The sequence below is a fragment of the Neoarius graeffei genome, chromosome 7 (assembly GCF_027579695.1).
Source record: "Neoarius graeffei isolate fNeoGra1 chromosome 7, fNeoGra1.pri, whole genome shotgun sequence".
Classification (NCBI taxonomy): domain Eukaryota; kingdom Metazoa; phylum Chordata; class Actinopteri; order Siluriformes; family Ariidae; genus Neoarius; species Neoarius graeffei.
In genome coordinates this window covers 4,786,501-4,930,679 of record NC_083575.1, presented here as the reverse complement: position 1 = coordinate 4,930,679, position 144,179 = coordinate 4,786,501, and the positions used below count along the sequence as shown (strand labels likewise).

The 144,179-nt window shown below is 41.9% G+C and overlaps 3 protein-coding genes across 6 annotated transcripts in view; 2 read left to right on the top strand and 1 right to left on the bottom strand.

The window, feature by feature from the left end:
• Positions 1-20,575: 20,575 nt before the first annotated feature.
• Positions 20,576-32,541, top strand: c7h2orf50 (chromosome 7 C2orf50 homolog). The gene is made up of 3 exons (XM_060924570.1): positions 20,576-20,914; positions 31,265-31,304; positions 32,205-32,541. Exons 1-3 carry the CDS (start codon positions 20,700-20,702, stop codon positions 32,400-32,402), a joined length of 453 nt encoding a protein of 150 aa, XP_060780553.1. The 5' UTR covers positions 20,576-20,699; the 3' UTR covers positions 32,403-32,541.
• A 12,477-nt stretch (positions 32,542-45,018) lies between these two features.
• rock2a (rho-associated, coiled-coil containing protein kinase 2a) lies at positions 45,019-127,978 on the top strand. Of its 4 annotated transcripts, none has more exons than XM_060925184.1 (32): positions 45,019-45,756; positions 92,373-92,454; positions 94,525-94,625; positions 95,690-95,827; positions 95,955-96,215; positions 98,749-98,893; positions 99,029-99,167; positions 100,362-100,453; positions 100,569-100,728; positions 100,889-100,943; positions 101,692-101,703; positions 101,793-101,921; positions 102,031-102,166; positions 102,248-102,339; positions 102,859-103,105; positions 104,799-104,905; positions 105,022-105,181; positions 105,398-105,558; positions 106,927-107,111; positions 107,241-107,310; positions 109,616-109,719; positions 109,827-110,013; positions 110,273-110,366; positions 110,466-110,560; positions 112,274-112,462; positions 112,932-113,100; positions 115,716-115,786; positions 115,883-115,971; positions 119,072-119,150; positions 119,311-119,572; positions 121,793-122,006; positions 126,246-127,978. In XM_060925184.1, exons 1-32 carry the CDS (start codon positions 45,637-45,639, stop codon positions 126,286-126,288), a joined length of 4,188 nt encoding a protein of 1,395 aa, XP_060781167.1. In that variant the 5' UTR covers positions 45,019-45,636; the 3' UTR covers positions 126,289-127,978. The 4 variants fall into 4 exon arrangements, with proteins under 4 accessions (XP_060781167.1, XP_060781168.1, XP_060781166.1 ...); XM_060925185.1 differs by having other exon boundaries at positions 124,822-127,978; XM_060925183.1 differs by lacking the exon at positions 126,246-127,978 and adding an exon at positions 123,977-124,239.
• A 9,931-nt stretch (positions 127,979-137,909) lies between these two features.
• Positions 137,910-144,179, bottom strand: part of slc66a3 (solute carrier family 66 member 3) — a 13,625-nt gene continuing 7,355 nt past the window's right edge. The window contains exons 4-7 of the mRNA XM_060925181.1: positions 142,369-142,426; positions 141,631-141,751; positions 141,434-141,475; positions 137,910-140,119 (exon numbers count right to left, since the gene is read on the bottom strand). Coding sequence (XP_060781164.1) covers positions 140,028-140,119; positions 141,434-141,475; positions 141,631-141,751; positions 142,369-142,426 — 313 coding nt within the window. The 3' untranslated portion in view covers positions 137,910-140,027. The remainder of the gene's footprint in view (positions 140,120-141,433; positions 141,476-141,630; positions 141,752-142,368; positions 142,427-144,179) is intronic.

The window sequence follows — 144,179 nt, the reverse complement described above, 5'->3', positions numbered from 1 at the left end:
GGGGCGGGACAGACAGACAGTCATCATGAGTGAAAAAAAAAGCTGTTTATGCTGCTATGGGCCACCTATGCAATCTGTGCAGTCTCCACGTAGACATTTGACATCTAAATGGGTGTGATGAGCGCATTTGTGGGGGGTTTTTTTTCCCCTCGCATTTTTTTCGTGTCAAGGCCTGGTTTGGAATGTCTCACGGACCGGTGTTTGGGGACTGCCGTGTTACGGGACATGCTAGGCAGATACGCCATCGCCTACAAAGATGATATCCTGATTTACTCCCCTGACGAGAAAAGTCACCAGGAGCATGTCAGAACGGTTCTCAAATGCCTGCTGGAGAATCACCTCTATGTAAAAGCAGAAAAGTGAGAGTTCCATCAGGATCGAATCTCATTCCTGTGATACATCATCAGTGCAGAAGGAGTCAGCATGGACTCAGCCAAGGTTTCTGCTGTCACATCCTGGCCAACGCCCACGTCCATAAGGGACCTTCAGCGTTTCTTAGGCTTTACTAACTTTTATCACCATTTTATTAGGGGGTTTAGCACAATTGCTGTTCCCCTAACAGATCTGCTACAGAAGGGACCAAAGCGCCTCCAGTGGAATCCTTTGGCAGAAGAAGCATTTAACCGACTCAAGCACGCCTTTACCTCTGCCCCTATTTTACAGCATCCTGACCTGACCAAACCGTTCACCTTGGAGGTAGATGCATCCGATACAGGGGTAGGAGCAATTTTATCTCAGCGTTTTGGTGAGAAACACAAGCTTTATCCTGTAGCCTTCTTTTCAAAGAAACTCACCTCTGTGGAGAGAAACTATGATGTTAGAAACCGAGAGCTGCTCACCATCAAACTAGCCCTCGAGGAGTGGCGACACTGGACGGAAGGAGCTACGCACCCCTTCATAATTCTTACCGATGACAAGAACCTTGAATATCTCAAGAAAGCCAAGAGGTTAAACCCATGTCAAATCAGATGGGCACTTTTCTTCACGCACTTCAATTTCACGATTTCATTTTGCCCTGGCTCTAAGAACACTCAGGCAGATGCCCTATCTCGAACCTTCAACCCATCATGTCAAGATTCTGTCACCCACCCCATTCTCCCATGCCAATGTTTCTTACAGTCTATTACCTGGTACTTGGACAAAGAGATAAGAAACTCCCAACCACAGACAAGCCCCATTAACGTCCCACCAGGCCTTGTTTACGTGCCTAAGCATCTTCGAGGCCGTCTCATCACTTGGGCCCACACAACTCCCACCATGGGACATCCTGGCAGTCAACGAACACTGAGAAACTGAGAAATAAGTACTGGTGGGAGAACATGCTCAGAGATTAACCAGTTCATTGACTCCTGCTCTGAATGTGCCCAAGCAAAGGTTCCTAGAACCCCTCCTGCCAGCAAACTGTGCCCCCTCCTGATTCCTCAAAGACCATGGTCCCACATAGCCATTGACTTCATCATGGACCAAGGCAACACCACCATAATGGTAACCATTGACCGGTTCTCTAAAGCCTTAAAACTCATTCCATTACCTGTCATTCCCATGGCTTCCCAGACAGCCGAGCTACTCTTCCAGCAGATATTCAGGTACTATACTATCCTGAAGACATAGTCAGTGACTGGTGTCCCCAGTTCATTTCATGTTTCTGGACTTGCTTCATGGAAAGATTATCTCCCACATTCCATGTCTCCAACCTGAAACCTGCCATCCCAGGCCCTCTCATCGAGAACACGCCAGTCCAAGAGCACCCAGCACTTAACCTAGAAGGTGAACCCATCTACCAGGTAAATAGAATCCTCGATTGCAGATGTAGAAAAGGTTAAATTGAATACCTGGTAGATTTGGGAAGGTTGTGGAGCTGAAGAACAAAGCTGGGTAGCTGCTAAAGACATTCTAGGCCCTCTGCTCAACATCCTGACAAACCAGCACCGAGAGGAAGAGCTCACCCAAGAAAGAATGTAGCTTCCAGAGGGAGATCCTCGGGGGGTTCTGTCAGTAAACCTGCTGAGAACAACCAAACTACAAACATGGACTCTTTGAACCACAGCGCCCCCTGTCACCAGCCTATTGATTACAGCTGCCCCTCATTCCACTAATTACCTGTCACACTATTTAAGCTCCTCACTCACTCTACTCCAATGTGAAGTATCATTCTGTGTTTCTCCAGTTCATACCAAGCCTTTCATTCTCTGTCTGCCTCTCGTTATTCTGACCTCTGCTTACTCTCTCCGTTTTACGTTATCTGTCTTGCCTCTACTACTCTGTTTGCTGATTGATCGACCCTCGCTTGTTTCCTGACCATGCTTCCTGCCTTACAATTTGGCTTTGCCTACAGTTTGCATCCTGCTCTCCTCTGCACATACCGTACAGCCATAAGTGCCTGCACTCTGACACTAAAGCTCTGAAAACTCACTTCAAAGTCTCCCGTGAATCAGAACATCAAAAATAGCAGACGGAAAATTTTGCTGAATCCTTCATCAGAAACGGTGAGGGCAAGAGAACATCCCTATAAAAGTGATCTGATTGATATTCATGAGTAATCCAGTGGGAAACCGAGCGAGAGAGAGAACCTGACCACTTTCCTGTGACTCAAAAAGAAAAGCACCGTCAGTTTCCTGACGTCCCGCAAGCTTTTACGCTGTTGTACTGAATTCAACCTGCCATTTCTCCCAAAGTACTGAACAGATCTTAAGCAGATACATTTCTTTGGAAAGCAGAGATTGCAAGCTTTTTAATGAGAGTATTCACAATAGAAAATATAGCCTCGGTCACAACCGGCCGTACGTGCTCCTACGGCCGGTCTACGTGCAAAAAACACAAGAAACGCATGGAGGGCGCACGTGAAATGCACGGAGGGCACGCGTGTGACGTGCTGATTTTCGAGCTGTAGACTGGCCGCAGACCAGCTGCAGAGGTTCTTTGTCATGTCAAACAAACTCTACAGGCGCTTACATTTTTTTTCAGGTTGCAAGACAAACTTACAGCTAACGTGCGTCTTTCTCCATGAACAAAAAAATGCAGCGATTTGGGAAACGCCAAAAATCGCACGGCCAAAAAAATAGTACGTCCGGTTGTGACCTAGGCTTATGCAAGAGTTAAGCAATGACAGATTTGGAAACTTAGATGAGCATCTGCATGGACAATTTTCACAGCACGGCCAGCGAGCGTCTGATATGCTGACTTTATATCTGATTTTCAGAGTGCTCTGACACTGGAGACTCCTTCCATAAGTGCTAAATAAATCTCCTTACAGAAAACTGTGTGTATATAATTTTTTTTTTTTTTTAATAATAACACGGAGAGTAACATGAGCCCAGACTCAAACCGGGACCCTGAAGCTGCCACTGTCAGTAATTCTGAACCCGACTGTATGACTTTATTTATTTATATTTAGATACATATATGAATCATTCACTCCAAGAGAGATGTGTTTGTTCCTGATCAAGTTAATTGTCTGAACTGAGCTCTTTTACACTATCAGAATGAAGCATTTGACACTTTATACATAAAGCCAGTGTCATCTCTGGTAGCTTCGCTCATTGTTGCCATGGCATCAGTGAAGTAGAAAGAAGGGAAAACAACCCTCATCTGCTCTGTTGGAACATTCAGAGCCCTACGGAGCAAAAGTTCTGCTTTAAACATGTATTCGTTTTGAAGATCAGTGAGTTTCACTTCATGTAGCTTCCTGAAGACTTTGTCCTGTTTCTCTGGAACATTTCATTTGAACAACTGAGAAGAGTCAACATTCTAAGCCTGGTATATGTGTGTGGGAGGGTGTTAGATTTGTGTGTGTGTGTGTGTGTGTGTGTGTGTGTGTGCGTGCGCGCGCTGAATCGGAAGTCTATCCTTCAGAAAAATTGTCTAATAGTTTTATGAAAAGATTTCTCTGTGAAAAGAGATGTAATGATGTCTGTGTGAATAAAACGCCTGGATTTGGAGAGCTCTGGAGAGGTGTTTGAATCGATACTCCAGACTGAAGGAGGTTTCAGAGTGTTTATGCTTCTGTTTACACTTTAAGGTGAGGAGAGAGACTGAGATGCTGAGAGTGGCGGAAGTAGACCTCTTGACTGCTGGTGTTTAAAATAACTTCCCTTCAAGATGATCCAGAGATTGCAGCAGTTCATATGGCAAAAGCATGAAAGCTGAAATTATGCATCTGAGACTTTTATATCTTTATAAATTGAACAGATTTTTGTAGGCGAACATGATGATGCTTCATTCAGCTTCTGTTTGCATTGGTGTTTATGCTCACATTAATGTGCAGCAAAAAAATAATCTGGTTTGGAGTAAAAACACAAGAGACAAATGGGCAATCTGACTAAAATCCGAGCAATCTGGGAAGGTTGTGTTGTGTTAGGAATAAAATGACTGCATTGTGCTGTAAGAGGAAAGTAATCAACAACAGGATGCTGTGATGAAGCACAGTTATGGAGTGGATTGTTTTCCAATAACGGCATGTCCTGAAGTGATTTATTCCTTTTATACCACAGCAACTTCCTGATTTACAGTTTGTTGTATTTATTAAGAACTTATGTTTAAAAAAAAATACATTTGGGCATATTACACGCTTGCTGGCCGTGCTATGAAAATTGTCCATTCAGACGCTCGTCTAAGTTTCCAAATCTGTCATTGCTTAACTTTTGAATATTTTTTATTGTGAATACTCTCATTAAAAAGCTTATCTCTGTTTTCCAAAGAAATGTATCTGGTTAAGATCTGTTCAGTACTTTAGGAGTAACGGCAGGTTGAAATCGGTACAACAGAGTAAAAACTCTGCTCGCGGGACGTCAGGAAACTAAAAGCGCTCAGGCTCTCTCTCTTGCTCTCTTCTGATCAGTTTCCCACTGGATTACTCATGAATATCAATCAGATCACTTTTATAGGGATGTTCTCTCGCTCTCACTGTTTGATGAAGGATTCAGCAAAATTTTCCGTCTGCTAGTTTTGATGTTCTGATTCATGGGAGACTTTGAAGTGAGTTTTCAGAGCTTTACCTACTTATTTTTTCTAATCAAACTGATTCATGTGAATAAATAACTATTTTAGAATATAACTGGAGTTGTTTTGATGAAAAATATTGAAATCTTAGTAGTTGGGATGAGATTTTTAAAAACCAGAAGTCAGAAACGTGAGTGTCAATTTCAGTTCAGTTAATGTGAATGGTTTATTGGATGTGGATCAGACAGTTTTCTAAAAATAAAGCTGTTTTTTCAATCTTTGATTTGTAATATCTCAAGAACGGATAAACATATTTTCCATCGATCCATTATCTGTAGCTGCTTATCCTGTCCTACAGGGTCACGGGCAAGCTGGAGCCTATCCCAGCTGACTATGGGCGAGAGGTGGGGTACACCCTGGACAAGTCGCCAGGTCATCACAGGGCTGACACATAGACACAGACAACCATTCACACTCACATTCATACCTACGGTCAATTTAGAGTCACCAGTTAACCTAACCTGCATGTCTTTGGACTGTGGGGGAAACCGGAGCACCCGGAGGAAACCCATGCAGACACTGGGAGAACATGCAAACTCCACGCAGAAAGGCCCTTGTCGGCTGCTGGGCTCAAACCCAGGACCTTCTTGCTGTGAGGCAACAGTGCTAACCACTACACCGCCATGCCGTCCCATAAACCTATTTTAATTGTGTAAAAGTATGTTTAGCATTCAATTCTGAATTCAACAAGAGCAGTTTCAAGCAATTTGGATTGAATTTGAATTTTCACCTGATATGCCTGGTTTATAGTTGGATTTAATATTGTGGAACATCTACAAAACAAGTTAGTTCCTGTTCTCACTTACGTTATAGCAGCTACAAATAGTCGTTCCCTCACCAGCCATGCTGTTTTCTCTTTCTCAAAGTTAATAAATCAAACAAAACAAAAAAATCCTTCAGGAGCTTGTCATGTTAGCGAGTGTGAGAAAGTTATAGCTTTACCTCTGACTGTTAAATTTCACCATGTCCATGACTCCTGTGCATGAGCTGTTACTATAGAAACGGTAACGTACAGTATCAGAACGAGCTCGTTTATATAAACCTGGGATTTGTGATTGCACTACTGTCAGAGCTGCGGTTATAGAAAATTAATCAACACCATCAGCGGATGATAAAATAAAATAAGGTGACAGAATGAATGTTTTTGAGTCATTTTCGAGTTGATTCATCTCATCTCATTATCTCTAGCCGCTTTATCCTTCTACAGGGTCGCAGGCAAGCTGGAGCCTATCCCAGCTGACTACGGGCAAAAGGCGGGGTACACCCTGGACAAGTCGCCAGGTCATCACAGGGCTGACACATAGACACAGACAACCATTCACACTCACATTCACACCTACGCTCAATTTAGAGTCACCAGTTAACCTAACCTGCATGTCTTTGGACTGTGGGGGAAACCGGAGTACCCGGAGGAAACCCACGCGGAGAACATGCAAACTCCACACAGAAAGGCCCTCGCCGGCCCCGGGGCTCGAACCCAGGACCTTCTTGCTGTGAGGCGCCAGCGCTAACCACTACACCACCGTGCCACCCCGAGTTGATTCAAATTAAGCCAAAACCAAACACATGCCATACACACTTTATTCCTCATGATACTGCATTTGGGCATGTTTTAATCACAGGTGTGTGCTTATACAAGAGAGCCATGTGTGTGTTTTATCTGCTCTTCAGGTTGGGTGACACATTCTGATGTATGCCTGAGCCTCAAGTGAGTCAATCGCACTCCGTGTGCTGCACATCATATCTGTACACTTTGTGGCAGACAAATAACAGCTCACCAGTTACAAAACCAAGAGTGTGTGTCAGTACTGTTTTTCATACCCCCTCGTCAACCTCTTCCGATGTGTGTATCACCTCCATCACACCAGTTGACACTATAGGATAGCTTGAGGAGTGTGTCGCAGGAACGATGTTTCTTTTCAGCACACAATCCCGCGACAGTAATGGAGTTGAAAGCATTTTTTTCTGAAATTTGACCGTTTATTTCTTCAATCCAGTTTCAGACTTTAAATGAGTTTTAAAGATGCACTGCTTCTTCCATTTCCTCTCATTAAAGCTCTAAAAGCTGTCAGAGTTTGTACCCTGAAATGAAATTTTAATACGTGTTAATCTGTGGATGTAGTTCAGAAAAATATATCACCTGGATATAAATGACAAAAGAGAGAGTACACAGATGAACATCACACACACTCAACTCACTGAACAAAAAAAGTTGTAGGGGAGAGCGGGGTAAGATGAGCCAGGGGGTAAGATGAGCCACCCCCTGTTTCTAAGAAACAGTAAACAAATGTGACCATGTGACCACATTCAAAGGGGGGCGGGACCATTTACTTACACTTGTGGAGAGGAGCACCACATGTCAAACTAGGTGAGGGAGATATTTATAAAAATGTGTTTTTGTGCTTTCTAAGTCAATTCCATGTTTGTCCACAGTGAAGATGATTTAGAGAAGACAAAAGTAGAATAATATTTAGACACATTAGGGTTAAGTTAGTGGCTTTCTAAGCTATGATATGAATGCTAATAAAAATAATTTTGATTAGCCTAATCCCCTTTATTAGCATTTTTCTACAAAATGGTGGCCACGGGGTAAGACGAGCCATTAGATGTGGGGCAAGTTGAGCCACTGGCTCAACTTACCCCATTGGTGGCTGAGCTTACCCAATATGGATGACACTTAAGTTTTCACATTTACTGGTCATATATGACAACAACAACAACAAAAAATAAACAAACAAATAAATAACATGTTAATATAAATAATATGTTTAAAAGGTTTTTAATAAATAAAATAATGCCCTCTGTTATTACAGGTGTGCATGATGCGCATGATGTGCATGATCTACGCATATCTCTCTCTATCCATCTATCTATCCCTCCCTATCCCATCTCATTCTATCACCTCTCTCTTCATCTCCCCTTCTCTATGCAACGGCCCTATCCCCCACTTGATTGACTTGACTTGATTCATTGATTGCATTTCTAATAATAAAAGTTGTTTACTTTGTTAACCTAACATGTTTTGTGTTGGCTCAATTTACCCCACACAGTGGCTCATCTTACCCCATGCATGGGGTAAGTTGAGCCACTTGACATTTTTTTTTCAAGAGGTAATATCACTCTAACCATAAGAGCTTATCAATTATTTTTTGCTCAGATAGTAACAGTACACTTTGAAATTTGGTATGGTGTGTAGACTGGAAGCAAAAATGGCTTTAACATGTAGTTATGATGAAAAATGTAAAAAGTGGCTCATCTTACCCCGCTCTCCCCTACTCTAATATTTCATTGGACCGCTTTTAGCTTTGATTACAGCATGCATTGTTACAGCCATGGCATTGTTTCGACAACCTTCTGTAACGTCGCAATGTGTTAATTTTCCCCTGAGTTCTCGTCTTGACCACAGGAGAGTCGAACCACTCTGTAAAGTGTCTCCAGCATCTCTCAGACTTTCAGTGGGGTTAAGTTTGGGGCTCTGTGGGGGTTAGTTCATGTGTGAAATGATTCCTCATGCTTCCTGAACCTGGTCATTCAGTACATTCAGGTCATCAGCTGACTTCAGTTTATTACCCCATAACGTTGCTGAGCCTTGACCTGACCAACTGAAGCAACCCCAGATCATCACACTGCCTCCAGAGGTTTGTACAGTGGGCACTATGCATGATGGATGGATGCATTGCTTCCATATGCATGAGCTTCTCTTCTTCCCCTGCCACGCCCATCATTCAGGAATAGGGTCAGTCTGGACTCATCAGACTACATGACCTTTTTCCATCGCTCCAGAGTCCAATCTTTATGCTCCTGAGCAAACTGAAGCCTTTTCTTTTGTGAAGTTGACGGTTCATCACAATCCTTCCAGGTGTTAATCATGTGTTGGACAGTTCTGAACCCAATTCCAGTCATTTCAGCTCAAATCTCCTTAAATGTTTTTCTTTGCTTGATTCAGGACAATAAGTTGGCCTTCTGAAACACAGGAACTTCTTTTCCATGACCACGGGATACGTCTTCGACACGGTTGTGTAAGAATTGAGAAGCTACTCACTGCATCAGTTAATTAAAAGAATGAAACAACCACTGCAGTAGTTATCCAATCAAAGGCTCTTAATTATTTACTTATTGTCTGTATGGGTTTCCTCCAGGTGCTCCGGTTTCCCCCACAGTCCATCAGGCTAATTGGTGGCTCTAAATTGGCCATAGGTGTGAATGTGAGTGTAAACGGTTATCTGTGTTAGCCCTGCGATGACCTGGTGACTTGTCCAGGGTGTACCCTGCCTCTCACCCATAGTCAGCTGGGATAGGCTCCAGCTTGCCTGCGACCCTGGAGGACAGGATAAACGGCTACAGATAATGGATGGGTGGATGGATGGACTTTCACAACACTATGCACTCTTTACTACACTATGCTATTTATTATAAGTATACTGTAGAGTATGTAGTAAATATACTGCATTATTCAGGGTTCGAAAATTGCTCCATTTGAGATATCTGTAACCCAGTGAGTTCCGTGTGACATCACTTTCAGTGTGCGTCTCTACAGGGAGGGTTTCAGGCACCGTTTCATTTGACTCTTGTACGTTTGTAAAAAAAAAATTTGCATCAGTAAGCTGAAGTTACTGGGCTACTGGAACAGCATCGTTAATATCTCACCTGGCAAAGTTGACCCACATTGTTCTCCTTGTGTATCCAAACTCGCTCAGGTTTGCACTGCTCCTAATCTAATCTGGCTTTCTTGGCAAATCTTTCATTTCTCCTGTTGCTTCTTGATACTACGAGATGAGTTTTCTTTCGTCTTTATTTTATCGCGTCCTAATGTGAGTGTTGGTGCCCAATCTGGATTTGTTTTATCGCGTACTGTAGGTTTGCCGCTGCTCCTGTGAGGTGAGAAGCAGAGTGTTCACACTAAAGCTCATAAATTCAATTTAATCCGCAGAGCTTTAATTAGCAATGAACTCTTACCAGATATAAAGTCGTCACCACACACACTTGTAATTAGCTTTTTCCTCAGTTACAGTGGTGCTTGAAAGTTTGTGAACCCTTTAGGATTTTCTATATTTCTGCATAAATATGACCTAAAACATCAGATTTTCACACAAGTCCTAAAAGTAGATAAAGAGAACCCCGTTAAACAAATGAGAGAAAAAATATTATACTTGGTCATTTATTTATTGAGGAAAATGATCCAATATTACACATCTGTGAGTGGCAAAAGTATGTGAACCTTTGCTTTCAGTATCTGGTGTGACCCCCTTGTGCAGCAATAACTGCAACTAAACGTTTTCGGTAACTGTTGATCAGTCCTGCACACCAGCTTGGAGGAATTTTAGCCCATTCCTCCGTACAGAACAGCTTCAACTCTGGGATGTTGGTGGGTTTCCTCACATGAACTACTCGCTTCAGGTCCTTCCACAGCATTTCGATTGGATTAAGGTCAGGACTTTGACTTGGCCATTCCAAAACATTCACTTTATTCTTCAGGTCCAAACCATGATACTGCCACCACCATGTTTCACAGATGGGATAAGGTTCTTATGCTGGAATGCAGTGTTTTCCTTTCTCCAAACATAATGCTTCTCGTTTAAACCAAAAAGTTCTATTTTGGTCTCGTCCGTCCACAAAACATTTTTCCAATAGCCTTCTGGCTTGTCCATATGATCTTTAGCAAACTGCAGATGAGCAGCAGTGTTCTTTTTGGAGAGCAGTGGCTTTCTCCTTGCAACCCTACCATGCACACCATTGTTGTTCAGTGTTCTCCTGGGCCCTGTACTACGAACGGAGGTTAACCTACCCAGAAGTAACCCAGGGTTCCCCCGCTAAACCGGGGTTGACAAAACCTGGTTATCTTGTTTGGGGTTAAACGGTACTACGACGCCAGTTATGAAGTTGATTTGTTGAACCTGGTTTAACCTAATCAGGGTTAATGCGCGTTCATGTTAAAGGGGAGGTTATCAGCGCAAATCACCACTGTTCACAATGGCACGGTCGCCGTACTTCACGGAGGAAGAATGCGCTGTCATAATGCAAAGCTACGAGGAGTTCAAAACAACATTAAGAGCAAAATCTAACACAGCGGCTGCCAATAAGGAGCGGCAAGCATGTTGGCAACGAATTGCCGATCGGGTAAATGCGCAAGTACATTCTCCCTTCTACATGTTCCAGAACAGAAGTATAGGATGAGAGAAAGCTTCATGATCAATCACAAGTCACAGAAAATGGTCCTTCGACGTGGCCCCAGTCATATATAGCTTGTTTAATGTCCGAAAAACCCTGAATAAAATTTGGTATGGTAAATTCATGGAGTAGCCTACTTAAGCTGATCTGTGCACAGAGTCACATGAATTAGGATGACTGACTGTTCAGTCCCTTTGACTAAGTTGGTGTATGTCCTGTGAACATTTCAGAGGCAACAGCAGTGCCAAACGCACCTGGCAACAGGTGAAAATGAAATATAAAAACATCATTCATAATGGTGTGTGTGTGTGTGTCGTTCTTTTTCTGTACTGTGTTTCAGATGAAAAAGCTTTTGCCCAAGGACAAGAAGTAGGCTAAACAGCATTTGCCTTTTATTTATTCAAGTTTTATCTGTTTGCCTAATAGTTCAAATTGTTTTGTATATAGTTTATAATGTAGTTGTGTGATATTAATGATAATATTGTGGGAAAACTACTTTGCACGGACGTTCATTTAATTTATTCTATCGTCATTTTGTTTGTTCTATTTTTGTGTATTTTATTTATTTATCTGTTTGTCTAGTTGTATCTATTTTTCTAATATATTTTTTGCATTAATTGTTTTTTCCTATTAAAATAATTTTGTGTTCTTGTTATAACTTTATCTATTTATCTGACTGTTTAGTTGTATCTATTTTTGTTACAATTTCAATATTTTTAATATAAGTTTTTTTCTATTAAAATGTTCTTGTTATATTTATTGTAGTTGTATCTATTTTATATCTCAGACTTAAATATTTTTGTAAAACAAGTGTTTTTCTATAAAATATTCTTGCGTTCTTGATAACTATGTTCTTGAGTGTGTTCTTTTTTTTTTTTTTACAGAAAAGCCGTTCTGCATGGACATTCATTGAAGCCCTCATTGTTTTTTAATGGTTATTTATGAGCGTTTAGGGGTTACAATAATGTAAGTCTAGGTTGCTTTATATAAAAGGTATGTCCAGAAATATTGATGTCACTGTCTAAGCAGAGGGATCTGGCTTCTTTAGACACTGTCTTCTTAAAACTGAATAAATATTTAAAAAGAGCCAAATGAGCCAGTCTTTTGAACGGCTCTTTTCAAAGAACGGATCACAAAGATGCGGATCCCGTCAAAGAGCCATAAATCCCATCTCTAATCTGCGCTCCGATATCGCACGGGTCATCCAGGTACGCTGGCATTGTCTCTAGAGGAAATGTCGGTGGAGAGGTGGTGTTTAAAAAGGGTGTGGTTAATCGGAAACCTCGGGTTAACCAAGAACATAACCTGAGACGAGCAGGTTTGAGATGTAGCGTAAGTTGCCATGGCAGCATACCTCGGTTTGAACATAGCCAACTTTCGTAGTATGGGTTAATCGGGAAGTTACGCTGCACGTGATCAAGTTACTCTCGAAGTTACCCTGGTAAGCCAGAAAACCCGCTTCGTAGTACAGGGCCCTGATGGTGGACTCATAAACATTAACATTAGCCAATGTGAGAGAGGCCGTCAGTTGCTTAGAAGTTACCCTGGGGTCCTTTGTGACCTCGCCGACTATTACACGCCTTGCTCTTGGAGTGATCTTTGTTGGTCGACCACTCCTGGGGAGGGTAACAATGGTCTTGAATTTCCTCCATTTGCACACAATCTGTCTGACTGTGGATTGTTGGAGTCCAAACTCTTTAGAGATGGTTTTGTAACCTTTTCCAGCCTGATGAGTATCAATAACGCTTTTTCTGAGGTCCTCAGAAATCTCCTTTGTTCGTGCCATGATACACTTCCACAAACATGTGTTGTGAAGATCAGACTTTGATAGATCCCTGTTCTTTAAATAAAACAGGGTGCCCACTCACACCTGATTGTCATCCCATTGATTGAAGACACCTGACTCTAATTTCACCTTCAAATTAACTGCTAATCCTCGAAGTTCACATACTTTTGCCACTCACAGATATGTAATATTGGATCATTTTCCTCAATAAATAAATGACCAAGTATAATATTTTTGTCTCATTTGTTTAACGGGGTTCTCTTTATCTACTTTTAGGACTTGTGTGAAAATCTGATGATGTTTTAGGTCATATTTATGCAGAAATATAGAAAATTCTAAAGGGTTCACAAACTTTCAAGCACCACTGTAAGTCCTTATGATGTATGTTTTTGAACTGCAGTGTACGCACGGCTTTCTCTGGACAGCTCTTCATCTTTTGTCATTGTTTTTAATTACTTTGGGAATTCTGAACTGTTTCTCTTTTGTTACAAGTCACATTATTATTGCAATTATTCCCCGCACACAAAGTAGGCATTGTCTTTCTTCAAAGGCTAAGAAATCAAAAGAAAATCACGAAGTGTTGCAGAAGCTCGCACGTGAAGTGCCATTATATTGGTTATTGTTTATCATCCAACATGGCAGACTTGGGACGTTAAGTGTGACGTCACTTTCACACGAAGAATTAGTGTAGCGGCAACTTTTACAGGCGTGCCGACAATATTGTGGGCGTAGCAGTAAGGAAACATTGCGTATTGGCCTGATATGCTGAAAAGGCCACGTTAGAACATTATACACACTATTTGTCTTGGTAATATCCATCCATCCATCCATCCATTATCTGTAGCTGCTTATCCTGTTCTTCAGGGTCACAGGCAAGCTGGAGCCTATCCCAGCTGACTACGGGCGAGAGGCGGGGTACACCCTGGACAAGTTGCCAGATCATCACAGAGCTGACACATAGAGATAAACAACCATTCACACTCACATTCACACCTACGGTCAATTTAGAGTCACCAGTTAACCTAACCTGCACGGTGTCTTTGGACTGTGGGGGAAACCAGAGGAAACCCACGCAGACACTGGGAGAACATGCAAACGCCACACAGAAAGGCCCCGTCAGCCATTGGGCTCAAACCCAGAACCTTCTTGCTGTGAGGTGACAGTGCTAACCACTACATCACCATGCCACCCTCTGAAAAGCTAGTCTCATCTCATCTCATTATCTGTAGCCGCTTTATCCTGTTCTACAGGGTCACAGGCAAGCTGGAGCCTATCCCAGCTGACTACAGGCGAAAGGCGGGGTACACCCTGGACAAGTTACACTGTAAAAAATGTCTGTAGAATTAACAGTGAATTTATGTAAAATCATGACAAACTGTAAATACAAAAACAATGAAGCAGTATGTAATTTACATCAATATACTGTAAAACTCCTAACCAAATACCACTGTTAATTTAACAGTAAGAATATGTTGAATTGATCATATTTTTTTGTAGAATTTACAAATTGTTGTAGTTTAAACACAGACAAACTGTAATACTAAAACAGAATGTGATAGTTAAAATTACATCATTGCCCTGTTAAAAAAATTAAAAAATGGCCACCATCATGGCTCAGTTGACTAAGGCGCCATACCATGAATCCGGGGACCCGGGTTCGATTCCGACCCAAGGTCATTTCCTGATCTCTCTCCAGCTCATTTCCTGTCTCTACACTGTCCTATCCCATAAAGGTGAAAAAAGCCCCCCAAAAAATATGTCTCGTAGATCATTGCTTGTAACCATTTTGAATCATTGTTTATTGTACAATGAATATCCGTAAAATTAACAGTTATGTATTGATTATTGTACATTGAATACCTGTAAAATTTACATTTAGTTATCATGAATTGTACATGGAATCCCAGTGAAATGTACAAGTTATTCTGTAATGTTGTTTACATTTCACTGTATTTTTAACAGGATTATTCTGGCAACCACAGCTGCCAGTGTTTTTCCGTAAAAACAACGGATTTTTTTTTACAGTGTACCAGGTGGGATCATTTATTATTTTGATAAATGATCTCTTACAAAGGGTGGCACGGTGGTGTAGTGGTTAGCGCTGTCGCCTCACAGCAAGAAGGTCCAGGTTCGAGCCCCGTGGCCGGTGAGGGCCTTTCTGTGTGGAGTTTGCATGTTCTCCCCGTGTCCGCGTGGGTTTCCTCCGGGTGCTCCGGTTTCCCCCACAGTCCAAAGACATGCAGGTTAGGTTAACTGGTGACTCTAAATTGAGCGTAGGTGTGAATGTGAGTGTGAATGGTTGTCTGTGTCTATGTGTCAGCCCTGTGATGACCTGGCGACTTGTCCAGGGTGAACCCTGCCTTTCGCCCGTAGTCAGCTGGGATAGGATCCAGCTTGCCTGCGACCCTGTAGGACAGGATAAAGCGGCTAGAGATAATGAGATGAAATCTCTTACAAAGACGCACTTTACCCTCATGTGATGATTCCATCCAGCTGAATGGTTTGAAACACGGACTATAGCGCCACCTGGTGGACAGAACAACTCGGCACACAAAGTCAATGTCCTGAGTTGAGCGCTCTATCCATCTGTGCCCTGTGGTTTCCCTCTGTTTTGTTATTTACAGGATGGAAGGATGATATATTTTACTGAACTACACTCACAAATATTAAGCTTTACATCTCAGGGGACAAACTCTGATGGCTTTTGGAGATTTAGTTAAAGGAAATTGAGGACGGCACCTTTAAAACTCATTTAAGGTCTAGAAAATTTACGACAAATAGAAACTTCATTATGAAAGAGAAAATGTTTGTTGGTATTATTAGTGATAGAAAACCAAAAACTTCCTGAAACTGCAGGAATCTTCTTGAACATCTTTCAAACGATTCCTCTCGACCCCCAAAGCCCTTCATTTATCAAAAGCCCCATTGTTCTCTTTCCGGACCGGATGTTTCACTTTCTGGTGAATGAACAAAGCTTTTGAGCGCGAGAATCCCTGCACCGGCCCGCTGTCTCCCGGGGCAACGGGGAAATCAAAGAGTCGACTCCGATTCTAATTCCAAATTTCAGGAGCTGAAAGAATCGATTCTGAGAGTCGAATCCACACAGGAGGTTTTTCAAGGTGTTTGTGGATAAATCTGATGAATTTTAAGTTTGATTTAAATTCAGTTCATTTCCAAAGTCTGTGGCATTTTTCTTTTCTTTTTAAAATTAGAAGTCAAATGTAATCCATGTGCATGTTCTCCCCATGTCCGCGTGGGTTTCCTCCGGGTGCTCCGGTTTCCCCCACAGTCCAAAGACATGCAGGTTAGGTTAACTGGTGACTCTAAATTGACCGTAGGTGTGAATGTGAGTGTGAATGGTTGTCTGTGTCTATGTATCAGCCCTGTGATGACCTGGCGACTTGTCCAGGGTGTACCCCGCCTTTCGCCCGTAGTCAGCTGGGATAGGCTCCAGCTCGCCTGCGACCCTGTAGAACAGGATAAAGCGGCTAGAGATAATGAGATGAGATGAGGTGTAATCCATGTGCAATGGATGGAATAAAACTGTCTGTAACTCAGGATTCACACTAAATAAATGGAAACAGGGATCTGGGTGGTGAATATGTTGGTTTTATTGAACAAGTAACAATATCAATGGTGGGCAATTACACTAGGTTAGAAGAGACAAACTAATAAATATAAAATATAAATCTTTGCAAGTATTAGTCAAATATATCGATAAAACAACAGTGAATTCAACTGATGCTTTATTTTGGGTTTTTTTCGTGGTCTGGCTTCCATCAAATCCTGCGCTCTGATTGGCTGGCGAGCGGTCCGGAATCCTACGATATGGACCCCGGTTACGGACCTGTGGTGACTCGCTCATTCACAACAACAACAAACGTAGTAGCAATTTTTTGTCAACATTTATTTTCGTATTTCTCAGTATAATAGCATTAATTTTACAGCATGGATAGCGATAACGACAGTGTTCACAGCGAAAGTGAGTTTTACTACCCTGATGAAGACGAAATAAAAAAAAACATATTTCAGGAGAAACCTGAAAATGATCTTGTAGCAGGTTTGTTCTAAATATGGTTTCCCTTTCGGGCGCTCTTATTTTCTGTTAGAATTTGGTAAAGAAAAAAATAAATATATTATTTACCAGCTTAAGGTCGGTCCATATCCTGAACTACTGTGACCTCGGCTTTGAAAATACTGACCTCAGTCACGGTAATTCACGATACGGACCGACCTTAAGCTGGTAAATAATATATATGTATGAATTGACAGATCACCACTTCCTGTTTTTTGTTTTATTCTCAGGGCTGAACATCATCTGTGTAAGAGGCTGAGAGGGGTGAAGCAGATCAACCAAATGGACTACATTTGTCCTTTTTCATGCTCATTCAAGAAAAGGAGCTAAGTTCATCAAGTTTCAGATTTATTTTTAGAACAATTTTCCTTTCAGTCAAAATTTTAAAATTGGTCATTTTGACTGAAACAGAACACAGGATTTTCTATAATAATAATAATAATAATCATCCATGCATGCATCCATCTATACCACTTATCCATCAGGGTTGAGATCCAATCCCAGCTGACTTCAGGTGAGAGGCAGGGTTCACCCTGGGCACATCGCCAATCTATCTCAGGGCAACACAGGGACGAACAACTATCACACTCACATTCACACCAACAGGTAAATCAAGCTCATCTACATGAGGAGGGCAGCCTGAAGGTTAGAGAAGCAGCCTTGGGCCCAAAGGGTTGCTGGTTCGATCAGCAGGAAAAATGTGAGGGAAGTTGAGTGAATGAACAGCACTTTCTCCTTCCTCTGTATCATGGCTGAAGTGTCCTTGAGCATGGCACCTAATCCCCAATTGGTCCCCGGGTGCTGTCGCATCGCTGTCCACTGCTCTGGGTATGTTTCTGTGCTCATTGCTCACTTGTGTGTGTTCACTGTTTCAGATGGGTTAAATGCAGAGGCGGAATTTCACTGTGCTTGAGTGTACATGTGATAAGGAAGGAAACCAGAGCACCCAGAGGAAACCCATCCAGGCACAAGGAGAACAATGCAAACTCCACACAGAAAGACAGAACCTTCTTGCTGTGAGGTGACAGTGATAAAACCACTGCACTGCTGTTTTGTTAATAGTAATACTAATAATAAAATATGAAGCAAAATCTCATCTCATCTCATTATCTCTAGCCACTTTATCCTTCTACAGGGTCGCAGGCAAGCTGGAGCCTATCCCAGCTGACTATGGGCAAAAGGCGGGGTTCACCCTGGACAAGTCGTCAGGTCATCACAGGGCTGACACATAGACACAGACAACCATTCACACCTATGGTCAATTTAGAGTCACCAGTTAACCTAACCTGCATGTCTTTTAGGGTGTGGCTGATCCCCCAACTTTCTCTGATAAAGCCTGACTTTTTTTTCTGTGTGAGGTTTGGTATCAATATTAAAAGTACAAAATTTCATGTAATTTCATGAAGGTCTCGGGGTGGCTGATTGTATGTCAATATTTGAGCTAAATTTTCATTAAATCCGTATGTCGCCTAATTATAAATGCAAATACATATTGCAAAGAAGGTTTGTAAATTGTTCCTTTGGTAAAAGTAATGAGATTTAACCTGTCTTGACAGTTTCTTTCTCATGTTTAGTTCAGTAAGCCAACTGGTGGCTCACTGTAATGGTCAAAACTTTCTTGTATTAAATGTAATGAAGAGAGATCCTTGGGTGACTGCAGTACGAGCTGGAACTGACTCATGGCAATTCTTCACTCTGCTTCATATTGATAGCTCCTTTTTGGACAGGCCTGTTGAAGAGTGGGCTGAAAATGATAGCTATGTGAAAGTTAAAGAGATAGTAGATGCATTAAGAGTGTCAAATGACAGTGCTGAGAGAGGAGTCAAGCTTGCAACAGACTTTCTGCAGTCTTCAAAGAATGAGGACAAATACCAACAGATTTTGCAAGTGGTTGAAAATGACAGGAAGAATGTTCCAGACCAGTGTAAACGACAAAAGTGCCTAGATCCGGAAACTTGGAGCTTAATACTAGATTAAATGACTAAATTATTATCTGTCATTTTTGATATTAAGTCATCATTCTCATTATCTCTAGCCGCTTTATCCTGTCCTACAGGGTTGCAGGCAAGCTGGAGCCTATCCCAGCTGACTACGGGCGAAAGGCGGGGTACACCCTGGACAAGTCGCCAGGTCATCACAGGGCTGACACATAGACACAGACAACCATTCACACTCACATTCACACCTACGGTCAATTTAGAGTCACCAGTTAACCTAACCTGCATGTCTTTGGACTGTGGGGGAAACCGGAGCACCCGGAGGAAACCCACGCGGACACGGGGAGAACATGCAAACTCCACACAGAAAGGCCCTCGCCGGCCCCGGGGCTCGAACCCGGACCTTCTTGCTGTGAGGCGACAGCGCTAACCACTACACCACCGTGCCGCCCTGATATTAAGTCTTTTGTGTTTAATAATTAATAATCTAAGTGAGTTACTGAATGGGGGCGGCACGGTGGTGTAGTGGTTAGCGCTGTCGCCTCACAGCAAGAAGGTCCTGGGTTCGAGCCCCGTGGCCGGCGAGGGCCTTTCTGTGCGGAGTTTGCATGTTCTCCCTGTGTCCGCGTGGGTTTCCTCCGGGTGCTCCGGTTTCCCCCACAGTCCAAAGACATGCAGGTTAGGTTAACTGGTGACTCTCAATTGACCGTAGGTGTGAATGTGAGTGTGAATGGTTGTCTGTGTCTATGTGTCAGCCCTGTGATGACCTGGCGACTTGTCCAGGGTGTACCCCGCCTTTCACCCGTAGTCAGCTGGGATAGGCTCCAGCTTGCCTGCGACCCTGTAGAAGGATAAAGCGGCTAGAGATAATGAGATGAGATGAGATGAGTTACTGAATGTGTTTTATATATAGCAGTACAATCTGAGTACAAAATAAATGTATTTTCCTTCACTGATATTTTTCGTCTTTGGACTGTGGGGGAAACCGGAGCACCCGGAGGAAACCCACGCGGACACGGGGAGAACATGCAAACTCCACACAGAAAGGCCCTCGCCGGCCTCGGGGCTCGAACCCGGACCTTCTTGCTGTGAGGCGACAGCGCTAACCACTACACCACCAGCAAAATATAAAAGTCAAAATTAGTCGATACTCAAAACCAAAACTCTACCAATACAGTATTGATTTGCATGAAAAAAGACAGCAATGCAAATTATTGCAATAAAATATAATTAAGATTGAATTAAAACAGGCTGTGTACTGATAGCAAAACCACAAAGGTGAGTGCCAGTCACTAAATATATATATATATATATATATATATATATATATATATATATATATATATAATTTTTTCAAATGTCTCTGAAAGCTATGCGGGGTGTGTGATGTCCTCATGTGACTCGCTCCTCATGGTGCAGAACCAGCCCCACTGGGGTCCTTGGGGGACAAAGGAAGCTGTGTCAGAGATTTTTGCGAATCGAATCGACAAGCTGTGTTCGACTCTTGAAGAATCGACTCTCCGTGTTTCAGTGAGTCGACTCCTCGCGCTCGAGGCGTGAGTAAACACGGGGCAGCGCGTGAGCGGATGTGCGGGGACGCGCCTCGTGATTTCCGCGCCGCTGGCATGACGACGGTGTTGCTGGGAGCGCGCGCGGGACGGGATGCGAGCAGAATGAAAGTCAGCGGGGTGCGCGTGCAGACGGTTATCCTGGCGTAGTTCGAGCATTTCGAAAGATGGAGCGCAGAGTCAGCATCAGGCGCGTCACGTCGGCCGGTTACCGCTTACCGGAGCGCCCCAGCGTGGCCCCGGCCTCTCAGCCCTCAGTGTCCGTGAAGAGCGAGCCGCTGCCGCCGCCGCCCGAGCGGGACCCCGACACCTGGGACCCGGTGAAGCGGGAGCGGGTTTGGAGAGAGCTGGTGCGCGCGGAGAGACACGCGGTGAAAGAATGGTAACGTCGCGCTGCTTCATGAGACTTTCGCCTCGGTCTTTCACTTCTCTCTTTAAACTGACCTTCTTGTGTGTCAGCACACCAAGTGACACACCGTTTCTCTGTCATCCGATACGGAAAGGTTCACGGTTGAGCGCGTGCCCTGTGTACGGTGTGCGTTACACGGTTGCTTGGTCCCGCGCGCGATCATAAAGCCGTGGAGACCGTACACACACAAACACCGGGGACCTGCTGGATCTGACTTCAACTCCACACTCCACAGTCTCACAGCTGGAAACCAGAAAAGGATTAGATTAGATTAGATTAGATTAGATTAGATTAGATTAGATTAGATTAGATTAGATTAGATTAGATTAGATTAGATTAGATTAGATTAGATTAGATTAGATTAGATTAGAGCAGGGGTGTCTAAACTTTTTCCTTTTTTTTAATAAATTAAATGATGAATATGAGCTCAGGGCAGGCTTTCATCTTTCATCCGAGGACATCCACATCAGGTGAAAGGTGAAGGAATTACAGCACTTAATAAATCAGTCCCCCCAGGATTCCGCGGGCCGTTTTTGTGATTGTTGCGGGCTAAAATGTCTGATGTTGCGGGGGGTTTTCCAAAAAAATTGCGATGAAAGTTGCGGTGTTTTTTAGGTTTTTGTTGCGATTACATTGTGGGAGGAAGTGAAAGTTGCGAGAAATTGTTGCGATTTTCTCTTTTTGTGATTTAGGGCCCGTTTACACGAGGACGCTGTCGGGTAAAAACGACTAAATATTTTATCGGAAGTGCCTTTCGTCTACACGGGGACGGCGTTTCCGAGGCTGAAAAACGGAAAAAATTGAAAACGCTTTCCAGAGTGGATAAGTTAAAAACGGCCCCCATTGCATATCCGTCTAAACTACCCAATACGCGAAACTCTGCTCGGATCTGCTCACGTCGGGTACGCGTTTACGTCATGCATATGTCATATACTGTACATGCCAGCCCGGGAAGTAAGAAAGTAAGTAAAAAAGTAAGAGCATGTCTGATTACATCGATCCAACGGACCTTCAAGCTGCTCTGGCAGCTTTAATAAACGTCCAGGAGTCCTTCGAACATCTATACCGAATCTGCACATATACCGTTAATGAACAGAGGTGGGTATAGTATGCTCTTATTTTTTTACTTACTTTCTTACTTACCATAGCCAGAGTAGTCAAAGTTTTCGCGGCGCAGATGTGCAGATCAGACAAGACGGAAGACGTTGCGCATGCGTGCAGACATAGCGGAGGTCTTTCACAGCACCACCTAGCCGCCTGGCATGCACATCCAATTGAATTCCACACATTTATGCGTCACCGTATAGACGCAGATTTCCTCCTTGAAAACGATCGTGTAGACGCGGAAAAAAGTGAGAATGAAAACGGACTTTTGCGTTTTTGTTTCAGACCGTCCCCGTGTAAAGTGGGCCTAAAATTGAGCAAGGACGCATTATCCTAATGGGCTTCATGGGCAGCTGCCCAGGGCCTCGGCCACTAGGGGGCCTTGGAGGTAGCGAGATCGGAAAATATGAAATGATATTTTCAGAAGTTTTGATCATATTGATAACATTTTTGATGCATTTCGCCACCCGTAAGGAAGCCCACCTTGTCCCGTCGCATAAATCACCCGTCATTGTCAATATGATCACTGTCCACCATGTCTTCACACGCTACGCCAGCTTGAGTTCAATGATTTAATTAATGACTTCGCTTTCCCAGCCCTGTGATGACCTGGCGACTTGTCCAGGGTGTACCCCGCCTTTCACCCGTAGTCAGCTGGGATAGGCTCCAGCTTGCCTGCGACCCTGTAGAAGGATAAAGCGGCTAGAGATGATGAGATGAGATGAGATGAGATGAGACTTCGCTTTCCAGAAAAGTAGGAAAGTGCCCTTGTAAGTTGACCCATGGCTGTCAAACTGAATGCGCAAAGCTGTGTGCTACTGCTGTTTGGGACATTACGTGTGTGAAAGGATGAAATGTTTCACATAGCCTAACATTTTGAGATTTATTTCTGAGAAGCAAGATATTTTTCTTTCTTTGTTATCGCTCTTTGTTTTCACAAGTTAAAAGTCGCCTAGATTCCAAAATGAAAACAAACGGTTATATACCAAATGAATGTTCTTGTTCTGAATACTAAAGAAACTGTTGTAGGCCTCGGTTATGTTCTTGACATGTTCATTGACTCACTCATTCAAAGGCTTCTTGAGGCTAAACTTTAGTTAACCAGACTTGTTAACCGTGATGTCTGATGGATTTTTTTTCACCATGCAATTGCCTGTTTCACCATTGCTTTTTCTCGATTAAATGGGTATTAATGGATATAAAGTTGTATCATTCAATAGTGTTTCTAATTGTGCCACTGTCATTATTTAAGCAGGGGTGATAGCGTTCCGGCGCCGCGCCGGATTTCCGGCGCGCCGTGGCTGGGGAAAAAAAAAAAATCTAGTTCGCCCATTGTCCTGTGTCATTCTGAGATGCGCAGATAGACAGTAAAGGGAATTCGGAATTCCCTTTACTGTCTATCTGCGCATCTCAGAATGACACAGGACAATGGGCGAACTAGATTTTTTTTTTTTTTCCCCAGCCACGGCGCGCCGGAACGCTATCACCCCTGTTTAAGTTTCTGTGTTTAGTTAGACAGGCACGTCTGAGGGGGTGAATTTGCTGAGCGCAGTTGACAACAGGCGGGGGTGGGGCCTCGGGGGGGTGTCTGCCCAGGGCCTCGGCAAGGGTTAACACGGCCCTGAAATTGAGTGATATGTTAAATATTAAGTTTTTATTGATTAAAACAAAGACACTGAGAAATGGTCCTATAAACAACTTTACCAATATAAAAGATTACCAGGACTACAAAAATGCAGAAAAATAGGCTTTACTTATCCAAATGCACCTGTTGGTTCAAAAGTTAAAGTGCAGAGAACCTCACAGCACAACATGAAGTTACCTTAAAACATAATATAAATGCCTCAGCTTTCATGTAAGAAAAAACCTATTAATACTAGTACTGTGTGCAGGCAGTCTCTCCTGAAGACTAAATTAAACAATAAGTATAAACTAATAAAATAAATGGCTCAGGCTTCATAGAAGAAAAAAAACAATTTGAACAGAATCTCACAGTATGATGCTGAAGCTGCCAAAACAATGGAAAATAAAATACCATTTTGGCAAAAATGTTGGCATCCATTAATTTCTTGTATTAAGTAAAAAAAAAATAATGTAAAATGCACACAGTCCTTCACTGTAAACATAACACACTTTCAGTAACAGAATTTAAGCCTACAGAAACACTGACTCGCACATGCAGTGTTGCCAGATACTGCTGACATTTTCCAGCCCAAAATATGTTCAAAACCCATAGACATATAAACAAAGACGCCGCATTCTGCGTAGAATCATACGCCATCCTCGCCGCCATATTGGATGTGGCAAAGTGGAGATTCTTCAGCCGTCTCTGGTATAGCGTCTAGACAGTAGCCGAGAATAAAGATGCCTCATTCATGTGCTGCGTTTAACTGTACCAACAGGTTTACCGTCCAAACGAGATCACATGGGATTACCTTTCACAGGTGAGACTGGAAAAATACTTTGCATTGTATTTGGTCATTATAACGTAATTTTACGAACAGATTTTTCTGACTTTGTGGCTAATATGAAGGATTTTGACAGAACAGGTCAGACAGTCAGGATCAGAGAGGGAGCTGTTCCTTCAGTCTTCAGTTTCCCAGCTCATCTCCACTGGGGAGGTGTAGAGTTATAAGCAGTGAGAATTAGAGAATACAGTGCCACACTATGATGAACGTTTTTGAACGTATGATGAATGTTTTTAGCCTTTCTGAATGTGAAGGAATCAGTGATGTATTTTGTTTTGGTATGGCGTTAGAACCTGGCCGAACTCAGTTTGGCACTCATTCAGCTCACTTTATTCAACTAGAGTAGGTCTGTGTGGGGACTCAATAAATAAAACAGTAAATTTTTATTTTCATTCACTATTTCCAGTTTCTCCACTATTTCCATCATTTATCATATTCAGTCTTGTAGGTTGGTTATTGTTGCCTCAGGTTTTGGTAGCTTGCTACGGTATGCTGACTGATTAGCTTACCTGAGCTATCTATCGCGTATCTGTCGCTAGTTTGCAGTGTACAGGGTATTTCACACACTATTTATAACCATCACATTAAAAGTTATATGTGTTGTTTTGATGCCTGTTTGTTTCCCAAATATATACGTGTGTGTCTTAATGGGTGAATAAAAGGCATGGAGTTAAATATTATTGTAGAAAGGGGCTTTATGAAGTTCAGTCCATTTACTTGCATTGGTTTACGGGGAAGATTTGCCACATCCAGTATGCCGGACACTCTGACGTATCCCAGCAACGGGCCACCAGCTCAATGCGGCGTCTATGTTTATATGTCTATGTTCAAAACCTGCCAAAATGCACTTAAAACCGCCCAATCTGGCAACACGGCGCACATGCTGCTTCTCTTGAACGTATAGAGGATGTGCAGTCACGTGACCCGCACGTGTGTACTCCGCCCACTCCGCCATATTGGACGGCATCAGGATAGTTTACCTTGCGTGAGCGTAATGGATCCAGGCAGTAATCTCCAAGAAAATTTGGAAAATACCCCATCTACATCGCGCGATTACTTGTCTAAGTTTGTTCAGCATCTTGAAGGTGACGTGAGGCAGCGTTACGTGGAAAAGTGTTCCAGGTTGGGGATTGCAGATCCGTACAACTTGCCGCAATCCTTGTTCAGGGAAATTCGGAGCTGCGGTGCCGGCGATTTGCCCGATCTGGCCTACCACGACATTTATAATTTTCTCGTTAATCGTGTTATACTGGCAAAGCCCTCAAAGCTTACAAGAGCCTGGAAGCTTATAAATATTTTGTTGCGGGATGGGTATCTCAACTATACCTCTGGAAGGTTCCGAAGAAGGAAGTCTACTTGATAACCTCACGGGTAAGTGGCATTAAGACGTTTATCATAAAGAGACTATGCAGGATGTTTTATCTTAAGAATGTTCGAAATCTAAACTCAGTTTCAGATAATGACAGGATTGTAAATATGTATGTTTTTGTCTGAAAAACAGTAAATCAGAAATGCTGCGCACGTTTGTGCGGAAGCTGCGCAAATGTGCGCAGCTTTCTGAATTACTGTTTTCTTCTCATACTAATACTTCCTATGTTTCATGGACTGTAACGGCATTTGTTCATTTAGTAATTTTAATACATAATTTACTTTGATGAAATTATTCAGACACTCCAACGCCCCCCCTAAAAAAAAAATCGGATCTGCGAGATTCAGCCGTGAAAAAGGCGCATCCGCCGTTTGCATCCCTGTTTAAACTCATAGATTAACCGACTTTAACCGGCTAATGAGGCTCGGTGGTCGGTCAAGATTTTTTTTTAGTTTTCGCCATCCCTACTGGCCTTTCAAAGGCATATATGAGCCAAAAAGATAAAACATTGTCATAGACTAGGCCAGGGTAGTAGGGCTAGGCATAGCCATTTTAAATGTTAGAGACTGTCTAGTTTCTAAGTATGCAGCTATCATTCAATCCGAAAATCAACTTAACAGATGTACTAGGAGTATTGAATTAGAAGATTACACCTACCTGATATGAAGTGTTCACTACAAATTCGGCTGGTAGAACTGGGGTACCAGTTTTCTCTTCGCACAGCGGACACCCATTTTGCGCGTCTCTCCGCGTCTGCGGGGAATCTATAAAATGACAGGCCCTCCTTTTGGCCCTGTCTATTGGTACAACCAAATGCTGAACAAGATATAACCATTCTCGAAAGATCTACTCCCACACACTCGATAATTAGAACGGGTTCATCTAAGTTCTATGCGCAACCTTGCCGTCCAAAATGGCGGATAAACAAATATCTCGTGACGTCACGTGCACGCTCTCTATACACGGAAGTAAGGCGGAAGGTAGTTTGTCGACGTCACCTCAAGACGTCGCCAACAATTGGTCAAATTTTCGGGAAAGTTGCGGTGATTGGATATAATTGCAACACCGCCCTGAATTCGCGGGGATTGGTTGAATTTGTGTTGAAGTTGCAAATCGCAACATCGCGAAATCCTGGAGGGTCTGATAAATAAATAAATGGTCCACTTTTTTTTTTTTTTTTAAATCGGACAAACTAACAAACATGAATTAAAGAGTCGTTTTCAAAACTTGTTTGCGATTCCACTTTCATTCAGGACTCTCAAGAATTCACAAAAGGTGTTCCGTCCTTATTGCATGGAATCATCGCCGCTCGTGAGCTCGAGCTCTCTGTTTGCTCTGATTAAAAAGTAGCTTCTCCAAGAGAGCTTCCAGATGTTTCGGTTTCTCTGCCCTCTCATCATACAGTGGTGCTTGAAAGTTTGTGAACCCTTTAGAATTTTCTATATTCCTGCATAAATATGGCCTAAAAGTAGATAAAGAGAACCCAGTTAAACAAATGAGACAAAAAAAGAGTGGGCACCCTGTTTTATTTAAAGAACAGGGATCTATCAAAGTCTGATCTTCACAACACATGTTTGTGGAAGTGTATCATGGCACGAACAAAAGAGATTTCTGAGGACCTCAGAAAAAGCATTGTTGATGCTCATCAGGCTGGAAAAGGTTACAAAACCATCTCTAAAGAGTTTGGACTCCACCAATCCACAGTCAGACAGATTGTGTATAAATGGAGGAAATTCAAGACCATTGTTACCCTCCCCAGGAGTGGTCGACCAACAAAGATCACTCCAAGAGCAAGGCGCGTAATAGTTGGCGAGGTCACAAAGGACCCCAGGGTAACTTCTAAGCAACTGAAGGCCTCTCTCACATTGGCTAATGTTCATGAGTCCACCATCAGGAGAACACTGAACAACAACAGTGTGTATGGCAGGGTTGCAAGGAGAAAGCCACTGCTCTCCAAAAAGAACATTGCTGCTCATCTGCAGTTGGCTAAAGATCACGTGGACAAGCCAGAAGGCTATTGGAAAAATGTTTTGTGGACGGATGAGACCAAAATGGAACTTTTTGGTTTAAATGAGAAGTGTTATGTTTGGAGAAAGGAAAACACTGCATTCCAGCATAAGAACCTTATCCCATATGTGAAACATGGTGGTGGTAGTATCATGGTTTGGGCCTGTTTTGCTGCATCTGGGCCAGGATGGCTTGCCATCATTGATGAAACAATGAATTCTGAATTATACCAGTGAATTCTAAAGGAAAATGTCAGGACATCTGTCCATGAACTGAATCTCAAAAGAAGGTGGGTCATGCAGCAAGACAACGACCCTAAGCACACAAGTCGTTCTACCAAAGAATGGTTAAAGAAGAATAAAGTTCATGTTTTGGAATGGCCAAGTCAAAGTCCTGACCTTAATCCAATGGAAATGTTGTGGAAGGACCTGAAGCGAGCAGTTCATGTGAGGAAACCCACCAACATCCCAGAGTTGAAGCTGTTCTGTACGGAGGAACGGGCTAAAATTCCTCCAAGCCGGTGTGCAGGACTGATCAACAGTTACCACAAACGTTTAGTTGCAGTTATTGCTGCACAAGGGGGTCACACCAGATACTGAAAGCAAAGGTTCACATACTTTTGCCACTCACAGATATGTAATATTGGATCATATTCCTCAATAAATAAATGACCATGTATAATATTTTTGTCTCATTTGTTTAACTGGGTTCTCTTTATCTACTTTTAGGACTTGTGTGAAAATCTGATGATGTTTTAGGTCATATTTATGAATAAATATAGAAAATTCTAAAGGGTTCACAAACTTTCAAGCACCACTGTATGTTTTTCATTGCCCCTGTGTCTCATGACAATAAAGTCCTGAATTACCCCTCCAGTCTCTTGACGGATGAGGCAGACGCTCATGTTTTCTCCGGCTCTCACTGTTCCTGTTCTTCTCGATGTTCACATGTTCGATGTTCTTGTTTCCAGCTCTTTGTTTCCAACTTAGTGCTGTTTCTCTGCAGCCATGAATAAATGTCCTTCAATGAACTCGTGTGCAGGTGGACTCAGGGAAAGGCCCCTGGAATTTCGCTAACTGTGTGAACACGGTCTGCTGTCACCATCAGATTAAAGGAAGAATTGCAACATATCCTCCATCCTCACAGAGAAGCTGCAGGCCAGTGAACATGGGACACACCTGGAGTAGAGGAACCCCAGATCATTATCATTTTAATGGATATTTTTAAACAGTTTTTGTTGGTAAAAAAAAAAAACCTTCAAATATTTGTAACATTTATGATGGAAAATGACTCAGGATGTGAATGAACCAAAAATGTTTAATTCTGAAGATCTCTTTTGTGTCACCTTCATATCTGAGATACGACTTTCTAAAGAAGAGGTGCTCAGATTATGTTTTGTGTCCAGATATGGGTGGAGTTAAGAGGTGGCTAATCCACCCTCCCACCCAGAGGTGTGGTCGTTGTTCTTCTTCTTCTGTTTCTATTCAGAGGCATAACATTTATTCAGTTCTTTATTAGCTCCTGTTGAATAATTCTGAATTTGTAATGCTCGCAATACTGTGTTAGCTATGACTTTTATGTAGCTTGTTAAACACCAAACATTACATTTTATTCTATCCACATTCATTAGATATAAGCAATTGCGCGCTCTGATTGGCTACTCTACGACTAGGATATCAGCTCATATACCATGAGTAGAGAAAAACAAAATGGCGGAGCGTGTTGCTGAACCAACCCAGGATGAAATAAAAACTCGACTTGAAAACAAAACCTTAGAAATTATCAAGTGTTTAAAAGAAACAGAAATAGCTAAAAATGTAGTCCAAATGCGCCCCCCAGCTCCTGTTCCACACTCCAGCCCAGTAGGTGGCGGTAATGCACCTTTAAGTTGGCTTGCCAACCGCCAAAAAACCCTAAAGAAGAAGAAAACCCCAAAAATACAAAAAAGCAACAAAATATGGAATAAAAGTATTTGATGGTGAGGATATATCTTTTTTTTATTTTTCAGGAATTATCACATTTTTCACAAATTGCTCCTGTCATTTCACCAGTTTGTTTACATTCTAAGTGGAAATGATTTTGTCGGACGTTTTGTATAAAATTTTTATTTATCAAATTTGCAAAAAATAAAAATGCTCCATTTCTCAAAATCCAGTGAATGTGGATAGAATAAAACAGTTATTCCACTCAATCTTGTCATACATGACTTATAGCCTACTTGTTGCTACACGCCTCGTTGGCTATCAGCTCATGTACGACTCAATTTCGTGGTTAAAGTTAAGTTAAAGTCCTTCCCGCGCCTTACAGTACCTGGTATTCCTAGGCAGTCTCCCACTCAAGTACTAACCAGGCCCAACTCTGAATGGTGGCGCATCGGGCGGCGCCGATCTCCGTTTCCCTCGGCCTCTCGCCTATTACATAGCTAGGGTTACAGTGGGGGGCTAGTCCTCTGGTAACCACAAGAGTTTAACTCCCCATACACATCTGTACTGCAGCGTGCCTTGCCAGATGGTAGTAGGATTTTTATGATGGTCTTTGGTATGACCCAACCATGAATAGAACTCACGATCTCCCGATCGAGAGGCAGACACGCTACCACTAGGCCACTAGTCGGTAATTTCGTGGAATAACTGTTAAATATTCATGACATTTAGCAGACACTCTTATCCAGAGCAACGTACAACATACCCAGAGCAGCCTGGGAAGCAGTTGAGGGTTAGGTGCCTTGCTCAAGGGCACTTCAGCCATTCCTGCTGGTCCAGGGAATCAAACCGGTGATCTTTTGGTCCCAAAGTTGCTTCTCTAACCATTAGGCCATGGCTTCCCCCAAACACACCAAGCAGGATACCTTAATGTCCAATGGGGCAGCCATGAATTTCTGTGACTGTGGATTAGTATTGTGTCCCGCTCTTGGTAAAGTACCAGCCTCATTGGATCTAACCTGGCCACCCCAGTGTAAAAGGTCAACGTCCTGACATTTACGAACCCCTTTAGGTGTTTCAGAAATGGTACACCACTTTATAACCACAGCGCTGATGAATCTTTGAGTTTAATTTGGGTTTTATTCAAATATTTGACTCATTGGCTGAATATGTTCCATTATATTTATTTATTGTAGACATTACATGGAACATTTCTGCTTTTTTAAACACCTCAGTGTCCCTTTTTGTTTTGAGGAAAATCTCCTCCAGAAACCGACCGTGTGAAAGTTCGAGGTTTAATCTCTAACTCAACACCTACACTGTGCACCGTGATGGAGAAATGTCCAGTAACAGGACAAAGTCCGCACTCGGGGACCTTTTAGAACTATTTATAACTCTTTTCCATGTTTATTATTTACCGGTAATAGCTTGAGGTTTTTTATTTCATTCTCAGGGAGAAGAACTGGAGCTTTCTGAAAGACTTTGATCAGCTGGTAAGCAGTCGGTCTTCTCACACTTCTGTTTCTATGTTCAGCTTTGAGATCAATCCCACAATCATCCCGGAATGGAGAGCTGGAGTTTTTACTGTGTTGAGTTTAACTCTTTGGAAGGGAAATAGAAAACAAAGCATGAAGGTTATTTGAGGAATTGTTAATAATTGGCTCAGGAGTGTTAATAAATCGTCGTGTAAATCACTTTACACTGCCAGACTAATCGCGGTTTCTTCAGTCTGAAAAGTAAAAAGGCCAGAAAAGGTTCTTTCGAGCTGAAAGGAATTGGATTTGTTTCCCTCAAGCAAGGGGTCTCAAACATTATCCAATCAGGGACTCCTTTCATTGTCAATCATTCAATCAACAAACAAACAAATCAACAAATAAATCACAGGCACCCTTTTAATTTATTTCACAAACTATTTAAAAATGATGCAGTACAGTGATATTTATTGCTGAGTTTTTTAATTTTATTTATTTCTGATTTTTCCTTTCATCAGACCCATTAAAATTAAAACTGTCATTAGATTCCATTTGACATGAGACTCATGAGACAGCTTTGACAAATGGACATGCGATGTTGACCATGATAAGACTTTGGTTCAAAAAAACATTAGCATGCTAATGCTACATGACCTGATTTGCTAAGTTTGTAAGCTAGCATTATTTCCTGTTGGGAATATATCGACTTTATTTTTAATATAATGCACTATTGTTATAAACTCACACTGTGATAAAACGTTAAGCAATTATTGTTGGCCGAACACCAAATTGGGTTAAAAAAACTCATTAGTTGAACCAGTTGGTATGATCTCATCTTCTGATGCAATTTAACACTTTTGGTTTAAATATTTCCTTCGCATCATTCTCATTTTTCTCATCAACTGTTCATTCGTTTTTCAGGGTCATCCCAAGACAGAGGCTCCTCTCCCCAGCTACATCTCTCCGTACTCCGACACGCTCCCCAACACCAGCAACCACACGTTCGGTAGTCGCATTTGCACCGAACTCGGTAAAGAGCTGATGCGAATGGATAAGCTGCTGTTGCTAACGACAACACACCAAAAGACCAAACTGAGTCCCGAAATGCAGCCCTGCTGACGAAGGGTCTCGATCGGCCCATGAGGTCTGAGCAAACATACAGTTAGACATTTCTTTAGTTGAGGTTTTGAATGACGTTATCAAAAAAAAAGCTTAAATTTTATAGCAGTTGGTAAAACCGTTGTGTTGGTGAAGAAGATTTTCAGCTTTTCATCGGCTCTTTAGTTACTTTATTTCCAAAAACATGGCTCAGTCAGGGTTAATATTGTTGATGAAAATTAAGACTAAAACTCTGAGTAAAAATAATTTGTTAATTGAAAGAAAAATGACAGTTTCCAAAAAAATGAAAACTAAATAAAATCTATAGTGAACAACACAAACTGAAACAAAACAAAACTGCGGGTAAAATCAGCTTCGTTTTCATTTGTCTCATTTTCCCCCTCGATACAGTAACCACTCCTTCCAGAAGGGGGCAGTAGTGTAACACTGGCTGCTCTGAAACTCCAAAGAAGATGAAGATGCTTGCTGTGTAAGACCTGAAAAACTAAGATTAAAACTAAATAAAAACTAAACTAAACCTTGTCAATTCCTCAAAATAAAAATAAAACTCTTTCTGCATTTCTACAACTCAATAAAAACTAAACTGAAATAAAAACAAACTGAAAATCTAAATAAAAATACAAAGTAATGAAAATTTCAAAACTATAATAACTCTGCATTGAGCAAAAAATGACCAGTGGTGTAAAAGTGGTCACTATGCAAGTTTATTTGGTCACATCCCAATCCACACTCGATAGTGTCCCAGCTCCGACAGCGACCCTGCGAACCCTGATAGCCTTCTCTCTAAAACCGTCTCTGAAACGTTTCTTTTCTGCTCCGCTGCTTCAGGAAGGAACTGTACGTTTATAGCTGCTATAACATACAAGTAATAACAGGAGCTGACTTACATCGCTGACGTTCCACAACATTAAAGTAGCTATAAATGGATAAAAGGTATCCTGTGTTGTTCTTTAATAAATAAAGATTTGTAATCCTTGCTAAAATTGCGATTGCAGAATAGGAACAAACCAGACGCTCTTATAGAAATGTGAACAATAAGTGCTTCATCACACCACCCTGTCACTGATTTATTTCCTTTTTCTTAGCTAATATTTTCGGTCGTGGGTTTTATGGACACTGTGTCTGCGTATCCTTTTCCTGTAAACGGTGTGTGTTTTTCACGACGGTTCGAATCAGAGAAACATCATGCAGCTTCGTCAAAGAGCTGAATCTGAAATTGAGATTATTTTTATCCCGTTATAGAGTGTGTTTTGTGTTTTTTCTTTCTTTCTTTTATATTTACTTTAGTCATTTAGCAATCCAGACTTAAAGACAAGCAAATGAAGGTCAGCATGTTTTCCTAAAAGACCCAGCAACTGCTCTTTGATGGATTTGGGATTGAAACTCACAACCATCTGGGGACATTACATGCCAAGCCAGTTGTTTTTCTCTTTTTCTTTGTGATACTTTCTCACATTATAGTTTTAAAAAATGTTTTCTCGACTCTCAAAGACTCCTCCTCTTCCACGATGCGTGTGAAAGCTCATGACAAACCTCAGCTGTTCTGAGAGGGCGACATTTTAAAAATATTTTTACATTTTGTTTCCTGATCCTGTATTTATACTGCGTTTATGAATTTTAAAGTACATTTTTTTGTCAGGTGTTTTATAATCACGTCTTGCAGATTGGCTCCAGTGCCAAGTTCTTTAAGACGCAGTGAAATTGTTTTGTTCACGATGAATGTGTTTCTACTGAGGCTCATACATTTTTCTTGGGAGTGTAAAAGCAGCAGAACTCCACAGGTCCTGGGCGAGGTACCATTCTGCATTCTACGGTCCAAGAACCATGACTGATCTAGAAAGAAAACTTGTTAATGATTGGGTTGGGGTTTTTTTTACATCCAAATGTTGTACTGTGTATGTGTGTGTGTGTGTTTTCTTGCAGCATCCAATCAACTCAGTGTGAAAGTTGCGGCTACGAAAAAAGGCCCATTTTAGCATGTAGCACCATCGAGTGTGTATATACTACCGTTCAAAAGTTTGGGGTCACCCAGACAATTTTGTGTTTTCCATGAAAAGTCACACTTTTATTTCCCACCATAAGTTGTAAAATGAATAGAAAATATAGTCAAGACATTTTTCTGGCCATTTTGAGCATTTAATCGACCCCACAAATGTGATGCTCCAGAAACTCAATCTGCTCAAAGGAAGGTCAGTTTTATAGCTTCTCTAAAGAGCTCAACTGTTTTCAGCTGTGCTAACATGATTGTACAAGGGTTTTCTAATCATCCATTAGCCTTCTGAGGCAATGAGCAAACACATTGTACCATTAGAACACTGGAGTGAGAGTTGCTGGAAATGGGCCTCTATACACCTATGGAGATATTGCACCAAAAACCAGACATTTGCAGCTAGAATAGTCATTTAGCACATTAGCAATGTATAGAGTGGATTTCTGATTAGTTTAAAGTGATCTTCATTGAAAAGAACAGTGCTTTTCTTTCAAAAATAAGGACATTTCAGAGTGACCCCAAACTTTTGAACGGTAGTGTATATCTATGAGGGTAAGTCAAAAAGTTCTAAGACAGATGTTATAATTTCAAAAGGTGTGAAAGACATCCCCCAGAATTCTGCAAAGAAGGAATTCTCCGATGGAAACACTGCTTGCAAAAGTGTTTAGACTTAAATGGAGGATATGTAGAGAAATAGCCTTGTTATTTTCATAAATAAAGATTTTTTTCAATTTCTCTTAGAACTTTTTGACTTACCCTCGTATATCTATCGCGTCCGACTCAAAGCACTGACCAGAATATACCTTTGTTGACTTGCCTGTTTGTTTGTTTTTTGGTTTGGTTTGGGGTTTCTTGTGGCAGAAATGTGGAGTTGACAATGAAGGTGAAATGCTAATGTTTTGTGTTCTAATGAAGGTCAGAAAAACATCTACAGTGCTGTGCAAAAGTCTTCGGCCCCTTATTTTTTTCCCCCTACCAATTCTGTTATAAATTTCTATTTTATGACTTCTACATTATCGAGTCAAAACATTACAAAAACATTTTAGAGTCCAAACATTCGTTTTCCAGCACAAAATTAAACGCTACAGGAAAAAAAAAGTTTGTATCTGAGCAGCATATTCCATAAGAGACACTTTCCAGATTAAAAAAGAAAACATAATGATGGCTGCTGGGTTTTGGTGTAAAATGAAGAAGCGAGTGTGACAAAGTGTCCAGAAGAACTGTGGCTGGTTCTGGAAGATGCTCAGTAAAACCTACAGATCATTTCCGCATAAAACTGCACTCACTGGACCTCAGACTACTATTTTTATTTTATTTTTTTTTAAAGCAAAGGGTCGTCTCACACCAAATATTGATTTTGTTTCATTTATTATGGCTCACTGATTACGGTTTATAGTATTTTTTCAATGTTGAAACATTTCATTTCATTATTTTTAAGCCATTTTTTATCTACAGCATTTCTTTACATGGGACTAAGACTTTTGCACAGGATGGTAGATAGATAGATAGATAGATAGATAGATAGATAGATAGATAGATAGATAGATAGATATCTTGTACATGTTTGTTTCTTATTAAGTTCTTATATTGGATTTACTTCAATATTGTATTTGTGTGTCACTGTGTACAATAGAAACTGACGTAGCCACAGCGACAGTGACAAATTTTTTTGTTCTTGGGTCCTCTGAATGTTGTTGAGCGCGTGGGAGTTCATCTGATCAGTGTGTCGAGGCTTTCAGAGAGAAAGAGAACGTCACCGACAGACGTGGGCTTACATCGAGCATCTGTCATGTTCATGTCTAATGTCTTCCAGTGAAATGGTTCTGATGTGTGCTCGAATTTAGCTTTGACTCATGACAGAATGATTCATACCTCTGTGGAAAACAGGTGCAGCAAAACCCATGCTCACATCTGTTTTTTTTGTTGTTTTGTTTGTTTGTTTGTTTGTTTTAAATTCTATAATCCAAGACAATTATATATCGAGCAGTTTCTGGAGAATATAGCTGGAGGTATTGTACAATTCTCTGCCAAAGCTCAATAAAAGATCTCACTAAAGTGTTTGGTGCCATTACTTTTACACTGGTGGAGAAGAACAAGAAACCTTTATTCATTACATGCACACTTCAAGCACAGTGAAATTCATCCTCTGCATTTAACCCATCTGAAGCAGTGAGCACATGCACACACACCCAGAGCAGTGGGCAGCCACGCCAGAGCGCCTGGGGAGCAGTCGGGTTCGGTACCTCGCTCAAGGGCACCTCAGCCCAAGGCCACCCCACATTAACCTAACTGCATGTCTTTGGACTGTGGGGGAAACTGGAGCACCCGGAGGAAACCCACACAGACACAGGGAGAACATGCAAACTCCACACAGAAAGGCCCTCGCCGGCTGCTGGGTTCGAACCCAAAACCTTTTCTTGCTGTGAGGCAACAGTGCTAACCACTACACCACCGTGCCGCCCACTGTTTGCATCTTATAAGTGCAATGATCTCAGATTGGTGTTGTACCGCAGTGATAAAACTGAACTAGTGAGTTTTGAGTTCATACTCAGATAATTCCTGAATGCAAAGATACAAGATATTTAATGGGAAGTTTTCATTGTGATGCTGTGTTCCATTTATCTTGGAATTCGGAGCTGGGAATGACATCACAGAACCCGAGTTGACTGTGTTACATTACAACAAGTCAGACAACGAGCAAGATGGACGCCTCCAGACCAAAACCTTGGTTGTGCCATTAGCCGTTGTTAGCCATGGTTCACAACACTACATGATAACAATGCATTATTTTGTGCAAACACCGGTGCAACATGTCCGCGGATAGACGTTGGATAGAACTGTGTGTACGACTGATTTAATGAGACACAAATAGGAGTAGCCATATTGGATGTCAAGGTTGGTAAAGTTCCATAATTCCAGTGTCAACAAGAATAAAGCTAATGTTAGCTAGATGGAACCAAAAAAAACATGACATAGTTAGCTTCATTACATTCAATATAACATTTTAAAAGTTAGCTAGCTATAATAAGCTATGACAAATAACAAAACAATTTGGTCTGATTAGCGGTCATCTCTGTTATTCATTCAACCAAAGAATCAGCTCAGAATTTACCAGATTAAAGCTAAATTGTGCTGTGAATATTATGGAATAAAGTGTTTATCTTTATTTCTTTAATATTTTGTTATTTATACAATAAAATAGTTGATTTAAAATGTTGAAATGTGACGACTTCGCTCCTGAGAAACATTGCTAGTCAAGCTAGTCAGCTAATTTCCTTAAAAGTGATTAAAGTAGCTGCACTGCTGTGTTTATTGGAAGTAATGTGTAATAAGTCATTTTTTTAAACACGTGGTTGTTTTACATGTCAAAAGTTTGATCGTGAGAATTTTTTTGTCAACTTATGTGTTAAGTAACAACGTGTTATTTCCACCAGAGGGCGTTGTGGTCAAAACGTTCCTGAGTAAAGCGGCAGAGTGTTCTGTCCACCACCAGAGGGCGCTGTGGTTAAAATGTCTCTGAAAAAGTAACAGCGTATTCTGTCCACCAGAGGGCGCTGTGGTTAAAGGTTTAGATGGTGAAAAACGTGAGAAAAGCATAGAAAGTTTTCAAATTTCCTATAAAATCAAATAAAGTAAATAAAAGAACAAGAAACATTTCGACTTCGCTTCAGAGCAAATCAAATCACATCGTGTGTCTGAGGTTTGCTCCTTTATTTCAGTTTGCTGGCAAATTGAAGAATTCTGTCTCCAGGCAATGGGCGTTGGTGTAGTGGTTAGCGCTGTCGCCTCACACCAAGAAGGTCCTGGGTTCGAGCCCCGGGGCCGGCGAGGGCCTTTCTGTGTGGAGTTTGCATGTTCTCCCCGTGTCTGCGTGGGTTTCCTCCGGGTGCTCCGGTTTCCCCCACAGTCCAAAGACATGCAGGTTAGGTTAACTGGTGACTCTAAATTGAGCGTAGGTGTGAATGAGAGTGTGAATGGTTGTCTGTGTCTATGTGTCAGCCCTGTGATGACCTGGTGACTTGTCCAGGGTGAACCCTGCCTTTCGCCCGTAGTCAGCTGGGATAGGCTCCAGCTTGCCTGCGACCCTGTAGAAGGATAAAGTGGCTAGAGATAATGAGATGAGATGTCTCCAGGCAGCTGATCTTTACTCTGTGTTTCCAGTTTAATGATCAAAAGTTGTGTGTTCAGTAAGCTACAGGGGACAGAAACCGGGTCCATTTCTAATGAAGTAAAAGAAAATGTCAAATATTGCTGTGTTATTTTCCTTTTCCATGCTCTTTTGATGCTTTATTCCTGTTTCCCACATGATATTGTGATTAAAGTTTATTTTAAGTGTCTTTCCAACAGTGTTAAAAATACACAATTCGACAAACAGAAATATTTAATGATAAAAATAAGGTTGTGTTTATTAAAACCACTGACCATCAACGACCAGCGAAAGCATCGTTTCTTCCACCAACCAGGATGAAAAGCAAAAATTCAGAAAACAGTCTAAGGATGATTTATTTATTTTTGTTTATTTGTTTATTTTGGCTATTCATTCATTCATTCATTCCAAGACTAATGATTCTTAAACATTTCATTTCCACTTGAACAAGCAAATGAAGTCAGAAATATTATGAGAATAAAACTGCAGTTATTGTGATGGACTCTATTTTATGACTTCTACATTATAGACTCAGTCCAAAAACATTTTAGAGTCCAAACATCCGTTTTCTAGCACAAAATTAAATGTTACAGGGGGGGAATACAACCCCGATTCCAAAAACGTTGGGACAAAGTACAAATTGTAAATAAAAACGGAATGCAATAATTTACAAATCTCAAAAACTGATATTGTATTCAGAATAGAACATAGACAACATATCAAATGTCGAAAGTGAGACATTTTGAAATTTCATGCCAAATATTGGCTCATTTGAAATTTCATGACTGCAACACATCTCAAAAAAGTTGGGACAGGGGCAATAAGAGGCTGGAAAAGTTAAACGTACAAAAAAGGAACAGCTGGAGGACCAAATTGCAACTCATTAGGTCAATTGGCAATAGGTCATTAACATGACTGGGTATAAAAAGAGCATCTTGGCGTGGCAGCGGCTCTCAGAAGTAAAGATGGGAAGAGGATCACCAATCCCCCTAATTCTGCGCCGACAAATAGTGGAGCAATATCAGAAAGGAGTTCGACAGTGTAAAATTGCAAAGAGTTTGAACATATCATCATCTACAGCGCATAATATCATCAAAAGATTCAGAGAATCTGGAAGAATCTCTGTGCGTAAGGGTCAAGGCCGGAAAACCATACTGGGTGCCCGTGATCTTTGGGCCCTTAGACGGCACTGCATCACATACAGGCATGCTTCTGTATTGGAAATCACAAAATGGGCTCAGGAATATTTCCAGAGAACATTATCTGTGAACACAATTCACCGTGCCATCCGCCGTTGCCAGCTAAAACTCTATAGTTCAAAGAAGAAGCCGTATCTAAACATGATCCAGAAGCGCAGACATCTTCTCTGGGCCAAGGCTCATTTAAAATGGACTGTGGCAAAGTGGAAAACTGTTCTGTGGTCAGACAAATCAAAATTTGAAGTTCTTTATGGAAATCAGGGAAAGTTCTTTATGGAAATCCATGTCATTCGGACTGAAGAGGAGAAGGACGACCCAAGTTGTTATCAGCGCTCAGTTCAGAAGCCTGCATCTCTGATGGTATGGGGTTGCATTAGTGCGTGTGGCATGGGCAGCTTACACATCTGGAAAAACACCATCAATGCTGAAAGGTATATCCAGGTTCTAGAGCAACATATGCTCCCATCCAGACGACGTCTCTTTCAGGGAAGACCTTGCATTTTCCAACATGACAATGCCAAACCACATACTGCATCAATTACAGCATCATGGCTGCGTAGAAGAAGGGTCCGGGTACTGAACTGGCCAGCCTGCAGTCCAGATCTTTCACCCATAGAAAACATTTGGCGCATCATAAAACGGAAGATACGACAAAAAAGACCTAAGACAGTTGAGCAACTAGAATCCTACATTAGACAAGAATGTAAACTTGAGCAACTTGTCTCCTCAGTCCCCAGACGTTTACAGACTGTTGTAAAGAGAAAAGGGGATGTCTCACAGTGGGAAACATGGCCTTGTCCCAACTTTTTTGAGATGTGTTGTTGTCATGAAATTTAAAATCACCTAATTTTTCTCTTTAAATGATACATTTTCTCAGTTTAAACATTTGATATGTCATCTATGTTCTATTCTGAATAAAATATGGAATTTTGAAACTTCCACATCATTGCATTCCATTTTTATTTACAATTTGTACTTTGTCCCAACTTTTTTGGAATCGGGGCTGTATCTGAGCAGCATATTCCATAAGAGAGCACTTTTCAGATGAAAAAAAAAGCATAATGAAGGCAACTAGTGCAAAAGTTTTGGTGCAAAATGAAGAAGCGAGTGGGACAAAGTGTCCAGAAGAACTGTGGCTGGTTCTGTAAGATGCTCAGTAAAACCTACAGCTCATTTCCGCATAAAACTGACCTCACTGGACCTCAGACTACTGTTGTTGTTGTTGTTTTTAAAGCAAAGGATCGTTTCACACCAAACATTGACTTTGTTTCATTTATTATGGCTCACTGATTACTGTTATAGTGGTTTTTTTTTTCCAATGTTAACATTTCATTTCATTATTTTTAAGCCATTTTTTTCCTACAGCATTTCTTTACATGGGACTAAGACTTTTGCACAGGACTATATAATTAATTATAAATTATTTGTGTGAAATTTGCCATCATAATAAACAATTACTTAGTTATTATATTATCATTAGGCTTAATTATTTAACTTTTTTCTTTTTGAACAACACCAACAAAACTTTCATGGACCAATCAATAAAAATTCAAGAAGTAAAGAAAGAAATCTGCTGATTACTGTATAATTTCTTTAATTAAATTTTTAGACACTGACTTGCTTTCAGTATTTCAAGTTTATTCATTAGATGATTATAAGACTGTGCAATTATATTAAAAAAAACTATTATGAATTACTGTACAGCATTTTTATTCTCTTGCTTTTTTCATTCCAAGTTTGTCATGTCTGTGTTTTGTGTTTTCCAGAAAATAAAATGGATCCTCTAACTCTGAGCTCCATCAGCTGTTTTCCCTCATCAGCATTTGTTAAAGGAGAAAATGTAAACACTGTGGCTTATTTTCTCTTAAACAGAGGCTCATGGGTAAAGGAACGCTGGCGTCGTGTTTGATGACGTCAGAGGAAAATAGCTTGGAGGGAACTGCTGCTGGAATACCGAGGAACGATGCAGCGTTCAAGCGCGCCGACACATTTACAACTTCCGGATTGGAATTCTCTCTCTCTTTACCACATGAAGTGCAGAAATAACTAAAAGTGGACCCTGGAGGTGTGTGATAGCTGTGAACTCAGAGTCAAAATCTTCTGATAAACACTGAGAAGTAAATAAATGACACCAGGCTGCAAACTCAAGTGACAGGCCGAAGGAAAAGTTGTGTCATGTTTCATGAGGAATTTTATAGAGTCCCCCTTTTTTTTTAACAGCGTTTTATTTTCCAAACAGTGTTTATTTGCTTCTGTAAAAGACTCTTGGATGCTGAGTGGGTGCTCATTAGGACTTAACCAGAAATAACCAAACAACATGGATGCTGGGAAATCAGCAGGAATCCGGTTAAAAATCCAGAGATTGATTAAAATGTAAAAATAAATCTTTTCAGTAAGATGCTAATTTTTGTTTTGTAAATCAGACCGAGTGCAAAAACATTAAAGTGCACCCCTCGAACCCCACAATGCACTGCAGCAGGCTGGAGGACACATGATGGAGTTTAACCCAAAAATCTCAAAAGTGCATGATGGGGATTTGGTAAAGTTCAATCATAAAGATTAATGCAAGACTGAATTCGTGATCGACCAGGCTGGAACATTCGCATCGTCAAGCGGCAACACGTCAACGGAGAAGAAAAAGAGAAGGAATGTCTGGGAACTGGAGCGACCCAGAAATGAAGGAGTTGTTGATCTTATGAGGATGAAGGTCTTTCATATCAGATGCATTTCTGAAGTGATCAGCAGCACACTGAAGATACAGCTGATAAGTTTGGTTTATCCCACTGAATTCTGGACTATGATTGGTCAGAATGTTGTTGATGAGGAAGCCATGGCCTCATGGCTCAAGAAGCCACTGGGACCAAAAGGTTGCTGGTTCAATTCCTTGGACTAGCAGGAATGGCTGAGGTGCCCTTGAGCAATAGCCTGGGCCCGCCCATCCTAAGTGTGACGCAACACGGGGGCCTGTTGCGAACTTAGTCTGGCAAGGCAAGCTATCTCCAGCTCTTCCAAGCTCCCGAAAAATCGGGAGCCAATCAACTTTGAGCATCTCCAACGGCCCTGGGTAGAGGCGTGTTCAAGGCAGTGACGTAGTAGAACTGCGACCGGAAGCCATAGATTGTTTACAGAATCTATGCCGGAAGCGCTTCATTCACTAGAAACATTACAAACATGGAGCAGCGGCAAGCCTTTGACACAGTGGTAGATGCTGTATTGAAAGCATTCAACAGGAAGTTCTCATTGAAAACGGAGCAAAGAGCAGCCCTGGAGGTATTTATCTTCTTCCTGTTACTCAAGCAGTTTCTGTCGCGTCACATACGTCAGAGGAAAGAGTGATGTGGTTGGTTTAAGCTTCATCACAGCCTTTTCTGGCTTCGACCAGTAGCAAACTGAGGCATTTCAGGGAGGCGGGTCAACCACGCGCTTTGGGAAACGGTTGGGCTTAATATCTTTGCCAGACCAATGCTCGCAGAGCTTTGAAGTTGCGTTAGCCAGACTACTTGAGCAAGGCACTGAACCCCCAACTGCTCCCCAAACTGCTCTGGGTGTGTTGTACATTGCTCTGGATAAGAGCGTTTGCTAAATGCCATTTGCGTAATGTAATGAGTTCTCTCAAACAGCAGTGCAGTAGGATTAAAATAATGCACTCGTTCTAATACAATAGAGAAGAGAGAAACTCCTTGTTGTAGGGTTCTACACAGAACCAGAGAGAGAGAGAGACAATGTGAATAGAGAAAAAAAGAGTGCACATAGGAAGAACAGTGGCTTGTCATTGACCTTTCACCTGAAAGTATAGATGTATAGTGTAACTTTTAAGAAGAAGAAACCTTTATTTGTCACATGCACACTTCAAGCACAGTGAAATTCATCCTCTGCATTTAACCCATCTGAAGCAGTGAACACAGCCACACCGGAGCAGTCAGGGGTTAAGTACCTTGCTCAAGGGCACCTCAGCCCAAGGCCGCCCCACGTCAACCTAACTGCAGGTCTTTGGACTGTGGGGGAAACCGGAGCACCCGAAGGAAACCCATGCAGACATGGGGAGAACATGCAAACTCCACACAGAAAGGCCCTCGCCGGCTGCTGGGTTCGAACCTGGAACCTTTTTGCTGTGAGGCGACCGTGCTAACCACTACACCAGATAAGAAGGTACCCACTGATCAGGAGGGGTACAGATCAGTGCCCCCCAGGGTGTATAGGATGCAGTGGTGGATCTGTGGACTCATAAAGGAGTGGAGGATGGAGGACAGAGGGAATTTAGGATTCAAGGCTGGGACTGCCTTGTATGCTGTCAGACAGAAAGAGCACTAAACCAAACCATGTTGTGAGTTCTATCAGAAAAAAGTGCCACTATTTTGAACCTTCATCAGGTTATAATATATATAGTACCAGTCAAAAGTTTGGAAACACTTTCAAATTCGATGTCTCATCTCATCTCATTATCTGTAGCTGCTTTATCCTGTTCTACAGGGTCGCAGGCGAGCTGGAGCCTATCCCAGCTGACTATGGGCGAAAGGCGGGGTACACCCTGGACAAGTCGCCAGGTCATCACAGGGCTGACACATAGACACAGACAACCATTCACACTCACATTCACACCTACGCTCAATTTAGAGTCACCAGTTAACCTAACCTGCATGTCTTTGGACTGTAACCGAAGCACCCGGAGGAAACCCACGCGGACACGGGGAGAACATGCAAACTCCACACAGAAAGGCCCTCGCTGGCCACGGGGCTCAAACCCAGGACCTTCTTGCTGTGAGGCGACAGCGCTAACCACTACACCACCGTGCCACCCCCATATGGAATTATATGGTAAACAACAAAAAAAAGTGTTAAAAAAACGTTTCATCTTTTAGATTCTTCAAAGTCGTCACTATTTACCTTAACAGCTTTGCACACTTGGCATTACCTGAACCAGCTTCATGAGGTGGAATGCTTCTCAATTAACAGGTGTGTCTTGTCAAAAATGGAATTTCTTGCCTTCTTAATGCATTTGACACCATCAACCAGTAAAGAGTGAATAATAAACATACAGTAAACAGCCCTGTTCGACAACTGTAGTAATCCATATTAGAAATAACAGCCAGTCAATTACTTTAACACATAAAGTGTCTTTTAGTTAATTAAAATAAGGAAAAAACATCGAATTTGAAGGCGCCTCCAAACTAAAAAAAAAAAAGTGTATAAAACACGTCTCGTTGATGATCCAGTGGAGTGCAGGTCGCCCCCTGAAATGTATTTTCTCAGTATTTACGGTAATTCCTGAGCGCCTGAACGCTGCATTGCTGTGGCGGCGCAGAAAGCGAGCGGACAAAAGGCGAGCTGGGAAACTCACAAACGTGATGAATTAATCACACGCCATGGCTCGGTTTTCCGACCCGGCCGTTTCGGTGTCGACACGGAAGTCGCGCGCGAGCCGGCGGAGGAGTGTTTGATGGAGAGACTCGGAAAGAGGAGGCGCACAGGCGCGCGCACGCAGCACAGACAGAATAAACGCCTGGAAACGCACAGAGAGGAGAAGAAAGAAAGAAAGAAGGGAGGGATAGAATAGAAAAGAAAACGCCCTTTTCAACACCCCCTCTGCAAATATTTTTTTTTTTAAATAAATAACTAAAACCTCCCGACAGTTTGTTGCTCTCTCTCTCTCTCTCTCTCTCTCTCTCCGGGGGACTCGAGCATGGCGCGGCGGGCTGAGCTGGGGTCCTGCCCCACTTTTCAAACTTAATTGGAGGAGCATTTCCGGTTGGATTAATCCACATTTTTGCCCTGGCGGCGGGCTGAGAGCCGCGGAACCCGACAGGCCACAGAGCAGCTCTGCGTGTTGTCCTGTCCTGAAGGTAAAGTCCTCGCGCTTCCGACGCTCTGATCTGATCTGATCTGATGTGAGGGTATGAGATGATCAGATCTGACCTGATGATGTCTTTGGGAGCTGAGAGCAGGATGGAGAAGCGCTTGAAGAGGCTGGAGGCCATGATCAGAGACCCGCGCTCTGCGGTCAACCTGGAAAGTTTGCTGGTGAGTTGTCGGGAATGTTTCACGCGCGCCATGCAGCTGTTTTCCTGCTGTTTCCGGTTCACGGAAAAAACAACAACAAACAAAGCCGCTGCTGTGCAACATTGTAACTGAAGCGCGTGTGAAGGGTGTGTGTGCAGTGTGCGTGTGTTTTCTTGGTTAAAGTGGTAGAGTGTGAGCTCGCACTCTTGCCATTTTGGACAGACTGTTCCGTCCTCATCCTCTTCCTCCTCCTCGCACACCAAATATAGTCATAGTGTTGCCAAACTTTCTGACTGTGCCTCCTGTAGCTGCTGCTCTTTACCTGTTGTTGTTGTTGTTGTTGTGCAATGTTTGTTTGTTTGTTTGTTTGTTTTTCCACGTGAACTTTCCAGAAGCCCCTTCCACACCCAGGGTTGTACTCACTTCATGCACACAAGTGTTTATTCTGTTTATGATGCGAACACGTCAGGGCTCGTGCAGACGTCTGGACCTGTCCGGAAGCGGTGCTGAGTCAGTTTCCTGGCAGCACGAGGAAGAGATCAGTTCTGACCCTGCTTACACATGTCCCCCACAACACACAGCTTTTCCATTCCTGTATTAGTAACAGCGGTGCGTTTGTCTCATCTCATCTCATCTCATCTCATCTCATTATCTCTAGCCGCTTTATCCTGTTCTACAGGGTCGCAGGCGAGCTGGATCCTATCCCAGCTGACTACGGGTGAAAGGCGGGGTACACCCTGGACAAGTTTACATTATTTCGAATCAGCGGATCATCGGATTAACGTTTTTAAAACGATTCGCGTACACACGCGCAATTTCTGTGCCCGCGACAAAACCGTTCCCCGTGCACACAGCAACGCCAATACACGGATACGCTAATCATATGACTAATTAGACAGCACGTCACATGATCCCAGTGCATATCGGGCATGCGCGAGTCACTCACTGCTTGCAAGCACATAAAGTGTGTGAGAGATTGAGTGAGAGAGTGAGCAAGAGAGTGTGAGAAAGAGAGAGCAAGCGAGTGAGCGAGCATAAGAATCAAAATTTGAAGTTCTTTATGGAAATCAGGGACGCCGCGTCATTGGGACTAAAGAGGAGAAGGTTTTTCAGCAGTCACATCACATGACCAACGTGGCATGACCAACGCCAGCGAATCAGGAAGGTGGATGTGATGTTGTCCAATGACGACGTCAGCTAGAGCTCAGCACTGCGTATCCGCGTTCCTCAATGTTTACACAGCACCGGATCAGATACGTACTGGGTTGAATACGTGGGCCCTGGCGGATTCAAACTGTTCCGCCTGTGGAGTCATTTCCCGGCGTTTTAATGTGCACGGACAGTGCATCCGGAACGACAACGATACGGATACGGTCTAATGTAAACACCACCTTAGAGTCACCAGTTAACCTAACCTGTATGTCTTTGGACTGTGGGGGAAACCGGAGCACCCGGAGGAAACCCACGCGGACACGGGGAGAACATGCAAACTCTGCACAGAAAGGCCCTCGCCAGCCACGGGGCTCGAACCCGGACCTTCTTGCTGTGAGGCGACAGCGCTAACCACTACACCACCGTGCCGCCAGAGGTGCGTTTGTGTGAAATTAATAAGAAATCCAACGGTTTGTCTGCACATCCTGCATGATCAGCCCAAGAGTGTAAAATACGTCATGGATCGGATCAGTCAAATCAATCTGATCTGATTGTTCAGCGATTCTTTTCTTTCAGTCCTGAAACTGAAAGCACAACTTTATTCATCACACACTGCATTTAACCCATCTGAAGCAGTGACCACACACACACCCAGAGCAGTGGGCAGCCATGCTAACAGCGCCCCATGTCTTTGGACTGTAGGGGAAACCAGAGCACCCAGAGGAAACCCACGTGGAGAACATGCAAACTCCGCGCAGAAAAGCCCTTGCTGGCCGCTGGGTTCGAACCCAGAACCTTCTTGCTGTGAGGTGACCATGCTAACCACTACACCACCGCGCCGCCCACAGCTTTCCATCGACTGTATCCGTTGGAAAAAATACAGATTTTCACCCTCATCCAAATCTACACTTCATTCACCAAACACTCCCATCCATCCATGATTAGATTAGATTAGATTAGATAGTACTTTATTGATCCCTTTGGGAGGGTTCCCTCAGAGAAATTAAAATCCAGTAGCATCATTCTAGGATAAACTGAGAATAGAATAGGAAAAAAAAGCGAGAACTTCTAGATAAATAAAATATTTACATATGCAAATATATTAAAAAGATATGAACAAAATCTGTAGCCGCTTATCCTGTTCTCCAGGGTCGCAGGCGAGCTGCATCCTATCCCAGCTGACTATGTGCAAGAGGCAGGGTACACCCTGGACAAGTCACCAGATCAGGCCCAGCGGCAGAAGTGGTCTAGTAGCCGGGCATTGCACTGGCTGGGGGTGGGCACGCATCGGCAAACCCAAGTTTACTAGGGTGGTCCGGGGGCATGCTCCCCCGGAAGAAATTTTTGAAAAAAACACTCTAAAATGGTGTATTTTGAGCTCTTCAGACACCCTGTTCCGCTGCTATATATTGTCCGTCACTGAGCGCATTTGCAGGGAATATTCCGTTTCATACGGAATATTGGCAGTATTCCGTTTGCGCACGAGTCATGTTGTAAACTCGTTCCGAATACCCAACACTGAATGCACAAACGGATGATTGTGATTAATGTTGACAGCAAATTAAGACTGATATTTACAATTCAGAGTGCACAACAGAAGATTACATCACACTCATCCTCCTGCACAAAGCCTAACTGCAGTCACTGAATCCCTTCTAAGTGAAACCATGCGCTTTAAAAGTTTTATGTCTCAAATCTAGTTTTGTGAAGCATGACAACATTAATCTTTAATACAGATGTGTTTTGTAGGTTAACTGAAACGTCAAAACCAGTTTCTTACCTCCAGTGCTTAGTTTGCAAATCAGACGCCAAGTGCATGACAGCGCAGGGCTGACGAGATGGGCGCAGGCCGAAATGTTAAGAAAACAGTGTGTCATGTATACACATTTTAAATTAAGGACTTTTTCTTTAATATTATGCCCTTTTTTAAAAAAAAAAGAAAAGCATTTAATTGTAGTAGCCTGCTATTTATTTATTTATTTATTTATTTATTTTAAATATTGTGTTAAGCTGTTGGCCCTAGCCTATGACACGGTGGGTGGGCGGGCTCACACTAGGGCAGGCCCACATGACTAAATGGGCGGGCCCGGCCCCCAAAGGCCCACCCATCGCGCCGGGCCCGCACCAGATCATCACAGAGCTGACACAAATGACTATTCACACTCACATTCACACCTACGGTCAATTTAGAGCCACCAGTTATCCTAACCTGCATGTCTTTGGACTGTAAGGGAAACCCACGCAGACACGGGAAGAACATGAAAACTCCACACAGAAATGCCCTCACCAACCGCTGGGCTCGAACCCAAGACCTTTTTGCTGTGAGGTGACAGCGCTCCAAACACTTCCATGTTTTTTTTGTTTGTTTGTTTGTTTGTTTTTCTCTATCTGATCACAGAGCCGATATTTTTGTTGCTTCTGTGTAAACAGCTCAGATTGGATTTTTTTTTCCTTCCACGTTGAATAAAGTCGTCAATCTGAAACATATCTGGTCCTTTTGACTCGCATCTAAATGCTCAACAGAACTCTTCATTCATTGCATAAACGGCACACAGGCGCTCGGAGAAGTCCAGAGAAACGTGCGTTCATAAAAACCCCACCAGAAACCGGGTCGTTATTTCTCAGGACACGGCAGAGTGAGGATGCAGTGAGTCTTTACTCCGAAGTGTCCTGTTCTTATCTTTTATAAACCACAGGAAAAAGTTTGTTTTGCCAGAGGAATGATGTAAACACTGGAATTGGAGATGGATCTTCCATGATGGTGGGTGAGTGAGTCGTGAACATCAGACGGACGGCATGAAGGTTTAAAAGCAAGCAGTCGTGACGGTTCTGAAAGTGAAACTCCACGGTGAAGCACAATGCACATGTTTATAATGAACATTTTGTGGTGTGATATGTGATTGCGGTGCTAATTTGTTGGTTGATGCTGTAAGTCAGCGGTTGTGTGTTGCACTGAGGTTGTTGCGAACACAGTTACAGTGGAGTTGAATATTTAAGACGAAAAAATTAATTTCAGTCTCACACACCTGTGAAAACCATCACATTTTCGTTCTTGGCTCCTGAAAATGAAATTTTTTTTTCCTCAGCTCATCGTTTTATTGTTGTTGGAGTCATAAACGTAAGCGCTCACTTAAATGCTTGTGTGACTCAGTTTCAGTGTAAGTTTTGTCAATTTTTCCATTCGAGAGAGAAAAAGGCATTCCGAGTCATTCTTGCGTCAGTCTTTTCACCTAAACAGAAAGCTCACACCGATGAGTATAAATATTTGAGACAAGATCAGCTGTTTGTGCTCGGGAGCTTCGTGTCCGTCATGTGAACGCTCTTCGAAGTTCAGAATGTTCTTTAAAGCTTCACTGCACGATTTGTGTTTATTTTCTACTTGAAAACTTGCAAAATAGTTTGTTCTGCATCGAGCCCGTCATGGTTCTTCCGAGGGAGAACTGAAGGCATCCATAGAAAAAACAATATAGTGGGTTTGTTTTTTTATGCAGCCAAGTTCAGTTATTCATTCCTCTTCAGAATGAGCTTTGTCCTGTATTCCCAGTGGATTCACACTTTGGGGCAGTTTAACTGAGACAATCCACCTTCTTGCATGATTTTGGGAGGAAACCGGAGAACCCCGAGGAAACCCACGGAAACCTGAGTTCTGGAAAGAACCTGCAGCTACGAATATTAATTTAAAATATGAGCACGAGGTGTTTTGCGACTGTTCCTCTGTCCAGGATTTTACTCCGTCCTAAACTGACCTCTGTGCTCTGATTGGTCCTCGTTAATCCAAACATTTTTTTATTTTACTAAGAGCCTGTGTTTTCGGATCGATGCCAGCTTCGCTAAAGAGTGCATTGAGATGCTTCGAAGGCTCTTGGGAGCATTAGTATCGATTTGGTGTGTAATTTACTGTGCGTTCTGCTCTAAAACCCAATCAACTTTGTAATTTCTCATCATTAATTCAGCCCTTATGATATGAAAGTGTATGTGTGTGTGTGTGTGTGTGTGTGTGTGTGTGTGTGTGTGTGAGCATGAAGACACACTCGCAATGACACTCTTGTAAAACGCTTGGGAAATTTCAATGATGCGACAATGTAATATGTATACCTGTGTGTGTGTGTTTGTGTCCCCGTCCAGTGTTTCTCAGTTTTCAGCAGACTTTATGTCCTTCACACACTCTTGATGAGGCTACAGGTGTGTTATTATTGTTAGTGTGTGTGGCGTGTTTTGCTCCTGTACTGCGTCCTGTATCTGTGTTTCCTGCTCTAACATGCCTTGTTTAGTCCACCAGCATTTTACACACCCTTCATGAGCTTCACACAGGAGGGCGAGTGTGTTCTTTTGTTGGTGTGTGTGAAAGGTGGGTTAGTGTGTATTACAGCTGCATCTTCTGGACTCCTCAGATAGAGTGTGTGTGTGTGTGTGTGTGTGTGTGTGTGTGTGTGTGTGTGTGTGTGTGTGTGTGATGCTGTACATTTCAATATTTTTTCTGTAATTTCAACCTATACTCAGCAAAACTGGCTCACACAGGGGCGATTCGGTTGCCATGGCGATGCCAGTATTAGTGATCAGCTAATTCCTCTCAGCTTTGATATCAGTACTGTCCATGTTACTCATTCTGCACCAACACACTTCATGAGGTTAAAATGAGTGTGTTAGAGCAGGAAACGGTCCAGAATCGCCATTGGTAAGCGCTGCTCTAACACACTTAACCCCTCCTCTGATTGTGCCTTTTCAAATCACACCCTGGGAACATTGGCAGACCCGCCCACCTTTGCGTAGGAACTTGTGCGTTTTAACATCGGCGTATGCTAATATTATCGAGTTATCTCTCAGAAACATACCTTTTTGTTTTTCCCCCTCAAAAAATGACAGATGAGCCAATCAACTTCTGAAACTACAACAGTTGCCGTTTGTGTCTGTGTTTTTGAGCTCGCTGATATGAACTGATCCCGTGGAAGCTCTGCCCCCTTCCTGACATTTCACATGAATAAATTCTTCTTGCGTACGAGAAGACAGCTGTATTAGATATAAGAAAGGTGCTGCAGTCAGTTCACTGTGGACCGCTTAGGGAGCGTGAGGTCGACGTCCGTGGGTGGGCCAAGGGCGGGGCATTCGCTGAGGACGTGCTGTCCGGTTTGCACAGGCTGCAGATGGGCGCAGACCCTATCGGTGCATGTTGGCATTGAAGCTGCCTACCCCGGTTCGTATCCGGTTCAAGGTGACCCACTCTTTCCTTGGGAGGTCACCACCTGGGGGTAGTGCTGTATTCGGGATGACGCCGAGTTGGGCAGGGTGTGCAGTCTGTTGCCAGGTGCCTCTCCATGCTTGTAGGATGTTGAAAGGTATGTCAAGGAGGGTGGCTGCATAGCAGGAAAATGGGTGGCATGGGCATAGGTGCTGTCGCGATCCGTCTACTGTATTGTGTAGCAGATGTGTCTTATCCTTTTGGGCCTTATTGACGAGTGTGTTTGTGTGTTGTTCCCTACGGAGAGCTGGAGGTTCCATGCCTGAGAGGATTGGCAGAAACTCCGTTGGTGTAGACCAGATGCATCCACTGATGATTCTCATGGTAAATAATATAAATGGAAAATGTTTGGTGTTTTTTGTGTTCACTGATATGAAATAGGCGGCACGGTGGTGTTGTGGTTAGCACTGTTGCCTCATGGCAAGAAGGTTCTGGGTTCGAGCCCAGTGACCGACGAGGGCCTTTCTGTGTGGAGTTTGCATGTTCTCTCCATGTCTGTGTGGGTTTCCTCCGGGTGCTCCGGTTTCCCCCACAGTCCAAAGACATATGATGACCTGGCGACTTGTCCAGGGTGTACCCTGCCTCTCGCCCATAGTCAGCTGGGATAGGCTCCAGCTTCTCCACGACCCTGCACACAATAAAGGGTTATGGATAATGGATGGATGGATGATATGAAATAAGATGTTTGAATTTGGAAATGTTTGGCTTGTGCCCTGTTCATTGTGATGGAACCACTGACACCAACACAATCCGAACACTCGTCCTGCAAAACATCAAGGAAACAAAACATCGGCTGATTTGGCTGGAAATTGGAATTAATTATATGTCATCAAGGATGTCCACAAGTGCCGGCGACCGGTGGTTTTCTCCGCTTACACAGATGGTCTGCACCAGCTACTCGATCCTAGGAAAAAAATAACAACTTACCTTTCAATGTTCAAGTGATTTTTTTTTTAATCATCTCTGCTGCCCATAATTTGCTGCAAATCCAATTATTCCACCACAAAATTGTCTTCAATTAGGATCTAACAACCAGAAGCGACACCATATTTGTTGATCAATTCTTGCGCTCTGATTGGCTGAGCCAGACCACGTGACCACACCGTAGCGTATGTAGTTATGTTCCAGAGCCAGGCAGCGTACTACAGAGGGGACCTGAGAAAGTTGAGCGCGCGCACACACATCTGGAGGGAAATTTCATACAGGTTTTGCAAGTATTTTACAGGGAAATGGTTAGTAATATATTAGCTGAGAATGCACCAGAAGGCATCTCATCTCATTATCTCTAGCTGCTTTATCCTGTCCTACAGGGTCGCAGGCAAGCTGGAGCCTATCTCAGCTGACTACGGGCGAAAGGCGGGGTACACCCTGGATAAGTCGCCAGGTCATCACAGGGCTGACACATAGACACAGACAACCATTCACACTCACATTCACACCTACGGTCAATTTAGAGTCACCAGTTAACCTAACCTGCATGTCTTTGGACTGTGGGGGAAACCGGAGCACCCGGAGGAAACCCATGCAGACACGGGGAGAACATGCAAACTCCGCACAGAAAGGCCCTCATCGGCCGCTGGGCTCAAACCCAGGACCTTCTTGCTGTGAGGCGACAGCGCTAACCACTACACCACCGTGCCGCCCGGCATGTAAATTTAAAAATTTTCGGGGGGGGGGGGCATGCCTCCGGACACCCCTAGTGTGTATTAGTGCACCTTTTGTACACCATGGCGGCTTTGCTGCTGCAAATTCCAGAGCTGCCTACTACTTTTTTGAGCTGGCTACTTCAGATTTTCTGGAGAACCCTGGTCATATCCAGTCTCGCATGTTTCGCACATCTCACAGAGGTCTGTGCTCGGAAGCATCCTGTTAAATACGGTCAGGTTGGAAAATGCCACGCCCATTACTTGACCGTGATGGAAGACTGAGCGGGAATTATTTTTTTTTAATTTGTACCATTGTTTTTATTTCGTACGTTAACAGGTTTTGTGTGTGAAATGGCTTTAGTGGACATTCGACAAGTTAACAGCAGGTCAGTATATTTCTTAGGGACGTCACTGGAAAAATTTTGGGTGAAAAAGAAAGTGGTCAAAACCAGCCAGATATTTGAATGAAGAAACTGAAAGTGGGGAGTCCAGGTGAGATCCAGAAGCAGGATTAACGTTGAAATGCTGTGAGCTGAGAACAGAAGGTTATGACTTGGACATTGATTGACAGCTGAACTAGAACTCGCAATTGCAACAACGAGCTTTCATAGTTAACTTGAGTGTGTATGTGTGTGTGTGTGTGTGTGTAATGAAAGAACATTGTTTCTCAGTGCTGCTGTGTTTATGCCACCCGCATTGACTCCTTCAGTGGCCTTGCTGCTCAACGTCAAAACCAGAGCCACACCGTCGCGCCAAGTATCCCCGTAATAACTTGTCTCTGAGTGTCAAGATGTGAGCCAGGAGATTCATCTACTCACAGCTGAGGAATGCAGCAATGAAAATATTTTATCAAAGCACTCTTTCCTGAAGCGAATTCTCCGATGACTCAAATGTGTTCAGGACAAATGTGGAGTTAACACGATTGTGCAACGTTCAGTTGTGACAACGGCTTTCTGGAATTGCTTTGGTAAAGAAGAAAAATTTCCACAGTTTACCCCACGTGTAGTCGATCAGCCAAGACGAGTTTGGCAGCCAGCGTTTGCAGCTTTATAGTTGCGCTGGAGTGACGAGGCGAACGTAGCTAATAAATGCAGAATGTTGGTCACCCAGAGTGTCCGTGCTGATGTGATTTATGGCACTTTGTGTTCTTGTAATTTACTGTTGAATTTTTCAGAAACGGTACTGAATCTGCAAATCAGAAGTTTATATTCATGCGCCCATTCTTCCAGGTAACAGCTCGTTCACAGGGATTTTCACAAAATCCAAGTCGAATAAAAAAACAGATAATCATCATATTTGTTTAATTTGCTATTCAAAAAGCTCCATCTTTAAAACAGGGCTTTTTTGCATTTGTGTAAATATTCTGTAAATTTGAATAGGGTTCAAATATTTGAATTTTATTCTGACAGCCAAAGTAAACGCATTTATGTTTTGCAAGCTAGTATAACGTTTGTGATTCAGTTGCTAATCCTAGCCATCTATATTGCTAATCTTGTGCTTTACTGTGAAAGCGAAGATCAAGGGTCCAGGGTTTTTTTGAGTGTGGGTATGTGTGAGAGAGAGAGAGAGAGAGAGAGAGAGAGAGAGAAAAAACAGGTGCAGGTAAATATCAAAATATTACGGTAATGGATGATTAGCCTGCTAATGATTAGATGATTAATCCTCTTTCAAAGAAAACTGATTGTGTGCACGCGTGCATTGCTATCTTGATGCGAGCGGGGCATCAAGCCCTGAGCAGGATGAAGGACCTGAAGAGAAAATTATATGGTGAATGTAGAGAGAAAAACTGAGAAGCAGTGTGTGGGAGTGAACAGATCTTGCGCTGTAACTCTGTGTGCCATTTATAGCCTTTGTCCCTTTCTGGTTTATCTCGTTGAAGGAGATTGTGTGTGTTGTTCCAGGGAACATGTTGGAAAATTGTCCCAAACATCTGATGGCATTTTCTCTCACACACACACACACACACACACACACACACACACACACACACACACACACACACACACACACACACAGTTTGTCTCACTTTCCTTGTGAGGACCTTCCATTGATATAATTATTATGGCAGTTAATTATTGCTGTGCCTGCACCTAAACCTTACCTTAACCTCAGTAATGAAAAGGAAACTTTTTTGGCTCTTTATTATTTTATTTTGTTTAAAAAAAAACACATCAGCAATTTCCTTGTGGGGACCATCTGAATGTCCCCACAAGGTCAAAATTGTCATTTTATTCTTCCTGTGGGGACCTTTTGGTCCTCAGTAGCATATAACCACACACAGTCTCTCAGTGACCTCATATGTCTTGTATGTTAATTGAAGTGTTAAACATTGATGTGCCATTTTTCCATCCCTTATTAGCTTTAAACACATCAATCAGTCGTTTCGTCAGTTGTGTTGTAGCCGCTAAACAACACTCCAAAACAGTTGGCTATGTTGATTAATCACGGGAGGAAAAATTGCGTGATTGGACCTTCAGCTCAATCTGATTACCACACCACCAGGACGGGGTGCTGTCTCATAAAGCACACGTTATATTTGAAAACTTGTTGCATCAAAATCTTTCAAATTATCCGAGCTGTATTTGACTTATTTCAGATGTAAATTGTGCATGTTGCGCGCTAACTGGTAGTTAGCTAGATTTGCTGTTGGGATTTTTTTCTTTAGCTAGCAAATATATTGAGACTCGGGTTGTAGCATCGGTACTATTAGCGAGATGTGTTTGGTAATTGCGACAGCCTTAATATTTAACAGGGAAGACAAGCAAGTACTCAAGCGAGTATTGATTGATTGATTTTGTTTTTAGAAAGTGTGTTTTAATTTCACAGCAATTAACTACATCTGGTCTTGTTTGCACCCTTTTGGAAAAATGAGCAGTCTCAAGCCAAACATATGGCTCTGACTTACTGTGCAAAAATGAAAATGTGACAAATTTTACAACAAATAGTTGCTTAATAGTATTAAAGATAGAAAGCGGACAAAGTGCATCTGCAAGGATCAGTCTCTTAATTAGAACTATTTAATCATCTCAAAGTCTTAAGCTAATGTTTTGGTTATTAGCTGTGGTGTTTTGTTTGTTCTGCTATCACTTTGCACATACATACAGTAGACTGTGGCAAAAGATGGCATTAAAACATACCGTTAACTGTGGTCGAAGAGGCTATTCAAACAGTGCCAACTGTGGTAAAATATGCGAATAAACCATGCAGCTAGTTGTGGTAAAATATGGTAATCAAGCATACAACTAGCCGTGCAAAACGATGGTAATTAAACATGCTGCCAATTATGGTAAAATATGCTAATCAAGCATAAAGCTAGCTGTGGTAAAAGCTGCTAATTAAACATACTGCTAATTATGGTAAAATATGCCAATCAAGCATACAGCTAACTTTGGTAAAAGATAAACATGCTGCTAACTTTGGTAAAATATGCTAATCAAGCATACAGCTAACTGTGGTAAAATATGCTAATCAGGGCTACAGCTGGCTGTGGTAAAATATGCTAATCAAGCATACTGCTAACTGGTAAAATAAGTTGATCAAGGCTACAGCTGGCTGTGGTAAAATATGCTAATCAAGCATACTGCTAACTGGTAAAATATGCTAATCAAGGCTACAGCTGGCTGTGGTAAAATATGCTAATCAAGCATACTGCAAACTGGTAAACTATGCTAATCAAGGCTACAGCTGGCTGTGGTAAAATATGCTAATCAAGGCTACAGCTGGCTGTGGTAAAATATGCTAATCAAGCATACTGCAAACTGGTAAACTATGCTAATCAAGGCTACAGCTGGCTGTGGTAAAATATGCTAATCAAGGCTACAGCTGGCTGTGGTAAAATATGCTAATCAAGCATACTGCTAACTGGTAAACTATGCTAATCAAGGCTACAGCTGGCTGTGATAAAATGCTAATCAAGCATACTGCTAACTGGTAAACTATGCTAATCAAGGCTACAGCTAGCTGTGGTAAAATATGCTAATCAAGCATACTGCTAACTGGTAAAATAAGTTGATCAAGGCTACAGCTGGCTGTGGTAAAATATGCTAATCAAGCATACTGCTAACTGGTAAAATATGTTAATCAAGGCTACAGCTGGCTGTGGTAAAATATGCTAATCAAGACTACAGCTGGCTGTGGTAAAATGTGCTAATCAAGGCTACAGCTGGCTGTGGTAAAACATGCTAATCAAGCATACTGCTAACTGGTAAAATATGTTAATCAAGGCTACAGCTGGCTGTGGTAAAATATGCTAATCAAGACTACAGCTGGCTGTGGTAAAATGTGCTAATCAAGACTACAGCTGGCTGTGGTAAAATGTGCTAATCAAGCATACTGCTAACTGGTAAAATATGCTAATCAAGGCTACAGCTGGCTGTGGTAAAATATGCTAATCAAGACTACAGCTGGCTGTGGTAAAATGTGCTAATCAAGACTACAGCTGGCTGTGGTAAAATGTGCTAATCAAGCATACTGCAAACTGGTAAACTATGCTAATCAAGGCTACAGCTGGCTGTGGTAAAATATGCTAATCAAGGCTACAGCTGGCTGTGGTAAAATATGCTAATCAAGCATACTGCAAACTGGTAAACTATGCTAATCAAGGCTACAGCTGGCTGTGGTAAAATATGCTAATCAAGGCTACAGCTGGCTGTGGTAAAATATGCTAATCAAGCATACTGCAAACTGGTAAACTATGCTAATCAAGGCTACAGCTGGCTGTGGTAAAATATGCTAATCAAGGCTACAGCTGGCTGTGGTAAAATATGCTAATCAAGCATACTGCTAACTGGTAAACTATGCTAATCAAGGCTACAGCTGGCTGTGGTAAAATGCTAATCAAGCATACTGCTAACTGGTAAACTATGCTAATCAAGGCTACATCTAACTGTGGTAAAATATGCTAATCAAGGCTACAGCTAGCTGTGGTAAAATATGCTAATCAAGCATACTGCTAACTGGTAAACTATGCTAATCAAGGCTACAGCTGGCTGTGATAAAATATGCTAATCAAGCATATGGCTAACTCTGGTAAAATATGCTAATCAAGGCTACAGCTGGCTGTGGTAAAAGATGGCAATCAAACATGCAGCTAACTGTAATATAAATAATGCTAATGTACTTTTATCCTAGTAACTAGCTAGCTGGCTATGCTAGTCAGTTTGTTACTCACCACAGGAACCGACCACATTAACACGTCAATTTTTCTCTTTTTTTTTTATTTTAAAGTGAAATATAGTGAAAGGAGCTATATGTATCTTTTACACACACGCGCGCACGCGCACACACACACACACTGTTGTCAGTGTTCCCGAAATATCGTTGGACACCGGTCATGACAGACGAAAAATTCAGTTGTCCTACGTCATTAACATAAACGTCAGTCAACCTGACCGATAGCTATTGTAATTACTAATATAAACATCCAAATCTAAAACATGCATGAATTTAACGTGAGAAAAAAACACTCACAAATGTCGTATTTATCGCAACTTAATAAACAAAGTTCTAAGACTCCATGCATCGATGTCTGTCTCTATGCGGTTTCGCATACCTTAAAGGGCTGATGACATGAACATGACTCTGCAATTTCTTAAATAAACTATACAACATGGCAAACGTTAGATTTCTGTTATAATTACGTGAAAAGAAGCTGTTACGCGAATATCCAACTTTTAATTGCACAGCGCAAGAAAACTGGGTCCGTGGCTCGCGGCCATGTTGTGACGTCAGCGGGAGAACACGCTGCGGTTCACTGGCTGTTCTACTCTGGTTCAACTCAATGGAAATGGCGCATGAAAACGCCGGTGAACTCTCTAGTGCTAGCGCTTCCTCTTCTGGGAGTCTAGAATTGTGTTGATCTCTTCCGAATAGAATCTATGATAGCCTACCCTCTTTACCCTTTGCCTCTCGTTGCTAGGCGGCAGTTACATGAAAGCCGCAAGCTTTCACAAGCAAATACATGACTGATATCACGCCGACTTTATGATTACATTTATGATTATCATGTAGAATCTATAGCTCTACGTACCTTTATCTTATGTCGTTTCACAACACATGTTCTGGCAGGAGGACTGTCTTTGGATCCGGCATAGCTACTAGTAGACCCCCTCTGGAATACTGGCAGTGTTGCCAGATTGGGAGGAATCCCGCCCAGTTGGGCGGTTTCAAGTGCATTTTGGTGGGTTTTTAACATATTTTGGGCTGGAAAACTTCAGCAGTATCTGATATGTTCAAAACCCACCAAAATGCACTTGAAACCGCTCAACTGGGCAGGAAACCTCCCAATCTGGCAACACTGTGTAGGCACTGCTGATGGTAGTAACACACGTTTGTGCTGAACTGAACACCCAAGAGATTCTTTTAAGCTGGGAAGGGTGTCAAAACAATCCAAATTGAAGTGTTCAGAGCACAGGACGGATGTTGGTGAGGGCTCCCACTTGTCACGAGTGCGCCTGACTTGCTTCACCCACTTCGCATGCAGCTCAGGATCTCTGGGAAACTTGAATAAACTTACCCCATCCTTGTGGGTTTTGGAGCGAAAGCCGGCAACACAACGCGAAGGCATAATAACTTTATATATATATATATATATATATATACGGCGGCACGGTGGTGTAGTGGTTAGCGCTGTTGCCTCACAGCAAGAAGGTCCTGGGTTCGAGCCCCGGGGCCGGCGAGGGCCTTTCTGTGCGGAGTTTGCATGTTCTCCCCGTGTCCGCGTGGGTTTCCTCCGGGTGCTCCGGTTTCCCCCACAGTCCAAAGACATGCAGGTTAAGTTAACTGGTGACTCTAAATTGACCGTAGGTGTGAATGTGAGTGTGAATGGTTGTCTGTGTCTATGTGTCAGCCCTGTGATGACCTGGCGACTTGTCCAGGGTGTACCCCGCCTTTCGCCCGTAGTCAGCTGGGATAGGCTCCAGCTTGCCTGCGACCCTGTAGAAGGATAAAGCGGCTAGAGATAATGAGATGAGATATATATATATATATATATATATATAATATTAATAATGACAAACTGAACACCTGTCGCATCAACAACAAACTGGTAAGTTAGGAGGAAGGTTCTTTCGCTGACGTCATATAGCTCCTCCTCCTCTTTCGTTTCCTGGGTGCTGCAGCCCCGTCAAATTTGCCCAAATAGCCGCGTTTTTTATCATAACTTGTAAAATAGGCGCTTTCGTGAATTAATATATGGATCATCGGGAATTACTTTTTATGTTATAAAACATCGCCAAAGATGTCAAAAACGTGTCATCAGCACTTTAAATACACGTCAATGGTGCACAGAGTTTTCTTGCAGCGACCTACTTGGTTCATTGAGAAGATACGTTATCGATCGATATGTTGTCCGAATGCATTCGCACCATATTTGTTTACCTTGTCACTGTATGGATTGCTCTGATTGGTCTGTCTATTGAGGCCTCTCCCTTTATCCAATCAAAAGTCGCCTTACTACCTTTTTTGGTTGCTCGCTGTCAAAATGTCCATGCTGAATGCGGCCGGTAAAAGCGTGCATTGGTTTTTTGGAAAAAATGCAAAATCGGACACCGTCAAACCGCAAGTTGCTTTCAAAAGGAAAACATCTGTCGATTCTGAAGGGGGGGAAGCAGCCATGTCGTCGTTTTCAAGAGGCATGGCGAGTTGGGCGGCCTGATCTTGATGCAGGCTATGAGAGCTTTGATGAGCAGGATGAGGAAACTCACAACCGTCTGCTTGAGAAATTCAGAAATGAGCGTAACTGATACAAAAAATATCATCAGTAACTGACCGTTTCAATGTGCTGGAAAGGACATTGTCGAATAGGACATTTGTGGAATAAATAATAGTCAATAGCTTGTTTTCATTCATTTTACACAAAGCTAAAATTGTCTGACAAGGTCTGAAAATGTCTGACATAGATCTGCCCAACGTCAGACAATATGACTGATGTTAAGGAAAGTTTTTCGGGCACACTGTGTTGTAGCCCTATTTATTTAGTCATTAACTCAAGCTGATTATTCACTTATCCAGTATAATGCGCTTGTTTGGCTGCGATACTCATTGCGTTATACACACACTTCTTGCTTGCGTAAAGTAAGTGTGTGAGAGGGTGGTGAGATTTTGAAGTCCACTGTGGTATTGTTTTGTAAAAATCAAAACCCCTGACAAGCATCGCCTCGCAATATTAGCGCAATACCGTGTGAAAACTGTTCTGTTTTTCAACGTCGCAATTATTTTACATGCAGTAGTAACTTATAATGTTAGCTAGCAGTGCTAGTCATCTCCTCTGTGTCATGAGTTAGAACTGTCTTGTTGTGTTTGTCTGTGTTACAAAGCTAGTAATTAGCCTGCATGCTAGAAATTATGATGTACAAATGAATCACTTATGAGGTTTGTTTATGCCTGTAAATGCTGAGTTATGGAAACGGAAACATGCAGGATTGATTTTGTGGGCTGAGATTAAAAAAAAAAATTACCACAGTGACTGTAAAATAAAATTGTAATCTCACGATGCGGCTGTTACCAGACAAGTGTGTTTTTTGTTTTATATAATCACGAGTTGTGAAGGTGTTGAAATGGTCGTGTTGGCGATTCAGAGCTTTCCAGACGATGAGGCGAGCTTTACATCTGATAGCGATGCTGGAGGCAACAACGGGCCTCGGGGCGAAGGTCATTTACACCAGAGTCACTGATTAACCTGGAAAAAAAAAAATTGAGTGTCATTTTTCTGTCAGCACAATGTGCTTTGTATCATGTCGAGATGAGTTCCCATAAACATCACAAACCCACTTCCCCTGTATTAGGGATGTGTAAATTCTATGCAAACTGGCTTTTTTTTTTGGCTTCAGTCATTCAGCAGACCATTATTTTCCCACCGTTAGCTCTGTCTCAGATGGTGAGCATCTTTTACCACAGTATGCTGTGTGTGCAAAGCTATATCAGAGCTAACAGAACACCACAGCTAATCATGAAATTGTTCTAATTAAGACCCTGAGTCTTGAAGATGCAGTGCATGATGTCTGATCTTTCTTCAGTATCACACTCACAACCTGAGTTCTCGTTCACTGTTGGATGCACAAGATGAAAAACTTATAACTGCAGTTTCTTATCTTGTCACCTACGACCTCTTTTGAAACGTGTTTAAAGACATAACAAAGATAAAGTTTGATAGGAAGCAGCCGAGATCATTGGTGCGTCTGGTTGAGTGGATGTAGCGAGTATAGTTAGCTTGTTTTGCGAATGGAGCGAATATGAAGCCGTACTCAGGTGTGTTTAACTAGTTAGCTTTGAAGGCGAAGAGTTGGACAGACCCACACGAGACACTAGCAACTCATCGCCTGCTCATGTGAAAGTCGGGTTACAGTTACAGAAGCACTGAGATTTGGCCATATCGACAATTCTTACGAGTGAAATCTATATCCTGGTGTTAATGCATCACAACACGGATATCATGTCATGTCATCTGGCTCCACCCTGAGTAACGATGACTAATCATGGCGTTTTTTTCCTGAGTGAGTCTGGCTGAGGAAGGCAGCAGTGGGGAGGACAGCACTAACACTCAGGAGGTGTTGCTGCTGTAGAGCTCTGAGATAATCTTACTGCAGGCTGGAATGTTGATGACTCCTTATCTCTGTTTCTGCTCCCTTGTGGCGGCGTTTGTGCTCGAACCAGAGAGAATCGAGCTGACACACTGCTCCAGTTCCTCCTTCTGTCCCCATATACACTCGCTCGTTTAGCCTGTTTGAACAGAACCTTGGTGTGTTCTCCAGTTCAGTTCTTTTGGCAACTGTTGTGCGAGGTAGTCTCGGTCCTCTTCCAAGCAAAATCTAGTGGGGGGGGGGGGGAATGATTTGACTACAGGAAGTGACTCAAACCCACTGAGAGCTGTATTTGAACACAAGGTTTGTGCAATATGGCAAAAATATCATATCGCAATACTTAGGACTTATGTATCATGATATCAAGACCTTGGAATTCTAATTGTCTTTTTTAGTTTGAAACATTTATGTCAGGGGTGAGCGAGATCACAAAAATATCAAATCACTGTACTGGAAGAGATTTCTATGATCCACAATGCAGGTCATGATATTTCAGGTTGTGAACAAACTGCCAGTTGAATTAAAAAAAAAAAAAAAATTAGTTGAAGTGCTGAATACCTACAAAAATTAATTCTTGAATACTGAAGTTTTTTTTTTTAAGAAGAAAGGAATTATATTTTGTAATTTTTAAAATGGTTATTTAATGTTTTTAACTATAATTTAAAAAGTGTTTTAAAAAAGATATCTTGTGAAAAAAAATCATATTGTGACAATTTATTGTGATATCAATGTTAGATCTTCATATTTCCCAGCCCTAATGTTTAATAACGAAAGTTAGAAATCTTTTTCTAGGTAGATGATGATGATGATGATGATTATTATTATTATTATTATTATTATTAATAGAATGCTAATTAATAATGAATATAATTTTGTGTAATAGAACACAATATTGCAACAATTTCACTTAATCATGAAACTAATTGAGAATGTTAAGTTTATAGACCTGTCTGTCTGTCTGTCTGTCTGTCTGTCTGTCTGTCTTTAAGGTCTGGTTTGGGAATGCAGTGATGAATCACGGTTCCCTTATATAATTCTGAGCAACCTAAATTAATAATTATAATATTTATATAATAATTTGAATAATTACATAACCAATTAAATCACAGCTTTGTAAACGACAATCACGGCTCAGTATCTGGAAGGATTCCCATTTTGTGGTGTGTTGTGTTTTTTTTTTTTAATCCATATGATTGTGATCGGGGGGACCTGCAATAAATATTTTTGTGATTGTTGCTCTAAGTCATTGAACTTGCACTGTGTGTGAGAGAGAGGGAGAATGCAGAGTAGCAGGTTGTGATGATGTACGGTGTGTGAGAGAGAGAGAGAGAGAGAGGTGTGAAGGTGGATGTAGAGCGCTGAAGCAAGAAGCAGTGTGTGGGAGTGAAAAGATCCTCTGCTCACGCTCACTCTCTCCCTAAAAACCACACACCACTATCTTCCAACCTGCAGCGTTTCTGATTCCGCATGACAAATTTTATAGTTTTAAGGAATAATCTGGCGAGTGAAACATTGTGACTCACATGATGCCCTTTAGTTCTGTTAATTCCTCATATTAAAGGAAAGAAAATGTTCAAGCTGCTAGCTGAGTGTAAACTGCGTGACCTAAATCATGACATGAGTGTGAACTACAGCTGGGCAATTTTATGATATCGTATCAGTATTGCGATAAATTATGTCACGGTACACTGTTTTATAAATTGTAAAAAAAAAAAAGGCAAAGTCAAAGTTCTTCCTGTGCCAGGACCTGGTCTTCCCAGGCAGTCTCCCATCCCAGTACTCACCAGGCCCTTAAGGCGCGTTGGGCGGCGCCAGTCTCCGTTTTGATAGCCCTTGGCTTCTCACCTTTACAACTAGGGTTACAGTGGGGGGGGGGGGCGTGTCCTCTGGTCACCGCAAGAGTTTGCCTCCCCACTTGCATCTCTATTGGCGCGTGCCTCACCAGATGGCAGTAGGTACCATTTTCATGATGGTCTTTGGGTAGAACTCACAATGTTCCAGTCAAGAGGTGGACATGCTAACCGTTAGGCTAACTCGTGGTATAAATTGTACAGGTATTGTGTTGTTGTTTTTAAGTTATAAACTTTAAACAGAAACCACATTATTAGATGGTAAAGTATTTTAAAGTTTTAAATATTTTGCATTTTTTTTTTTTACAGAGTTACACTCTTACAACACGTGTTGAAAATAACACAACTTGCGTTGTTTGTTTTTTAACACATCTCTATGTCCAGATTGGGACAACAGAACTTTTGTTCATTTTAACACATTATTTGTTATTTGTGCAATTTTGGTGTTAAACATTTCTGAAATATAACACAACTCTTGTTGAAATTTCTGAAATATAACACAACTCTTGTTGAAATTAACTTGCACAAAAGATGTGTTGATTTCCAACACATTCGTTTTAAGAGTGTATACTTTTTTCCTCTTCACTCTTTAGTGTATTATTATTATTATTATTATTATTATTATTAATTTATTTACATTTTAATTGACCTACTGACTCTAAAATTTGCTGGCAATTTTGTTCACAAACCTAAATATCACATCCATTGAATGTATCCTAGAAATATCTGTAAGGATCAGGTGATATTTTTATCACACACCTCTAATATAAGACACGTTTATTTTATTGACTTTAATTCTTTTTTTTTTTGGCAAAAAAAAAAAAAAATCCGAACTTTCTCCTTCCAAGTGTTCGATGTTGTGATGAACGATACAGTGATATGATCGCTTTTGTGATCTCAGACCCTCCTGATGTAAACTGTATTCTCATGTACTTCGGGCCACACCTCTTACCTGATGCCATTTGCATGATGCTGAGCGTGCGTTATTTATTAATTCCTCCATTTGGCTTCGTAGTGCGAATGGAATCTGCAGAAGCGAATGCGTGAAACTGGCTGATGTGATCTGAATAACAAGCGATCCGATCTTATCCCTGGCGATTTTAAACATAATGAATTGAGATAAACGGCAGGGAAATTATTTAATTATGTAATTAGCTTGAGGGTAATTTTAGTGCTTAATCATCTTCAGTTCACAGTGAAGTCTCTCTCCGTGTCTTGTGTTGAATGAGCTGAAGAAGCGTTAATCAGTGAACCGTGTCGCTCCGAGGAGTAAAAGTGCTGAGCTGCGTGTGTGAGACTTTACATGCTGGGCTGTAGATCACTGTGTGAATGAGAGACTGTCTTACTGTGCAGTTTCTCTCTCCGTGTGTGTGTGTGGGGGGGGGGCACAAATGGGTTGATCGAAGTCTCTGCAACTGTTAGCATTATTTTGACCTTTATAAAGCAGGTATGCCTCAGGGGCAGGGATTGGGCTCGTTAACGATCTGTGTGCTGTAAACACCAAATTGGATCTCAGATGCTACAGATCAGAAACTTCAGCTGAATCGCTACAAGAAACTCAGGGCTTTGGAGTCGAAATACAGCACAATGACCCGAATATAAAAGCGTAATAGTTCATGATCTATTAATCAGTGTGAAAATCAATTGTTGATTTACTTTTCTCAGCATTCTCAGTCTGTATTCCTGTTGTTCTCAGATCCGATTAGCAAAGCGCATAAAGTCTACAGGCTACTTATAGTCATTTAAAGCACCAATGATCTCTGCTACTTCTGTCCAAGCTTTGTTTTTCTTCATAGCATACATTCGGTCGACATTTATCAGGTTTTCTCCAAACGGTGAACTGGAACTAAAGTTGGAGTGAGTTGGAAACTGAAAAACCCCTGTGGATGGCATGGAATTTCATCATCCTCGTGAGTCTAGACCTGCGTACGTTGCATGGGTTGCATCTGAATCAGGACCGAGTGCTTGCTTTCCTGTCGCATCGTTTTTATCATCCGATGAAGGAAACCTGTCCGTGTGGATCAGGCTAGCTTGCTAACATCAGGTTTATATGCTGATTGATGTGAGCTGACAAACAATTGAGCGTGACAGTCATTTTTATATGATGTCAGCTTTATTTTTGTTCGCATAGTTTGTGGATTACCTTCAAGTCAATATTGGGCATGTTGATATTTGTCCATATACATCAGAAAACCCCTGGTACTTACTTTATCCTCAATAATTGTATTATGTGTAGAGTTACGTTTTAACACATGAAATAATTAGTTATTCCATGAAATCGAGTCGTACACGAGCTGATAGCTGATGAGGCACGTAGCACCAAGTGTACGACCAGATTGAGTGGAATAACTGTTTTATTCTGTCCACATTCACTGGATTTTGAGAAATGGAGCATTTTTATGTTTTGCAAATTTGATAAATAAAAACTTTATAGAAAACGTCCGACAAAATAATTTCCGCTTAGAATGTAAACAAACCGGCGAAATGACAGGCGCAATTTGTGAAAATGCGATGATAATTCTTGAAAAATAAACTCATTCTTACCATCAAGTACTTTTTATTCCATGTTTTGTTACTTTTTTGGGGGGGTTTTGTTTTCAAGTAGAGTTTTTATTTCGTCCTCGGTTGGTTCAGCAACGCGCGCTGCCATTTTTGTTTTTCTCTACTCATGGTATATGAGCTGATATCCTAGTAGTAGAGTAGCCAATCAGAGCACGCTCTGAGTGCTCATCTCTAGTGAATGTGGATAGAATAATGTGGGATATTTTTATCAGCTATAAGATTTTCTTTTTTATGATCACCGTGCAGGTGATAACTGATCAATTTAAAATCATAAAGTGCAAACGTATCATTTGTATTCTTACTGCAGCCGTTATCATATTTATAGCTCATATTATTCTAATTTAATTCTCACTGTATTCCAATTTTCTTACACTGATGACTGGTAATAAAATTTAAACCTAAAGAGTGACGTGTTATAATTACTGCTGTAACTGTACATTAGTGTGTGTGTGTGTGTGTGTGTGTGTGTGTGTGTGTTTGCAGCAGCAGTAAATTGGCAAAACATCCAGCAGATGTAGTGTGTGTGTGTGTGTGTGTGTGTGTGAACAAAGGTATTGCTAATGACGCTCAAGTTTCATTGGATCCTCCTGGAACAGTTTAAAAATTATAATAATCTCAAGATTAACGAGAAACTTGACATCCGTTGCTGAGAAATGGAGTTCATCTGATAGTCCTGATCATGTCAACACTCCTCTCGCTCACTCGCTCGCACACACACACACACATATATACACACACACACACACGCACACGCGCACTGTCTGCCATTCCTGCTTTTTTTTCCTGCCCATGCCTGAGATTGGATCCAGTGTGAGGAAATAAATATTCGTCACATCAGTAATTTTCTATGAAGCCCATTTCCAGTGCAGCTGTTCACGCGACATGTTAAGCAGACTTTGTTCTTAACACAATAATAAAACAACACCGAAAAAGAAACCGCCATATTCCAGTCCAGGAAAAAAAGTGATGTGGGGTGAAAGAAGTATTGAACCTAGAAAGAAACCTGGCTGATTGCACTCCTCCCTGTGCTGATGAGAACCCGTGGGTTCGTGTTTGTTGATCGGTTCGTACTTCTACTTCTTTTGTGAAAATGCAAGTTAACAAATCATCTCCTGATGCGTCGAGGCAAAGAGCTCTCCCAGGACCTTCACAACGAGATGACTGAACAGCACAGCAATGGCACTGGATCCCAACAGATCTCTCAACTCCGAAATGTTCCAAGAAGCTCCATCATGACCATGATCTGCAAGTGGAAGGAACATCACTTAACCATCAGCCAGAGCGTTGATCAGAAGAGTCACTCAAGAACCAAGGAGCACTCAAAGAGTTTGAGAAAGATCTGCAAGCAGTGGGTCCATCAGGCAGCGCAGTCTACAGCCATGGTCTCTGTTCTCTCTCCATCACCAGAGAAGACTTCGTTACTGAAGAAAAGGCATGTTGAAACTTGTCTGACGTTTGCTCCAGAACATTTTGAGATGTTTGTAAGATTACTGGAGAATGTAGTGTGCTCAGACGAGACTTTTTAAAGCACCATGTTTGGTTCAGACGAGATCAGAGTGGTATAGCCTTTTGGGAAACCATGGCCAAATGGTTAGAGAGATAGCTTTGGGACCAAAAGGTCGATTCCCTGAACCAGCAGGATTGGCTCAAGTGCCCTTGAGCAAGGCACCTAACCTCTAACTGCTCTGGCAAGTGTGGTGGTGTACCTTGTGTCTGTCTGATTCCCGCACCATTCATGGCACGTTTAGTGGTCCGGATCTGAGTTTCGTAGCTCTCGGCCTCTCGCCTATATTACATAGGTAGGGTTACAGTGGGGGGCTGGTCCTCTTGTCACCACGAGAGTTTGACTCCCCACTCACATCTGTATTGCAGCGTGCCTTGCCAGATGGCAGTAGGCACCATTTTTATGATTGTCTTTGGTATGACTCGACCATGAGTAGAACTCGCGATCTCCTGATCGAGAGGCGGATACGCTAACCACTAGGCCACTCGCTGATTTGATTAGCCAAAGGAAAAACTGAAGATGCCATTATCGGTTTGGGCGAGAACCTGGCCATAATGAATGAATGAATGAATGAATAAATAAATAAACGCTTGGTTCAGAGGTGGACACATTATGGTCTGGGGTTGTTTCTCTTCTCAGAGAACCAGAGGAATTGAAATTATCGAAGAGAGAATGAATGGAGTTGTAGATGAAACTGTTGAGAGGAATCTGTTACCATCCACGAGGATGATGAGAATGAGGATATTTATGGACTTTCCAGCAGGACCGCGATCCAAACCATCCTGCAAAAGAGTTCCGAATTAATTCCATCGGAAGAAAGGAAACTTCAACCTGATGGAAAACGTGTCAAATGAACGGAAGATCAAGATTCATTTAAAGACCGTTTTGTTTGTAGAGAAGAACGAGTCAAAATCCCACCTGAACTCTCAGGTGGGGTTTACATTAGACCGTATCAGCGGATCATCAGATTAACGTTTTTAAAACAATTAGTGTGCACACAGCAACGCCAATACACGATTCGCGTGCACACAGCAATGCCAATACACGGATACGCTCGGCTCCGCAGGCATCCTGCGCTCCAAATCACTCCGCCCTGAACAGCGAGTGCCCTCTGGAGGGTGCGCACTCCGGCCCTGCGCAGCTCACAGAGCGCGCGAGTGAAGCGCATGAGCAGTGATTCGGGACTGAGCCGCTGTGTGTGATCTCCATGCATGTCGGGCATGCGCGTCACTTACCACTTGCAAGTGGAAGGATGGCAAGCCTAAAGACAATCATAACTACACAATGGGCAGTATTTGCATCAGTATTTGCAGTATTTTCATACTTTTATACTCTTTAATGAAAGGTGATACAAGGCGGAAGTCCGCGCCGTTTTTCAGCAGTCGCGTCACATGATCAACGCCAGCGAATCAGGAAGGTGGATGTCACAGTGACGTTGTCCAATGACGACGCCAGCTAGAGCTCAGCACAGCGTATCCGCGTATCTCAATGTTTACACAGCACCGGACCAGACACGATCTGGATTGAATACGTTGCCCGTTTCCCGGCGTTTCCAGGCGGTTTAATGTAAACGGACAGTGCACCCGCGAAGAAAACGAGACAGATACGGTCTAATGTAAACTTGGCCTCAGAGATTCGTTACTTCATGCAGGAAGCATGTTGAAGCTGTGACTGCAAACACACACTGATTTTACCAAAGTATTAAATACATTTTCAGCTTGCGTGTTCCATCCCCCTTCCCCGTCATTCCACTTTATTGAACAGAACAGTTTTGGAATATTGCAGTTTCTTTTACTGTGTAGTTTTGTGTTAAATTGATGGACAGATTCTCTCTCTCTCTCTCTCTCACTCACACACACACACACACACACACACACACACACATTTATCTGATTAATTAATCTGTAATAGACGAGTGCAGAGGGCCGTTACGAGCTGCTGCACTTCTGATATGAGATGAACACAGATATGAAGTGAACACGGACCATCTTTTTTTTTCTCCTTTCCTCGTCTTTTTTTTCCTCTCTCTTCTGAGTTTTTTAAAAAACTCATTTCTACCTTGTTTCCTTTCCTTTTTTTACAGCATCTATCTTTCTCTCCTCTGTTTTTGCTGTTTCCGCTTTCTTCCTCTCCTTTGTTTATTTCTTTCCTACATCTTTCCGTCTTTCCACCACTGTTCTCGCTCTTTTTCTGACTTGTTCTCTCTCCTCCTTTCCTCATTCTCTTTATCTCCCTTCCCCCTCATTCCCTCGTGTGTGTGTGTGTGTGTGTGAGAGCAGTTGGGAGAAACACTGCCTTATAAGGTGCTGTGATAGTGGCCTTGTCCATTTTTACACACACACACACACACACACACACACTGCGTTCCTCCTCTCGCCCTCTCGTCTTCCTCACAGAAAAGCAGTGGCTTTCTCTCGCTCTCTGAACACACCCTCGACCACTCACTCACTCATTCACTCACTAACTCCCTTCCCCTTAAAGAGAAACCGACAGGAAACTAATAAATAAATAAATAAATAAATAAATGAAACTTCACTTTCACTCGGACCTCAAGGTTCCAGAAACAAACCAAAAAAAGTATAAAACTGGTGATCATCAGGAGTATTTAAAGTCTTCATGTACTTCAACACAGTTTCAGCCCTTCCCTGTAAAGTGGGTGGGACTAATCTTAGGTAAAGCATTAGTAAGATTTGTATTAACCAATCATGGTGCTTTTTCCTCCTTCAGATTTTATGGTTTGGAAAAAAAAACCTAAGAGTGAATAAAAAGTTTCATTGGCGAGTGAAGGACGTGAAAAAGTAAACTAGCGTGCGAAAGCTAAAGCTGGCTCACTGACAGCAGAGTTTAAAGTGCATATCACGGGAAAATTCAGGAGCAAGATCAGTGTAATTCTCCTATTTTATATTAAACTTTGGTCAAATATCTGTCACATTTTGCATTTTGTGCAATTATTTTACCTTGCGCAATACCAGAAAAATTCAGTTGAAATCGAGCCATTTGAGGCGAATTGGTCCGCCTCTGAAAAAACTCAGCATTTGGATTTCCTGGCAAACATTGATTTTCGTGACGTCGCGTGCGGAACGCCTCCTTCTGAATCCTACGTCAGCGCTGGTTTGTTTGAGAAAACGACCTGGTGGTTTTCTGCAAATTTCTTCAACGTTATCGTGTAATTATTAAAATGGTTAACAGATTTATCGTAAGAGGGTGTAGCAACACCAATCATGATGGGATTAGTACTCATCGCTTCCCAAAAGACCGGACAATGAGAGAGAAATGGGAGCACTTTGTGTGAGGCACCCGGAAGCCGAGGACCAAAGCAGAGCCGAGAAAAAGACCAAGAAAATCGGCAGTTCACAAGTTGACTGTTGCCAGGGTAAGAAATACAACCCCGATTCCAAAAAACTTGGGACAAAGTACAAATTGTAAATAAAAACGGAATGCAATAATTTCCAAATCTCAAAAACTGATATTGTATTCACAGTAGAACATAGACAACATATCAAATGTCGAAAGTGAGACATTTTGAAATTTCATGACAGCAACACATCTCAAAGTTGGGACAAGGGCAATAAGAGGCTGGAAAAGTTAAAGGTACAAAAAAGGAACAGCTGGAGGACCAAATTGCAACTCATTAGGTCAATTGGTATAAAAAGAGCATCTTGGAGTGGCAGCGGCTCTCAGAAGTAAAGATGGGAAGAGGATCACCAATCCCCCTAATTCTGCGCCGACAAATAGTGGAGTAATATCAGAAAGGAGTTCGACAGTGTAAAATTGCAAAGAGTTTGAACATATCACCATCTACAGTGCATAATATCATCAAAAGATTCAGAGAATCTGGAAGAATCTCTGTGCGTAAGGGTCAAGGCTGGAAAACCATACTGGGTGCCCGTGATCTTCGGGCCCTTAGACGGCACTGCATCACATACAGGCATGCTTCTGTATTGGAAATCACAAAATGGGCTCAGGAATATTTCCAGAGAACATTATCTGTGAACACAATTCACCGTGCCATCCGCCGTTGCCAGCTAAAACTCTGTAGTTCAAAGAAGAAGCCGTATCTAAACATGATCCAGAAGCGCAGACGTCTTCTCTGGGCTGAGGCTCATTTAAAATGGACTGTGGCAAAGTGGAAAACTGTTCTGTGGTCAGACGAATCAAAATGTGAAGTTCTTTATGGAAATCAGGGACGCCGTGTCATTCGGACTAAAGAGGAGAAGGACGACCCAAGTTGTTATCGGCACTCAGTTCAGAAGCCTGCATCTCTGATGGTATGGGGTTGCATTAGTGCGTGTGGCATGGGCAGCTTACACATCTGGAAAGACACCATCAATGCTGAAAGGTATATCCAGGTTCTAGAGCAACATATGCTCCCATCCAGACGACGTCTCTTTCAGGGAAGACCTTGTATTTTCCAACATGACAATGCCAAACCACGTACTGCATCAATTACAGCATCATGGCTGCGTAGAAGAAGGGTCCGGGTACTGAACTGGCCAGCCTGCAGTCCAGATCTTTCACCCATAGAAAACATTTGGCGCATCATAAAACGGAAGATACGACAAAAAAGACCTAAGACAGTTGAGCAACTAGAATCCTACATTAGACAAGAATGGGTTAACATTCCTATCCCTAAACTTGAGCTACTTGTCTGTAAAGATAAAAGGGGATGTCTCACAGTGGTAAACATGGCCTTGTCCCAACTTTTTTGAGATGTGTTGTTGTCATGAAATTTAAAAATCACCTAATTTTTCTCTTTAAATGATACATTTTCTCAGTTTAAACATTTGATATGTCATCTATGTTCTATTCTGAATAAAATATGGAATTTTGAAACTTCCACATCATTGCATTCCATTTTTATTTACAATTTGTACTTTGTCCCAACTTTTTTGGAATCGGGGTTGTAATTCTGACATCTCGTTATATTTTTCATCCAAAGGTGAAGTAACGTTGCGCTCAGGAGACAATTCCATATTTCAATGCAAAATCGCTCGCTGCTAAACTTGGTCTACACAGACTGTGCACTGAAACTGTGCAAGCTCTCGCAGCCTGCTGGCGCTTCCGCAGGTAACGTCACGAATCTGGCTCCAGACTCCCTTGGGATTTTTCCAGACGTGTTTTATTTTATTTTTTCTGCTGTAGACAGATGGCCTTGTGCAAAATTACCCTTCTGGATGAGTGTGTAAAGGGACAGACTTTCATATTAAAAAAAAAAACCCAGGAAATTGGTCCAGAATATGCACTTTTAATAAAACCTGTGACTTTGTTCCTGAATATATTTCAATTCCAGAAAATTTTCATAATGAGCAAAAGAAAAAGATTTTAAGTCAGCTTAAGTCCTGTGAAAGTTGACCGAGCAAATGAGAGTGAACCGGTGAGCGAAAACATGCTAACAAGGAAAAGTCCACATGCTGAGTGAAAATAACAAAGAAAATAAAATTATGATGAAAAAAGGATTAAAAATTGCTTGAAATTTTCAATTAATGTGTGAAAAATATTAATAAAGAAAAGCAGGAAATATTTAATGACTGGTTTAACAAAATTGAGGTTTGGTAGTTTAGTTTGAGTCGTGGTGTTCTGGATTGATGTGTAGTATGAGTTACACCTGTTCTGAGTTTTGACATTTTCACTTCCAGTATTTTGAGCAGCAGTGTTTTCAGCTGCGGTGTTTTCATTTGCGGTGATTTTAATTGCTGCAGCGTTTTCGATTGCAGCGTTGTGGGTGGCACGGTGGTGTAGTGGTTAGCGCTGTCGCCTCACAGCAAGAAGGTCCTGGGTTCGAGCCCCGGGGCCGGCGAGGGCCTTTCTGTGTGGAGTTTGCATGTTCTCCCCGTGTCCGCGTGGGTTTCCTCCGGGTACTCCGGTTTCCCCCACAGTCCAAAGACATGCAGGTTAGGTTAACTGGTGACTCTAAATTGAGCGTAGGTGTGAATGTGAGTGTGAATGGTTGTCTGTGTCTATGTGTCAGCCCTGTGATGACCTGGCGACTTGTCCAGGGTGTACCCCGCCTTTCGCCCGTAGGCAGCTGGGATAGGCTCCAGCTCGCCTGCGACCCTGTAGAAGGATAAAGCGGCTAGAGATGATGAGATGAGCTGCGGAGTTTTCAATTGCTGCATTTGGAGTCGTGGCATTTTCAGTTGCTGTGTTCTGAGCGGCAGTGTTTTCAGTTGCTGCAGCATTTTCAATCGCTGCACTCGGAGTAGCGGTGTTTTCAATTGCTGCATTCTGAGTCGTGACATTTTCAATTGCTGCATTCTGAGCAGCGGTGTTTTCAATTGCTGCATTTGGAGTTGTGTCATTTTTCAATTGCTGTGTTCTGAGCTGCAGCATTTTCAGCTGTTGCGGCATTTTCAATCGCTGCACTCTGAGTAGTGTTTTTTTTTTTTTTTTTATTGCAGCGGTGTTTTCAATTGCTGCATTCGGAGTCATGGCATTTTCAGTTGCTGTGTTCTGAGCAGTGGCATTTTCAGTTGCTGTGGCATTTTCAATTGCTGTACTCAGGTGTGTGTGTGTGTGTGTGTGTGTGTGTGTGTGTGTGTGTGTGTGTGTGTGTGTGTGTGTGTTTTAATTGCTGTGGCGTTTTCAATTGCTGCATTCTGAGTTGTGGCATTTTCAGCTGGAGCGTTTTCAATTGCAGCGTTCTGAGCAGCGGCTTTTCAATTGTGGCATTCTGAGTCGCAGTGTTTAGTGTTTTGGGGCCAGAGTTACTAAAATTTTTAAGCAGCACAAACCCTCTTTTGGCATTAAAATACTGTGGGGATTTACTAAAGACGTGCACTGAAAAGTAAGTGATGGAAAGACGGGCATAAAGTTATTCTATTGGCTGCTGACTTCATTGCAGATGTATTTGTTGTCGTTTCCCCTTTAGAGAGCTCAATGTGGGAGAGGACACGATTTAAATGAATCATGAAAAGTGGTTTCTCTGAAAGTTTGCAGTCGTCAATTTCCTGCTAACTGCGTCTTTATTGGACACTGTAAAAGCGGACCTTCACCCGTTCTGCTTGACTTGGCTGAGAGAGAACATCAGGAAGAGGTGCCGGTGAGAAGAGCACATGTGGTCAAAGGGAGGGAATGTTCTCCACTCGTGTTAATTTATTTGGAATGCCAGAGGAAGATGTTCTCGGAGCAGATCGATTGCCAAGGCATGTTATTCTTCAGAGGAAACCGGACGATGTGGAACCTCAGGCGAGGAGGAGTCACGGCCTGTTTGAGACCCGACGCTGACTTGCGCTGTTCTTTTTGGTCGATTGTGTTGATCGTGATTAAAATCAGCTGTGTTCATTAATATGTGTGTTGTTATATCTGGCCACACCCATCTAATTTGCCCTGCTTTGTAAATCTGGCCCTGGGTATTTTTATGTTGCAGTGAGATTTTTGAGATGCTCGATTGCTCTGTGTGTGTTTTGTGCTCTTTATCCATTGCTCTGCTCAAATCTGGAAAGTTTCACTTCACTCAGTCTATAAAGTGCTATAAACCTGCGCTTTAGAGCGCAGCGTGCTAATGCGTTAGCTACCTTACAGATATGCTGTCGCCCGTGTGATATTTTATTTATGACTTTTTATCGATCCAGATGTTTTTCCAGCAGAGTGAGCTGTAAAAAATCTTCAAAACACATGACCTCTCCTCTTTGGATAACACCGATCACACAGTTTACTTCATCAGACTTTATAGGAAATGAGAACTGTTTAAGTGAGGAGCTGAAGAGTGTGTGTGTGTGTGTGTGTGTGTGTGTGTGTGTGTGTGTGTGTGTGGCCACGGTGAGTGACTCATGCTGTACTCGGTGAATAAGTGTGGAAGTGAAAAGTGCTCTGACATTGTTCTCTCATTTGTTTATCACCCATCCATCTGTACATTTTTTTTTGTGTGTTTCTCTCTCCACCCACAACTCGAGATGTTGTAATAATTGACGATGGACAGGCTGAAATATTCTTCACAGAGCTATAATTATAAAGATTTTCCACTCTTTTGTACGCACTTCGTTACAGAAACACCAACGTGTTGAAACTGAATTTGAATTATGATGCTGCATAACGGTTCAGACTCTTCCTCGGAGATGATGAGCTGAGCTTTTTATGCAGAAAACGATTCTTCTTTTGCTTTTTTTTTTTTTTCTAATGTGATTTTCTGACCTGCTCACTAACCGAGTCCCTGTTGCTGTCATTGTTGCTTCCAGTCAGACTTAATGTCTGTGATTTATGTACCAGACGAGGAAGTATGTGACGGAACCTGGAACAGAGGATGTTAACTGGTGGAATGTGTTGCAGATTCGTATTTGACGCTGTTTTTACACCTGGTTTTAAAATACGTCTTGGGCGATCGAGTTACAGCGACGTGGACAGCGCTAAACACGAGTGTAAACAACCACCGAGACGCATCGTTATCTGATCATTCAAATCACTTCCCCAGGAAGTCTGGAATGCATTGGACCATGTATCTTTTGTCGTGTAAATACTAATACTTTTCATTCTCATGCGTCACAGACGAGTACACAACAGGACAATACGTCATCAACGCAGGACGTGGTGGTGGTTTTGGTGACGGCGTATGGACGCTCGAAAAAATGGAAATGAGTACAAGATTGGCGTACAAATGAAACCAGATGTTCATGGACATGTATAATAGTTCGTGAAACGTTTCTGTTTTCTTTGAGACCGTGCGAAACAAATCTTTTACCCAAGAAGCATTTTAATTAAACCGGGTGTAGACGGCCTTTTACGTAATTCAGCTGATTTAAAAATATATATATCGGAAAAGCACCGATTTAGTTTCGGGTGGAGAAAAAACTGGCTGTAGTTCAGCGACTCAGGTTTTCTAAATGTATTGGGAATTCAGGAGCAGGTCCTCTGCTGTGGTTTATCCAATTACATGCATTTATGTAAATTAGCTGTAGGTAACGCAGTCAGAACAGGAAGAGTTTTCACCGATTCGCATCAGTTTTTCATCTGGTATGTGAACTGATGTGATTTTTTTTTTCCTTTGTTTTAAAAGAAACAAAAAAGTTAAGTTCAAAGATGAAAGAGAAATCTGTTTATCTTCAAATTCCAAACAGACGTCTCATCTGTTCGGAGCTCGTGGTTCGAGTCAAGAGGAGGAGCATGAGGGTCCATAATGAAACAAACATAACTTCTTCAAATTGTCAGATTTAGAGCATAAAGAGAAGAAGCCGCCTTTATTTGTCACACATGCATTCAACAGACTTGACTCTTCTTCATTTAAAGGGAACTGAAGTCATTTTTAAACTTGCTTTATTTCTTAATTAACGTGTTACTCAATTACGTTTTTGGTTTTATTAACTGACTCGTACGGTATTGGCATATTACAGGGCTTTTCAAAGTGTGGGGTGCACCTCCCCTAGGGGGCGCCAGAGTTCTTCAGGGGGGGCGCAACGTGAGGAAAAATAAACAGAATAAGTTACTATTGCGGACATTAATGCCGCTTTTCCACTACAAACGCGGCTAAGTCGGGCTGAGCCGTGCCGTGCTGAGTTGAGCTGAGTGGGGCTGTTGGAGTTGCATTTCGACTACAACCGCGCCGAACCGTGCTGGCTGGAAGTGGGTGGACACTTTGGGTGGAGTTAGCGAAAGTGGGTGGACGTCACGTGATGTCGTTAAGCAGCGCAAACAGTGACATCAGTGAGCTTTTAAGCGGTAGTCTCACGACCCGAATAGTAAACAATAAACATGGAGTCGTTAGTGTTGCTGGTCTTGGTGCTGTGGCTTGTTGTCACCGACAACGCCAACAGATACTGGCAAGAGCGTATAGATGAGGCGAGGCGCATAAGGCTTCAGAAATTCTCGTAATTCGTAATTCTTCTTCTTCCGGGTTTACGGTGTTTACAGATCCCAGCGTGCTCGCGGGGCGTGTGTGGGCGTGTGAGGACACTCCTCCTCACCAATCGGTGCACAGGGGAGTGTCTGCTCACGCCCCCAGCCTCACTCGGCTCGCTTTGGCTCGCTTCAGCCCTACTCCAAAACGGTGCGAGTTTTAGGGGCTAAGCAGGGCTGAAGCAAGCTGAGTCGTGCTGTTTTTTGGTAGTCGAAACGCGAGCCGTGTCAGGCTGAAGCGAGCTGAAGTGAGCTGAAAAAGGGTAGTGGAAAAGGGCCATTAGCGAACTTCAGCTAGCCTTTGCCAGAGACAAAATGGATCGATTTTTAATACCTAAAGCTACAGTGAGTGAGGAGACAGAGTCTGGGCCAAGTAACAATAGAAGGAAGTATGACCACGATTATTTAAAGTTTGGATTTTCATGGACTGGATCTGAAGATGCTCCACTGCCACAGTGTGGTGTCTGCCAAGAGGTGCTCGCTAACGATGCTATGAGATGTTTAAAATGTGTAAAACAAGATGTTTTTTTAAAAAAAGCACAGATGTTTAAAATGTGTAAAAGAAAAAAAATAATGTGTACAACAACCATTTTTTAAAAATACGAATGGAACATTAAGTATAGCAACAACAAAAATTGTAGGGGGGGGCGCTGTTGTTTATTTGCTCTCCGAGGGGGGGCTGACTCTCCCACACTTTGAAAACCCCTGGCGTATTATATTACGCTTATCGGTGTATTCGGTTTTTAGCCATGTTGAACGTAGTTCGTTTGGTCCACGGCAGGCGTCACTTATCTGATGTGACGTGTCAGCGCTGCCATTTTGAAAACTGTTTACACAGCGGCCAGATCGCCAGATCATTCCAATTTGGATTAATTTTGAGATTTGCCAGCTGATGGAGATTATTCCATACGACTTCGAACCATTGGTAAAATGTTAAAACGCTTTCGGACACGAGTCCGTCACGCTGGTATTTACGTCATTACTGTCGCACAATTAAAACGTGCCAGATCAGTCGGCTGGTGGGTTTCAAAATAATAAATACATGCGTGTGTTTTTGTGATAAATCCATATTATACTGAGCGCATTTCCCACATTAATCAATACACAGTACCTGCAGCTTTCAGTTGTTTTAAATCAAGGCTGAATACTTTCTTCTTCGCTGCTGCCTTTTATTAAATCAAATTTGAGACTTTTAATTTGATTTCTTTCAGCGTGACCGCAATGCATGATGGGATATATTGCTTTGGTTAGTGACCATCGTTGTGCATGACTTTTCGTGATGCATTATGGGATACTTTGAGTGCACTATATAGGGTGTAAATAATCCTCACTATTGTTTCGGACAGCACTACAAAATGGCGTCCTCACTATGTAGTGCCCTATATAGTGAGTAGGGAGCGATTTCGGACACAGGGAAAACTTCTGGCTTGATTACATCAGCTTTCGAAGGAGGGCGCGCGCGTCTTTTGACAACGTTGGCAGACGTCGGTCACTTTGATTTCAGCTGTACGTTTTACTTCCGTCCTACGATGTCTCGCACAGGTCTCAACGCATCTCGTTTACAGCCATTGCTTTGACATATGGACTGATGTATTACAGAGCATATTTCAAACACTCATAACTTGCTGTAGCAGCGACAAAATAGCGATCAAAAATGCATTCCGATATTTAATAAAATGAGAAATAGAATTTTGATAATAAAACATTTGCCTTCAGTTTCCCTTTAACCCATCTGAAGCAGTGAACGCACATACCCAGAGCAGTGGGCAGCTACGCTCCAGCAACCGGGGAGCAGTTGTGGGTTCGGTGCCTTGCTCAAGGGCACTTCAGCCCAACCTCAGCCCAAGGCCACCCCATGTTAACCTCACTGCATGCCTTTGGATTGGGGGGGAAACCGGAGTGCCCGGAGGAAACCTACACTGACACGGGGAGAACACGCAAACTCCACACAGAAAGGCCCTGTCAGCCGCTGGGCTCGAACCCAGAACCTTCTTGCTGTGAGGCAACCCTGCTAACTACTACACCACCGTGCCGCCTCAAAACTTATTAGTAATGGTTAAAAATTAAAAAGGAACCTGATGTTGCTAGCCCTGTAAAGGTACATGTGCAACAGTGAATCATAATACGAATTTATGATGATTTGAATCAATGAAATAAAAATAATTAATTATGATGATTTTCAGGCTGCATAATCTCTTAGATTGTCCTCGCTGTCATTGTGTTGTTGAGACAGCAGAGGGTGCAATAATGTAAACTGGTGGGAATACACGTGACTTCACAGGAGGTGGAAGTAACACAGCTCAAATGCTGCAAAAATGCACAAAAAACAGCTGTAAACTGTGAAAGAGTTGCTGTGGGATTTGACTAAAAATAGATTTAACAAGAAATCCGAGCGCACGCACTCGCGCTCTTTTTTTTTTTTTTTTTTTAACAGACTGTTGACAGATAAAGAAAAGCGAAGCAAATGGAGGCAGAACAAATGTTCATAAACATTTATTCATAAAAGGATTATTTGTTATTAACTTTCATTGTTAATAAAAGGGATGTTTTAGTTAACAGGCTATTATATTTTACTCCAACCTTTACAAATGTGGGGAAATAATTATTGTTGGTTATAAAGAAAATGAAACGAGTGTTTTTTTCCCTTTAATTTAACAAAAGGAATATTCCAGTTGATAAAGAATCTGAAATGGATTTTTTTTTTTTAAATAAAATTTTCTTTCATTTAGTTTTTCTTCCAAAAATACTGTAAATTGAATCAAATAGTGAACTGGGTGAATCGTTACACGCCGAGTCGTTTCTGTTGAGTCGTGCTAATGATTGAGGAATTTCCGACCTCTGATCAGGGAAACCCAAAGAAAACACCCCTCAACTCGAGAACTTTGGACGATCTCGTCAACTCGGCAGACGAGATCAAATCCACATTGCCGCTCACAGCATCAACGGTAAACCCAGCAGGTCTTCTGATCTTATCTTTAAATGAGTTTGACTGGATGTCCAAGTGTTTTTCTTTCAATCAGTCAACATCCAGATGGATTCGCTTGTTAAATCTAGAACACTGAGGATACAGTTCACTGTTCTGAGGTAAATATCTCCATCGCTCATCACAGTTAGCAGGCTAGCTTGTTGCTAACAAACATGGCCATGTTCCCAGAGCCTCCCAAACGCGGACCACACCACAGTTTGAGTTCTGGAAGTGAACTCCAGAGCACCGTGTAGGTGCAATTGGTAATTAAGTGATCAATCTCATTAGATCAGTCTCATTAAATCAGTCTCATTAATTAATACCGTTAATTTTGGTGCTTAATAATAAATTACCAAACAGCTAAATTATGGTATATTCCAAATTATGATCACTTACCGTATTACATAACTCCATATGCACCTTGGAATTCTTTTGAGATTGGATGGCTTCAAAAATATTGGTACAACAGAGACAGTTTAACAGAATAATTGAATTTATTATAACAAAGATAAAAATGAATAAAGTCAGCAGATATATACGTATAAGCAAGCCTACACGGGGTGTGTGTGTGAGAGTGATGTGAGTGTGATTGGAATCTTATCTGAGATGTGTGTGTGTGTGTGTGTGTGTGTGTGTGTGTGTGTGTTATCTGAGGTGTGGGGGTGGGATTTGAGGAGAACAAAGGATTAGCCAGTAGCTAACCCACGTGGTGGAGACAAAGGAATTAGCTCTGTGTTGCTAATGAGGCAAAAGCGTTAGCCGTGGTAGCTAAGGTGGGGTTTACATTAGACTGTATCAGCGGATCATCAGATTAACGTTTTTAAAACGATTAGTGTGCACACAGCAACACCAATACACGATTCGCGTGCACACAGCAACGCCAATACACGGATACGCTCGGCTCCGCAGGCATCCTGCGCTCCAAATCACTCCGCCCTGAACAGCGAGTGCCCTCTGGAGGGTGCGCACTCCGGCCCTGCGCAGCTCACAGAGCGCGCGAGTGGAGTGCACGAGCAGTGATTTGGGACTGAGCCGCTGTGTGTGTGATCTCAGTGCATGTCGGGCATGCGCGTCACTTACCACTTGCAAGTGGAAGGATGGCAAGCCTAAAGACAATCATAACTACACAATGGGCAGTATTTGCATCAGTATTTGCAGTATTTTCATACTTTTATACTCTTTAATGAAAGGTGATACAAGGCGGAAGTCCGCGCCGTTTTTCAGCAGTCGCGTCACATGACCAACGCCAGCGAATCAGGAAGGTGGATGTCACAGTGACGTTGTCCAATGACGACGCCAGCTAGAGCTCAGCACAGCGTATCCGCGTATCTCAATGTTTACACAGCACCGGACCAGACACGATCTGGATTGAATACGTGGACCCTGGCGGATTCCCGTTTCCCGGCGTTTCCAGGCGTTTTAATGTAAACGGACAGTGCATCCGCGAAGAAAACGAGACAGATACGGTCTAATGTAAACTTGGACTAACTCCACGTGTGTGTGTGCGTGTGTGTGTGTGTGAGAGAGAGGCCTGTGGCCTACAACAAAAGAATTAGCTCTGATTGCTAATTCACTAGCTTATACATTCCTAAATCCACTGAAATCTTGATGAGGTCAAAATATGTGTAAGAATGAAATTAAGAGTGTTAGGAAGGAATAGAAGAAGCATGCAAAACCTATCTATTAAACACAGCTGAGAGATCAAAACAAAATAGAACAATCGTCAATTCAACACCCTAAGTGTTTACAGTGTACACAATTAAACCGTTCCTGAGTTTAAATTCACACTGCTTCATAAAACTAATTCCTAAGACTAGTCTTTTTGCTCAAAATGCTAATCTTACTTCAGTATCTTGCCTCTACGCAAGATTATGAGATGTTCCGAGACTTTTGGACTTTCACAGTTGTGGAGGCCTCCGTGAAGCGCAGAGAATTTCTTGGTCTGACGCGTGGTCGTTCGTGATGAAAAGAAGTCTCTGATCAAACAATGTGCACAGCGCTTTGTTAGAAGGAAGCCGGTCGCTTCTAACTTTTAATTAAACTGCTTGGGCGGAAGTCTTGTAAAGTTACTATAATAGACAAACAAAAACCAGTTGTAACTCAACCGAGAGATAGAGATAGCACGATTTAAGTAGTTCTACTGTGGCCAAGGGTAAACAAAAACCGTGCTGAATCGTTTTTCTCGGGAGAAAAGACGTCTGTATCTTGGATGCTCTGGTGAGCGGCCTCTTTATCTCTGTAGAACGCGCCGCTTGCGACGGGATTCACAGCACCAAAGAGACCGAGTTGGAAGTTTCCAGGTTACTTATGGCTTCCTGGAGGATGTGACGTAGGTGATCCTGCCCAGCCGTGACGCAGGTCAATGCGGAAGCTGGCCAATGGGACCTGTAGTTTCTTAAAGGGACTGTGTTGTAGTTCTTAGACGGACTGTGTTACCTACAACCGTTTGGAAGAGGACCGTGAATCAGATCATGCCGATGGGGAAAGCGGTGCGAGCTGATGATGGCTTCTCAAAGAAGTCATGTGACACTGTCACTGGTGACGCTGTCAAGATTTTCTGGTGCTTTTTGTGTCTCAGACCTCACAATCTGTCGGGACTCGGGTGAGGAGCGTTTCCATGCCAGCGACCCAGCGGTGAACTGAAGGAGTCTCGCGGCTCATTAAAGCTCCTGCTGAGGGATTTTCAGCTCGAGCATCAACAACGCGAGCAGTCGGAGAACCGAGACAGTTCTAGAGGACAGGATGGTCGGGTTCACTGATGGAACGGTGTAATCCTGATATTGTCATATCATGATACACTACTTCTCTCTGATATCACAGTATCTTTCTTTCATAATAACTCCTTTTATTATTTATTCTTCTTTATTACTGTTTAGTGCAGACAGAACTCAATTTTGGAAAAATTTTCCAAATATAATGATGCATGTCTTGAGAAATGGAGTTGAAGTATCGTGATGTATCGTTATATCGCATATCGCTCTCCCTTAATGTCAATGGCAGGTTTATAATTTTAATTCCCTTTTTTTTGGGTAAAAAAAAAAGGTCACGACGTTTTATAATTCCCAATTCTTGATATCATGCGTGTATCTGTACTGTAAAAGTATCTTTAAATAAAGTGAAATTATTTTTTCGCCATATTGGAACCTCCTTTTGGGTTTTATTTATCTCCTCTCATCTCATTATTTGTAGCCACTTTATCCTGTTCTACAGGGTCGCAGGCAAGCTGGAGCCTATTCCAGCTGACTACGGGTGAAAGGCGGGGTACACCCTGGACAAGTCGCCAGCTCATCACAGGGCTGACACATAGACACAGACAACCATTCACACTCACATTCACACCTACGGTCAATTTAGAGTCACCAGTTAACCTAACCTGCATGTCTTTGGACTGTGGGGGAAACCGGAGCACCCGGAGGAAACCCACGCGGACACGGGGAGAACACGCAAACTCCGCGCAGAAAGGCCCTCGCCGGCCACGGGGCTCGAACCCAGACCTTCTTGCTGTGAGGCGACAGCGCTAACCACTACACCACCGTGCCGCCCGGTTTTATTTATTTATTTTTTTAAATTTATTTATTTCATTATAAAAATAAAGCTTTAAATATAAAAATACACGACACTGTTATACTTGTCCTGCAGGGCGCTTTGTAGGTGTATAATTCTCAGCTGCCTTCCATCTGAGGATGTGTGCACAAAGTATTGGTACCCGTGACACAGTCCATCAATGGGGGAAAAGAAAAACATCAGTTTAAAACAAACAAATAAATGCATATGATGGGAACAGTTTTTTTTTTTTTTTAATTCCCGTCTTTCTCCAGCCCAGGGATTGTGAATTTGTTGGCTGTCTCTGGATTTCTGTTATTTCTGGAGCACTGCTGCTCGCTATGTCGACATCATCATCATCATCCTGAAACCCGCCCTCGGTGTATTTTACAGTTCCCTGATTAAGAACAGAACAAAATGTCGTATTGTGATTGTGTAACCTTTGTGTTAGAGTGGTGTTGCTGCTGTGGTGTTGGATGGAGATTCTGGGCTTTCGAGTTCCTCTCTCGCTCCAGGTTTCCCCACTCCCTCCTCCTTCGCTCTGCCTATTTCTGCCCGTAATCGTTCCAGCTGCTATTTTTAAGCGTGGAATCTGGTGTAAAGTGTTGTGTTTGGGTCGTGCCTTTTATAGCCGTGGTGCAGCGGTGGGTTTCTGCTCCTTTTCCATTCACAGCTGATTACATTCTGTTTCAGTTGAATAAATGTATATTAAGTAACATGGGGATAAGGGGGTTGCGATACAGCAAAAATATCAAATCACGGTACCTTCAGATTAGGGCTGTGCGATATATCGAATATACTCGATATATCGCTGAAAATTCTGTGTGCGATACATAAAATTATTATATCATAACTATCGAGTATTTTATGGTCATCTTCTGACTTGCGTTTGTTTAAAACCTTTCCTGGTGGTTTTCTCCCTGTCCCTCAGGCAGTAACGTGAGAGGCTGCCTAAGGGTAAAGAAAACAATAACGTCACGCACTCGCCAACCAATCCCGGGCGACATCTCGGTGCTGAAAGGAACTTCCGGGAAGATTTTCGGCGGTTTACAGCGCTGACTCAGTTCATGCAATCGCTGGTGTTGCATAGGCTACCGTGTAAGTTCTGTCAATTTCAGCGACAAATTAAAAATGGAAGCGGACGAATTGGTTCCTAAAAGAACTAGTAAGGGGTCAGTCATCTGGCATTTTTTTGGATATCGCGAGGAGGACGTGGAACAGCAAATGCCAGTTTGTAAAGTGTGCAAAAAACCTGTCATCACGAAAGGCAGCAGCACTACAAATATGTTCCATCACCTGAAACTCACCCGGTACAGTATGAAGAGTCTCTTAAACTCCGAACTACTTGCCCATGAGCTAAACAAATGACCCTAGCGGCCTCGTTCTCCAAAGCCCCCCATATGAGAAAACGAGTCAGAGATGGAGAGCTATAACGGATGCAATCACTAACGTCATTGCCGAAGACATGATCCCAGTTAGTATAGTGGAAAAACCAGGCTTCCAAAAGTTACTAAACACACTCGATCCCAAATATGAGTTGCCTGGTCGCAGACACTTTACAGAGAAGGCGATACCGGAATTCTACACATCTGAGAGGCAGAGCCAGAAAACATTCAGTTCAAAAGTGTGCAAAGAGAAAAATGATGTTTTGCAGATCTCTCTCAATCTCTCTCTATTGTGAATGTTCCAGTGGTTCTCAGTAGTCAGGTTAATAGCTTGGAGATCTATTTTTTTTTTAAATAATTTAATGAAAGAGCACTTTTCTTATTTAGGCTAAATGTCTGTCTCAGTGTCGAGCTTGCACTTTATTGATCTGAGCTCTGAGCAGCTCTGTATTGTATTGCCCCTTTGTTGTAATTTTCAAGATTGTTTTTGCAGTTTGTGCCACATCTTTGTTGAATAAAAATAGTCTTATTTCAATTCAATTGTGATTAATCACTAACAAAAATTTAAAATGTGTTGTTGAAAACCACGTGTAAAGTTAACCAAGAATGTTATTTAATCTGCAGGGATTGTAGTGAAAACAGTAAAGAGTAAAAGTTAGATTTCATGGGGTCCTTTAGAGGAGATTTAAATATATCGAGATGTATATCGTGAAATGGAGAAAATGTATCGGGATATTCATTTTTTCCCATATCGCACAGCCCTACTTCAGATCAATTTGAGACTTGGGAATTCTTTAATAAAGACTTCTTTGTTGCTGAAGAAATTTTGCTTTGCTGAACACACGCCTTTATCATCAGTTTAACATTTCCACCTGGACACCATGGGGATAAAATATCAATATCATAATAAATTATGTCACACTCTCCTGAGATATCATGCGTATCGAGATTCCTTTATAATCTGATGAACTGACTAGATGCAGCTGATGTGATGTCAAAATGATTTGCCGTCCTTTTCAGTGTTAAATTAAACTTTTATTCGTGTGTGTGTTTGAAATGCTTTCAAGTGTCATCATGATATGATTGTGTCATCACCCACCGTTACCCACAGCGCCGTTCGACTGCCTGCTGATTGTTTTGTGGTGGGATTTAGCCCTCTCTGCTTTCACCTGTCCGTGTGTACCCTGTGCTCAAACAGATCGGCGTCGCGCTCGTCATCTCGTGCACCGTTAACGAGCTGAGCCAAGTCTCTGCTGTCGGATATCTCACCACGTTAAAAGGTCAAGTCGGTGTTCTGATATGAAAATTTTATATCGGCTACACACACACTGTGGGAGGCTAATATATATGAGCCTGATTTTGTGTGTGTGTGAGGGAAGCCGGTTAAATTCTTTTAAACACTCATAAGGATGACGACATGAACTCAGGTCTGTTGTGGTTTACATACCAGACGATATCGCCATGAAAACGCTTACCAAGGAAAACAGTCCAACACACACACCCACGAACGCACCCGCGTATATATTCTCTGTCTCTCTCTGTTACATTGATAACTGTCCTAATTTCACTTTTCGAACCCGCCATCCTAATACTGCATGTTTAACAGACTATTTATGCCATCCAGAAAAAAAACACACACACAGGAAATAACACATTCCGCTTGAGACTCCAGAGAGTGTCATCGAGTTCTATGCTTCCACCATGTCCTGTTTTGCTGTCTTTTAGCGAGTGTGTGATTTTTACACACACACACACACACACACACACACCAGGGCTTTACATTAACTTTTTTGCTCACCGGCCACTGTGGCTAGTGTTTTTCCCGAGTCACTAGCCTTTTCACTAGCCACAATTTTGTTGCCAGAAAATCGCAGTTTTTTTCTTCACCATGATGCATTAAAGTTCGGAAGATCTAGATTTAATTATGAATGGCAGCTCTACAGTAGCACTCAAGTATTCAGTGCTGTTAAGGTAGCTCCCTATAGAGATCTTGCAGTCACATGACCGGAAAGTACACAGCCGCCATATTGTCGGTAAAAAACACCGCTGAATACTGCTGCACTCGTGTACAAAATGGATCAATTTCAACCGACGGACTATACGGCTCATTTTTCTAATGAACAGATAACTAGATTATGTCTAAAATAAACGACCTACAGTACAGATTAGTGACCCTTACGGCTTACCGGACGTAGTTTTCACGACCGTGTCAGTGGATATGGAACTGCCAGAGGTGGAATACCCAGACGTGTATAATTACTTCATTAACTTTCCCTCGCTGTTCAGTGGTGAAGCACTGCGTGCTTATAAATCTCTGCACAGTTATCTTTACAGAAATTCAGGATTTGTCAGCCGCCCTCAGATGTGGCATCTTGTAAACAAGAAAATAACAATCCTCATTGGACGGGTAAGTCACTTAAGTATTACTAGTACTGATACTAGATATATCAGTAGTGTCTAGTATAGCACTGACCAGCCGATTATAGAATAGAATAAGGTAATTCCAGCTGTAATTCCAAATTGTCCGTCTTGTTTACCATGGATCTGGCGTTGGAGAGGTAGAGGCTTGGCAGTGGAGATTTGAGTGGCTGTTTTCTGAGCTTAGTCAACAGGCCGGCTCTGCCTGCAGCCTCGCTTTTGCTTCCTCTCCCGACGCTGCCTCCTTCGCCTGCCAGACCCGATAACAATCCACGGAGACCCCGCTGGTCTCGCTATCTCGTCCGGAATGTTGTGCCTGTGATGGAAATCGCTACAAACTGTCATTTTCTGCTGGAAACCAATGTCCAGTAAGTCCATACGGTTGTAGTGGATATTGAAGTCCGGTACAGACGAACAACACGCAAAAATACACACAAAAAACATAAAAAACGTGCACAGGTAGGGAGAGCTTGTAGCCGCAGCCGTTGTAGTAGAATTGTATATAGTAGGGTTTTCCAGAAGAAAAGGTAGAAGCAGAAGTAGAAGGCAGAAATGTGGCGTTTGACCGACAAGATGGCGTCTGTTACAATCTGGATAGGCTGTGACGTCACATGCAAGATCTCTATATGAAAACATGCAACCAATTCAGACAAAAATATAAACGGAGTATTCTGTTTATTGAACTCAAATTCAAGCCCCTTACAATATGAAATATCGTATAATATGAAAAATAACATTCAGTACAACTGAACTGATTCTAATATTAAAAGTCCAATTCAAAACATTTATCATTGAAAAACATTTGATGTTTTGATATGCAACTATTATGTGTATTATTATATATATTCTGTATTATCTATTAGTGTGTGTGTGTGTGTGTGTGTGTGTGTGAGTGAACATGTGTAGAGAGAGACATTAAATGTCCTCATTACGTTCATCATCAGATGAGTCTGAATGGTCCATGAAAAATGGTCTTCGTGACCTGAGGCTTCCAGCAGGCCATAAGTTGATAGCTGGGGCGGATCAACTTCTTTCCAATCGCGTGAACGTTTCTAACCAGCAGCTCCATCCTCTCCAGCTCAGCCGACTTCATCACAGCCAGGGACTTGAAAGCAATGCTGTCCTGTAGTGAACCAGCCGTCTTCGCCAGTTTTGATGTTATAGTACCGATTGTGTGCATTTGACTTTTCGTTGTCCTTTATAGTTTCGAGTTTAAAATTACTGGTGCCGGTCTTTGCCAGACTTTCTACAGTCTTCGCAGTACAGGGTATTTTCAGTTTTGCTATGAACTAGTCAATCTCACCCGAACTTCCGTTTGTCATTGAACTGTCTTATCTTCCTATTAGCGTCTTGTTCATCTCCATGGCCGTAGCCAGCTCTGAGGCCCCCGTGGTCCGGACCTCGGTCATTTTTAAGAGCTGAAAATACATTTGTACGCCAAATATTCAACTGGATAAAAAATAAAGAACATTAAAACGTCTCTGTAAAAAATGCATTGTTAATGATGTTAAACGCTGATTCTGTCTTCTGTGTCTGTTTTGTGCACGCGGCTCTGAGACCAAGAACACAAAAAACGAATGAGCGCACAACTCGGGGGAGTAACGCAGTGCAGGAGACACGGGGTTTCCATGGTAACGATCAGCGCACTTTCATCAAGCTGTTAAATTTACATTCTTGGAGCAGCGCAGTTGTAGCCTGCCTTGCTTGTGATTTTTAAGAATAAAATTCGATAAGCCAAAGCAATAGAGTGGAAAGTTTCAACTTGTGTTTGCCTTGGATAACTTTGCCTAAAACGGTGGTGTATACTGACTTTTTTTTTTTTCCCAGAATGTTTTGTGTGTTGGTGTAACGGATGCCAGATTGTTAATGTATCTCAGTTCCATAGGCTACATGGTTAGGGTATCTTTTGTCCTCATTGCTTGGGCCAGATCAAACCATTAAACAAGCTTCAATTATTCTTACTCTTGCCACATACATGATTTTTTTTTTTTCAAAACTGATGATATTCAGTTCAAACACCATTAAAAGTAATTTCAGGAATAGATCTCTTGTGTGATGTGTAATTCACCCTCTCATTTAAATATGGCGAACATTTTTTGGCGCATGCTTTGCGTATCACGGACCTCGGTGATTTTAAAATGCTGCTCCGGCCCTGATCATCTCTGCCCCTTTTTTCCTGAGCAGCAGGGTTTGAAACTCCAGCTATGTGCCGCCACATAGTGCGCTTGTCAGTCGTCAGCAACTTTGTTGCTTCGTTCATTAACCGCAGGTTACCGCATCACTGATTTTATCTGAGAAGTTAAAGTACGTTCTCAACAATTCTAACATGTTGTGTCAGAATGTTTATGCAGGGGCTCATGGGAGTTGTAGGCGCGTAATATTACATTGCAATGCGTTTATTATATCAGATGCCTTCAGGGAAAACCACAATTAAAATGTATTGTCATACCACAGAATAAACCACCCGCCAAAGTGGATAGTGGGACTAAAGTCATTACCCGCCAAAGCCCAATTTTACCCACATTTGGCGGATGGGCGGGTGCTAATGTAAAGCCCTGACACACACACACACACACACACACACACACACACACACACACACACAGTTTGTCTTGATCTTCCATTGACTTAATTAATTAATTAATTAATTAATTAATTAATTAATTAATTAATTCTCCACTTTATCTCACCCTAACCTCAATAACCAAAATGAAATCTTTTGGCTCTTTCAGTTTTTCTTGTGGGGAACACACACACACACACACACACACACACACACACACACACACCTGATGTTTCATGTTCAGTGAAAGATGCTGAATATTCAGGAGTTACTGATCCAATCCTGAAAGCAGGAGGAAACTGGACCTGACTTCACATCAGCACTTTTGCAGAAATGACGTGATCATTCGGTTTAAACATAAATGAAGATAAACACACTTTTTTTTTCTCTCTTTTCTTCATCTCTTTCAGGACGCCATGAACGCCATGGTTTTAGATCTCAACTTTCCCGCCTTACGCAAGAACAAGAACATTGAGACCTTCTTGAACAGATGTGAGTATTGATATGAGCAGTGAGGTTGAGCAACATCTGGTCATGGTCACTGTGTTTTACACACACGCACCTAAATAAGGGTGACTTTCAGGAATCGGCTGTACGGTGTGTCGAAACACAAAGTAGCAAGCGAACTTTCATTTCTCGAAATTATGTTTATGATGTTTTGTTTTAGTGTCTATTTTTTCTGCTGCCCACAGGCTGTGGAATCGATAAATAAAAAATAGAATTTTTATGAAATTTTTAAATAAATATGAAGATTAAAAAAAAAAATGGGACCGAATCCAGAAGGGTTTTTTGGCAACGATGCTGATAATGATGATAATGATGAAAAAGATCCGTGGTTTCCAAGAACTGATATTTTCACCCGACATCCAGCCCTGGGGGGGGAAGACAAACACGTTCATTCAAATAGATATGTATTAAAATATCATGAATAGCGCAAATATAGTCAAGCATCTAAATGTACATTTAAAAAAAGAAACACTTTGAACCCAATATGACAGAATTACTTGAATTAGGCCTCGAGATATAAAATATCTAACTGTTTCTCGATGAATAGTTCGGTACATAAACCTTTATTTCAGTGTTTTCATGACATCGCTAACTCAATTAGGGGGAAAATAATAATAATAATCCATCTCCATCACTTGAATATAAAATACATGCAGTGTTAATATCACGATGGAATACTTTAGAATACTTTATTCGTTTATGAATATAGGAACGGAACAAAAAAATTTCAGTTCAAACTAAAAACCACTATTTGTACATATTTTGTCATGAATTGATGTGTACGACTGAAACAGACTCTTTTCTGTTCAAGTCACTGAACGCCTTCATCTCTGCTTGGGTCAGCTGATTGTTGTGAATGCGTCCTGTTCCATGAAAAGTGGGGGTGCAGTGTGCCCTCTAGTGGGCAAACTCTGCAAAGACCAACAGTCATAACATGGTTAAAGGATCCGTCGAACATCCGTTTCTTTTTTGTCGTTTAAACACCAAGACTGATTTATCGACGCGTCACTCATCTTTATAGTAATTTTACAGAAATAAAATCTGCTATTGACTTATTGTAAGCTTTTGAATGAGGTTGATGATAACGTTTTTCTTTTCTTTTCTTCCCGATTTATTATATTAAAATGTCAGAAAATTCTCCTGCAGAGGTCGCGTTTTTGTGCATAAAGATTAAGCTTCTTCACAGCGAAAATGCTGAACGACTGCAGCCGTCACCGCACACCGAGACGGAGGAATCTCTGTCGTCGCCGTTTTATTTTGCTCCAGATAAAGCAGGCTGGCTGTCGGCCGTAATCTTTGAGACGTCGGTGAGGTTTTGAATACGTCATGATCTCAAAATAACGAAACATAAAAATGAAGGAAGCGCTTTTAAATGTCGTCGAAAAAGCCACACAGACGTCCATCTGTGTCTCAGTTCGGTTTTGATAAATTCTCCATCCGTCCTGCATCCCACTTTCCCCCGTTGCCATGGCGACTGTACTGTTATGTAGCGCAGTGGCAGAATGACTCAACACTCCGACAGTGAATCAGCCGGGAGTTTGTTTCTTTATTTATTTATCTATTAAAATAATTATTTATTTAGTGCTGAAGCATGTGGAGTCTCTTGTGCTCGTGTTAGTTCAGTTTTTAGACAAATCACAATAATTGTGTCGTTTGTAACATTTGTTCATTGGAAGTGTAATAAATTAATGACTTAATAATTCTTAAATAACAAACCCACGAATAACCCTCAGTATTCGAGTGGTTAAATTTACAAGAACACTGTTGCTAGGCAACTGGCAACCATGGAAATAGAAAGGGTGAGGGTTGGGATGGGGTTAAGGAGAACACTCTAACCCACGGCGTGTTTGTTCTAATGGAGGCTCGGTTTAGCTAGCCAGCGCCTAACTAGCATGTTTTATGCCCTCAATCCAGACAGTAAAATCTCACTGAGAGTCACAACATCAAGCTTTACCGTAGATGGGTTGGAAAAATACAAAGAAAAGACGCAGTGAAACTGAACTAACTACAATTCGCATTAACTGCTAGTGTGTGTGTGTGTGTGTGTGTGTGTAGATGAGGCAGTAATGGGTGATATCAGAGATCTGCAGATGAAGCCGGAGGATTTCGACAAGGTGAAGGTGATCGGCAGGGGCGCGTTCGGAGAAGTGCAGTTGGTGAGATCACAGAAACACTTCTTCAGATCGTTTTTACTCCGCTTATTTCCTCAAACTTTCAAGTCGTTCCTTTGAAGCCGTTTTACACTTTTGATAAATATTTTTTTTGAGCTTCCATCTTTTCAGGAGCATTAATGTAAGGGCCAAAGTGTAAAAAATTGTTGCATTAGTTTTAGAAAATGGGTGGAGCTAAATTAAAAAAAAAAATTTCTTGGTATTCGATGTGATGAGTGTTCTTTCATCATGAGTAAACAAGCCAGTTAGATTCTAGTATGCAAATGAATTCTGTGTGCAAGACGAGGGGCGAGGCCTTCAGCATATTTTAATTTGCATATTGGAGCCTGTTTGGCTTTAAATATACACTACCATTCAAAAGTTTGGGGTCACCCAGACAATTTTGTGTTTTCCATGAAAAGTCACACTTTTATTTCCCACCATAAGTTGTAAAATGAATAGAAAATATAGTCGAGACATTTTTCTGGCCATTTTGAGCATTTAATCGACCCCACAAATGTGATGCTCCAGAAACTCAATCTGCTCAAAGGAAGGTCAGTTTTATAGCTTCTCTAAAGAGCTCAACTGTTTTCAGCTGTGCTAACATGATTGTACAAGGGTTTTCTAATCATCCATTAGCCTTCTGAGGCAATGAGCAAACACATTGTACCATTAGAACACTGGAGTGAGAGTTGCTGGAAATGGGCCTCTATACACCTATGGAGATATTGCACCAAAAACCAGACATTTGCAGCTAGAATAGTCATTTACCACATTAGCAATGTATAGAGTGGATTTCTGATTAGTTTAAAGTGATCTGCATTGAAAAGAACAGAGCTTTTCTTTCAAAAATAAGGACATTTCAAAGTGACCCCAAACTTTTGAACGGTAGTGTAATAAGACGTGTGACAAGTAGTCAGTCAGGTACCAGTAGGCAAGATTGGTTTATTGGGGGAGGGGTTAATTTGCATATGTAGATTCTGGGTTTATTGATTGTGTTTAGGTGCTTCTGTACCTTTCTTAATAATGTTACTTTCTCAGTTCCACAAAAAGTGTGTGTGTGCATGCAGGTGAGACACAAGGCATCTCAGAAGGTTTACGCCTTGAAGCTGTTGAGTAAATTTGAGATGATCAAGCGCTCAGACTCAGCGTTTTTCTGGGAGGAGAGAGACATCATGGCATTCGCACACAGCCCCTGGGTCGTACAGGTCAGACACACACACACACGCACGCGCGCGCATGTACGCTGAGCTGTGCACTTGTATGGAAAGCACAAGATGCACACCCGCACTCTACTAATGAACTTCCTCCCTCTCTCTTTCTGTCTCTCTCCAGCTGTGCTGTGCGTTTCAGGACGACAGGTTCCTCTACATGGTGATGGAGTACATGCCGGGCGGAGACCTGGTAAACCTCACCAGTACGTATGACGTTCCTGAGAAGTGGGCCAAGTTCTACACGGCGGAGGTCGTCATGGCTCTGGACGCCATCCACTCCATGGGTTTCATCCACCGAGACGTGAAGCCCGACAACATGCTGCTGGACCAAAATGGCCACCTTAAACTCGCCGACTTCGGCACCTGCATGAAGATGGACTCGGTAAGGGGCTGTGTTCCAAATCGGTCTGAGGGTTATACGGGCCTCGGTGATGCACGTTCCCGCTGGTGTCACTGCACAGTAATGACTATTATAATGATCAAGTCATTATAATATAAAATCGTAACCTTGACGAATCATGTTCAGTCTAACGTCGCTGCACAGGTGCTGTGTACCAAATCAGAAAATGTTTTTGAAGGGAAGAAGTCTTGAAACGAGTGGTTCTGGTTCTGGCTGATACTGTGGGGAGTTCTCTTAAAGATCACCTCAAACTTGCTGATTAGCCCTCGCGCCAAGATTCGGGACAAGGCCTACTTCTGCTGCTGTGGAACACACACAGGGGCTGTGTTCCAAATTGTAATTATGTTTAGCACTCTAGGAAAGGAACAAAGCTTGTTCCTTGGGCATCATCTTGTCGTCGCTGACTTTGGCATGAAGATTCACTTGGCTAAGAGGACGTCTGGAACAGACACGTTTCCCCGATATCGAGGGATCCGTTATATTCGGGTGATTTAAATCTGACCAAGGGCTGTGTTTCCAATTCCTGAGAGGTTTGTCGTCAACGTTAAGGTTTTTAAATTGTTTTGACTTGAGGCTGTGTTTTATTTAAATGTTGTCTGGGCTGCATTTTTATTGAAAATCATTTGGGCCGATTATGTTTTAAACTTCACCTGCGCCGTGTTTTATTTAACCCTCGCGTTTCATTTGTGCTTTGTCTCGTCCACGCTGTACTTGCGAATGGGTCAGATGGAGGGTGAAAGGTCAGGGAGTTTACGTCACCTCTGAGTGACCTGGTTGCAGTGTGCATTGTCGGGTTTTGTCTTGTTTTTTTTCCTGTCTGCTTTCGCCACCTAGTGCACAGACACAGAATTACAGCCAGCAAGAAACTCGCTGCGGCTCTGAGACGAGTGATAAATTATTATTATTTTTACTGAATTCCAGCATGATGGAGTTGACATCACAGAAGCACAAGTTACCCAAAATGCACTGCAATTGGATGCAATTTCCTTTTAAAACAATAATATTTGACTTTCAGATTCTTTGAGCTGGACGTAACTTTATTACTTTCTCTTGTTAGCGAGTTGGCGCACGAGTGTGGCTCTGTACACTGTTCACGTGGTTTGAACTGCTACATTTCAGAAAATTTTCCTAAAAGTTTTCCAGCATTTTGAATAAAGTGCTTAAAAAGCTGCTGACACAATTCTACTCTGCCATCATTCAGTCTGTTCTTTGCTCTTCCATCACTGTTTGGTTTGGATCGATCACCAAACAGGAGAAGAACAGACTGCAACGGACAATAAGGACTGCAGAGAAAATTATTGGTGTCCACCTGCCCTCCATCCAAGACCTATACTTGTCCAGAGTCAGGAAATGGGCAGGTAACATCTCTGCGGACCCATCACACCCTGGTCACAATCTGTTTAATCTTCTCCCTTCAGGGAGGCGATATAGATCACTGTATGCAAAAACAATCAGACACAAGAATAGTTTTTTCCCTCAGGCTGTCTCTGTGATGAACAGCTAAAATCCACATTCATACTGTATATCAGTAATATCACTTGCAATATATCTGCACATTCATACTGTCATTCTGTACACACTGTATACTTTATAGTTATCTATTTCATACTTGACTTACTTGGATTACTTTGCACTATGCACCCATTGCACCATTTTTTGTTTGTTTGTTTGTTTGTTTGTTTGTTTGTTTTGTGTCTACGCTTTTTATCTGTTTTGTACTATGAGAGCTAAGTGAAACCGGAGTCAAATTCCTCATGTGTGCCCACATACCTGGCAATAAAAGTGATTCTGATTCTGATCTTGCTTTTTCGGGTGGCACGGTGGTGTAGTGGTTAGCACGGTTGCCTCACAGCAAGAAGGTTCCGGGTTCAAACCCAGCGGCCGGCGAAGGCCTTTCTGTGTGGAGTTTGCATGTTCTCCCCGTGTCTGCGTGGGTTTCCTCCACAGTCCAAAGACATGCAGTTAGGTTAACGTGGGGCGGCCTTGGGCTGAAGTGCCCTTGAGCGAGGTACCGAACCCTTGACTGCTCCCCGGGCGCTCTGGTGTGGCTGCCCAGAGCAGTGGCTCTGGGTGTGTGTGTGTGTGTGTGCGTGTTCACTGCTTCAGATGGGTTAAATGCAGAGGATGAATTTCACTGTGCTTGAAGTGTGCATGTGACAAAGGTTTCTTCTTTTTCCTGCCACCTTTTTTTTTTTCTTGCTGTTTTTCTAGCTTTGCAGCTATTTTCAATTTTTGACAGGAGTATCCTGTTAATTAGCATAAAAACACACTGACTAGCTTGGTCTTTCTGTGTCCTGCTAGCTCAAATGATGGCTAACATTTTTTTTTCCTGTTAATTTGCATTAAAATGCCTCCGAGCAAACACATTTCCACCTTCAGCATTATATTTTTATTTTTAGCTTTGCTAACGTTTTGACTTCGCTAACATTTTTCTGACTGGCATCGTCTCTCTTGTCTTTTGTGGCGTTTTATGCGCGAGCATCCTGAAACCAGTGTGTTGTGATTTGATTTGCAGACGGGCATGGTGCACTGTGACACAGCGGTGGGCACGCCCGACTACATCTCACCCGAGGTGCTAAAATCTCAGGGCGGAGACGGGTACTACGGACGCGAGTGTGACTGGTGGTCTGTTGGAGTGTTTATTTTTGAGATGCTCGTCGGTGAGTTGGGGTTTTTTGTTTGTTTGTTTGTTTGTTTGTTTGTTTGTTTGTTTGTTTTGGGGGGGTTGAGGAGCAGTAAGTCTTGTTGCATTCTCACACAGCCGGTTTATAAACGTGTCTGCGTGCGTTAAACAGGTGACACTCCGTTCTACGCCGACTCTCTGGTCGGGACCTACAGTAAAATCATGGACCATAAGAACTCGCTGAACTTCCCAGATGACGTCGAGATCTCAAAGGAGGCCAAAAATATCATCTGTGCGTTCCTGACAGACAGGTGAGCGGCATCGTGGGATTGTCCTCATCTCCGTATCTGTCTTTCACCACAGCAACTTGTCTGTCAGTGATTTAAATTTTTTTTTTTTTAAAGAATGATGCATCATGTGTTTTTATTTCTTTTATATATTTCTAGTTGCATAAGACAAAAACACAGCTTCACCTCTGACTGGTACGAAGTGCCGACACTAGAGCCTCCTTCCAGAAATGTGAAATAAACTTCTCCTTATAGAGGAACGGGTTTTTAAAAAAAGCGACATTCTTTTAAAATGTGTAATTGTTGGTAAATTCCGGTGATGTCAGAGAGAGTCATGTAACGATTCACCTCCGTCATGATTTGATTCAATGCACAGTATCGAGTTCGTGATTCAATTTTCCCTTTTTTTTTTTTGGAAAAAAAAATTACATAAAGAAAATTTTATCACCAAAAATGCAATGTTTATTGTTAAAGAAAAAAAATCCTTTTGTTCTATTTTCTTAACAACCAGCAATAATTGACACACATAATTAAAATACGATAAGTAAAATACAATAAACTATCAACTAAAATAATGAAAAAGCTAATAACAAATATTCTTTTTCTTAAACTTTTATGAACATTTGTACTTCCTCCATTTGCTTCTCTTTTCTTTATCTTTCAACAGTCTGTAAAAAAGAGAGAGAGAGCTCTGATTTCTTATTGAATTCATTTATACAGTCACACAACGGCTCTTTTACATTTTACATCTGGTGTTTTTTTTTTTGTGTGTGTGTGTGTTTTTGCAGCGTTAGAGCTGTGATACTTCTGCCTACTGTGAAGTCATGTGTATTCCCGCTATTGTATGTTATTGTGCCCTCTGCTGTCTCCCCAATGCAATTACAGCTCGGAAAAAAGCTCAGACTACTGATAATCACCATTACTTTTTTATTTCATCGATTCAAATCCTCTTAAATTTGTATCATAATTTATCGTCGCACGATATATTGTGAGACGAGTAGTAAGAAGAATAATACACACCATTATGTGCTTTTATCGGAAAATAATCGACTTCTGGGTAACAAGTCGCTTTGTCACACCACAATAATTGTGCCGTTGATTCCTTTCCAAACAGAATCACACCCGGTGTTTTTATTTCTGACTTGTTTTTCTGAGTGTACAGTGTAGTGTGTGTGGAGTAGCTTTGTGTAATTTATGCATGTGTGCGTTTTATTTTAGGGAGGTGCGTTTAGGGCGGAACGGCGTGGAAGAGATTAAGAGACACCCGTTCTTCAAAAACGACCAGTGGACCTTCGATACCATCAGAGACAGTGAGTCACTGGTTCCAGCAACCAGGCTGGACCTCTGAACACGTTTGCGTTACACACTACACACAGATTTTCTCTGTTCCACTGAGCGTTTGTGTTGCTGTGGTTCTTGGTGCAGCTGTGGCCCCCGTTGTCCCTGAGCTGAGCAGCGATATCGATACCAGTAATTTCGATGACCTTGAGGACGTTAAGGGTGATGTGGAGACGTTCCCGACACCGAAAGCCTTCGTAGGGAACCAACTGCCCTTTGTCGGATTTACGTATTTCAAAGAAGACCAGTAAGAGTTTTTTACACACACACACACACACACACACACACACACACACACACTCTGTAATAATCAGAACTAATGGATAAAATGCATGATAGCTTTAGAAAGTTTTGTTTTTTTGTGTGTGTGTGTGTGTGTGTGTGTGTGTGTGTTTTTTCATCTCCAGGTTGTTAAATGCTTTCAACAGTTCATCAGAACGTCCTGCTTCTGTTAAAGGAGAGGTAACACACACACACACACACACACACACACACACACAGAAACTACCAACATCATAATTTTGTATGAATTATGATCTTTGCTCTGACTGGTTGAGTCTTAAATGACTCCGATTCATTTAAATCCATTCAGTTAAACGATTCATTCCGATTCTTTTTTTCATTTCGCTCAGACACCGGAATGATCAGGCTTCGCTTTTCTGCAAAACAAATAAAACGGATAGCAAACGGACTGATTAATGTAGAAACGGCTGGTAATCAGTGCTGTTGCTTTGAAAAGCAATTCTTTTCACAGCCATTCCAAGACCGATTCTTTCAACTGATCCAGCCAAATGATTCACTCAGTGTCAGAGAAGTGAATCTCAGATTCAATATGTTTATATTTTTAAAAAAAAAAAGGACAGATAAACATGCAACGAACGTAAATATCATAAAATAAATAAATCTAATAAAGTAAATGTTTGTGAAACATTATGGAGCACTATTTGTTCGAGAGCATTGAATCATTTGCAAAAGAATCATATCCAGTGCAGACTGCAGCTGAACCAAAAAAAAAGATTTACCGCATGTTGCATAGAAACAAAAATCAGGAAAAATCTTTTATCTGAGGTGTAAGTGCTGCAGTGGACGTGCTGCCATAATCTCTCACTCACACACACACACACACACACACACTGAAAGATGATTGTGATGTGAATATTGAGTTAGTTGAGGCATTAACTCCACTTTTTTTGTTTGTCTTTTGCTGCAGGACAGCGTTGTGGTGAGTATATCATTTAATAAACCACTGCTTTTTGTGTGATTTGTTTTCTTCACTGTGCTAATCGTGTGTGTGTGTGTGTGTGTGGTTAGCTCCAGAAGAAGCTTCACTCTTTAGAGGAGCAGCTGAATAATGAAATGCAGGCCAAAGACGAGCTCGAGCACAAGTACAGGACGAGCAGCGCACGACTCGACAAGATCGCTAAAGAGCTCGAGGAAGAGGTGCGTGCGTGCGCCTGTGCCAGGAAAAAACTAGTTCAATGAAGATGCACTTGTGCGATTTGCATTTTATAACTGAGTAATTGGTGTGTGTGTGTGTGTGTGTGTGTAGATGAGCAGTAGGAAAGCTCTGGAGTCGTCCCTCAGACAGCTGGAAAGAGAAAAAGCTCTGCTGCAGCACAAAAGCATCGAGAGCCACAGAAAGGCTGAGAGCGAGGCGGATCGCAAACGCTGCCTCGAAAACGAAGGTACACGCACGCACGCGCACACACACACACACACACACACAGCTCCAGTAGCTCATAGTGGTTTTTTTTTTTTTTTTGTAGTGAACAGTCTGAGGGATCAGCTGGAGGAGATGAAGAAGAGGAACCAAAACTCGCACATTTCCAATGAGAAGAACATCCACCTGCAGAGACAGGTGTACACACACACACACACACACACACACACACACACACACACACACACACACACAGCAGTCTTTCTGAAGCTCCCAGACATTTATGTTATGAAGCATGTGGACCCAATTTACAGAACGGATTTTAATTCAAATTAAAGAATTTATTTCACGAAATAAATAAACTAAAAAACAGTACTAATAATTAAAAAGTATGACTTTTTTTTTTACATGAAAATAACTTTAGTAAACAGTGATAAATTTTCAAAAGAACGTTTCATTTCAAATGAAGAAGTAATAAATGTATTTAAAAACAAAAAATAATGAAACAAAATAAGAAAAATAAAATTAAATAATAAAACTAATTAAATTTAAACAAATAAAAACAACTTATTTAATTAAATTTAACGTTATTGCTTATCGGTTAATGAATAAATAAATACATTTGATCAGAAGTAACCCAGTGAAATGTTGTTTGAAACGGTGATGATTTTATTCCGTGTCCTCAACAGTAACCGTGTGGGGTTTTTTTCTCCTCAGCTGGACGAAGCGAACGCGTTGCTGCGGGCGGAGTCGGACGCGGCGGCTCGTCTTCGCAAGTCTCAGACGGAGAGCAGTAAACAGCTGCAGCAGCTGGAGACACATGTGCGGGAGCTGCAGGATAAGTGCTGCCTGCTGGAGAGCAGCAAACTGACGCTGGAGAAAGACTTCATCAGCCTGCAGGCGGCGCTCGACACCGAGAAACGGGAGCACACACAGCGCTCCGAGACTATCTCTGACCTGCAGGGTGAGACAGGAGCGTGTATGTGTGTGTGTGTGTGTGTGTGGTAAATGTTAATATTTTGGACATATCACACATTTTTATGCGTTTTCTGTAAATGCAACTAAAATTGGCTAAAAATATACACCATGATCGGAAACAACGTTTAAACACTCAGTACGTTTTACATGCACATCCAAATCGAGCTGCTGTCGGTAATCGAGCAAAGGGTCCCAGCAGGGGTGCCAGAGAAATCCAATCCTACATGCAACTGTGAAATCGAGCTATTGTGTAAGGTGCATTGTGCACCCGAGCCACAGGTGGCGCTACACGCCCCATCGTGTTGGTACACTTCCGGTTGTCGTCATGAAGAAGAGCTAAAGTGTTGCCAGATACTGCTGACGTTTTCCAGCCCAAAACATGTTCAAATCCGCCAAAATGCACTTAAAACCTCCCAATCTGGCAACACTGGCAGTTCCGTGCTCAAGCTGTTAGGCTTGCTCTAACAGACTGTATGGCTACAAACTGTCCTGCGCAGACCGCTGTTTTGTAAGACAATTTATTTTGCACAATTGTATATTTTTCTAAAGTCCATTTTATTGCTTACAAAAAATATATTTTTTGCTTACAATTTAACTTGTGTCTTAATAAACACACAGTTCAATTGTTTTGTTTTTATTGACATTCTTCAGATGTTGGACATATATATATATATATATATATATATATATATATATATATATATATATATACACACACACACAAATACAATGACTTGTTTATGTACACAATTCACAGCTATGCAACAGCTGTACAGATGTATTTGGTGACACAGTAAGTGAGCTAAATTTTAACAGTGCAAACAATGCCACAGAAAGAAAAGATTCATGCCGTTGTCATGATTCGTTGTCATGCCGACCGAGGCTGTTGTGTTTCCTGCTTGTGGTCTCGTCACTTCCGGAAGGGGCAGTGCTGAAGTAAGCAGCTCGACTACGTAGCTCAATAGGGTTTACATGCACTAAGTAGCTCGGCAAAAATCGCATAATCTAGGTCGTGTAGCTCGATTGCGAGAAATCAAGTTCGGTTCAATTTCAGCCGAGCTAAGGGGTTTACATGCCATTTAGAGCTTCGATTTCAGTCGAGCAACGGCAGAAATTCGATTTTCTCTATGTGCATGTAAACGCACTGACTGGGGGATATTTACTTTTAAACAGGTTGATTTTAAAATGAGATCTGTTTACATGTATATATTTGTAATCTAATTATTTAATAAATAACTTTTATTTGAAAGTATTTATTTTTATTATCGCTTGCTTTGTCGAAATACAAGGTTTTATTGAGTTCAGTATTAATTAAATATTGACAAAATATTTTAAAGGGAAGCAATAAATTAGTTTCTTAGGAAATATTAGTAAATAATTTAAATTAGTAGAATATTAAGATTACAGTGATCATATTTTTAATATTTTTATAACTGCGTTCTGCAAGTTTTTAAATGAGCACGTGCATAATTAACACGTGCGTTGTTTCAAACCGGAGAGAAATGATTCTTTTTATTCGAGAACTTAAAATGTCAGATTTGATGACGTGTCATGTTTTGACAGACGTGAATTATTATGGGATGTGGCTGTTGGACCTCGTCCTCGTCTCTGCTCCGGAGATCGACGTTGAATAAAAAACATCTCGCGTTTGTTGTGTTTTTACACGATTTTCTCTCCAGTGCGTCTCTCGGGTCTGGAGGACGAGGTGAAGCAGGCGAGACAGGCTCTGGCCAAAGCCGAGACTGAGAAGAGACAGCTGCAGGAGAACCTCACTGATTTGGAGAAGGTAACACACACACACACACACACACGTTTCGAACTAGTAGAAAGCGCTCCCTCGCTTTGCATGCTGCTTGATCCTAGTTCTTAAGCCCCACCCCCTGCTGTCTGTGTGTCCAATAGGAGAAGAGCAATAAGGAGATTGACATGACGTACAAGCTGAAGGTTCTGCAGCAGAGTCTGGAGCAGGAGGAGGCGGCGCACAAAGCCACGAAGACCCGACTTGCCGACAAGAACAAGATCAGCGAGTCCATCGAGGGAGCGAAGTCTGAGGCGGTGAAGGGTACGAGGGGTTCACATACTCGTGATGTATGAGAGGGCGGAGTGTGTATCTGAAGGATACGAGGGGTTCATGTACTTGTGAGATGGTGTAGCCTGTATGCTGGACAAAGCGGTACAAAATGCATGATCTGAGAAAGTCTAGTGCACTTTAAAGGGTTAGTCAGAGTGAGTGTGCTACAAATACCACTTGTATTAACTCGTGTGTGTGTGTGTGTAGATCTGGAGCAGAAGCTGCAGGTCGAGCGTTCCGCTAAGCTGCAGGTGGAGAACCGGCTGCTCGAGCTGGAGAAACACAACTCCATGTTGGACTGTGATTATAAACAAGCACTGCACAAACTCGAAGAGCTGCACAGACACAAGGACCAACTCACTGAGGAGGTGTGTGTGTGTGTGTGTGTGTGCCAGCTTCCAGGCTTTTTCACTAAGTAACAATGTTAGCATGCTAATCCTTTTCAGCTTTTAGTCAACCTTCAGGGTTCTTTGTAGATAGATGCGATTCACGCTAACCAGTGTTGTAGTCAAGTCATTAAACCCTGAGTCCAGTTTCGAGTCCCCTGAGTTTAAGTCCGAGTCATTAAAAAAAATTTTGAGTCGAAGCCGAGAACAAGACTCCAACCGCACCATTTGACGATGTCTGTTTCAGCGCCATTAACATTAGCTTGTTCCTGAACACGGCGTATGAACAAGTGAATGTGCTTCTCTTTATCAGAGGGTGAAGTATTCTGTCAGAGACGGTTGGGAGACGGATGTAAGTGCAGAAGGCGCGTTTATTAATACAAGCGAAGATGGTAAACAATCCAGAACGGCAGGTAAAATTGTAAAACAGTGAAATGAGGCACAAACAGGCTATCGTAGACTCGGCAGAGTCAAAGACGAGAAACAGGAAATCAGGGATCAGGAAACCAAACAAGGAAAAATAAGGCTCAGTAATGTGTCAGCAACGCAACTCAATACTTCGCAAAGTAAGTGTGTTTTCAGTTTTTATATCAATCTGCTGATTGCGCCTTAATCCTGTGCAGGTGCGAGTCGTTTACGACGCATGTGAGAGTCCGCCAAATTATTATGGGATGTTAGAAAAGTTAAAGAAAAAAATCAGAGTCCTCATCTCCAGTTTGTGAATCCTAATGTCAAGTTTGTTTGTATAGTCGGGGCCGTCGGGGCTCAGGTGGCTAAGGCGCCATACCATAAATCCGGGGACCCGGGTTCGATTCTGACCCAAGGTCATTTCCCGATCCCTCCCCGTCTCTCTCTCCCGCTCATTTCCTGTCCTGTCTCTACACTGTCCTATCCAATAAAGGTGAAAAAAGCCCAAAAAATATCTTTAAAAAAAAAAAAAGTTTGTTTGTATAGTGCTTTTAACAATAGACATTGTCCCAAAGCAGCTTTACAGAATCTGATGCAGTTAAAGTCCAAGACCGAGCCATCAGTGCTCAAGTCCTTAAAATCAGGGCACGAGTCCTGGACTCGAGTACTACAAGCCTGATGCTAACAGATAGCTCATGTTGTTAGCAAATGACTACATTAACTCCGTTCCAGCCAAAGTACTGAAACCTTTCAAGTCCATCTCAAAAGAACTTTTTTTTTTCCCTGAGTTCTAGACACCAGTTGCTGAGTAGTGTTCAGGTTAACACACTTTTAACAGTAACTTCAGCAGTGTTTCAAAATCTGCTCACTGAGATTCGTGTGGTTCTGAAACGAGCCTGACTGATACAGATGAGCAATACTGATGAAGTTTGCACGTCCCAGGTGAAGAACCTGACTCTGAAGATCGAGCAGGAGGTCCAGAAGCGCAGTCTGACCCAGAACGACTTGAAGGCGCAGAACCAGCAGCTCAGCACCCTGAAGACGTCGGAGAAGCAGCTCAAACAGGAGATAAACCACCTGCTGGACATCAAACGCAGCCTGGAGAAGCAGATCATGGAGCTCCGCAAGTACAGCATCCCACAATGCACCACACCAACCACACTCCACCACTTGTGGCTAATTATCAGAGTTGGCTCAAAAAAATCTTATGCTGCGTTACCGTTTTCATGTCGTGTGTGTGTGTGTGTGTGTGTCAGGGAACGTCAGGATTCTGATGGACAGATGAAGGAGCTTCAGGATCAGCTGGAGGCAGAACAGTATTTCTCAGTAAGAAAACATCTCAAAGAATAAGGCTGAAAAAAAAAACCCTCACCTCAGGAAGTTATGACCAAATAAGGAAAGTGGAAAATGGAAAGGGTCAGATGGTTTGTGTAGTATGGAAAGCCATTGGGGTGAGGGAGGGGAAAAAAAACCCAGGACACTTAGCCTGGCAAGCCAGACTAAATGTGAATATTTAGTCTGGCCTCGATCCGTAGACATTTCCGAAGGGTGTGGGAGGAACAAACCGCTGTCTTTCAAACTGTCTCTGTGCGTATAGGCCAACGCTCTGACCAATCAGCGCAACAGTGACTGTGACGTAGTCAGAGCGACAGAAAACAGTGGGGGAGACCTTGAAATAAATAATTTTTCAAAATGCGTATTAATTAATAAACAGGTTCTAGATATTAAGAAGTTTGGAGATAATGACCACAAGTTTGGAGTCTTTACCACATACTTACAAGTGTTTTTCAAGGGTTTGCTTAAACTGTTTTTGAGAGTTTTTATTTAGTGGTGTTTGGTGAAATAATTTCCCTTAAATTTAAAATAACAGGAAAATAAGAAACAATCAAAAAGTAATGTTTCAAAGCTGTTTATTAATTCTTCGTACTGCACAAACTAGCCCCATCCTTTTGGCTACGAGCGGAGCCAGCTGGTAGATCAGACTTTTGCCATAGCCGGTCGGCAAAACAGCGAAAACGTCCTTCTTGAAAAGGAATGAGCGGAGAGCCTCTTCCTGCTCATGTTTCAACGAAAACTCCAAGTCTAATTCTTCTAAAACTGATTCCAAAGCGGAGTCAAACGCGCGCTGTTCACTAGCCGTAGCCATCTTTCCTGCTGTGCTTTCTCCAGCGTCGCGCAGCCTTGTCATCACTCCTGCAAAAGCCCGCCCAAAGAATCCAAACAAAAACCTTGCGTTGTGATTGGCGGGCACGATTTGATGCCCGGGGTGTTTTGTTGATATGGTGCGAGGCTAGACCCACTCGCAGGCAAAAAATATTTTTGGCCGCTAGGCGGGTGGGTCTAGTTTACTAGGCTACAGGACACTACAAGTCAAGAAGGAAATTGGGAAACTGAAAAAGCCAGATGAAGTGTAGAGTCTGGAGACATATAGAGCCCTTTCACATGACGTCACCGCGCCGCGAGATTTTGTTAGGCGCCATATTGGAAGACCAAGTACATGCACTCACAATATAAAACAAAGTACGAGCGAGAGTAAAGTGACACGATGGATGATAATTCTGGTTATGTGAGTACATTACCAGTTGCAGAAAGGGCACGGTATGTGGAGAAACTGGCTGTGATTGATGGGTTTGACCCATATGATAAGACTCGGGGCAAGGGAGAATGGAAACATAAGGAGGACCGGACACCAATTCTGACATCTGTTTGCTACCCGGACATTGTAAACTATTTGTTGTTTACACCCAGTGCCTACACTCAGTGTTCGAACTATGCCGATATTTTCGGGGGGTCCCTTTTTTTCCTTTGGGGGTGTGTCTCGGAGCGCGGATCTCCAAACACATGAGAAGCCTATCTTACGCACATATCGCGCGGACTCCACACCTCCACACACGCATCGCGTCTGAAGTCATAACTCATCAGGGGAAATCATGTCCGCATTGGCATGTTCAAAAAACAACCTCGCGTCAACAATGATACCACACGCAAGAAAAAAAAACAGTCAGGCTACTCAACAACCAACCTGGCAGCAGCGAGCAAGCCCCAAACCATCCTAAATTATTATTATTATTAAATTGTAGAAGTCTGGGAGGCTTGCTCCTCATACAGTTATCAACTTGGGGCCACTTTAGCATGTTTTAAATCTGAATTTCTTGCGTTTGCTTCCCTCAAAGTGTCGCAGATCATGCACAGACTTATCCATTATATCCACAGTTTTTTGCCAAGTCTCACACAGGTTTCTTTCAAGTCTACTGTTGGGCCAATAAATCATAAATAAAACAGCTCAGATTTGTTTAAGTTGTTTGCCACTCCACTTTATTCTCGTGGGTTCACATACCGCTGCCGTTATTTCCCCCTAATCACGAGTTTGTTGGTCTTCCAAAATGGCGCAGGGTCTGTTTACTTCCGGTTTCGGGTGACGTCAGTGAAAGGGGTCTATAGGATGGAGAACAGGAAGCTGTGCCCAAATAAGGACAGTAGGAGACAAAAAAGGTCAGATGGGATGGAGTGGTCTTGAAGTGTTGGAGGACAGAAAACCATGAATAAATAAGGAAATACTGGAAAGCAAAAAGGGTCAGATAGAGGTAAAGGGGATATTGTGATTTTATTGTGTGTGTGTGTGTGTGTGTAGACACTGTACAAAACTCAGGTGCGGGAGTTAAAGGAGGAGTGTGAGGAGAGGAATAAGATTTATAAAGACATGCAGCAGAATCTGCAGGATCTGCAAGAGGAGAGGTGAGCACTGCGTGTGTGTGTTAAAGATGATCTGGAGATTAAGAAGTTCATGAAAGAGCTGGAAACTGCTCTGTGTGTGTGTGTGTGTGTGTGTGTGTGTGTGTCAGGGACTCTCTGGCAGCTCAGTTGGAGATCACCCTGACGAAGGCAGACTCAGAGCAGCTGGCTCGCTCCATCGCTGAAGAGCAGTACTCTGATCTGGAGAAGGAGAAGATCATGAAGGAGCTGGAGATTAAGGAGATGATGGCCAGACACAGGCAGGAACTCGCTGAGAAGGACATCACCATCGGCTCGGTCAGTGAGGCAGCTCACACGGGGTTGGGAAAGTGGGAAACGAAACATGTCTGATGAGGTCTGGAGTGTGGAGAGGGAACAGGAAGCAATGACCAAATAAGGAGAGTGGAAAACAAAAAGGGTCAGATTGCATTAACAGCCATAAGGGCTTAGAGAAAAGGAAGCTGCCACCAAACATGAAAAGTGTGATGTCCTAAGATTTCAGGCACAAGTTGATTTTTATGGTCTTTCTAACACTAAAACCCTGCTGTGCGTTTAGTTGGAGGAAGCAAACCGCATGCTAACGAGTGACGTAGCAAACCTGGCTAACGAGAAGGAAGAACTGAACAACAAGTTGAAGGAGGCACTGGATGGTGAGAGTTAGGAAAAAGAAAACAAGTGTTTTAATCGTCTATTGAATATTTATTTCTTTATCTGCTTTCATTCTTGTGTCGAATGATTTGATTGTTCAGACATGCAGAAGCTGAAAAACAACGAAGAGTCAATCGCACAGATGAAGCTCACGTTTGAGAGGCAGCTGCAGTCCGAGAGAACTCTCAAGACACAGGTAAAGTATGGCAAGTGCTGAGGGGCACTGAAAAAGGCCAACTGTTTATACAAACGTGGATATTATTCTAGCTAGTTAACTAATACAAGCCTGCTTACGTAATTTACGCTTCAAAAAAGATGCATTTCTTTAGATTTGTTAGAATTTGTATCGAAGATGACGCTAACATCACTAGCAAGCAGGCTATGTACCTAAATTAATACATCTCAACTTGGATAAAACGCGTCTTTTTTTAAAAATGTCTCGCGTTTTATGTCAGAGAGTGAACTAATATCGCACACTAGCTAGCCAGTTCCAACCAGGGCTTTGAACCGGAATTTTTTTCCTATTGGTTCGTTCCGAACAGAAACGGAATTTTAACGTTTCCGGTTTTGGGTTCCACCATTAAATAGACGTTCCCGAACCGGTTAGAACAAAAAAAATTTCGTTCCCGGAACGGTTAATTACGTTCCCTGTCAGCTGTTTAACAAATGGCTATAAAATGATGTCTCTGTCTCATCCAGCTTAAGCCAAATGTAGGCTAATTCTATTACAACCTTCATTAAATAAGACAAGAAATAATTCAAAACAATTATTTCAAATGTTGGTGATTTGGATTCTCAGTATGTCTTCCCAGCTACACAAACAGAAAAAGTGCCAAAAATGAAAGATAATTCGTTTAGTGTGTTACCAAAGGCTAGTCAGGCCCTATAGAGGGCTACCGCATGACGTCACCGCGCTGCGAGATTTTGTTAGGCGCCATATTGGAAGTACACATCTATGCAAGTACATACATACATAAAACAAACTACAGCTGAAATGTAGCCAGGGCCGGTTCTGCCCTAATCTGGGCCCGGGTGCAACATCGCGCACCCCCCCCAAAAAAACCACCAGTCTAAATCAGGACAACCATCACATAACTATAAACATTTTATATCAACTATTTTAACTAAACGGGCTATAATAAATAAGCCTGCAGGCAGCCACGGCGGGCTGCCTCAGAAAACTAACCATTCAATGACAACTGAAAGCCTGCAGCCACGGCGGGCTGCCTCAGAAAAGTAACCATTTGTCCTACCTTAAAACTCGTTTTGCATTTTCTGCCTCCTTTTTTGTATTTTCGACCCTCCGTTTATTTTCTTTCCTTTTCTGAAAACCCGATTTGTGTCCAGGCATTTTGTTCTGCTACCAACGAACTAACTCGTCAGGTCTCGTCTCTCGAGCCTGCGATGATTCCCGTGGGAGGGGCAACAATTGATACATTTTTACAAACAGCCAATAGGGAGGTTGCAACGTTCAGACTCTTCTTTGCTCAGACACTCAGTAATTCACCTAGTATTCACTAGCAGTCCACCTTCCCGCTCTCTCCATTCAATCAGCGAACGTCACACAGGAAGTGAACCCCAGCGGGTCATAGAAACTTCCGCAGGAGAAGAATGACTATTTGTAGGCTACAGAAACTTTGAGGAACGAAATAAAAACCGGTATTAACCGGTTACCATTATTTTTAATAAGCGTTTCTGTTCCGGAACATAAAAAATAATAAAGTTTCTGATTTCATTTCTGTTCCATGTGAAATAGAAAAAGTTCCCGTTTTCGTTTTCGTTCCTTGAACCGGTTCAAAGCCCTGGTTCCAACCAAGATAACTGTAACCATGGTGATGATGTACTTGTCGTAAACTTGCTAACTTTTTTAATGTCGTTTATGATTTTTATCTTGTTTTTTTTTAATCAGGCTGTGAACAAACTGGCTGAAATCATGAACAGGAAAGTGCCAGGAAATGGAAGTCGCCGTGGAAATGAAACAGATATGAAGAGGAAGGATAAAGAAAACAAGAAGTTGCAGCAGGAGCTACGATCCGAACGGGAAAAACTCAACAGCACCATCATCAAATATCAGCGAGAAATCAATGAAATGCAGGCGGTATGGTGACAACGTCACGCAAATGGCGACCGCAGTGCGAATATCGCTTCAGACCTGACTCGAACCACGTCGCATTGCAGCTCAAACTGCTTCATGCTAACTATTAAGCATTGCTAATTTAGTCTCATGCTAACTCCAGGAGTATCTTAGTTTGTATCTCATTTGCAACTCTAATACAGTGTTAATAAAATTAGGCTAATGCTAGCTATTATAGACCGCTAATATTAATGGGTTTTTATCATTTATTATTATTATTTTTTAATTATTTGTTAATTTAAACACAATTCTTTCAATTTACACTTTCACCAATGATGGGCTAGTTCAAAATTAGCCAGCTAGCTTCGTGCTCTTCCGTTTTCTGGGTTTTCTCTGAATTATAAATAGTGTTTACAGCCTTTTATAGTGTCGTAGCAACAATATTGTGTTTGCAACGTTTATTATTATTTTATTTATTTTTTTCTCCACACAGCAACTAGCGGAAGAGTCAGTGATGCGTGTGGAGCTGCAGATGGCCCTGGACAGTAAAGACAGCGATATCGAGCAGCTCCGAGGCCTCCTCAATTCCGTCAACGCACAATCGCTCGACTCAGCCAGCATGAGCAGCGGCCCCGAGTTCGAAACGGACGAATCGCTGCCAGGTTTCACGCCGTTTATTATTTTCTATAGTGTGTTTGTTTGTTTGTTTGTTTTTGTTTTTTTGTTTTTATTTCACATTTAACTGCTTCTTTGTTGCATTTAAGGGCGTGGCGTTGTATCTGAGCAGTGGTCCGCTGCAAGAGACAGCGTTTACTCCATAAGAGCACGTTCAATACAGCAAAATGTTTTTTAAAAATAAATAATGGTCTAATATCCACTTCCTTCATACATAGGATCATACTGTTAATTATTAATTATATTAATACGAACCCAATCAGGAATAAATACACCTGTCATCATGCAGTTACTGAGGAATAATGTTATTAATAATGCAGTTAATTATAAATTCTGTATTTACTGTACAAATGTAGCTCATATAGACAGTAGATGATAAAAGTAACTATCGACACAGAACAAGTACAGTTTCCTCTTAATTACTCATCAAATTAATACTAATGCATTAAATATTCTATCGACTGTACAAGAATAGAACATTATTATGTAGTAATAAAAGTTTTAGTGATGCAGTTTAAAGTATTAAAGTACTCGTACCATATATGGTTAATTAGTAAAAACAGTATTGATACTAATTACTTTCTCTACTGGACAAATATAAATTGTGTAATGCTTTCATAATTTTTTTTTCTTAATTTATTATGTAAGTCAAATTTTAATTCCTGTATGAATTTTTTTTTTGAGCGTAGGGGATACGTTGCAATTGGGGCTCCGCCCTGTTCGTGTCTCCGGTCACGCTTTACCATTTTTTTTTTTATATATATATATATATATATATAATATGCTAATTTGTGTATATATTTTCTGTGACAAATTACAATAGGATTTAATAAGTATTTATTTATTTATTTATTTATTTCAGAAGATAGAATCACATATCCTATGTTACAATATATAAAAATTTAAAAACAAAAAAAATTCAAAAAGAGTAGAATAATATAAAGCTAAAAATGTCTAAATAATTAAGTGATTCCACGAAATCGAGTCGTACATGAGCTGATAGCCGACGAGGCACGTAGCACCGAGTTGTCTATAACCCGTGTACGACCAGATTGAGCGGAATAACTGTTTTATTCTATCCACATTCACTGGATTTTGAGAAACAGTATTTTTATTTTTTTGCAAATTCGATAAATAAAAGTTTTTATACAAAACGTCTGACAGAATCATTTCCGCTTAGAATGTAAACAAACCGGTGAAATGACGAGAGCAATTTGTGGAAAATGCGATGATAATTCTTGAAAAAAAAAAGTGTATATATTAGTGCTGTCAAAAATATCGCGTTATTAACGCGTTAACTTGACTCAATTTTAACGGCGATAATTTTTTTATCGCGAGATTAACGCTCTGTGACATGATGCCACGCCCCGCACAGCCAGAGTCCTCTGCCCTCCCCCGAAGAGCCACGGTGCTCGGCTTAGGTTTCGTTTTCCCATCGGCGGCTCCAGCCCCACTTTGCAGTGGCTGTGACAAGACGTGTTATGCTCTGCAATTAAAAAAAAAACAAAAAACACATTGGTACAACCAGTGTTCGAACTATGCCGATATTTTCGGGGGGTCCCTTTTTTTTCCCTTGGGGGGGGGTGCTTGCGCTTGTCTCAGAGCGCGGATCTCCATCGCGTGCTCACTTCGGATATGCAAATGCTTCCAGTTAAACATCATTTTGCCAATATTTTAGTGACCCCCCAACATTTCCCAAATCATGTTTTCAAGGGATCTCATGTCTGTTTCAGGGGATCTCGGATCCCCCGAGTACCCCCGTAGTTCAAACAGTGAGCAAGCCCATTCACTTTTTTATGCTGATAAGAGAATTACAATGGTTTTTCATGTGACAAAAATGTGCGATTAAATTGCGATTAATCGCGAGTTAACTATGACAGTCGCGACATTAATCGCGATTAAATATTTTAATCGCTTGACAGCACTAGTGTATATATATGTCATCAGATACGTTCATTCCATATTTTGTTGCTTTTTTGTGTGTATTTTTTGGGGGTTTTGTTTTCGAGTAGAGTTTTTATTTCGTTCTCGGTTGGTTCAGCATCACGCGCCGCCATTTTTGTTTCTCTCTAGTCATGGTATATGAGCTGATATGCGAGTATTAGAGTAGCCAATCAGAGTGCGCGATTGCTCATATCCAGTGAATGTGGACAGAATAAAATAGTACAAAGTGTAATAATGCTACATGAGATCAAGATAATTACACATAATAATATGATGGCATATGTTACATGCAACTTGTAATTAATTAAGCTAAAAAATGAAGCGGTGTACAAAAGAGCTAAAACGCTGCGTGTTTATTTATTTTACTGTAAGTTTCATAATTGACTTTCTTCGGAGTTTGGTATCTGGTGTTTTTTCCCCAGACAACTAATCGCTCGTGTGATTCTTTGCCTTATTATTAACACTAATGCAGTTTATTATAAATCCTGTATCTGCTGTAAGTATCCAGCGTTCAGTTCTTTAGTAATCGTAGCATTAATACCAAGAGCAAATCATAAACATGACGTCTACTCTTTGACCTTGTAACTCCTTTCTGATTTATCTTCACCGCTATGTGATGCTGGCGTGATCATGTGCACATTGTCCTCCATGTGCACAGAGACCAGGTTGGAGGGCTGGCTGTCTCTCCCTGTGAGGAACAACACCAAGCGCTTCGGCTGGGAGAGAAAAGTGAGCCGCGTTACAGTCACGCGCTACCGTTATGCTCTGTACGAACCGTTGTTCAGCTTGAACCGACGCTGCTGTGTGTGTTTGTGTTTGCTGCAGTATGTTGTGGTGAGCAGCAAGAAGATCCTCTTCTACAACAGCGAGCAGGACAAAGAGCTCTCCAATCCCTACATGGTGCTGGATATCGAGTGAGGCTCGTCTCCTCCGTCACTACACCTCAGACAAACCCACGGAGTTCACGCTGGATTATATTCACTGCACAAGTCCAGTCCTTTAGTCCTGACAGCATGAAGAAGAACGAGACAAATATAGATCACACTGTTGCTTCGTAAAAGTGTTAATACTGTACTAATACTCTTACTGATAAAGGAGAACTGAAGGCAATTTTTTTTTTGTCAAAATTCTATTTATCTCATTTTATTAAATATAGGAATGCATTTTTTATAGCTATTTTGTTGCTGCTATAGCAAGTTATGAGTGTTTGAAATATGCTCTGTAATATATCAGTCCATATGTCAAAGCAATGGGCATAAACGAGATTCGTTGAGACCTGTGCGAGACATCGTAGGACGGAAGTAAAACGTACAGCGGAAATCAAAGTGACCAACATCTGCCAACGTTCCGTGTCCGAAATCGTTCACTCGTTCACTACTCCCTACTCCCTATATAGGGAATTACGATATAGAGGACTATACACTGCATTCCAAATTATTATGCAAATGACATTTTTCACTGGTTTTCCTAAATAAATAACTAAATGACGAGTCATCATAATTTTCAAGTCATCAACCGTTAGAGTACAAAGCAAATATTTTTGAATGAACCTTCCAATGATAACGGTATTTTTTTAAAAACTGAAAAACTGAAAATGCACTGTTCCAAATTATTATGCAAAGCAGAGTTTCAAAAGATGTTGTTCTTGTAAAGAACTGAAAGTGGCCATTTATGAAATTTGAAGCATTAGCAGGTGATAATTACTGGAATCAAAACCTAATTCAATCAAAAAATCTTACAGTTCAAGTTGCATTGCCGGATGTGTAGCTGATTCAGAGCACACACAGGTTTGTGCAGATAAAGGCACATTAAGAAAGGTTCTTCCAGATAAATACATCAGAACAAGAGAGTAAATGATAAAATACTATTACAAAGCAACAAACAAGTCACTTTTGAAGCTGCTGGTAGCTCTGGAGTCTAAGAAACACCAAGGTGTAGATATGCAGTTATGTATAAACCTTGTATTTGGTCATCCTTAACCAATGCTCACAAGCAGAAACGACTCCAGTAGGCCTAGAAATACATAAAGACTACTTTTCAAACAGTCTTGTTCACTGTTGAGTGCCCTGGATGCTCCAGGTGGATGGTTGGTGAATGACCACCATGTCCTAATAAGGCTACTACATCAGCAAAGAGGAGACAGAGTCATGATTTGGGCTGGAATCATGGGGAGACACCTGGATGCCTCCTTTAGGGTACCCAAATGTGTGAAAATGATGTTTGGGAAGTATGTTGAGTTTAAGACTGACTACTGACCACTTTATATCGTCTTCATGTATGGGCATGGCAGTGCACCATCTCATGCTGTTAAGAATACCTATGCACTCATGCATGTGGTTTTCTTGTATTTCTAGGTTGTTTCTGCTTGTGAGCATTAGTTAAGGTGGGCCAAATAGAAGGTTTCTTCATAACAACATCTTGGTGTTTGTGGGACTCCAGAGCTACCAGCAGCTTCAAATTTGAACTGTTTCACCTTTTTCCTGCTTTGTAATATATTTTAGCATATATTCTCTTAATCGAATGTATTTATCGGACAGAAACCTTTCTTAATGCGCCTTAACCTGCACAATTATGCGTGTGCTGTGAATCAGCTACAAATCCAGTAATGGAACTAGAACTGTAAGATGTTTTTGATGCTTCCAATTTCACAAATGGCCATTTTTAGTTCTTTACAAGAACAAAATCTTTTAAAACTCTGCTTTGCATAATAATTTGGAACAGTGCATTTTCAATTTTTTCAGTTTTTCAATTTTTTAAAAAATACCGTTATCATTGGAAGGTTCGTTCAAAAATATTTGCTTTGTACTCTAACGGTTGATGACTTGAAAATTATGATGACTTGTCATTTAGTTATTTATTTAGGAAAACCAGTGAAAAATGTCATTTGCATAATAATTTGGAACGCAGCGTACAGTGAGCACATTGGTAAAATGTAAAAACGCTTTCGGACACTAGTCCGTCGCGCTGGTATTTACGTCATTACTGTCACACAATTAAAACGTGCCAGATCAGTAGGCTGGTGGGTTTCAAAATAATAAATACATGCATGTACAGTGTTTTTGTGATAAATCCATATTATACTGAGTGCATTTCCCACATTAATCAATACACAGTACCTGCAGCTTTCAGTTCTTTTAAATCAAGGCTGAATACTTTCTTCTTCGCCGCTGCCTTTTATTAAATCACATTTCAGACTTTTAATTTGATTTCTTTCAGCGCGACCGCAATGCATGATGGGATATATTGCTTTGGTCAGTGACCATCGTTGTACACTACTTTTCATGATGCATTGTGGGATACTTTGAGTGCACTATACAGGGTGTAAATAATCCTCACTAAGGTTTCGGACAGCACTACAAAATGGCGTCCTCACTATATAGTGCCCTATATAGTGAGTAGGGAGCGATTTCGGACACGGGTTGTCAAAAGACGCGCGCGCCCTCTTTCGAATGCTGATGTAATCAGGCTGGAAGTTTTATTTGTTTTGATAGCAATCAGGAAAGTTTGAAAAAAGTAGGCAATAATCATCATTTAAACTCATTTTTGTGCAATATTTTGTTTGGAAAACAGTTTTCAAAATGGCGGCACTGACACCTGGCTGACGCTTCACGTTTCGAAGTCTCGCACAAGTCTCGTGAAGATCGCGCGGATAAGCGACGCCTGCCGTGGACCAAACGAACTAAATTCAACACGGCTAAAAACCGAATAGAACGATAAGTATAATATTTAATTGCCAATACGAGTCACGATATAAGGTTACTAAAACCGAAAACGTAATTAAATAACACGTTAATTAAGAAATAAAGCAAGTTTAAAAATGGCTTGAGTTCTCCTTTAATGCAGTTCATGATTTAAAAAAAAAAAACTACTATAGAGCTTGTACAGATATTCAGTATTTATTAATAGTTGTGATCTCTGTACCACTTTCAGTTAATTAGCACTAATTGAGGTTTTATCTGGGCGTGTGCATTCTCACACTTTTTTTTTTTTCTTCTTCTCTCTCTGTTTCTTCAGTAAACTCTTCCATGTTCGTTCAGTCACCCAGACAGATGTGTACCGTGCAGACGCAAAAGAAATTCCTCGAATATTCCAGGTGTGATAACAGTTCCTGTTTACGACCTGAACGCTCCTGATTAGCTTTCTTTGTCCTTTCTTTATGTGCTCTTCATGAATTAACATCAGAAAAGGTTACTGCGAGATTTTTAGTGCTGTCGGGGTCCTGCGTCATTTCCTGAAGCTTATCCTCTTCGCAGATCCTGTACGCAAACGAGGGCGAGAGCAAGAAGGAGCAGGAAGTGGAGCCGCTGCCCATCGGAGAGAAATCCAGCTACATCTGCCACAAAGGGCACGAGTTCATCCCGACGCTCTACCACTTCCCGACGAACTGCGAGGCCTGCACCAAACCGCTGTGGAACATGTTCAAGCCGCCTCCTGCCCTCGAGTGCCGCCGCTGCCACATCAAGTGCCACAAAGACCACATGGATAAGAAGGAGGAGGTGATCGCACCGTGTCGAGGTGGGAACCATGAGGCCAGGGCTTCTGCGCCGTTTATACACCAAACATGAGTTGATGATCTTTAAATTCTCGCAGCAATGCTCATATTGACCGTCCTCTACATCCTCGAAATGAAATGTTTTCAGAAGGTACAGTCATACCAGTGATGACCCTTTTCTGAGACGTTTATCATGATATGGAGATTCCATCACTGTCTGATTATATTCTGTCCACATTCACTGGATATGAGCAATCGCGCGCTCTGATTGGCGACTCTACTACTAGGATATCAGCTCATATACCGTGAGTAGAGAAAAACAAAATGTCGGAGTGTGTTGCTGAACCAACCGAGGATGAAATAAAAACTACTTGAAAACAAAACCCTGAAAAATTATTTTAAAAATGGCAACAAAATACGGAATAAAAGTATTTGACTGTCAGAACGTCTCCCCCCCCCCCAGAAGTTATCGCATTTTTCACAAATTACGACTGTCATTTCACCGGTTTGTTTACATTCTAAGCGGAAATTATTTTGTCTGACATTTTTTATAAAGTTTTTATTTCTAGAATTTGCAAAAAATAAAAATGCTCTGTTTCTCAATCCAGTGAATGTGGCAGGGATGAGAATTTTCCGCGGATCCGCGGAATTCCGAGTTTTTCCCGCTGAAAATGTCATTTTTGTGAAACGTGTAAATCCGTTGAGAGAATTTCGGGGGGGGGGGGTAGGGGTCGGCGCAAGGCGAGGCCAGGGTTCCCGCGGGTCCTTAAAAAGTCTTAAATTCAACTTTCGGTTTTCAAGGCCTAAAAACGTCTTAAATTGTTTGGAATGACTGGAATTTTCGAAAGGGAGGGATTAAATTTAATATTGGACCGAACGAGTGAAATGTCTCCATCCAGTTTGGGGTATTTTTTTTAACTGTAATTTTAAAAGTGACCCGCGCACCTTTTGGGGGCAGCATTGGTTCTGTTCATCTTCTGTGTGTTCCGTAGATCAAGAACTAACGTTAGGAGGCTACTGGAGGCAGCGTGGTGTGGTGTGGTGTGGTGGTTGTGGTGTGGTGGTTGTGAAGAGTGAAAGATGCGCAGGTAGCTTACGCGGGCGCTAGAAAGCGTTGATAATTATAGGAAGATGTCTGTTTAACGACAAGTGGTTGGGGGATGACAAATACCCCCAAAATAAGGAGGAGAATCGTTTGCGATAAAAAGCGCTGGATTGCACAGATGTGTTTAAAGCCGGTACCGCAGCGCTGGGGACATGGCGGACTGGGAAACTGGCTTTTCACGGACACGAGGCGCGCGCGCATGTGTGTTAGAGGTCAAGCGCTCCGGAGTGAAACACAGGGGGGTTCGCGCATGCGCACAAGAGTCAGGTGGAAAATGGGGCTTACAGGAAATAATAATAATGATTAGCATCATTTTTTTACATAATTAACATTTGTTTATTGTACCAAGTTTAATATAAATATATAAACAACCTTTATTTCAAAACTCAATTAAAAAGAACTCCAGAAAATACAATAATTCTAAATAAAGTACAATATAAATAATTTGTACAAAAAGTTTTTTAGTTTTATTACTTATCGTCTACAACAGTGTTGTTAATATAATAATAAGGATAATGTTAGCAACCACTAATAATAATTAGTAGTAATAGTAATTATTATTGATTATTAATCATTACTACTTATGAATTAGTGATTAATAAGTACTAGGGATTATTAAATGTTATAAAAGTAAGTTTATAAACGTTTTAAACCATCACTGAATTTGAAAACATTCTCATATATAAATAATGTGTGTGTGTGTATATGTGGGAAAGTTGGCAGACATTTCAGAGTTTTTTTTTTTTTTTTTTTATAAATGTCCCATTCTCATCCCTGATGTGGATAGAATAAAACTGTTATTCCACTCAGTCTGGTCGTACACTCGGTGCTACGCGCCTCGTCGGCTATCAGCTCATGTACGACTTGATTTCGTGGAATAATTGTTAAATGGATCTCCCGGTCCCAGTGAGTCTTGGCTACTCAACGTGTTTCCTCCACATTTTACTTCAGTTAAAGGACTGGTCTCAGTCTTCTTTCGGCTGATGTTTATTTGAGGACCAGTGATACTAATATTTAAAAAAAAAACACTGATGATCCGATTTAATTTCTCAAACATGTCAAAGATACAAACTGGATTTCTACATTTCCTCAGCCCTCGCAGTTTTATGCTGATGGTTTTTTTTTTTTGTCTCTCCAGTGAACTACGACGTGTCCACGGCGAAGAACCTCCTGCTATTGGCGTCGTCTCAGGAGGAGCAGCAGAAATGGGTCAGCAGGCTCGTTAAGAAGATCCCGAAAAAGCCTCCAGGCCCTGAATGGAGCCATCGCTCGTCCCCTCGCGCCCCCACTAAAGTCCAGGCCAGCCAGTCGATGAGGAGAACCAGCCGCCAGCTACAGGCCGGGAAACCCAGGTGAGCAAACGCACCCGAATCTGCGCTGTCCAGTGTTGCATCTCATTGACCTGGATCATGTGTAACATTTCTCCTAACCTCAGTTCAGTGACGAAAAGTCGCAGCCACGTAAACCACGTTCTTACTCACGTCCACTCATGAGCCTCCTGACACCAGTCCGAATTCAGACTTTTTTTCTTTGAATCTATTTATGACCATTTCTTTACAAATGTAAAGGTATAAACCCTGATAAATGTGACTCGAAATGGATGTTCCAGTTGTTGGTTATGTAGTGCAACTCTGTATGATACACACAGGACTGTGCAAAACTGCATGGAGCCCACAGCGCCCCCTCCAGGCAGGGAGAAATTCATCCACCACAAGGGTCATGAGTTTTTGCCCATTCTCTACCACTTCCCTACCACGTGTGAAGCCTGCGCTAAGCCCCTGTGGAACATGATCAAGCCTCCCTTGGCGCTGGAGTGCCAACGGTGCCAGATCAAGTGCCACAAAGACCACATGGACAAGAAAGAGGAGGTTCTTACGCCGTGTAACCCTGCCAGATTCAACCCCCAGTTCGCCGCCGGGTGACAATTAACTGGGCGGGGTGTTTTTGATTCTTTATAGCGAGCGCTAACAATCGGAAATGACCTGGAGCTCAAGTGGTCTCGGTTTTGCAGTTTTCTTTAAAAAAAAAAAAAAATGCATGAAGTTAAGGCTGAGATTCAAAACCGTGTCTTGTTTTGGCTCCAGTTCATTTTTTTCTGACTTTCACAGTTTCTTAAAGAAGAACTCGTCATCCATGGCATGCCTTTTGCCACTAACAAACCTTTCTGTTCAATCCAGCATCCGCAATGAAACCTCCTCCATGCTTGGGGCTAAAGCCGAGTTGCTCGCTAGAACCTGATTTGAAGGCTGCGTCACACAAATTGGAGTAAAGGAAGCGATTACTGTTAGTCAAGTCTAATATTTTTGATCAGTCTTCCTAGATTTGATTTTGATGTTCCTGTACAGCCTTCAAATGACGTTTATTGAGCAATCAGACTGGTAGCGTTGCTGGGTTTGGCATTTTAGCGATAGGTTCTTGGCTGCAAGTTGGCAGAGAACTTAAACTCAGTGCTGCTGCTCCCTTTGATGGTTCTAGTTTAAGCCAATGGGACAACTGTTATTATATTATATGACGTGAATCTGAATTCAGAGAGTGTTATTATGGATATTGTTCACTTTCATGCCACCAGTATTTGGAAATGGTTTATTCCTGTGTATCCCAGTGTTCCAGCTGAAAACCCTCTGAAAGTTGACACTCAATACTCTCTGTCTGTCTTTAAAGGTTCTCGGCATCGACTGTCAGGACGTTTCCCAGACTGAGGAAACTGAACGTTCTCCGTTGTTATCTCAATGTTGTGTCGCCTGTCTCATGAGAAATTTTAAAGGAAGTTAGCTTTCTTTAGGGTCTTCAGATTCATGTTGTTTAGCTGTACATATCTGCCAGGTGATGGTTGGTTACATTGAAGAAACGCTTGGACTGAACCATCAGAGATTCTGTCGAGAGGGGCGGGGTGGGGGTGGAGGGTTGGTTGGTGATGCCTCTCTGTGTACTCAACACTCTTCCTCCCTTTCAGGCTTCTGGATGTGGGTCTTGAGGACTGGCATTGGGCTTTGGATGAGGTCCATGATGATGATGATGAGAATGAGAATGAATTTAATGTGTAAAGGAGCATGCAGGGTTCGAATCATGGTAACTCCTGAGTGGATGATTGCGAGTGTGGCTTTGAAGTGGGTGTTAGGAGACGGAGAACCCGATCCGGTCCAAACATCCTCTCTTTCACTTTCAGGCTAAATGAGACGAAATGCGCTTCCTTCACACGTTCACTGCGCGCTCCATTTCCAGTTTCAGTCCCAACGAAAGAGAGAATGTTTGTTTACCATTGGGTGTTTGGCTTGTCTTTCTCTCCACCTGCTTTTTTGACCTTCTAACCTTTTCACCCCAGCCCGCCCAGGTCGGGATCCCCAACCAGGAGAAGAGAGGACTCCAAGAGCCATCTGAACAAATGACTTGCTTGTTTTTGTTTTTCTGTTTTACTTGAATTTTTTTTGCCAAACTTTTTATTTATCACATGACAAACCCATGTGTCAGGCTAGCTAAATATCATTCACGATATTGTGTTTAAAAAAAAAAAAAAAGTGTTGTACTGAAGCAGTATCCTGATTCATTTCAGTAGTTCTGTTATGCAATAAAAGTTAGCGAAATGGAGTGTTTTGCGTTTGCGTGATGAGTGCATGCACGGCGTGGTGTGTTTGTCGTGTCGTCGTCTGCAGGCATGTGCCGATATGGAAGTTTTGGGGTTTTTTTTGGCTATTTGTGAAAATTTTATGCTAAATTATTACTCACTCAGGTGTGAGTTTGAAAGAACTGTGAGATTTCCGTTTGAAACTTGCAACACGTCTTCGCTAAATTTTGTTATGAAAATGCAAACAGAAAAACAGTGTTTTACTTTGTTTGCTACAGAAACACAACGAATTAGCAAAGTAGCTTTGGACCCGATGTCTGGTGGGATGCTAAGCTAACGTTAAGTCACAAGCTGTTGGCGTTCCTGTTGAGTTTGATGTATTTCTTAAATTCGGAACCAGTTTCCTGTCTGTACAGCTGATTTGTGTGAAACGTTTACATTCCACATATATTTATTTTCCTGGACTTCATGAAATATTACGAATATTGGCACATGCCTGAGTGTGTATTATTTGTTGGATGTTATGGGATAAAATGAAAAATGTGGTGAGACTAACTCGTTCTTTCTCTCTCCCTCTCTTTCTTTCCTCCCCTTCCTCTCTTTAGCTAACCTCACTTTGGGAATGTGGTGTAACTTCATGCTGAGGTTGGGCTCTCCTGCTTTCACACCAAGAACTTAACGTTTTTATGTTTTCATCGATCCAAACTAGCGAGAAAACGTTACGTTACCGGTTTTGAGCGTTGCCGTGTAGGGATGTCTCAGAGGTTTCCCAGGACCTTAAAAAAATCCACAGAGAACCGTGAGAAGATGAGTCTATCCAAATCTTGGATCTTCAGCTCCAGAACTTTTTTTTTTTTCTTCACAAAACCAGAATGCAAAGCACTCAGATGGAATGAAGCACCAAAGGGACACACTACAAGACTGTGGAGGAATCTGTGAGTTGTTGTTCTTGGGTGGGGTGGGGTGGGGTGGGGTGAGTGAGGGGGTGGGGGGACTCGCCATCCTGTCCTGGAGATAGGTGTGTGCCCAAACTTGTGTCACGGTTTTACGATATCATCACAATACATCAGCGAAGTATTGAGTCTGGTAGCTTTTTAACCTTTTCTCTGAATTCTGATGGATAGGATCCGTGTGTTGTGTGCAAACCAAGAACCTTGTAAGATTTGTTCAGGTGTTCCATCTCAAAAAGGAACCTTGATGGGCCTTGAGAAAAATGTCGGACTCTGAAGGGTTATTTGGTTGTCCTTCTGAAACTGGGTTTCAAGTAGAACCTTTTTGGCAAACTAGGACACAATAATTATCTAAAAATAGGGATCTTTAGAAGACTTTCCTACATACCTGTCTATTGGGGACAGTATTTTGACAGACAAGAAACCTCAGAGATACACTCTTAAAAACGTAGAACTCTTCCAGGTTCTTTGTTTGTTTGTCCCTTTGGTAAAACTTGTATTTTACGATTAGAAGGTGTTCCAAGTAGAACCTAGAATCCTTAATTACACAAAATAAGGTGTTTTTGGAGACTTTCAATGGTAACCATCTAATGGGGCAACAGGTAAGGAACCCTGGCAGACTCGTGGCTCCACTGAGAAAATGCAGAACCGTTCAGGGTTTTTAGTTTGTTCCTCAGGAAGAGCACTTATAGGTTGTGTAGAAGCTTTCAACAGAATATATTTCTGTATCAGAAATGGCCCCAGAGAGGACGTTTTCCCACAAGCTAAGAAACTTTAATTATCCAAAGAACCTTCTGAAGAATCTTTTTGAAGCACCCTTTTTTCCCTCAGAGAAAAAAAAAAAAGTTCATCAGCTTGTCTGAACATGAATCCAGAACTTCTGTCTTTGTGAGTAGAATTGAGATAACGACGCCAAGACCAAGGACACCTGCCATGCAGCTCGAAAATAAATTGGCCAAAGTCCTTTCAAAGTCCGTGTCTTGAGAACGTGCAAATCCTGTCCAAATTCTCTTCAATGGAATGCCATATTGTGAAGCATCCAGGGTAACAGTATTGATCAATATCATGATGTATCGTAGAACCAGTTGGGCACACGCCTCATTTCATCCACCATGGAACTGAATGCACATCGATTGACAAACTTCGGACATCGGATTCCAAGATGGACTGGTCCAGTCTGTGCTTCATGGTCTCCATAACTGTCTCCAGGACTGTAGTATTTGGTACTTTAACACTACATTATCAGAACCACCACACACACACACACACACACACACACGCACGCGCGCGCACACACATTTCAGTGTAAACCACACCCATTCTTAACGGAGGGTTCAGTATCTAAACCTGTTCTGAGGGCGGAACGTTCTGATCGGTTAATTTCAGCATGAGTCTGACAACGAGCCACAATATCTCCTCAAAAGCATCCGAAAAGAAAACTCGACAGCTCCAGCGACAGTTTATTCAAAGCGTGGGGGGAAAAAAAATTCCCAAATCCCAGATGATTTTGATTTGTTTCAAACGTAACCTTTAAACAGTTTATGAGAATTTATTATAACGAGTCAGAAAACTGCCTCGATTGTGAGAGAATTATAACTAACTACAATAGTAGCTATATAATAGCTAGCGATGTTATAATAACAAACGGATGATTTTGTCGTTTTGTTGACTCGTTTTGATTTCTCGTTAACCGTGATCATTTAAAGTGACCTAAATTGACTATTTTGTGCCATTTCAAGTTTGTAGTTTAATACGTTTCTGGCCACATTTTATTTATTTTAAGTAGGCGGAGCTCAATTTGAATTGACTGATTGATTAATATCAGTTTAAAATATGTATAAAATATAACACATTCCCATGTGAACACTTTAGTTAAAAATGTCGATCTGGAGGTACAAGTTAATCGTGGAGACGAGATGTCAAAGTCGCGTCACAAATTAAATTAATTCAGTTATTGGTAATCGCAATAACGATGTGACCATTGCGAGCACATGAGGCATTTAATATTTAAGTTATTCCACGAAATCGAGTCGTACATGAGCTGATAGCCGGCGAGGCGCGTAGCACCGAGTTGTCTATAAGCCGTGTATGACGAGATTGAGTGAGTGGAATAACGGTTTTATTCTATCCACGTTCACTGGATTTTGCGAAATTGAGCATTTTTATTTTTTGCAAATTTGATAAATAAAAACTTTACACAAAACGTCCGACGAAATAATTTCTGCTTAGGATGTAAAGAAACCGGCGAAGTGACAGGAGCAATTTGTGAAAAATGCGATAATAATAATAATTCTTGAAAAATCTTTTTTCCATATTTTGTTGCGCTTTTTTGTGGTTTTGTTTTCGGGTAGTTTTTATTTCGTCCTCGGTTCAGTAACACGCGCCGCCATTTTGTTTTTCTCTACTCACAGTATACGAGCTGATATCCTAGTAGAGAGTAGCCAATCAGAGCGCGTGAATGTGGATATAGAATATTCGTAATTACGCTCTGAACCTGTTCGCAGGTTCATTTTCCGACAGCAGCTTCAAAGAACGGAGAAATCCAGAATTATGTTAATTCGACAAATCGGAATTCAGTAATCGATGTGCAAAGAACGAGAGTTCCTGTTATCGCTAGAAATGGGTCACGTTCCTGAGGACGTCAAACTCCGCCTCCTGTCCGTGGTGGTGATGTTTAACCAGCCGAGTCGTTTCTGCCCTGAGAGGAGGTTTGGGTGAGTGAAACTCCTACGAGCACTTGACACCTGAACACACACCTGAACACACACACACCTGTGAATGTAAAGCCTGTGTGAAAAGGGGGGGGGGGGGGGGGGGGGAGTCCTGTTATTTTTATCCTGGGAGGAAAATTTATTTTTATTCTTAAAGTGTGCTTAGTTTATCTGGGATTAGAATTGAACCCATAATTTCATACCAGATCTGAAATCTATCGCACATCCACATCGTATGTTCACCTCTGACTGTTTTGTGGTTGGAAGTGATCTGAGTATTTTTCTATCGAGTTCAGCTGTGTGTGTGTGTGTGTGTGTGTGTGTGTGTGTGTGTGTGAGAGAGAGAGAGAGAGAGAAGCTGTGAGTGCCGTGAATGTGTTACTCATACTGTACTTTTTACAGAGCTCCAAACGATAAGGCACGATTATCTATGAACCCTCACCGTCTCTCTCTCTCTCTCGGACACGCCATCCTCGAGTCCTGTGCTTTATTTATACTGGCCTGAGCACTTTTCCATGTTAAAGCGCTGCGTCCAGGTCTGCATGTTTTCTAAACGCTGTATCGTTTGACAATAGAACGGAACCTGTATGTAGCCTCTGTGGTTTGAAGAACCTGTATAACATTTGCTTATTTTTGTAAACAATAAAAAGTCATCTATATAGCAGCTGTGAATGTAGTTATGGAAGTAAAGTTTTAATATTAAAAAAAAAAAAACCCTCGTGTCTTTTTTTTTTTTTCCAAATTATTTCTCCAAATATACTGAGTGAGCACAAACACGGGTGGCCCAGTGGTGTAGTGGTTAGCGCTGTCGCCTCACAGCAAGAAGGTCCGGGTTCGAGCCCCGTGGCCGGCGAGGGCCTTTCTGTGCGGAGTTTGCATGTTCTCCCCGTGTCCGCGTGGGTTTCCTCCGGGTGCTCCGGTTTCCCCCACAGTCCAAAGACATGCAGGTTAGGTTAACTGGTGACTCTAAATTGAGCGTAGGTGTGAATGTGAGTGTGAATGGTTGTCTGTGTCTATGTGTCAGCCCTGTGATGACCTGGCGACTTGTCCAGGGTGTACCCCGCCTTTCACCCGTAGTCAGCTGGGATAGGCTCCAGCTCGCCTGCGACCCTGTAGAACAGGATAAAGCGGCTACAGATAATGAGATGAGATGAGCGCAAACACACTCACACTCCCTGGCCACTTTAATAGGAACTTATTGTTGATTCGAAGATCCCTGTTCTTGGCTGCAGGAGTGGAACCCATGGTGTTTTTCTGTCTGATGTTTTCTGCTGAGATGCTTTTCTGCTCACCACGGTTGTAAAGAGTGATTACATCATGAGTTAATAATATCCTTCCTGGCAAAAAAAAGCTCAAACCACCTGGACTCTGTCCATTTTCCTCTGAGCTCTTTTAACAAGGCGTTTGTTTACTTTCCACCCACAGAACTGTCGCTCACTCACTCTCTCGATGTTTTTTGTTTTTCGCACCATTCTGTGTAAACTCTAGCGACTGTTGTGTGTGAAAACCCCAGGAGGAGATCAGCAGTTTCTGAAACACTCAAACCTCATACTCATCTGGCTCAAACCAACACCCATACCACAGTGAAAGAAAGTCAGTCACACTTCACTGTGAGATCGCAATTTTTCCCGTTCTGATGTTTGAACGTTAACTGACGCTCTTGATTTGCATCTGCATGATTTGATGCATCGTGCTGCTCTCGAGGAATCAGCTGATTTACAGAACTGCATCAAACAGCAGGTGTTCCTAATAAAGTGGCTGGCGAGTGTGTGTGTGTGTGTGTGTATACATAGTATTTGTTTATTTTCCTATAACGGCACGTCCTGAAGTGTTCTATTCCCCTTATACTGTCGCGGTTTGACACAAGCTGGTTCTTATTCTCGCTTGCATTACAGCAGCAACAAGCAGTCGTTCCCTCATCATGCGCACTTTTCTTTCTCTGGAGAGACAGGGAGGAAAAAAAAGACCCCTCCATTAGAAAGACTTCTCTTCTCATATTATCTCTAGCCGCTTTATCCTGTTCTACAGGGTCACAGGCGAGCTGGAGCCTATCCCAGCTGACTACGGGCGAAAGGCGGGGTACACCCTGGACAAGTCGCCAGGTCATCACAGGGCTGACACATAGACACAGACAACCATTCACACTCACATTCACACCTACGCTCAATTTAGAGTCACCAGTTAACCTAACCTGCATGTCTTTGGACTGTGGGGGAAACCGGAGCACCCGGAGGAAACCCACGCGGACACGGGGAGAACATGCAAACTCCGCACAGAAAGGCCCTCGCCGGCCACGGGGCTCGAACCCGGACCTTCTTGCTGTGAGGCAACATCGCTAACCACTACACCACCGTGCCGCCCATGTGTGTGTTTTATATACATGCATAATGCACACATGTATTTACACACACATATTTGTGTTTATTTTTTCCGCGGTGCGGTTTCCATCACATAAATGTGGCAACTGAACTTCAATGTTAAAAAGTGTTATCACTTAGGAATAACATGAAGTTTCCAACCCTGTTTCAATATACTCTAAATGGCTTGCCTACCGTATATCTAAAGTCAACTCTACTAAGTATCTTGGAGTTACGATATCAAACAATCTGAGTTGGAATGAGCATGTGGACAATATCTGTAAAAATGCAAATTCTACTGTGGGTCTCTTGCACCGAGTACTGTCTGGATCCAGTCATAAGGTTAAAGACACGCCATACCGTACTCTTGTACGACCTAAACTCGAATATGCCTCTTGTGCATGGAATCCACATAGTCAACAGAATATCAATAAAACTGAATCTGTCCAACGAAGAGCTGCTCGATATGTCTTCAATGACTACTCACGATACAGCCATGTTACACCTATGATTCAAAGCCTTGGTTGGGATTCTCTCCAAGACCACAAGCCAAGCCACCATGTTCTACAAAATCCAAATGGGTCATGTTGGCATTTCATTTCCACCTGATGTTAAGCCAAATGAGAGACCATCAAGAGTTCCTAATTGCTGTCCTTTTAAACAAATGAAAGTGAACAATAACACTTACAAATTCTCTTTTTATCTGAGAACAATAGTTTTATGGAACAAGATACCTTTCAATACCAATATAGATGGTTTAGATGCCTTTAAATCAAATGCTCTTTCAACTATTAGATCAGAATAGCTTTTACATATTACTTGTACAATGTTTCTATACTAGCTTGTGTTATCTAATAATTTATTATATATTTTATTCTCCAAGTGGAAACCAGTGAAATCTAGGTTTTGTCATTCAGACAGAACTTCTTTTCATAGGTTTTCATTTATAATTCTAGGTTTCTCCTACATGCATGTACCTTATTAGGTTAGTTTTTAAATAACTATTTAACTAAAATATAATGATATTTGGTCTTAATTAGTATGCTTCTATTTGATAACATCAATTGTCTTATGGATCAATATACTTATAAAAAGTTTGGTTATGGGTGGCATGGTGGTGTAGTGGTTAGCGATGTCGCCTCACAGCAAGGAGGTCCGGGTTCGAGCCCCGTGGCCGGCGAGGGCCTTTCTGTGTGGAGTTTGCATGTTCTCGCCGTGTCCGCGTGGGTTTCCTCCGGGTGCTCCGGTTTCCCCCACAGTCCAAAGACATGCAGGTTAGGTTAACTGGTGACTCTAAATTGAGCGTAGGTGTGAATGTGAGTGTGAATGGTTGTCTGTGTCTATGTGTCGGCCCTGTGATGACCTGGTGACTTGTCCAGGGTGTACCCCGCCTTTCTCCCGTAGTCAGCTGGGATAGGCTCCAGCTTGCCTGCAACCCTGTAGAACAGGATAAAGCAGCTACAGATAATGAGATGAGATGAGAAGAGAAGTTTGGTTATTTCTAATCTAGCTATTATACCAGTTTTCAACTCTCAAACTGGATTAGTCTCTATCACTATTATAAATTTATTATATTTTTAGATCTTATAGTTCTAAATTTCATTTTTATTCCTAGGTTGGTTTTGCATGCATGTATTTCATTCACAAATTTATTATTTATTTTCATATATAATTATATTTTTTGTATTTTTATCCATGTATTTAGATGTTTACTATTTATTGAATGCACTCGTTTCGGTGGGGTTAGTCGCCCGTGGACCGTTGGGGGTGGGTCCGGGGGGGCTCATGGATGCACGGGTCCCTTGTTAAGGGTTCCTTGCTATCCATGGCCCCTTTGTCCTCGCCCTTCGGGCTTGCAGATGGCTGAATTCATTGAAATGAGTGTTTATATTGTATTTATTTTGTATATATAATTTACTGTTTTAGGAGTATTTTGATTAAAGGATCGAATCCTGCGCTCTGATTGGCTGGCGAGCGGGTCCGTATCCTACAGTACGGACCTCTGGTGACTCGCTCGTTCACAACAACAAACATGGTAGCATTTATTGTCAACATTTTTTTTTTATAAGATTTATTTATAAGATTATCAAAAATCTTATAAATTTTTGCCAGCATTTCTCAGGAGAATGGCATTAATTTTACAGCATGGATAGCGATAACGACAGTGTTCACAGCGAAAACGAGTTTTACTCCCCTGAGGAAGAAGAAATAAAAGAAAACATTTCGGGAGAAAGCTAAAAACTTGTAACTGCTGCCAAGGCCGAGCAAAAACATGGCTGAATCCTGAATGACTCAATTTTGTATAAATAGGGGACTACATAGGCGGCAAAATGTAGTTTTTTTTTTCTGCCATGGAAGTGCACTTGTATACCGAGGAGGAAGCCATTTGCATTACAGCCGTGAATGAGGATTCAAAATGGCGGCTCGGCTCGGTTTTCCCTTTCGGGCACTCTCGTTTTCTGTTAGAATTTGGTAAAGAAAAAAATAAAAATATTATTTACCAGCTTAAGGTCGCTCCGTATGGTGAAATACCGTGACCTTGGCCTTGAATACTGACCTCGGCCCAGAGGGCCTCGCTCAGTACTTTCAAGACCTCGGTCACGGTATTTCACGATACGGACCTCCCAGCTGGTAAATAACATACATGTATGTGTGTGCAACATTTGATGATGCTCCTTCTATGTTCTATATTCCACTACGCCACTTCTTCATACACAATATTCATTTATCTACAGTTATCCAACACCACACACCACTACATTTTACTCTATAAAACTACATTGTCCTACTGTTATTGTGTGTGTGTATAGAGTGATGCTGTACTTCAACTGTATTAAAGAAAATTTCTCCATAATTATTATTTTGAGTTGCATCATGGCTTCTTTTTTTTCCCCTCCATCAGTGCAGACACAGCCCTCTCTTGAACCCTTTCTCCCCCCCCATTGAATATGACTGACTTTACCCACTGAACTATCAAATACAACATCTTGCTTGGGTGGAGTTATCCTTCACTTCACACCACCAGTGACGGTCGAGAGTGTAGTTTAATAAAATATCACTGATGAACTGATACCAGGTACCACAGGCAACAAGGCCTCAACCAGTTCAGCCACCACAGCTGATGAGTACCTTTTTTTTTTTTTTGAGGGTTTATCTTTTGCTTCAGGGCGGCATGGTGGTGTAGTGGTTAGCGCTGTCGCCTCACAGCAACAAGGTCCTGGGTTCGAGCCCCGTGGCCGGCAAGGGCCTTTCTGTGCGGAGTTTGCATGTTCTCCCCGTGTCCGCGTGGGTTTCCTCCGGGTGCTCCGGTTTCCCCCACAGTCCAAAGACATGCAGGTTAGGTTAACTGGTGACTCTAAATTGACCGTAGGTGTGAATGTGAGTGTGAATGGTTGTCTGTGTCTATGTGTCAGCCCTGTGATGACCTGGCGACTTGTCCAGGGTGTACCTCGTCTTTCGCCCGTAGTCAGCTGGGATAGGATCCAGCTTGCCTGCGACGCTGTAGAACAGGATAAAGCGGCTAGAGATAATGAGATGAGATGAGATCTTTTGCTTCACACCACTTGCGACTTTCAAGAGCGTAGTTAAATAAAGCAACCCTGAGCAGAACTCATACCAGTGACCTCATACTCTGAGCAACAAGGCCTCTGCTAACTCTGCCATCACAGCTGATGAGTGACTGCCACCTTTTTTTTTTTTGGAGGGTTTACTTTTTGCTTCACACCATTAAGTGCTACATGGCACCAAACCACCACCACTTATCAGCCTCTCGCTTTTTTTTTCTTTTTTTGGGGGGTGGCTTTCACTTTGTAGCACCTGTCACAAGCACTTTAATAAGGACCACCACTAGCCTTTCAGTAAAAATCAAGCCATCATTTCCTGCCCCACAGCCTCAACCAGTCGAGCCACCATGACTTGCAAGCTGCCTGCTTTTTTTTTAGGGATTTGTCTTTCACTTCACACCACCTGCGCTGCTCAAGGATAGTTTCATCATAAAGCAAAATGGCAGCACCAAGGTTCTCATGGGACTCAGACCAGGTACCTTGTGCTCCGAGCAATAGCAGGAAGTGGAAATATGCACAAATTACCCAGAATCTATTGCTTCAGTCAGACAGTTTTGACTTCAAAACATACGTCACCGATACATTACATCACAAAACCCTCCCAGTACATTCCATCATAAACCAGATAACAGCAGAAACCTCTCATCATAACCACCTCCCCCAATATATTACATCATTCCCAAAGCCCCTCCCAATACCTTTCATCATAACCAAAACTGCTCTGAACAGATTCCATCATAACCCACCAAAACCCCTCTGTATGCTAAAGCTAACACTTCCTTCCTCCCTTTCTGGCTGCAGGTCTTGAGGACTGGCGTTGGGTTTTGGATGAGGTCCATGATGATGATAATGAATGTAATGTTTAAAGGAGCATGCAGGGTTCGGATCATGGTAACTCCTGAGTGGATGATTGTGGTGTGGTTTTGAAGTGGGTGTTAATCACAGCTGCTGCTCAGCAGGAGACGGAGAACTCGATCGGTTCAAACATCAAGTTCATGCTAAATCTGATGAGACGCGCTCCATTCACACTCCGGTCCGTTTCCAGTTTCGGTCCCAACGAAAAGAGAGAATGTTTTCCATCAGGGTGTTCGGCTTGTCTTTATATTTCAAATATTTCTCCCGTCTTCTTGAAATTTTTAGTATTATTTCCCTCCATCACAGCAATCTTCTAACAAATCCAGTTTGTTAGAAGTACATAAAACTGACATGTACTTTTTATCCATTTATAGTTACACGAAACAAGTTAGTTCCTGTTCTTGTTGATATTTCATCAGCTATAAACAGACATTCCCGCACCAAAATCCCTTTTCCCCCTCTAAGTTAATACAAACCCCCCCCCCTCAAATTCAAAAGATGTCAGAAAACTTACAAAAACTACTGTAGGTCACAGTTTGACCTCTGACGGCGCTGCTCAGTATCGCTGTTCTACCACCAACGATATTTTAATTAACTTAGTTGCTTCTATTTTCCCAAATGATTTTTAAATGGGGGCGGCGCGGTGGTGTAATGGTTAGCGCTGTCGCCTCACAGCAAGAAGGTCCGGGTTCGAGCCCCGTGGCCGGCGAGGGCCTTTCTGTGTGGAGTTTGCATGTTCTCCCCGTGTCCACGTGGGTTTCCTCCGGGTGCTCCGGTTTCCCCCACAGTCCAAAGACATGCAGGTTAGGTTAACTGGTGACTCTAAATTGAGCGTAGGTGTGAATGTGAGTGTGAATGGTTGTCTGTGTCTATGTGTCAGCCCTGTGATGACCTGGCGACTTGTCCAGGGTGTACCCCACCTTTCGCCCGTAGTCAGCTGGGATAGGCTCCAGCTCGCCTGCAACCCTGTAGAACAGGATAAAGCGGCTAGAGATAATGAGATGAGATTTTTTAAATGTGGTTAAGAATTAATTAACATGGCATTGGTTTGTTCTTTGTCAAAAAAAAAAAAATCATTAGCAATATACAGTACATGCAGTATTTACATGTTTATGAAGTGACCCCCCCACACAGTCATTTTGTTGAGTAAAATTATAATTTTTTTTATTGACTTTCTTCACACAAAAAAAAGTCTCAAACTCTGGATATTTAGAAAGCAAAGCACTGAAAACTTCAAGACATGAAAATCAAAAGTGTTCCAACTGCTTAATGCCTTCATATTCATACAGTGTTTATTCTGCTGTGTGTTTTTGGTGCTGAAATGGTCCAAAAAACACAAACACACATCCAGAACACTTAAATTATTAATCGTAAAAGGTATAAAAGTACTTTAAAAAATAAAAATACAAATCAAATCTTTGGAAAGCTGCTGATCTGCCTTGTCATGTTCAGTATAAATTCATTTACTTCAATAAAATGTCGCTAGCGAGCTACGTTGAACATTATAAAGACCCAAAAGAGAACCCTCGGTGGTTTGGGAGTTTGATCGGCCTGACAGGCTCATTCAGCTCCCGAATGCTTCGCTACGTTGAGAGGCAAAGGCTGAAGAATGCTTCTGTGTTTTACAGGCTTTGGAATAGTTTCAGACGATGAACTGTTGTTATAATCGTCTATAACTGAAGGTCGTTCCGCAGATCATGGAAATATTGCTGAGTCACAGTTTAAGTACATCTTTTTCCCACCAGAGAAATATAAGCTACAAAACACTCGTCCATTTTGATTCAGTTTGAAGGTTTTCGTTGCGGATTAAACTTATCCATTTCTTTCTTCTCTTCAACTGGCAGCTGATAAAAGCTCAAATTTATGGAATCAATTTTGTGCCAAAATGTTCATACAATACTTTTGAAATATCAAACAAAAAACGACAAATCAAAATACAAAAGTCAGTTTTTAGACTGGCAAACAAATTATTCGTGTAATCGTGCAAAATATCAGTCTATTACTCTTCAGAAACCTTTTATTTTTGTTCCGCGTCTTTCTCAGTTTTGTTTGACGTCATTTATTTTGGTTGCGATTCCAGCTTTCTCGTTTGCGCTCCCTGACTTTTTGCTTGCAGTTTTGGTACAAACTTGACGTGTGGACGGGCTGTCCAGGAATGCATTCCCATTGGCTAACTTGTGTTTGACTGACAGCTACGCTCAGCCATTCCCTACTCGGATTCTGGCGGACTGTTTGACGAGTGACCGATCCATTGACGGTAAACAAGGATCGAGTGGACTTCAGTGGCGACTATGATATTGAATTTACACTTTGTTGAATTAATTCAATATCATAGTCGCCACTGAAGTCCACTCGATCCTTGTTTACCGTCAATGGATCGGTCACTCGTCAAACAGTCCGCCAAAATCCGAGTAGGGAATGGCCGCAACAGCCTCTGGGGGAAAATCGCTGAGCGTAGCTGTCAGTCAAACACAAAAGTTAGCCAATGGGAATGCATTCCTGGACAGCCCACCCACACGTCAAATTTGTGCCAAAACTGCAAGCAAAAAGTCAGGGAGCGCAAACGAGAAAGCTGGAATCGCAACCAAAATAAATTACGTCAAACAAAACAGACGCGGAACAAAAATAAAAGGTTTCTGAAGAGTAATAGACTGATATTTTGCACGATTACACGAATAATTTGTTTGCCAGTCTAAAAAAATTGACTTTTTGTATTTTGATTTGTCGTTTTTGTTTTGGCACAAAATTGATTCCATACAAATTCGGTGTTCTCTTTGTTGTGGAGACACAGTAAGGCACACAGCAGTTCACTTTATGGTTAAAACCGGTTACACAGAACAATGCAGTGTTTCACAAAGGCGAAAGTAAACAATTCGGCGGAGCTGACCCCGGGTATCGCCCAGAATGCACTGCGGTAAACAAGTGATGACGTAGTTATGGGTTAGGGTTATTCCCTCAAACACTCGAGTTTCAAATGAACAGCTTCATACCAGCCTCCCTAATGAACAGCGGTAAATAACGTACATAGTCTCTAAAATAACACCACTCGGAGCCAATCTCAGCCCCGTCTCACTCAGACACATCAAAAATTTATCAAATGTAGCTTTTACTTTTCCAAAACAATTCCACAGGAAAGGAAAAGTTTCAGTAGCTGCAAATCACACCATCTATCTAACTTTGATATGAAAGATTTATATATATATATATATATATATATATATATATATATATATATATATATATATATATATAAAAAAAAACCTTAATGTATTGTGCATAATCCTTCCACCATCAATGTAAATACTGTCCATTTACAGAAATTTGGTCCAGTGAGTTTTAAGAAAAGTGAACTCTACTCCATCTATATTATAAAGCTCATCAAGATTAACAGCAGGATTAAAAAAGAAAAAATGCCAATAAAGATTTACGGAAAGGTCCCAACGGCCTCATGGGAATGTTCCAGAAGTGTGTGTTGACACAGAGACCCTTCATTACAACCCCGATTACAAAAAGGCTGTGACGCTGTGTAAACTGTAAATAGAAACAGAATGCAACAATTTTCATGGAAACCCAAAATTTCATTGAAAATAGTACAAAGACAGCATATCAAATGATCAAACTGAGAAATGTTATTGAAAAAATATGCGCGCTCATTTTGAATTTGATGTCAGCAACATGTTTCAGAAAAGTTGGGACAGGAGCAACAAAAGACTGGAAAATTTGTCTCGTGCTTTAAAAAAAAAAGAAGCCCTAATTAGGTTAATTGTCAACAGGTCAGTAAGATGATTGGGTATAAAAAGAGCATGCCAGAGAAGCGGAGTCTTTCAGAAGTAAAGATGGGGCGGGGTTCACCGCTCTGTGAAGGACTGCGTGGGCAAACAGTGCAACAGTTTAAGAATAACGAAACGTCCCTCAATGTAAAACTGCAAAGAATTCGTGGATCACATCATCTATGGTCCATAATATCATTAAAAGATTCAGAGAATCTGGAGAAATCTCTGTATGCAAGAGACAAGGCTGAAACCTGACATTGGATGCCTGTGATCTTCAGGCCCTCAGGAGACACTGCATTAAAAGCAGAGACGTCTGTAGTGGAAATCACTGTATGGGCTCAGGAACACTTCAGAAAACCATCGTCTGTGAAAACACTTCATCCACAAATGCAAGTTAAAACCAGATATAAACAATATCCAGAAACACCGCCACCTTCTCTGGGCTCGAGCTCTTTTACGATGGACTGAGGCGAAGTGGAAAACTGTCCCGAGGTCTGACGAATCAAAAGTAGAAATTCTTTTTAGAACTCATGGACACCACGTCCTCCAGGCTAAAGAGGAGAGGGACCATCCGGCTCATCAGTGCACAGTTCAAAAGCAGCATCTGTGATGGTATGAGGGGGCATTATTAGCGCACATGACACGGGTAGCTTGTACATCTGGGAAGGCATCATTAATGCTGAATGATAAACACGTTTCAGAGTAATATGCTGCCATCCAGACAAACTCTTTTTCAGGGAAGGCCTTCCTTCTTTCACCAAGACAACACCAAACCGCTTTCTGCGCGTATTAAAACTGCATGGCTCCATAGTAAAAGAGTCCGGGTGCTAAACTGGCCTGCTGCAGTCCAGATCTATTTCCCATTTAAAACATTTGGCGCATTATGAAACGCAAAATATGACAAAGGAGACCCCGAACTACTGAGCAACTGAAATTGTAAATCAGGCAAGAATGGGACAACATTTCACTTTCAAAACTACAGCAGTTGGTCTCCTCAGTTCCTAAACGTTTATGGAGCGTCATTAAGAGTAGAGGTAATGTAACACAGTGGTAAACATGGCCCCGTCCCAACTTTTTTGAAACGTTGCTGACATCAAATTCAAAATGAGCATTTAAAAAAAAAAAAAAAAATTCAGTTTCTTTGTACTATTTTCAATGAAATATAGGGTTTCCACGATTTGCAAATGATCACATTCTGTTTTTATTGACAGTTTACACAGCGTCCCAACTTTTTTGGAATTGGGGTTGTACTCAGATTTCCTGATTCATGGTACTGCTGGAGAATCCACGAACCCAAACACTACTGTCCGGCCATAACCACGTGAAAAGAAGAAAACCGAAGCCAGAGTCAAGAAGCGTCAAAGGTGATCAGTAACTATAGAACTGTATTCTTCATTTAGAATTCAAAAAAAGGTAACAGGAAGAGAACGAACCAATCAGCTCTGCCCTGGGCTGTACCTGGTTCGGTTCAGTGTTGGTCCTTGGTACACTGCATACAGTATTTCATTCACTAGCTCTAACTCACTCACACATCTGTTCTGACTTCATATGAAGCAAACGATGTTCCTGTGTGACAGGAAGTGATGTCAGAATCACTCAGTCTCAGTCGTGTTTCTTGGCGCTGGGTTTGTAGTAGATCACTGTGGCGGTCACCCACACGTTCAGAGCCGTCATGGCCACAAAGCGGATCAGAACTACAAAGAGGAGGAGGAGAGGACATTAAAGAATCCTTCACAACAATCTAAACAATATCAGCACATGATTAAAGGTTAAGACTTGGCCTGCTTTCATATTTGGTATCATGTACAGACGTGTGTGTGTGGTTGGTTTTTTTTTGGGAGGGGGGGATACACAACATGAAGCCCACCGTGTAACTCTGACAAAATGACTAACGAGCATGAGCTGCTCTCAAGATTAGATTTATTATTCTCAGTAATGCAGATGAAATCTGGCGATGAGGAGGGGATTTGTCTTGCTTTAGAGGCAGAAGATTGAACAGAATTTGAGCTGCTTGTGTGACTTGTATGACGATGTATTAGAGCCATTGTAGGGAGAAGAAAAAAAAAAAAAGACAATATGGATAATTTTCCAGAAACCCCCCCCCCCTCAATTTCCCAAGATTAAAAAAAGTGACAAATTTACAGTATTTGAGACAATCTCTCGTGTCCTGGCTGCAGTGCATTCTGGGAAATGTAGTTGAAAATCTCTTTGCACTTTAAGGTGGAAAGACTTCATTTCCCAGAACTCTCAGCCATCGCATCTGTGGTGTGATGTCGAGCCAACCTCACAAAGTGAAGCAGTTTTGGGGATTGGGGGGGGGGGGGGGGGGGATGTCCCAAAAAAAAAAAAAAAAAAAAAAACACCCTACCCACACTATTTTTAAATTTTTTTTGTAAATTCATGATGTGATAATCTCAGAGAATATCTGATTTTTTTATATCTTGGAAATTCTGATTTTTTCCCCCCCTTTTCTCTTGGATTATTATCCACACCCTCATTTTCTGAAACCTACAATCGGCCTAATGCAGCAGCACAGGCTTGACTCTGTGAGGCAAAAAAAAAAAATATGTGCATGAAACATTTTCATAAATCTCACCAACACTCCGTCCTACAAACAAAGAAATTAAAAAGAGTGTGAAAGTCTCCCAAGAGTTGTCAGGAGGATTTGGGTCAGGGGATGATGACAGCAAAAAAAAAAAGTCCAAATCATGATTCTGTGGTCTTCTTTAAGCCTGTTTTGGTTCATTGTTGTGCCTGAAGATCTCTCCATGATCCAGCTGTAACTTCTTGGCAGAGGTAGTCAGATTATAGTCGGTAAATACTGTATGTCTTCTGATACTATGGAACATAATGAGGTTCCCAGGGCTTTTGGAATAAAAGTTATTCAGAATCAAGGTGCTATTTGGGTTACGTGGAATTTTTAAACATTTTCCCCCTCGTATTTCTCTCATATTTAAAAAAAAAAAAAAAACCCACACCGACGTGTGAGAGCAGCCACTCCAACTCACCCTGAGAGTCTCCAGTGGTCACCATCGTAGTGAAGATCCTCGCTGGAGAAACCACAAGTTCATACAGTCAGACAGTTTCACCAAAATTGTTCTGCTTTAATTTGACACATCATTTATTTGAAGAACATTCTAGACTTTTCGATCAGACTGTATGGATGAATAAAAGTAAAAAGAAACAGCATTGGACTCGGACTCACCCAGACACGTGTATGACGCTAATGCCCAGGTTAAAGTGCTGACCTGCGCAGAGTCTTTGGATCTCCACAGACACTGAAGCTGCAGGAGTTTACTAACTGCACTGATGAGTGTACACACACTCTGCACACACACACACACACACACACACACACACAGTGACAAGAGGATGAACTTATCATGAAGAGAAAATCTCACTCATCACGACTGTGTACGAAGCTTCTGTATTCACCGTCGTATGAGAATAAACTGACGTGTCAGTGTACATGCTGGTGGCTCCAGAATTATTGGCACCTTTAAGAATTGGTAAGATTATGAAAAATCCATCTATGACTTCATTTTCAATAAAATAAATAAATAAATAAATCTCATGGAGTCCAAACAAGGTTTTTCAGGGCTTTTGGAGGGAAACAAATCTAGGCGTGCCAATAATAACGACAACTGTTGTTGTTTAAAAAAAATATAGACTTTCGAGTAGTTTTTTTCTTTTTAACCCAAAAGGTTTGCTTTCTCTAATATTCTCAGTGCGACATTGAAGCTGATTAACCCCACCTTTTTTGAAACCAAGGGTGCCAATAATTCTGATGCTGACTGTAACTTCCCTTGAACATTTTGTGAGTTTAACTCAAACAACTGCTGTGTTTGCCAAAAAGACTAATGTTCACTGATCAGTTCCAACACGTTAATGCTTATGTTTATTGGGTGTTCAACGACACACAGATGTTCGCAGATGTTCTCACCATTGCCATGTCGATGATCCATTTCTCCACGGTGAGCAGTTTCCATCCACCGACAAACCTGACAAGGTCCGATTAAGGAGTGGAAACAGAGCGGCGAGAGGAAAACGACTGAACAGCGCTCATAAAGTTGCTTAGCGTTCTTATTAATGTGAGAGCGAGGGGAAGGGGGCGGAGCTTCCAGGGGTCAGTTGATACAATACAATACAATAGCTCTTTATTATCCCATAGTTGGGCAATTTGTAGTACGACAGCGGTCGAGTTAAAAAAATTACAAAATATAAAATAAAAGCTTAAAGAACATTGTGCATACACCCAATCAAAAATCACTATAAAAACGAACGAATACATTAAAAACAGGTATACAAAAGGTGTAAACTGAGATACATAAATTTATAAAGAATGAAAATCAGGCAAAAGGGGAGATTCAAAAACAATAAAAGTACTGTTACTGAATAATAATAATAATAAAAAAAACAATTAAAACAGTGGACTAATTTAATTAAAACATATCTAGTTGCTTGTCTTTTGATTTAATAGAGAGATTGCAGTGGGAATGAATGATTGCTTTGATCTGTTTGTTCTAGTTTTGGGGACCCTATAACGCCGACGAGATGGTAAGATATTGAATTCCTGGTAAAGCGGGTGTTGATGGTTACTAACTATAGAATTTGCTTTGTTTAAAACTTGTTTCTTATACAATGTGCTGAGACTGGTTTGTTGTGTTCCAATAACTTTGTTACAGATGTTTACCATTCTGCTAAGTTTGTTTTTACACTGTACACTAACGCTACGTTCACACTGCAAGGCTTAATGCTCAATTCCGATTTTTTTGTGAGGTCGTTCACATTAACAAATATATGCGACTTGTATGTGATCCTCAGTATGAACGAAAAGCGACCTAAAAGTGTTCCGCATGCACATTGCAGGATACGACGACGTCACACGCAGTGAGCATGGCCAGTGTTTACGGAAGTAAAACCGCCCGGTTGCGGTATGACCCATCCAATCTAGCTTGAATAGCTGCATCCCCCCAAATGGAAATCAGCTCCCTAACCTCTGCGTCCTTCCATTGAGAAGATTCAGAACCTTCACAGCCCGAAGCGTCCCTCGCATTGATGTCATGCGCAGGGGCGCAGATACGTTTTTTGAACTGGGGGGGACAAAAAACTGGGGGGGACAAAGCTGCTAGCAAACCAACCCCAACCCCGATATGCCTGTCAAACTTGTTGTTAGTAACCATAGCAACCAAGCTCGAGCTCGCAACCTGTGCAGTCTGCGCAGCTCAACCAACCGAATATCAGTCTTTGTTTTATGCGAGTTGTTGCAACTATGTATACACTGCCGTGCACCTCAATAAACCGAATGGTAATTAGTCTTTTGATTTTTCCGTGAGGTTTGCCTTATGCATAGAAAGACAGCATAGACATTTTTTCCTCCCTATAAGTGGGGGGGGACCGAACAAAGTGAATTGAAATCTGGGTGGGACGACTCCCCCCCTCTATCTGCGCCCGTGATTATGCGCCATGTTGTTGTAACTTTTTTTGAGAGACCCGCCGCCTACTTCAGCGCAGAATAGTGACATTTGTGGCTTGTTGATGACGTGTAAGTCGGATGAATGCGACCTGGCGGTTCAGACTGAAGTCGCATATGAAAAGAGCGGATAGGAATCGGAATTAGGACCACATATCCAAACGGCCTGGGTCGGATTTGAAAAAATCGGATCTGTGTCGTTCATATTGTCAATGAAAGATCGGATACAGGTCACATATGGGCGAAAAGATCGGATTTGAGTCACTTCAGCCTGCAGTGTG

What these genes read in the sequence shown, in the direction of transcription:
- c7h2orf50 (XM_060924570.1), top strand. Translation starts at nt 20,700, where the DNA reads ATGGAGCGCAGAGTCAGCATCAGGCGCGTCACGTCGGCCGGTTACCGC. An exon ending in AGACACGCGGTGAAAGAATG is followed by an intron (nt 20,915 to 31,264) that starts GTAACGTCGCGC and finishes TTTCATTCTCAG; the next exon opens with GGAGAAGAACTGGAGCTTTC. An exon ending in TGAAAGACTTTGATCAGCTG is followed by an intron (nt 31,305 to 32,204) that starts GTAAGCAGTCGG and finishes TTCGTTTTTCAG; the next exon opens with GGTCATCCCAAGACAGAGGC.
- rock2a (XM_060925182.1), top strand. Translation starts at nt 45,637, where the DNA reads ATGATCAGATCTGACCTGATGATGTCTTTGGGAGCTGAGAGCAGGATG. An exon ending in GACTATCTCTGACCTGCAGG is followed by an intron (nt 103,106 to 104,798) that starts GTGAGACAGGAG and finishes TTTTCTCTCCAG; the next exon opens with TGCGTCTCTCGGGTCTGGAG. An exon ending in CTACAGGCCGGGAAACCCAG is followed by an intron (nt 122,007 to 122,302) that starts GTGAGCAAACGC and finishes TGATACACACAG; the next exon opens with GACTGTGCAAAACTGCATGG.